General features: G+C 37.7%; 7 protein-coding genes across 12 annotated transcripts; 4 read left to right on the forward strand and 3 right to left on the reverse strand.

The window, feature by feature from the left end:
• The first annotated feature begins 2,075 nt into the window (after positions 1–2,075).
• LOC149012460 (uncharacterized) lies at positions 2,076–23,199 on the forward strand. Its single transcript, XM_089158922.1, has 8 exons — positions 2,076–2,260; positions 11,534–11,921; positions 12,032–12,312; positions 12,531–12,599; positions 12,679–12,735; positions 21,244–21,296; positions 21,414–21,489; positions 22,077–23,199. The coding sequence occupies exons 1-8, from the start codon at positions 2,253–2,255 to the stop codon at positions 22,942–22,944; spliced, it is 1,800 nt and encodes a 599-aa protein (XP_089015048.1). The 5' UTR covers positions 2,076–2,252; the 3' UTR covers positions 22,945–23,199.
• Positions 23,200–24,744: 1,545 nt separating this feature from the next.
• On the forward strand, positions 24,745–28,140 carry LOC149012461 (Transmembrane amino acid transporter family protein). Its single transcript, XM_089159856.1, has 8 exons — positions 24,745–24,929; positions 25,016–25,155; positions 25,257–25,640; positions 25,727–26,120; positions 27,089–27,194; positions 27,458–27,549; positions 27,652–27,720; positions 27,848–28,140. The coding sequence occupies exons 1-8, from the start codon at positions 24,903–24,905 to the stop codon at positions 27,944–27,946; spliced, it is 1,311 nt and encodes a 436-aa protein (XP_089015982.1). The 5' UTR covers positions 24,745–24,902; the 3' UTR covers positions 27,947–28,140.
• Positions 28,141–30,968: 2,828 nt separating this feature from the next.
• LOC149012462 (carbon catabolite repressor protein 4 homolog 3-like) lies at positions 30,969–40,539 on the reverse strand. Of its 6 annotated transcripts, none has more exons than XM_089158759.1 (13): positions 40,207–40,539; positions 39,934–40,097; positions 39,773–39,838; positions 39,636–39,688; positions 39,438–39,519; positions 33,832–33,918; positions 33,457–33,549; positions 33,278–33,310; positions 33,053–33,165; positions 32,632–32,743; positions 32,454–32,539; positions 31,775–31,859; positions 30,971–31,619 (listed from the first exon to the last, which is right to left on the reverse strand). In XM_089158759.1, exons 1-13 carry the CDS (start codon positions 40,442–40,444, stop codon positions 31,434–31,436), a joined length of 1,398 nt encoding a protein of 465 aa, XP_089014885.1. In that variant the 5' UTR covers positions 40,445–40,539; the 3' UTR covers positions 30,971–31,433. The 6 variants fall into 6 exon arrangements, with proteins under 6 accessions (XP_089014890.1, XP_089014885.1, XP_089014886.1 ...); XM_089158760.1 differs by having other exon boundaries at positions 31,488–31,671; XM_089158762.1 differs by lacking the exon at positions 30,971–31,619 and adding an exon at positions 31,930–32,040 and having other exon boundaries at positions 31,801–31,859.
• A 25,094-nt stretch (positions 40,540–65,633) lies between these two features.
• On the forward strand, positions 65,634–68,061 carry LOC149012463 (acetolactate synthase 2, chloroplastic-like). Its single transcript, XM_089159655.1, has one exon. The coding sequence runs from the start codon at positions 65,740–65,742 to the stop codon at positions 67,762–67,764; it is 2,025 nt and encodes a 674-aa protein (XP_089015781.1). The 5' UTR covers positions 65,634–65,739; the 3' UTR covers positions 67,765–68,061.
• A 1,183-nt stretch (positions 68,062–69,244) lies between these two features.
• Positions 69,245–83,801, forward strand: LOC149012464 (Ribosomal protein L12/ ATP-dependent Clp protease adaptor protein ClpS family protein). Its single transcript, XM_089158140.1, has 3 exons — positions 69,245–69,413; positions 82,539–82,689; positions 83,098–83,801. The coding sequence occupies exons 1-3, from the start codon at positions 69,350–69,352 to the stop codon at positions 83,357–83,359; spliced, it is 477 nt and encodes a 158-aa protein (XP_089014266.1). The 5' UTR covers positions 69,245–69,349; the 3' UTR covers positions 83,360–83,801.
• Positions 83,802–85,695: 1,894 nt separating this feature from the next.
• On the reverse strand, positions 85,696–93,406 carry LOC149012465 (GDT1-like protein 5). Its single transcript, XM_089158918.1, is given in 14 exon segments — positions 85,696–85,965; positions 86,270–86,361; positions 86,455–86,527; positions 87,155–87,216; positions 87,310–87,354; positions 87,439–87,507; positions 88,780–88,827; positions 88,900–88,936; positions 89,068–89,126; positions 89,128–89,157; positions 91,361–91,408; positions 91,509–91,568; positions 92,865–92,933; positions 93,032–93,406. Coding segments are annotated over 13 exon segments (693 nt in total). The 5' UTR covers positions 93,053–93,406; the 3' UTR covers positions 85,696–85,965; positions 86,270–86,289.
• Positions 93,407–111,278: 17,872 nt separating this feature from the next.
• LOC149012466 (protein neprosin-like) lies at positions 111,279–114,424 on the reverse strand. Its single transcript, XM_089157615.1, has 8 exons — positions 114,260–114,424; positions 113,457–113,540; positions 113,065–113,143; positions 112,888–112,982; positions 112,531–112,701; positions 112,010–112,063; positions 111,752–111,904; positions 111,279–111,659 (listed from the first exon to the last, which is right to left on the reverse strand). Exons 1-8 carry the CDS (start codon positions 114,422–114,424, stop codon positions 111,279–111,281), a joined length of 1,182 nt encoding a protein of 393 aa, XP_089013741.1.
• Positions 114,425–130,450: the final 16,026 nt, after the last annotated feature.

Here is a 130,450-nt window from a genome sequence, read left to right on the forward strand (position 1 = left end):
ACTTGGCGTCACTTTTGGGAAGCGAGAGATTCATTTATTTTGACTTGGCTCTTTGGGTTGGTGACAATGAAAGTGAGCTCGAGACACTAAGTTCTACCAGAGGAAGCCAGGTGTCGTGTAAAAATGATGATTCAAACTGCGGCGAATCGCTGTCGTCTACTCCCCTTCCTTTCTTTTTCTTCCTCCGCTTCTGATGACAGTGTTATTGATGTTCTCTACCTCGAATTTGTTATGAGCGATTTGTTATTGATAGAAGAATTGAATCTTTCTCCTTATCGGAAAGTTATCCAATGTTGCAGAGATTCGTCGACAACGTTCTAGCAATCACGAAAGAGCAAGATTCTGAACTTTTGTTTAATTTTTTTGTTATAGTCTTTAATGAATTAAGCTCCTTTTTTGTTTTAGTTATCTTGGTTTGGAATTCTTGGGATGTTTAAACTGTCGGTATTTTATGTGAAGTTCTCAAGAATCTGTGTTAATTATTAATGGGTTCTTTAGATTGATAGAATATCATGGGACCTAAGCGTATTCTTCCTATCATGTAAAACCAGTCTATTTAGTTTTGCTTTCTGACATTCAATTTTACTTTTTTGGTCACAAGAATTTGTCTTCTTGAAAGTTTTCCTCCCTTCATCAGAAGAACTGAAGAAGCATTCTTTGTTTAGCAGGCCTACCACTTTGACATTTGTCAGAGTCTTTTGGCTGCTTCGATTCTCTACTACTTGAGTTTTTACAAATGGCAGAAAATGAAAAGGAGACACTGAAATCTTTAATGGCTTGCACATCTGAAGTTGTGCTACAGAGTAAAGAGGCTCATTTATTTTCCTTTTCTTTAATGAATTTAATATGTTAGATTCAAAGTTGAGGAGGTCTGGGGATTCGTGGGGGGAAGAAATGGTTCATCATTCGTTTCTGCGTTTCAACATTATCCTTTATAAAAGAATAGTTAAATCTGTTGAGTGCTCCTATTTGATTCCCTGTGATCCCTATTTGAGGCTTGGTATAAGAACTGGAGTGAAAACTCTTCCAATCAGGGCCTCAAATATCAAAATTTATTGTCTCCAACATCCAGCTAATTGGCCATAAGGGCTCCTATATGCCATCCCTGGAATCCGTCTGATACGAGGGAGGAAAATCACAGGGAAGACAAAGGGGTACCTGGTTTTTCCCCCACAATCTATTTTCTTCGGTAGAATTTTGCAATTGGAGAGGATCAAGTTTCTTTGAACAATGGAGACTTCTAAGGTTTTATTTACTGGCTGGAAGCTGGTTTGTTCCCTTTGGAATTAATTAATAGCTGGTATTGATGTTTTATGCATTCTCTAAGTATTCATTAGTGGGTGCCTCAAGCAGTAGCCTTTTGGGGGAGGAGGTGGAGGTTCTGAAAAAGAAGGCTGGGAATTATTTTAGTTCTCCCAGCTGGTTTCATGATAGGCAATTTGTGAGCACCCCATTTTTTTTTCAAATCCTTAAATCTTCATTCAATTGTAATTCTTGGTATCAATCCTTGAGTGGTGAGGCTTTCTTATCTCTTGACCTCGGATTTCTTTTTTTCCAAGAGTACAATAATGGTTTAAATGAAAATGTGGGACATAAATTTAAACTTATGCCCTTTCAACCATTTTTCTTCTTGATTCTAAACTTTTTCCATTCCACACCTTGTATGTCTCCATTTAAGATTTGTTGACTATATTTCGTATAAATCCCAGAGAATGATTGTTTCCATGCTGTATTCCAGTTACATCCTTGTAAGATACATTCCTCTTTGTTAGGCAGGTTTCTTTCTTATCATACTGGTCTCTAAACTCATACATGCAAGCTCAACCAGTGGAGACCTTGTATTCCATCTGCCTCTTTGTGATATATGTTCTTCTTAGACAGGTTTCTGTCTAATCAATCTGGTCTGATAAATTTGCATACATGCAAGGTCAATTAGTAGAGTGTGTTCTGAAGTTCTCTTTTTAGTGGATGTGGCAGTGGTTCTTTCTTGGAATAGTTTATTTCAAGTGTTGCTGCTAATAACTGATTTATTTCTGGAGCTTTTTCTCTTGAATTGATTATATATATATGTGGGTTTTATCTCTAGGTCCGTCAAAACCTTCACTTATGAAGTGTTGAGCTCTACCGTGAGGCTGATAAATGGAGTTTCAGGACTTATATTGATTCTATTGCCTGGAAAATCCACTATCCTTGAAGGTGTCCAGGGTTGGGAGCTCAGGCCAGCTTTTCGTGGCCCTCGACTTCCCCGTTGGATGGACAAGTAAGTCTGCACCGCTGCTGTAAAATCTTTATTATGGAAACTGTTTTAAGCATATTTTCTGAAATTTTATTATAATGTGGAAAAGATTCTTCCTGCATGAGATGCCTATAGCCTAATACTTCAGGAGGCTTATATCCTAGTGTTGTCCTGCTTCTGAAATATTTCACTAGTTTCTATTCTTCAGGTCCTTCCACCCTGTGTTATATGTTTTTCTCACAAAAATAATGATGGAAGTGCAGAAAGAAAATTAATCTGACTTAAACATTTGATTTAATGGCATACCTAGTGCATGAGGCTCCTGCCACTGTAGGGTGACAGGGTCTGGGGAAGGTCTTAATATACACAGCCTTACTCCTATTTTCATAATAAGGCAGTGAAGATTTGAAACGGTTACCTCTTGGTGACAATGGAGGACGGTTTACGTTGCACCAAGGTCTACCTTGTTAACTTTTAATAAACAAGAAGAAGAAGCCTTGTCCCAACTAAATGGGGTTGGCTACATGGATTCTTGCCTTCCAATCAGCTTTTTTTGAGGGCATGCTAGAGACAAGGCCTAAGCTATGCATATCCTTTCTCACCAACTTATCTTAAGGTTATCTTAGGTTTGTCCCTAACTCTTCTAATACCTTCAATCTAGGTTATATCACTTCTCCTTATAGGGGCATTTATAGGCCTCTGTTGAACATGGCCGTGTCACCTTGAACAACTTTCTCGTAGCTTACTATTTATCGGAGCTACTCCTAGACCAGCTCTAATATGATCATTCCTCATCGTTTCTAGTTTTCCCACTCTTCGATCTTAGCACCCTGATTTCTACCACATTGAGTTTGTCTATATGATGTTTTTTAACAACCCAACACTCTACACGTTACATCGTAGCTGGTCAAATGACATTCCTATAGAATTCTCCTTTGAGCTTTAAAGGAATACATCTATCACACAAGACCCCGGATACACCTCTTCACTTCATCCACCTTCTTAACTTTTAATATATTGGATTTAAATGTTAAGATCTCTAGTTTGGGTAATTGGAAAAATATTATTACAATGTTAAACAAGGTTACAAGATGTTGAAAATTTTTGTGTTACAGAAACTGACAATAACACTTGTGTTTCAAAGCAGGTGCTTTTTGAAGTCCCTGTAAATTTTAGGAAGGCTTTTAGGGCACTTCTCTTTGTACTATATATTTTATGAAATATTGCTTTTTTAAGAATAAGATTCTATTGTAGATTTATTGCTATTGGAGAGTTATCCAATGTTGTCATTATTATTTAATTCTACTGCATTGATGGTAGACCAAATAAGCTTGATGTAAGTCCTATTAGAATTGTAGCAGTTTTAGAAGCGCAGCAGCTTCAGATGAGTATGAGAAGAGAAAGGAGGAGAAGAAGTAGAAGATGAAAGATAGAAAGAGGGAGAGATCGTGTGTCTATTGAGGCTCTTCCCCAATACTCTATTTATGATATAAAACCATAGTCTCAGTTTAGGGAAAACTTTCCTAAAATGAGTTACAACAAAAAGGAAAGTTATATAAAGCATGAATCTAGCAAATCTAGTAAAACGGAAACTAAAATTAGAAAATTAGAAAATTAGAAAGTAACCAAAATAAAAAGTAACTAAAATCAAAACTGTTGGAGTATAATATTGTTAACACTCCCCCTTAAGTTGGAGCAGATAAATCTCCCATGCCCAGCTTGCAACATCCATTTTTGAAATCAATCCCAAGAGTGACTTGGTAAAGATGTCCCTAAGTTGCTTAGTAGTAGAAATGAAGGGGGTAATAATCTTCTTTTTCCCTTAAACTGGATCTCGGACAAAATGGCAATTGACTTCGATGTGATAAGCATGATCATGGAAGACAGGATTGCTGGTAATGTAGATTGTATCTTGACTATCATAAAACATCCTCATAGGTTGAGTCACTGGCAGCCTCAACTCAAGAAGGACTGTATCCACAACAACTCAGCAGCGGTTTGTGCCATAGCTTTATATTTAGCATTAGCACTTGACCTTGCAACAGTAGTTTGCTTTTTGCTTCACCAAGTGACAAGTTTGCCACCTATAAATGTACAATAGCCAGTAGTCGAACGTCGATCACCATCTGCCCTACCCAATCGACATCAAGAAAACCAGTGACGTCAATGTGGTGATGTGAACAGTAGACAATTAAGTCCATTTCTTGGTGCTTCTTTAAGGTATCTTAAGATGTCACATATAGCTTCCCTACTGATCTTCTTAGGAGAATGCATAGACTAACTCACTACACCCACAACAAAGAATATGTCAGGTCTGGCAACTCTAAGGTTTATAAGCTTGCCTAAGTCTTTTGTACCAATGCGGATCTTCAAATTCCTCATTATTATTAGAACCGAATTTCTGATGTGGATACATGGGAGTATATATATAGGTTTGGTTGCAAGAAAACCTATATTGATCAATAAATCAAGAACATACTTCCTTTGAGACAAATTGATTCCCTTCTTGTTTTGGATCACTTCAATTCACAGAAAGTACCAAAGTAAGCCAAAATCCTTCATTTGGAAGTGCTGGTGAAGATAGGTGTTGAGTCTGGCATTACCAATAGAATTGTTGTCACGTATGATAATATTATCGACATATACTACCAAATTTATCATTTTAAAATCCTGTTGTAGATTGAAGATAGAACGGTTAGGGTAACATTGTGAAAAACCCTGTTGAGTAACTGTGGAGCTGAACTTTTCAAGCCATGCTTGTGGGGATTTTTTAAGCCTATATATTGCTTTTTGGAGCTTGCACACTTTCCTTGACATCCCTAGAGCAACATACTGAGGAGGGTTGCTCAATGTATACTTCTTCCTAAGGTCACATAAAGAAAAGCATTGCATTCTTCACATCCAACTGGTACAAGGGCTAATCAAGATTTGCAGCTAAAGAGATAATGATGCACAATAGAATTAAGTCTGGCAACTAGAGAGAAGGTTTCAGAAATATCAACACCAAATGTCTAGGTATAATCTTAGCAGCTAACTATGCTTTCAGGCACTTAATTGATCTATTAGGAAGGTACTTAATAGTGTACACCCATCGACAACGAACCACCTCTTTATCAGGGGGCAAATCCACAAGAGACCAACTTTTTCATGATACAAAGCATCCATCATGGTGTCCATTGCTGCTTTCCATCCATCATGGGAAGGGGCCTCATGATGGAATTTTGAAATAATGGTGGCAGAAATTGAGGTTACAAAGGCCTGGTGCAGAGGAGGTAGATGGTCAGTAGAAACAAAGTTAGCAATGGAATAAGCAATGGAAAATATCAAAGTATAAGATCATTTACCTTTTTCGAATAGCCACTGGTAAGTCAGTAGGATCTGCAGAAGTAGATGGTGGGTAGGGAAGGATCTGAGATAGTACAGTAGTAGCTAGTGATATTGGAGGATCCTTTGCCTTTGATACATGACCACTAGCCCATCCTCAATAGTAGGAAGCATAGGAGTTGGAGGTACATTGTCAAAGAAAACCATAGTTAAATCATCACGAGAGGAGTAAAAAGGAGTATCCTCACAGAAGGTAGCTTCAACACTCTCAAACTGCCAGTTTGAAATTGGATCAAAATAGCAGTAACCTTTTTGAGTCCATGGATATCCTAGAAAAATACATTTTATGGCATGAGGAGAAAGAGTATCTAAACTAGGCTACAAAACATGTATAGAACAAACACACCTAACAAAATGTGGTGGAAGGGAAAACAAGGGGGGTCTTCGGGTTCAAAATAGAGAATGGTATTCTCTTATTCAACAAAGATTTTGGCATGAGATTAACAAAAAAGCATGCAGAAAGAATTGCGTCATGCCAAAAGTTTTTTGGTACTTTCATATGAAATATAATAGAGCTAGCAAGGCCCAAAAGATGTCATTCTTACATTCAGCCACTCCATTTTGTTTTTGTTATTTTTGTTTTTTGTTATTATATTTTTGTTTTTGTTATTTTTTTGTTATTTTTTTTGTTAATTTTTTTTGGGGGGGGGGGGGTTGTATAAGAACAACTAACTAAATGTATCATACCCTTAGATGAACAAAAATCAGATATCTCAATTTGAACATATTCAGCACATTATCTGACTGGAAAATTTTAATAGAAGTATCAAGTTCATTATAAGAACTTTGAAAAATTGAAGCAAATTCTGATCGGTCTTTTAATAAATACACCTAAGTCAAATGACAGTGATCATCCACAAAACTCACAAAATAAAAAAAAAAAACCTAACCTATTTTGACTTGGCATAGACCTCAAGTGTTAGAATGTACTAAGAGAATAAAGATGAGCTACGGGGTGTACTATTATTAGGAAATGCGCCTATGATGCTTCCCAATTTGCATGCTTCACATTAAAGAGAGAGTAGAATCCTGAGTTGTAATTTGGATTAGGAGGGATGACCAAGATGGAAATGACACTGAAGTGGTGTAGTTAAAGGTCCAACAGTGTTTAAGTAGTGCAGACCGCCCTGTTCAAGTCCTCCACCAATCATCCTCCCTATCGCCAGATCCTGAAAAACGCAATAGGAGGGGGGGGGGGGAAAGGGTGATAGAATAGTTAAGGGTTTAAGTAAGTTGTCTAACAGAAAGCAAGTTTAAAGGCATTTTAGGTACAAATAGAATAGAAGGTAAATTATGGAAGCTGTAGGGGAAACTACTCCATGTTCTAGTACTTTGGTTGTGGAGCCATCAGCCAAAATAACAGGATCAATTAGTATATATAGTCAATGATGAAATAAATGAGACCTACTAGTCATATGTCAGGAAGCATTGGAATCAAGGAGCCATGGAGCAGATGTAGAAGTGGTAAGAGCAGTATTACTGATATGAGCTAAGGTTACAGTAGAGGTGGAGGCAGGATTGGTTTCAAGCTGCTCTAGTCGCTTACAAAGCATATCATAATCCCCACGGGAAACAGTCGAATTAGTAGAGTGTCCATGAGATGCAGAGTTAGTTGAGCCGTCAGTGAGGTCACAAGAGTTCTCTGAAAATCCTGTCTTTTCCAAGTGCTGGTTTATCATTCTTCGCTCAGCATTTTTTCAATAGTGTGATTAGGCTCTCTGCAAAAGGTGCACTGGCAAGCAGACTTATCAAGCTGCTGTCCACCATGCTCAACGGTGCCTCATCCACAACCATGACCATGAACCTGTCGACGACCAGCCACAAAGGCAAAGTTCTCCTTAGGGAAAGCATTTAAGGGTTCGGAAGATCTAGGGACCAGCCGATTCAATTGAGAAAAGATTTCATTGAGGGAAGGCAACTTTCTCCAATATGCAATTGACTCTTGACTGTCTTGCAATCATTATGAAGTCCTGTAAAAATTTTGGAAACATAAAAATCAGTCCATTGCTCCTTCAATTTTTCAAGGTCCGTGGTGATGGGCTGGTAAACCTGTAATTCCTCATGATGGCCTTTAAAGGTACTGAGTAATCATTAAGAGATTTTCCCTTGAGAAAGCTGAAAAATATTTTCATACAATTCATAGGTACGAGCAATGTTTTTAGCTTGGGAGTCGCTTTCATAGAGGTGTTTCCCAAACTCCCTTAGCTAAAGTATGAAACATTACATTGGCAGTGATGGAGAGCTTACACTATTCCACAATCAATTTTAACAGAATTTTCTCTCATCCATTCATTATGAGCAGCCACAGATTTAGTATCCTTAAGATCTGGTCTAGGGGTGTTTTCCTTAATATATTTAAGTTTGCCCTTGGCATGGATGTAGGCCTCAACTGCTTGAGCCCATAACAAGTAGTTAGTGACACCACTTAATTTAATGGCGGTAATATGTACGTGTAGAGTGTCAGAAGGCTTAGGTTCAGACTTAATAAAAATAAGAGACTGTTGTAGCAGTCCAGATCAGCAGCAGTACTAGCACAACAAAACCAGAAATTTAACAAACAGAGGGCTGATCTGACAAGAGTATTCCAAAAAAAGCTCAGAGGCAATCAAGGAACTAAAAAGGATAGCAATCAGCAGAACATGTCAACTGAAGTATCGAATCAGCAGTGTACTTCATATCAAAGACATCCAAGGTTTAAAAAAAAAAGAAAAAAAGCAGAATAGAAGCATACACAGGGCCTTTTTAGCAGCAGTTTTCGAACTCTAGGGTATGTAAATAATTAGAGCAAACCTGGGCTTGATGTATACCAGATCAGAATAGAATACCTCGGTGATGAACCAAAGGTCAAAACAGATAGCAGTAAGAGATAAGGCTTGTTATAAGCAGGGTAGTAGCACTCAAGCAGTCACAACCACTGGAAAATCACACACTTGATCAAGTGTATATTTCCATCACAGACCAGCAGCAGGTCAGGCAAAAAAGGTGCAGTCCTACTTTAGAATGTCTGATCAGCCATTAGTAAATAGAGTAACTAACATACTGCCTTGAAATATCTGGGTTTAATGTGATGGATTCCCTAGACAAAACTCTGCTTTTAGCTCCTCTGTGCTGGATTCCCTTCCCCCCTCTGATCCCTCCGGCTCCTCCGCTGTCCTCTCCGATGACCCATCAATCCCTCCCCCTCCCATGACTCGTTCCCTTCCATTTCTCCAGCTAAACCCTGGAACTCCCTCTTCATTTCCTCCATCTCTAACTCCATCCTAACTGAATGCAACCTCTCATTCATCCCCTCTGCTCCATCGTCGGTTTCCCCTACAGCCCATTGCCCTGCCTCTGCTACCAAGGAGAGCATTCTTCTTTGGCAATCAGCCATTGTCGGTAAGTCTCTTGGCCCTTCTCCCCCTGCTTGTATCGTTAAAACCTCATTATCGAAGCAATGGAAAGCCATAGAATCTTTGGACTTTTTTGTTCTTGATTCTGGCTTCTTTCTCTTCAATCTCCATTCCTCTGATTGCAAAGCCCGCACTCTGGAAGGTTCTCCTTGGTTCGTCGGGAAATGGCCTATTTTCCTCAGGCCTTGGCATCCTTCAATGCCCCTCCACAAGGTCAATTTCAGCACTATCCCCCTGTGGATCAATCTTCCCAGTCTCCCTCTTGACTTCTGGAATACTGAATGTCTTAGCCGATTTGGATTTGCCATCAGAAGACCTCTCTGCTCTGATTATAGAACTTTGAATTTCAAAAGGCTTTCCTATGCCCGTATCTATGTAGAAGTGTCGGCTGCTCATCCTATCCTGTCCTCCATCTACATTGTTGATGATAATGGTCTCAACTATAGACAAGTTATTGTCTATGACTGGGTTCCATTTAGAGGCATCTCTTGTCATCGCTTCGGTCATGAGGCTTCGTCTTGCTCTTCTGCCACCCTAAATGCCCCATCGACTGTATCTGGCAAAGAATTCATGTTGGTCCCTAGTAGCCTCATCGTCGACAAATTAGAAAAATGTTCGATCGATGTCCCTCTCCCCTCTGTTGCTGCTGGCCGAGAAGATGTTGATGCTGTAGCTGTCGCTGTTGATCGAGAAGATGTAGGCACCGTTACCGCCTCTTTTGTTCAAGGCCTTGGAGATGCTGCCGCTGCTGCCATTGTTGTCGCTCAGGTGGTTCCTTCTCCTTCAGCTCTTGTGAGTCAGGGTTCTCATTCGCCACCAGTAGCTATCACTTACCGGAGAAAAAATTGTTCGAATCCTATTCTGAAAGTGACATCTCCTAGCACATCGTCTCAGTTCGTGAAGCCCTTCAAGAACCTTTGTCAGTTCTCTGCAGTCGAAGCTTCTGCTTCCTTTATCGAAACCAGGACAACTGCCTCTGTCGATACCAGATCTTCTCCTTCCACATCTTCTGAAGGTCCTTCCTCCTTTAACCGGTCCATTTAAGAGTCATCGCTTCCCACTCTTGGCCCTCGAGATCTGCCCACCCTCTTTCGTGAAACAATCTCCTCTAAGCTCTCTATTAACCCATCACCGCCTTCCCAACCTTCCTCTTTGGCGAACAAAATGCTCTGTTCAGTCAATGAAGCTTCGGCGTCCTCTCTTATCCACGATCATGTTGATCTTCCCATTTTACCCTCCCCCAATTGCTCCATTTTGGGCCCTTCTCCCCATGGGCCTAACCTTATTAACCCATGCTCCTCTCCTCTCTCCTTGCCCCATGGGCCTAACCTTATGAACCCCTTGTCCCAATCCTCTAATTCCCTCTCTCGCTCCATCTCCCACCCCTCGGACCCCTCTTTCCTAACTTCAACCATTGATTCAAATCCCAGAGAGCGCGTTTCTGATTCTCCTATCTCCCTCCATGCGCACGATCTGGACCATGCTGGGTGTAGAAGGAGTAACCGTCCTACTAAAGGGCACAACCCTTTCGGTGATGGCTTCTTGATTGAGCACAAGTCCTCCAAGAGAGAGAAGGAAAAGAAAAAAATCCACAAAATAGCTTCTTTGGGTTTCTGTCTAGCCCTTTTATTTAGACTATGTTGTAGTTGCTTTGTCTGCTCGCTTTAGCTTCACTTTATTTTTGCTTCGTTGTAAGTGCGCTCTTTCAGTTCTTTTAATGCAATTATCTATTCATCCAAAAGATAAAAATAAAGGAGCAGCACTACTAATCCTTGGAAGACTCTCAAAATTTCAGGACAGGAGGCATAAGGGATCAGGTTAAGGCTTGAAACCATGTAGCAGTTTCAGATGAGTATGAAAGAGAAGAGAGGAGAAGAAGCAGAAGACAAAGAGGGAGAAAGAGGGAGAAAGAGGGAGAGATCTTGTGTATATTGAGGCACTCCATTAGGGCTTTATTTATAATATATAGGCAAAATCTCAGTTTAGGGAAAACTTTCCTAAACTGAGTTACAGCGAAAAGGAAAGTTACATAAATCGTAGAATCTCCCAGATCTACTAAAAGGGAAACTATCGTAGGAGATTACTCGTCAACCAAGCAATAAGAAAATTAGAAAGCAACCAAAATAGAAAGTAACTAAATAGAAACTACTGGTACATCATATTGTCAACCAGAAAGTAAAGTTGTTGCAACATCTTCTGAAATCTATGGTGTCTTCAGGAAACTTGGAATATTATTTTAGACAAAAATGTTTTGTATGCAAGTATCTGCATTTCTTTTCACCTCTTGAAATTGCATTCCTGTCCTCTATGATCTTAGACAATGCTTTGAGCATAGTGCTGCATGAAGTGTTACTATTGTAGAACCTTACAATCTTGTCAGCTATATTTCTTTATCCTGCTTTGCTTTTCAGAATTTAGGAATTATTCATTTCAATATGAGGTATTCTGGTCCAAGCATGGTTGGTTAGATTTACTTCTGTTTTATTTTTTAACACTACCATCTTTATTTTGATGTTGATAGTGGTGTCTCCTCCTTCAACCAATTCATTCATGAACTTGCAGTCGATTCTGATACTTCAAATGTAGATTACTTATCCGGAGAAGATTGTGATAAAAGCATATATCTTGCGTCTCCATCATCCCATGGTTCAGAAATATATCGAGCAAGAAGTTTCCCAAAGTATGGCAAAGATAAAAAACGCTGGGTCAAGTGCTTATTGTCATGGATTTTTTGGCCTGCAAAGTCCATATCATTTCATATTTATAGTTCTTACGGCTTTAAGGGGTCAAGAAATCCAAGTACCCCACGAATCCACCAGCACTCACATTCGCATTCTATCAAGAAATCTAACTTCTTCAATGAATTTGTTTTCAACCGCACCACTGACAGGAGACGTGGAGTTATTGAGGTATCTGCAAGGATTGCTCATCTGAAATTATATCTTTATCAATTTCTTTTTCTCCTGATTCCCTTTTGCTTTGCTTTCCTTCTGATTTTGGATGTTACAATTTTAATCAGGACCTCCACCTAGCAATGGAAATCTTCATAGAAGCCATCTTTGATGTTGTTCACAAGGCTGCACAATGCCTTCTTTCGCCATCTGAAACTTTCAGAATGCTTTTTATTTGGGTTTCTTTGTGGACCGGTATCAAGGAAGTTCCTGTCAGTGGTTCAGATATATCTGTTCCCACTGCTACACTTGGAGAAAATGAGCCAACTCCCACTGAAAGGAAAACCAAATTTCATCAACTTATGAATACAGATGGTCGAACATGCCAAGATGTTATAACAGAAATGGGGTAAGGGTTATCTTGGTGATTTACAAAAGATAATTTGACATGGTACCTAATGTAGCTTAATTGCTTCTATCCTGAGTGAGGTAGTCTTAGAAGGCCAAAAGGTTGTATTGAGTGATGTAATTTCGACTTCACTTGAAGTTATTTTTTAGTATCTCATTTCTGAACCTCAATCTTTTATAAGCCCAGTTTGAAGGTTCAGATTGAACCCGCTGTTGCAGGTACCCATATGAAGCCATTCGTGTAGTTACCGGTGATGGTTATGTTCTTCTTTTGGAAAGAATTCCTAGGTACATACTCATTGATCTTACCTGATTTTAGTTTTGCTTTAGTGACTGGATGCATAACATGTGCCATGTATTGCGTCAGGCGTGATGCACGGAAAGCTGTGTATTTGCAACATGGAGTAATGGATTCATCCATGGGGTGAGTTTGTCATTATAACATTTTCAATTTAATGCAACACTTCATTGAGTCATTCAAATGTGATGGATGATTTTTTTTTTTTTCTTTTTCTTTTTTCATAAATTTAGCAAGGAATATGAACTTCCTACAATGAGACAAGACCCTGTTTGATTGCTGAAGTCTAGAAGTTGCGTTAGTTGTACTAACTTGCTCTATGTATTATCTTGTTTTATCTAGTGGTAATATCTGTTGAAGCTTGTGATTGAGTTTGAGTTGTACATGTTGAATGGTCTGAGAACTTCAGACCTGTCAGGAAAATAGAGTCACTCTATTTATAATAATAAGTGTTGGAAGTATGATTGAGGTTTCCTAATTGGAGTAGACTCCTCTTTTAGTTACATCTTTAGTTTTCTTATATTCTTTATATTGGTTTCATATTTTGTGTTAGACTAGGTTTCCTAATATTTAGGATTGGTTTTTCTACTCTATTTGCTTGTATTTCCCTATCCTACTCAGAGTAGGATTTACTCAGTTTATAACTATAAATACCCCATTGGGGCCTATGAATGTATATACCCTCTGAGCAATAGTTTCTTCAAATTCCAACATGGTATCACAGCCTAATTTTGATTAGGGAAGAAAGAGGGAACTAGAGAATCAAGTCTCTCTCTCTCTCTTTTCCCTCACATTGCCGCTGCCGCTAGCCGCTAGGGCGATGCCGCTGGAATGGTGCGATGGCTGCTGGAATGGTTCAATGGCTGCTAGAATGGTTAAATGATGGCTAAAGAAGGAAGAATGGTGATGGGTGTCAAGTGCGATGGTTGAAAAAAAGTTGCAGAATCGAGCGATGGTGACGGAGGTTAGGCGATAGGATTGCAGGTTAGGGGATAGGACTATGGAGGCACAGCAAGTGAGAGAGATTGAGAGAAGCAGCGGTGGTTGTGGAGACATAGTGGCGATGATGCATAATCGTTTTTTTTTTTCTTGGGGGAATCCAGCGGCGGTGGTTTAGAGAACTAAAAAACCAAACCTGCCATACTTGAGAGGTGATGTGGAAGCATGATGGAAGAAGACGAGGTGATGCAGTTATTTATTTTTATTTTTAGGGGGGGGTGGAGTATAATTTTTATAAGGGGTGAGAGGGGGGGGGGACTAACAATAAGTTGAGAAATATGGAGATCATGGAACAAAATTCGATCGATATGGTCGATATATCGATCGAAATGTCTGCAAAAATTGAAATCGAAATGAAATGTAGTAGTAAGAACAGAAAGTATACATATCATTTCGTATCGACCGATACCATATCGGGCCGAAACGACACCTGTGCTGTTATAAAGTATCCAAACCGAGGCTTGTTCAAACCTATCGACGCTATATCGTGATTTCGAGCCATATCGCCAGAGCTATTTTGACCCCCTTTTGAAATTTTTGCTGATTTCTCTTGCTTTCATCCCCTTCTACACCTAATTTCTAGTATTCCATTTCCTTCAAACACTTGATTTGCTCCTCCATTTGTGCATTTTCTCAAATCTTGCAAGGTGAGTAACCAACTTTCTTATTTTTTTATTTTTGTTTCATTTGTGCCTTAAATCATGTTAGATTTCTTCCAAATTTATCTATGTTTACTTTAGAGTGTTGATCTATGAATTTGTAGTGTCAAAATTATTTTTTGATTCTTCCTACTATTTTTTTATTTTTCTGTTATTAAAAATTATTTACTAAATTATGTATATTGATAAAAATGTATATGTATAGTACATGTATAAGCTTCAAATGAATGTATGTGAGAGTTGAGACACCATATGTTGTGATGGTGTTGAATTAATTTTTTTTCTATTAATTATGTAATTTTACTTTATTTAATATATATTTAAATAATTAAAAAAATATTTAAATATTTAAAACAAGTAATTAATTTCTGTTTTAAATTTTGAAATAGCGAAGTATTAGTGGAAGCATGTATGCAATTTTTGGAGCATGTTGTGGATTTTTTTAAAGATAGTTTGTGTGTATTTTATATATTTTAAAATTATTTATATATTAAAAAAATACTTATATAGTTATACATATATATATTTTTTATATTTGAAAATAGGAGGTTATTATTAGAAGCATGTATGTCATTTTTGGAGCATATTGTGGAGCTTTTCAAGATACTTAGTGTGTGTTTCTTGTATCAGACACTCTCTTTTAAAGATGTCAGACATAGCTTGGGAACGTGGGAAGCCACTGACAGCTGATAGGAGGAAAAACGAGTGTAATTATTGTAAGAAACAAATAGGAGGAGGTGGGGCCACTAGATTGAAGTTGCATCTAGCTGGTGGCAACAAAGATGTAACAGGGTGCCCAAAGGTGCCCGTAAAGGTCAAGAGGGCAATGGCCTCATATATTACTGGTGGAAAGCAAAAGAGGAAAGAGAAGAGAACACAGAGGGATGAGTTCGAGGATGCCTGCTTAGATGACCTTCCAGATCCTGAGGATTATGGTGGGATAAGCCAAGAGACAGTGACTCTGATCCAGAGGCCGATCAGCTGAGGAGGGCAATGATGATGAGTAGGGAGCAACAGAGGATTGATGACATGAGGAGGCAACAGAGGGGTCTGGGTTGTGGGTCCTCTAGAGAGCCAGTAGGTATGGGAGGCACAAGTGGCTCCCAAGTCCCTATGAGGAGGACTCAAAGTGTGAGGCAGGAGGCTCCTATCCCACGGGCCCCTACAAGGGGTCGAGCTTCATCAGCACATCCTACAGATCCGGATCTTGAGATTCGTCGGAATGATCCGGCCCTATTTTGGAGGCCTGAGCAAAAGCAGAGGAAGTTGAAGCACTTATGGGGGAGTGTGAAGGAAAAAGTGGGGATGGCTTTCTCCAAATGGGCCTATTACCATAGTATTCCAGCACATACAGCCCAGGGGCCCTATTATAGAGATATGATTGAGGAGATAGGCAGGGCTGGGAGTGGTGTACAGGGCCCCACTTTATATGAGATATATAATGTGTATTTGCCTAAGCATAAAGAGGACTTAAATGAGTACATTAAGGGATTAAAGCCCATGTGGAATCATTATGGAGTGACTGTGATGGCTGATGGTTGGACTGGTCCCACTAGACAGTCCATCATCAATTTCATGTTGAATTGTGATGGGAGGACAGTGTTCCTCAAGTCAGTAGATGCATCCGGTGAGAAGAAGGATGCAAAATACATTTACAAATTATTGAAGCAAGTGGTGAAGGAGGTTGGAGTGGAAAATGTGGTTCAAATTATGACTGATAATGGCTCCAACTACAAGAAAGCTGGGTTAAAGATGCAAGAGAACTCCAGGTATTTAAACATATAGTATTAATTTTCATTTGTAAATACATATATTTACATTACACATATACATGTACACTTTATAACTTTGTATTGATGGCTTGATGCCTTGATGGATGGACAGATATAGGCTCTTTTGGACTCCTTATGCTGCTCACTGCATTAACTTAATGTTGAAGGACATTGGAAAGGTCAAGCTTGTGAAGAAGACCGTGGAGCAAGCTCGACATGTTAGCACCTTCATATATAACCACACCTATGCATTAAGGATGATGAGGGACAAGTGTCAGGGTGAGTTAGTGAGGCCAGGCATAACCAGATTTGATACTAATTGGATAGCACTGCAGAGCTTTGAGAGTAGGAAAGCCGGCTTTAGGAGTATGTTTGCATCAGAGGAGTGGTTTAACTGGGAGGGTTCTTCATCAATCGGAGGAAGGAAAGCACAGTTGACCATACTTAATGAGACTTTCTGGCACAATGTGAGGATAGTGGTGAAGATGCTTGAGCCTGTGGTGAATGTGTTGAAGATGGTAGATCAGTAGAAAAAAACCTACTCTAGCACACATATTTGCTGCAGTAGAGAGGATGAAGCAAGTTGCTCAGGTCCACCCACATGGCAACAAGAAAGTCCTTCAAATCATCGACATTAGATGGGAGTCTATGTTGCAGCATCCACTGCATAAGGCTGGTGAGTTGTTAAGTCTAGTATTTAATTTAATTTTCATTATGTTATCACACTATTAAGCATTAACTATTCCCATTTTATGACATACTCTTTCTTACACAACATACTATTGAAATCCCAAGTACCATTACAAGGACAATCTTGGGATGAGGCAAGATTTGATGAATGCTGTCCAAACTGTAGTGGAGAAGTTCAAACTAGATTCAACTAAACAAGCACTCATCCTTATGGAGGTGAGATAGTGATTTGAGTCATTTGATATTCACAATTCATAGTTTTATACTAAATCATTAACCTAGTAACTAGTTATTGTTTTTTCTCTTTATATATTATTAGATAAAGGCTTTTAGGGATGCCACTGGGAGCTTCAGTTGTGTGGCCACAGCAGGACGGGAAACCGCCCCTGCGGGTAAGTTCATTCATTTATTTCATTATCCATTTAATTATTATATTCTAACTTTAATTTAGTTATTTAAGTATTAAAATGACTTGGAGTCTATGTTTGTTGCAGCTGAGTGGTGGTTGCAATTTGGACATGATTCACACAACTTGAGTAGGATTGCAAGCAAAGTGCTCTCCCAAACATGTTCTGCCACTGGTTGTGAGCGAAACTGAAGCACCTTCAGCCTCATTCACTCGAAGAGGCACAACCGATTGGGTGTGAAGTGTCTAGAGGACCTTGTCTACATATATTATAATATGAGACTGAAAGAGGATCATATTAGACAGGGGATGGACAGAGAGAGCATCAATATCGAGTTGGCCGACATATTTGAGATGGATGATGATGATAACTGAGTAGTTGACTGTATCAGGGATATGGAGAGCTATTGCTGGATGAGGAGGGAGGTCGTCCTAGTAGACAGATTGTAGAGGAGATGGGGGCTGATGTGGATGAGTACATGGCCCAGGAGGGGAGGGCACATGTAGAGCCCGCCCGTCCCTTATTGCCACACCCTAGTGCATCCACCCAGAGTGAGGATTTGATTCTCTGGTCCGACACTGAGGATGAGGTGACTCAGGCCTCCGGCGATGACGACAATAGTGGTGATGATGACGGTGATGATGGAGGGGATGAGCAGGGTGTGGGACCTCGTGATCAAGATTCAACTGATCCTAGGGACAGACTACCACCACCACCACCAGCAATACGTGAGAGTCGAGGGGGGGAGGACAACCACCGAAATTCACAGGTGAGAGTCAGTTCACCCACGCAACACAGGATTCAGACCATACTGGAGCTACATCTCGAGGCAAAAAGGTTTCCTTTACATATTCGAGGAAGGGGAAGGGGAGACAGCACGGCTTGAGCATAGAGGACACGCCATCATATGGGTCCTACCATCCACCCGATGCCGAGAGCTTGGTGGGATCTATGAGATCGATGAGCATTGATGATGTTAGAGACTCCTCCACCTCCAGAGGATCCGGATGGCATAGGCCTGCACAATCCTCATATGATACTGCTGTGGAGAGTATTGGTTCTACCGAGTCGACTTATGGTTATGGACCATATGGTGTCCCTCCTAGCTATCAGATTCAGGGTCAAGCTAGTCAGCCACTAGTGGAGCCTTATGGTTATGGAGCAACCTATGGAGCTTATGGTGTCCCTCCCACTGTCGATTATCAAAGTCAGCCATTGGGACCTTATCAGTATCCTTATCCTTCTCCTAGTCCTGAGAGCCAAGGTGCTCTTTCATTTGTTGAGCAGATCTTCCACACTATTCCATAGCCATAAGGCACCACCACCAGTTCCTTTGGAGATTCACAACTTCCCACCGTCAAGAAATCTTATACATGTGGATGAGGCCACGTACAGAGATGCAGTTGTTGACTATTTCCAAAACTATATGGGGGCAAACATCATGGGAGTTGTATTGTCATTTGTATGGGGTGCAGATGGAAGAGGGAGACCTTGAGGCTTGAATAGAATAGACTTGTAACTTGTAAGTAATAACATTCCCGCTTCTTCTCTAATTCATGTACTATATACTTGGAATGTTGGATACTTGGATGTTACATTTTCAGTAGTTTTTTAGTAAACTAGTAGTTCTATAGTGTTTATTATGCTTGAAATAGGTAGTATGCAAAAATCCAAATCAATTTGAATGCAATTAAGGCTCAAAATTGACTTTTCAAGAGTCAGATAAAAGTATTCAGTTTCAGTCGAAATTTCGACCAAAACATGGAAATTTCGACCTTTTTCAAGGTCAAAATTACCATATTGATTGAAAATTTTTCCTTGATGGAGATCAACCTTGGAATTATGATGTTTCAATGTACATATAACAGAGACGGAATATGTGGTATGTAAATTTAATTACAGTAAAATGGACAACAAAATGGTGGAAATTGAAGAGAGATTTGCAAAGCAATTATTTTATATAGCTAGGGTCGACTATAAATACAGTGGGATATGGAGGGTGATGTTTCACTAAGAATTGAAGTAGGATGAAGTAGAGGGGTGCGGCTGACGTGTTGTGTGATAATGTGATTGATGTTTCATTTTAAAACTTTAAAGAAATTTCTACAGGAGCATCGTACGACCAGCCATGATGTATGGGGAAGAATGTTGTTAGGAAGTGTTATGTACTAAGAGTAGTAGAGATGAATGTGTGAAAAACTAGGAGGATAGAGTAATGAGTGATTATATTAGAGCTGATTTGGGGGTTTCCGCAATGCATGATAAGTGTTAAGGAAGCCAGTTGAGGTGGCACAGTCATGCTTAATGGAAGCTTTGGAATGCAACAGAGTAGTTACATGATTGAGAGGAAGGTCAAAAATGATCCTACAAGTAGTATTAAGGATTCTTGTTTCAACTACAACCTTGAATAGAGCTTATTGGAAGGTGAGGATCCATCTCGCCAATCCCATTTAGTTGTTATAATGTTGAGCTATTGTGTCTTTTTCTATCTACTATTATTTTCCAATATTTTGTCTTTCCAAGGTTCCATGTGGTGTGCCCCATTTAGTTTGTATAACACTAAGTTGTTCTTGTTATGATTGATGACGATTGCATATATATGCATACCAGGAATCCCCTCCATGCTGGTGGCAGTGAGCCCACTGCAATGTGAACTTAGAATTCATATTTTGCTGAATTTTTTTTTATTAGTCAAAATCTTTTTCTTGGTGAATTAGTTAAACATGGTTTGATGTACAGAAGATTTATTTAGATATCAAAAGAAGGAAAAGGATAAATTAGCCCTTTGGTCTATAGGTTTGAAACTTTGAAACAGCCTCTTGTTAAGCATTGTGTAAGCCTATGTACATTTGCCTCTCCTGGACCATGCGGTAGTGGGAGATTTGTTCACTGGGGCACTTTTTGGATCTACAACTGGATTTGAAGAAATTATTGTTACAGGGATGCTTCTGTAGCTCAGCAGTTATGATGAGGGAAAAGCTGCAAGTCAGAAACCATATGGAACAAATCTGTTGGTATCTTGAAATAGTTTGTACTCTATTTGTAAATTACATGAAATTGTTTTCTTTTTAGGCTGCATTTGGTAGCCAAGAAAATAAAAGAAAAGAAAACTTTCAAAAATATTCCTCATCATTATTTTTGTCTTATTAAAAGTTTTCTTTTCTTGGCTACCAAACACAACCTTAGTGATTGGAACCATGCTGGTATTTAAATTGTTGCAATTATTGTATTGGTGTGAGGCTGTCTACTTGCTATTTAAATTGGAAACATTTTATCTTTGAGGAGACTCTTTTGCATTGTTATCAGACAGGAAAGGTATGGACAGTTTCCACTTGAACTACCACCAGTCATGGACTCATGAAACCATGTCCACACGTCTTGCCACCTGCACAAATCTAGATAATATGCGTATTTTATTTCTTTTGGAAATGAACTCTGCATGGTTGCATGGAACCTATGCCCAGACACAGGAGGAAATTACCATCCATGATGATGCCCCTGGACATGCTGTCATTGACCTCCAAGCTGTCCATGCGACCAGGCAGTGTTCTCTTTGCTAGTTTCTTTTCAAGAAAATGATGGTCACAGTTTGAAGGATTCAAATCTTATATCATGTGAGTTGTAAGAGTTTAATTCTTAGCCACTGTTCGCATGTATGATTATTTGTCTGTGTTCTTCTTCCCTTATACATTCTCTTTTTTCATTTCTTTTCTTTTCTTTTCTTTTCTTTTTAACTTCATTTTCCTTTTAACTCTTGTATTTTTATGATTGCCAGTCTTGCTGTAGTCAACTTAAGGTTATGGTTTTATTTGTAGAGGACTTAATTGTTTCTGAGTTGACATGTAGTTCTACTGGTTTCCTGCCCCTGGTCACAAAAATGAGCCCTGTAGTAATTCTATTTTTTATTCCCTGCTCCAAAATAGTTCTTTTTAAATTTTTTTACTAAAATGTTAAATATGGCACCCTTTTCTTCGCAAGAAGTTCTGCTTCAAATGCATGAAGGCGTTGCATCAAACATGTAATTTTCGTTTTGTGGTGCTCTAGTTCTTAGGTCTATATATGAAGATCAATCTTTGTCTGTTATTTACATTTTAATTTCATATCCAGTTGGGTATCCAATGGAGTTGTTGGCTCTCCTGCTTTTGCAGCCTTTGATCAAGGTATGCTTATTCTAGATTTCCTCTTCCCTTTTGGTTGCTTATAATTTTCAGGGTGTGTTGCCATAGGGACCAAACCATAAGCGGTAGACAAGCAATTAACATTTCTCTTTTGTACAGGTTATGATGTATTTCTGGGGAACTTTCGTGGTTTGGTTTCTAGAGAACATATTATCCAGAACATTTCCTCACAACAGTATGGTTCTGAACTCTGGTTGTGACTAAGCTTTTTTTCAGGAAACCTGGTTTTCTTAGATAAACATGAAAGATGGATACTCCTTGACGGGCACTTCTGCCATGATTCATAGGACTGAAATTTTGGGAAGGTTGACCCTGATCTTCATGTGTGTCAAGTGTCAACTAAACCAAGTTGACTATGTAGAATAAAAAAAAATATTGGAAAATTTTGAATTTCTAGAGGATGCATGAGACTTGGAGGGGGTGCATGAACACAATTTGGTAGGGATGCCCTTGCATGGAACAGAATATGGTTGACCTGTGTCTGAAATTTTGTTGTGTCACCTTTCAAACCATTCCACATATGTTTTAATAGTCAGAAGCTCAAAACTACCGCATAAACCCTGTGGCAGAATTATCTGTTCTTATCTTGAAGACTTCATCCTAGACAGCTATCTAGAAAAATTTTGCTTTTTTTCTGTTTGGAGCAAGTTAGGGCTTTAAAATCAAAGGGGAGTGCTATTTTGCTCTTTTAAGCCCCCCGGGCCATGCACGGAATTGTTTTTAATTGTTAGAAAGATTTGAAATTCTTAATTAATGCTGCAGGTACTGGAATTACTCCATCAATGAGCACGGTACACAGGATATACCCGCTATGATAGAGAAAATCCATCAGGTTAAAGCCTCTGAACTGAGGAGCATCCAGTCTGATCTTGAAGACGAGATAAATGATGATCAGCCCTATAGACTTTGTACCATTTGCCATAGCATGGGAGGAGCAGCAATGTTAATGTACGTTATAACACGCCGGATAGAAGGGAAACCCCACAGACTGTCAAGGTTGATCCTGTTATCACCAGGCGGCTTCCATGATGACTCCAGCCTAGCCTTTACTGTAGCGGAGTATTTATTTCTTACATTTGCTCCCATTCTTGCTCCATTTGTGCCTGCGTTATATATACCAACCAGATTTTTCAGAATGTTGCTGAACAAGTTGGCTAGGGACTTCCACAATTACCCTGCCTTGGGAGGGCTGATTCAGACTCTTATGAGCTATGTTGTGGGTGGTGATAGCTCAAACTGGGTTGGGGTGCTAGGGTTGCCGCACATCAACATGTATGACATGCCTGGAATGTCGATTTTTGTTGCTCTTCACTTTGCACAGATTAAGCACAGAAGGAGATTTATAATGTACGATTACAGGAGTGCAGCTGCCAACATGCAGGTTTATGGATCTCCTGAGCCCTTGGACATAGGTGAGCACTATTGGCTTATTGATGTGCCTGTCGATCTGGTTGCCGGGTTGAAGGATAATGTGATACGTCCTTCCATGGTCAGGAGACATTACAGGTTGATGAAGAATTCAGGTGTTGATGTTTCCTTCAACGAATTTGAATATGCTCACCTGGATTTTACATTTTCACACCGGGAAGAACTCTTGAATTATGTCATGTCTTGCCTATTGCTTTGTTAATTCTCCACCTAATCAGATGTTAGCCTCTGAGGTTGAAGAGGAAAGGTTGAAGCACTCATCTTTCAAATGAGAGCAGATGTACAGAATGTGGATCTTTTGGCCTTTGATGCAGTAATCCATGTGTTGTTTGTTCTTGAGTAGGTGATGAGTAGATGAGCAAACAGTGAGTGTACATGTTGCCTGTGGAAGTAGAGTAAGTTTTATCCGTGTTGATATTCGCCAAGTGTTGCTAAATGGACTAGAAGGTTGATTGAATATGAGAATTTCCTATCTGTTCTCTTTATTGTCTGTTGATGAGGGGAATGGTTGAGACTTCGACAATTGAGCAATTACCTTCTCTTCAACTGTTCTTGTATGTTAATTTTCTTACCTTTTTCATATTTTATTTTATTTTATTTTTTTTTATGAAATTTGATGACGTAATGGCGTATATTTTTGCTTTATAAAATTAGAAGAATGGAAAAAAAAAAATCCAACAAGGTTAATTAATTGGATGTAAGAAAAAGTTTATAATGAAGCTAGGGAGATTTGCATATTTGATTAGTTTGGGACTGATTTGGATTTTCCAGAATGGATAGAAACATGTATCAGAAAACAGATTCCAGTTATCCATCTACTTTCATATCCTTGTCAACATCTCGAAGGTTTGTTCGCTTTCACGAGCATCATGCTCCCTTCAATCCGTTGTGGAGTTCGACATTGGAATAACATCAAATGTTTACCAACCCAAACAATTGAATTCAAACATCAACATATGTCCAAAAAATTTGCCTGTAAAAAGAATTGCATGTTCTAATCATATTTGCATTTATCAACTCTAACCCATTCTCAAGGTAGAAAACCAATTTTTTTTTTTTTTTTTTGTAAGAAATTTCCATTAAATGAAAGAAAGAAAAAACAACCCACAAAACAACCTAGGCAACTGGAGAGCATAATTCCTGAAGCCAAGGAATGGAAATAGGTCAAACCGTCGTACACGGGATCGACTAGGCCCTCCTTGCAAGAGCATCCACAATTGCGTTTATCGCTCTTGGAACAAAACAAAAGGAACACGAGAGGAAAGATGAGCATAACTTCATAATATCCTCCACCGGAGGAGCTAAGCATAAGGGGAGGGGAGCTGAAAGCACTGTTTATGTATTGGACCAATATTTTAAAGGGCCAGGACAGTTTTAAGTCATTAGTACAAAATTTACACCTCTAGCTACCTCAAAGGCTCAAACAATGTAATGATATCATTAGCTCAGGCTTACATTTTTATGATGTGTGCAATTTGCTTTACTCTCTCCTGCTTTTGGCTTTTGGTCTACACTAAGATGCAAAGCTAATGGAGTAAAGGTACAAAGGGAGTGAATGCAAGGACTAAATCAAAGGATGAGACCCTACCAGCTTCATAAAGCAAGCATCTTCTCTTCCATGATAACCAGGTAACCAATAACACTGCTAGATAAAGCAATAATGTGGAGGTAATGATTTAAGATAGCCACCAACCACCTAAAACATCCCATCATAGGTCCCAATATTTGTAATTACAGAAAACCCCTTAGCTCCAAACTCAGAAAACCCCTTAGGTCCAAACTCTCCCATTCAAAGTAGTAGTGATGGGAAAGGACAACAGACTAGAGGAAGTTGGTGAGCTTCAATGGTCATCTACCATAAAGCATACACATGGCAGAATCCTATTATGTGACACCTAAAAATGAAGGTTCTAGATTGAATTTAGTCATCTTTGTAGGGTCAATGGTGCAAGGGAACACCTTACATTTGTTTCTCAAATCAGTTCTTCAAGGTATCTTTCCTGGGCAAACTTCCTCCATTAAGAGTGCTTACAGATATCTGGATTCCAGCATCTCCTTTTTTGCCTTTATTCCAACAGACATTCAACTCACAAAGCACTTCAATTGTAGTATATATACACGAAGATACACTGACTAAGAGAGTATCTTTTTGATGCAGAGATGGTTTCATCAAACCCTCCTCCTAAGGTGAGTTATAACAGTTGGGTTTCATCCAAACCCATCAAAGCAATCACTTGTGTTCAGTTAAGCAGCTCTTTTTTCTTCTGTTGCAGGAAGCCAGTTATGAAGAAGAATGGCAGAAAGAGGGTCCTCCTCGCCATGCCAAATGGTGGTACTCAACTTTTCACTGTGTCACAGCCATGGTTGGTGCAGGTGTTCTCAGCTTACCTTATGCTATGGCCTGCTTAGGATGGTATACTAACATAACTACCAAGCATGGAATACTCATATTTTGATTGGTTTCAGATGTTAAGCAAGAGAATCCTAATGACCCTTTTTCCATCTTTGGTGTAGGGGACCAGGAGTATTGGTTCTAATACTTTCATGGTGCATGACCTTATACACAATATGGCAGATGATACAGCTACATGAATGTGTTCCGGGAACTCGTTTCGATCGATACTATGAACTTAGTCGACATGCCTTCGGTCCAAAACTCGGGCCATGGATTGTTCTTCCACAGCAACTCATAGTTCAAGTAGGGTGTGACATTGTTTACATGGTCACTGGAGGAAAATGTCTCAAGAAGTTCATGGAGATCGCCTGCACTAATTGCACCAGAATTAGGCAATCTTACTGGATTTGCATCTTTGGTTCTATCCATTTCTTCTTGTCTCAGCTCCCCAATTTCAATTCCGTCGCTGGAGTTTCCTTGGCTGCAGCGGTCATGTCACTAAGGTTATACCTAATAAGTGTTCTTCAACTAAAAATTCTTTCTATAGAATTGATATTAATTGTTTGCTTGCTTCATGACTTGGTTGCAGTTACTCTACAATATCTTGGGTTGGTTGCTTGATGAGAAAACCAATACAGAATGTGAACTATGGATACAAGAACACAAGTCCAGCAGATTATATATTTCGTGTGTTCAATGCGTTGGGACAGATCTCCTTTGCATTTGCAGGCCATGCTGTTGTTCTTGAGATTCAAGCCACCATTCCTTCTACACCTGAGAAGCCATCAAAGATTTCAATGTGGAGGGGTGCAGTTTTAGCTTATTTTATTACAGCAATTTGCTATTTCCCTACAGCTCTTATTGGTTACTACACTTTTGGACAAGATGTTGAAGATAATCTTCTCATCGCTCTAAGACAGCCAGAGTGGCTTATAGCTTCTGCAAATTTAATGGTGGTCATCCATGTTATTGGTAGTTACCAGGTTTGACATCTCTTCCTCCTAACTTTAAATTCCTTTAAACTATAGGCACCAAGTGCTAGCTAGATTGAATTAAACAAAGAGAATTAATTAGGGTTGTTAATTAAGCCTTAAGTCACTGTTAAATCATTTTGGAAGTTTTATCAATCTGGAAAGGAGAAAGTAAGGAGTCTTTTTAAATTTTCCACAAAAAGTTGTGAATTTGAGTGTTGGATTTGGTAGTTATTATTTTCATAATATGATAATCCACTTAGTGTTCTACTCTCCCACCATTCATGAGATGTAGTTTCCATATCAAGTGATGTCAAAACTCCATAGAGGTGTACCACATTTATGGATTGCAGCTGTTGCCTTAGATCAAAGATATCAAAATAGCTTGCACAAGAAAATTATCTCTCAGACTTTCTTTGTGCGAAAACCTTTGATTCCAGACTCATTAGTAACTCTTTTGCTGCCCAAAAGATAAGCATAAATGAATAACTTTTTGCTTATGTTCCAAATGCATTTGAACAACTGAAACATATGGAATGTTTTCATATGACTGCTTTAACAACAATAGGCACTTTACCACTTTATTACAGAATAGTGAGTTTTTAATCATGTAAGGCTATGAAATTGATTCCTATGGGGGAGAGAAAAAGAAGTTGAAGCCAAAGCCTTTTTTATTTTCGCTTGACCAACTTTGTGCAAACATCTACTTTCCATAAATTTTTGAGAAATATATTAGATTTGATGCCCTATGAGATTCCACCACAGTAATTGTTTGTTATGCATGTTTCACTTTCCTTTTTTGCTCTATTATTCTCTTATATTCGCTGTACATTTATTGTTGTACTTTTAATGATTGGACGAACATGACCATGTAGAAAATTTAATCATATACTATACATGAAGCACATAAAATGGTTTGCCTTTTCTTTGTTAAAAAATAAACATCTAACTTTCAGTGAAAAAAAAAACATTCTATGCAGGTCTATGCCATGCCAGTGTTTGATATACTTGAGAAGAGAATAGTGAAACAATTCGACCTCACTCCGGGAGTTTCACTCCGACTCGTCATTCGAACTATATACGTTGGTAAGATGATGAATCACACTAATAATTGATGGTCTTGTTAAATAAGTAAATAACAAATATAATCTATTAAATGTTGTTTGACAAATGTTCCAGAGATCGATAGAAATTATCTTACATTCGAATGTGAATGACCCAATGTGAAGTTCTACAAGGGTTTTGACGCTTCTTGATTACTACTTTCTGAGGCTGAGCTTTATATTTAGATCTTTACTCTCACATTTCAATATCTTTGAACCCTAACAGTTTGTGTTTCTACTTTTCAGCCCTCACTCTATTTGTTGGTGTAACCTTCCCTTTCTTTGGTGATCTTCTTGGTTTCTTTGGAGGATTTGGTTTTGCTCCTACATCATATTTTGTAAGTGAAACCATAATCTTTTTACTCTCCCCCCCCCCCCCCCCCCCTACATGCACACATTGATAGAAGCAAATCACATATTTATGATGAGAATTGTTGCAGCTCCCATGTGTTATGTGGCTGGCCATCAAGAAACCTAAGAGATTCAGTGTTTCATGGCTGATGAATTGGGTAAATAATTTCTCAAACTCTCTAATTTATATGAAAATAGTTATTCCTTTATAGATAAAGTGATTAATTTTTAGAAATGTAATTAAATTAATTAATTAATTTCATACCATGATTTGTTGCATTTCAGGGCTGTATCATTGTGGGTACCTTCATCATGTTAGCATCTACAATCGGTGGATTAAGGAATATAATCATTGACTCCTCCTCCTATCAATTTTACTCATGAATATTGATGACAGCGGTGCTGTTCTAAAAGCAATATTAGAATATTGATTAGACAAGTTTTATTTATGATGATTTAGCAGGTGCATCTTTCACCTTTTGTATCATACACTTATGCTTACAACAAGGTTGCTTCTAGTAAAAGACCTTGAGTGAAGGAAAAGAGAATTCAAATAAAAATTTTATTTCTTTCCTTTCTCTCTCTCTTTGTTAAAGAAGTTTTAAACAAGACTAGAGAAACTATAAAGATCCTTGATATCTTCTGTTTCCTATCCTGTGTTGGACTCTCTCACACATGAATATTTGGATTTACTTAACTCATTAGTTTGATCTTTCATTCTCTAGATAATTTAAGGTGACTAGAGAGGTTCAAATAGTTTGAGAATCAATCATCCATTTCAATTCATTTGTAAATTGGAGATATGGAAAAACTGATTGACTTAGAGCTAGGCCACAACATATTCATTAGAGCTAGAGATGCTTTCTTGGGATACAAATCAACTATTCGGTCAAATCTTCACACTCTATCTAGTTTAAGTAGACTAGAGAAACTCTATTTGTATGAGAATCAATTATTTAGACCAATCCCTTCAAAAATTGGAGATTTGAAAGACATATTTGAATTGGACTTGGATGAAAACAAACTCAATGGTCAAATCGCTCATTCTTTGGCTAATTTAAGTAGATTAGAAATAATATACTTCTTTGGGAATCATTATCCGGACTGGTTCCTCTAGAAATTCGAGATATTGAAAATCTGATTGGGTTGTCACTCTCTCGAAACAAACTCAACAGTCTAGTCCCTCATTCTCTGGCTAATTTAAGTGGACTGGAGGTGCTTGTATTGTATGGTAATCAAATATCAGGAACTTTACAACAACAAATATGTTGAGCAGGATCACTTCAAGATACTAAAATTTGTCAACAATAATATAATCGGTCCTCTTCCAGACTTGAGAAATTATATAAGTTTTAAGAAGAGTTCGACTTGACAATAACCATTTCTGGGAAATGTAACCAATAGTTTTGGTATGAATTCACATATTTATCACATTGATATGAGTCACTACAACATTACCAAAAAAATGTACAAAAGAGCTATGACCAAATTGGGGAAAATATAAGAATTTGGTAGTGTTAAAGAAATCTAGAAACAATATCAGTGGAAAGATACAATCTAAGATTAATCAATTAACTCAAGTAGGAGAACTTAACTTGTCTTTCAAAAAAATTCGTTGGCGAAATACCAATGGAAATTGGCTTTACTCATCCTACGTTCGATTGGAAAACAAATGTTAGAGAACATACCAATTGCAATTGGCAAATTATTCAATTTAGAGCATCTAGAGCTATCTTTTTTCTTCTTCTTCTTTTTTAAATTAAAGGAAGACTTATATTAGGCTCTCTAGAACAATGTTCTTAGAGGCAAGATAAGAGTTTTGTACATGAAATGGGGGTGGGGACTACCACCAAACATGAATAAGAGAAACTCTCAAAGCACCCTTAACTAAATAATCAGATATAAAGTTGGAAAATAATCAAAACCTATTATCAAATAAACCAATCAGATCAATTGCCACACTACTTGGTAAATGTTCCAAATTGTTGTCATTGAAGGAGTTGTAGCTTCCATTCATTGAATGGAAGCATTCCATCTCAAATTGGTGATCTACTAAGCTTACAATTCATGTACTAGAAGGAGGAAGTTGGACCTTGGTTATAAGTTATAACTCATTCAATGGATACTAGCAAGACTTGCAAGCTAATATTGTTGGAAGTTTTGAATTTATCTCAGAATATGATCACAGGCTCCATACTCCCTTCTCTTTAAGAGATTAGCTTGATATATCTTGATTTGTCCTATAATCAGTGGAATGGTGTAGTTCCTAAAAGTAAGATTCTTCAACATACTATTTCACCACAAGCATTTAATAGTAACAAAGGATTATGTAATGAATGCCAATGTTTTTTTCCCTTCCAATCAATCTCATGTAATTGAGGGTTATAGTAAAATTTGACACTAGCTCCTTTTATTCATAATTCTTTCTTTGGTAGGAATTGTATTCCTTGTATTTGCAAGTTGAAAAAAAGAAATAAATAAAGAGGCAATAAGAAGAAATCATTGCCAATTTATAGATAATATGAAATTTTGACAGCGAGCAGATTGCTTATGAGGACATAAACTAAGCAACAAAAGTTTTTTTTATGTCAAATATTGCATCGAAACTGGAACTCATGGGAGCATTTACAGACCAATCCTATATGTAGGTCACGTAGCAGCCTTGAAGAAGTTACATCCATTGGAAAATAAGACAATATTCAATGAAAGCTTTGAAAATAAGAGGTGTATTAAGAAATATTAGGCATCGAAACATTGTTCAACTTTATAATTTTTGTTCACATCCATGATGCATATTGTTTACTTATGAGTACATGAAAAAATAAAGCTTGGCCCATTTCTTGAACAGTGAACCAGAAGCATGAAGTTGGATTGCTAAAAAGAGTAAAAGAAATAAAAATATATATACCTGCATCAAGATTATACTCAAGGAAGCCCCGCCCCGCGCGCATCCGCCCACCGAACGATATTTCGCCCCATGATACACAAAACGCGACCCCGCGCGCGTTCTCCCCGTCGATCTGCATCCACTTAAACCTTGATTATACTCCACCAATGGTTCATCGAGATAATTTAAGGAAAAATATATTGCTAAACTTGAATCTAAGACTCACATATCTGATTTTGAAATTGCCAAACTCTTTAATCCAAATTAATCCAATTAAACACTACTTAAAGAAACTCATGAATATATCACTCCACGCATTTAAATTTATGTTAGCTATATATGATACTTTCATTTTCACCTTTTAGGGTTTCTTTTATCTTTAATTTAATATTTAAGAATCCTCAATATCCCTACCATAAGGTATCACTTCTGCCGTATTGGTAGATGTATTATTGCCATTATAATTTCTACCATACAACCAAACTTATCAAAATTATATATATATTTTTAAAATTTTATATCTGAGAGAGGTAAAGACATTTAAGCTAGAGTTCCTAGAGGAACAGACATTGATATTAGATAACATGTCATCCAAGAGATGGCCAGTAATACAAAACATATAGATTAAACATTCCTGTCACTGAGTCTAATTCTCAAGTGACTACACTGACCTTTTTAGTTATTGAATTGCAGCAAACACTGGAGCTGTTCATCATAATTAATTTTGCAGTGATCCAGTTCAGACATCTGGGGCTCCAGCAAGCTGGTCATCAGTAACGCCCAAGTGGATTATGAGCCCCAGAAGCCTGGTACCTCTGGAGTAATCTGTGAAATCTTCAACTCTACATATATACAATCAGCCATCAATGTTAAAAAAAAATGGCGACACATAGGTATCTTCACATTGCAGCCACCAGGTGTGCTTTCTTGGGTAGCAGCAACCTTTGAACGACCACCTTTTTATCTTCTAGTCCATTCGTGCCCTCATGCCACCACCAGTGTATTGACATCCACTGGGGGTGCTGTTGTTGATGCTTGTATGGTTGTTCTTGCTCTGGTTTCATCATCCACATCTACGGGCATTCTTTCTGTGGCGTTGGTTTCCTCTTCTCTTCTAGTTTCTGTGAAGGCAAACTCAGCAACCAAGGCCAAGTGATCGCTGCCCAATCTCTGCAAGAGACAGTGACCCACAATGCCAATCATTTGATCTTATCTGACACTCCTAAACAAAGCATTTATCTCATGCATCACATTAGAGAATGAAACCTTCAAGCTTCAAGTACAATTAAATAAAATTTCACTGGTGAAGTGGGAAGAATCCATACCTTATAAGGGAGGCCACCTATTTTCCGTAGAATATAAATGGGTGGTGTATCTAGAACCCTTGTAGGGGCAAGTCCTTCAGTGTACCTAAAAAAAGTTACAGTCTCATACCTAACATCAATTTAAGGGTGAGTGGAAGAAGTTTTAGAGTATCCACCTCAACAAAGCCTTGTTCTAATTACAAGGAGTCAAGTGCAGGAAATGTGTCCTTCCACTCACTAAACACAGGTCAAATCTAATGCATGAATCTTCCAAGAAGCAGCATCTCCTGCAAAGCAGGGTAAAGTTATGGAGATTTGCCCTTTTAAAGCCTGCAGCAATGGAAGTGGAAACCTCAACTAAACCCAACTAAGTTGTTAGCACATTTCCCCTATGGCCTGCCTGTCAAAACAGGCATCTGAGAATGCTGCTTCGGTTTCATTAGGGGCCTTACTTGATCAAAATCTAGCAGTCAACAATCAGCAGCAAGCAAGAAGGCAAATGTGCAACAACCAAGAAGCATATGAAGAAGGTCCTGATCTAGGACCACCCAGTAGTTTTCTTTGCTTGCTTTCCTTCCATTCAGTGAGACTTCTCATTTATGACTTTTCTCTCTTTTATTCAATTCTGCATCTAAAAACATTGACTAATTCCACCCCCCTCCCCTCCCCTCCCACCCCAAAAAATCAAAAGCTACTTTACCAGAGATAGTCTACCGTTCCAAGAAACATTGAATGATAGCTAGTAGCTAATGGCTCGCCACAGAAGCCCCTTGTTCTTGAAGACGCCTATACAAAACAAATATTATGACCAAAAGCTAAGATCAACTTCAAACAGGATAGAACTTGCAAGGGAAGGCAAGATTCAACAATTCAATAACCTTCACACTAGCATAAGAGCTCTTTAGCTTCAAAGGATTTCCAAGTGTGGTGACGCTGGGATCACCAGTTGCAATTGTCACCTTTTCATCAGTCCAGCAACTATTCAACAATCTGAAAAAGAAAACAAGTACCAATGCCATATCATAGTTTGTTCACTCAAGGAAACAAGAAATTATAACAGGTGGTAAAACTTCAACTTGTGTAGATAATGATTGTTTGAGAGGGAGAGAAATGCAGTTATGGTTAATGATCTCATTTATAGCAGCTTAATTTGTGCAACTTCATATGAATGCAGCAACACCTTGAACAACTGAACAAATTAACATAATTCCTCATCAGTTTAGATAATTGGCCCAAGGATAGACCATTGGTTACGTAAGTAGCAGACTGCATATCAGTGCAGCATCTGATGATTCTCACCCATCCATTATAGCATGCGGACTCCTTATTTGGCTTTCAATTCCTGCAAATTGGGCAGGATGACGATTCTTTTGGCCAGATAAATATCTTCCATCATATAATGCGATATCGAGCTGCAAAGAAGCCCCATAGTTACATGTTGATTAATTCATGAACCACAAATTGTGTTGGTGCATTCTACCAAAAGAAAATGTACTGGTTCACAAAGTTCTTCCAAACAATTACCTCAGATGATGATAAGAACTTGTAGATTGCACTCTGGAAGAAAAAAAGAGGGGGGGGGGGGGGGGGGGGGAAACCGATTTTAGCAATTAAAAATATTAGTGTCACAAAATTTGATTCACTGTATTCCCATTCAAAGTTTTAAGGACATGCCAACAAATTTCCTAGTAACACTATTACACCTGAGGAGTGCTGTTGAAATCTCCAGCAATCACGACTGGAACATCACCCCATTTTCCAGAGAGCAACTTTGCCCTTGACAAGAGTAAACGTATCTGAAGAAAAGAATAATATTATGTTAAATTACATCAAAACAGAACAGGGTGACTGTTGAATCAGAAGCTACTTTCATGGAAAACATAGTTAAGACACTCTACTCATATGGTCATATGAAACAATGAATTATGTGGAGGGAAACAGTAGCAAAGAAATAACTAGAATCCATGCATATGATCTTAGGAAAATCAGAAAAGAAGCAAAGAAGAATCAAACTTTTTCGAATAAGAGAAATTTAGATACTTCATGCACAATTAGTGAATGGACCTCTAAGGACTTGCCTGTGCCAACTTAATTTCTCCCTGGCTTGGGTTAAAAAGCACATGGATGTTCCCAATCAGTACCCTTCTTGAACCAGCCCTACACATCTGTATATCATAATAACATAAATACAGTATATGAAACAGCAACAATCAGATCGAAGTTGGATGAAATGCATTAACTTGGTTAAAAACTGAGAAAAAGTAATTTTGCTTTTGATGCAATGAAGATTTAGGTTCTTTGACAAGACTCTACCAACCACCTGGCCAACTTATAAAGAATATAGGAGTGTGAAGCACCTACAGACTTTATGGGTATGATGGAACACATGGACAAGTCTTTGAACACTCCTTATGTTGTGCTTCTCTCATAAGACCTGGAGACTTTGACAGCAGCCATTTCAATATGTGACTGAGATGTACAAGTACAGAGACAAACATTGAATTTGCCGACAAGGACGCAGGGCAGCAAGAGATGAATTGAATTGATTAGGAGCAGAGATGAAGATTGATAGTCAAAAACCTGGATTCAATTTGCATTCATATCCATTTAGGGATATAATTGTATTTTAAAAATCAGATTTAAGATGTTGGAACTTAATCGGGTATATATGAACTCACCGGAAGTCACACAGACACGAAAAGGGCCAAACCGGCTTTGTACAAGAAAATCGAAACGAGCACCACAGGTACGAGAGGCCAGGTGCAATCAAGCCACCAAAAAACGAACTTAATTGGACTGAATCTCCCTCAAAGAAAACAGCAGGCATCAAAAGGTGAAGAGGTAGATGGCTTGGTTTTCAACATGACTGGGGAAAATACCAAAAAAGTCAACCGTAGGCTGTATTCTTTGTTATTCAGACTCTAACACTTAACTTCAATGGACCAAGAGAAAAGCCTACTCAATATTTGAAAGGCCAATAACTAGAAAGTGTAGCAGCAGATATGAATCACAAGAATTGTTACAAGTAATCTCGATTTTTCTGTGTGAAGATTCTCAAAACAGCATAAGAAGGTTGGATCCATCTCCGATACGATGTGACAACATAGAACAAAAGAAACCAGACAGAAAAAAGAAAGAGAGATTGCTTGCAGCAGCAGTATCATGAGAGTTTTAACTCCCTCACATTTTCAATATATAATATGGTGAGTATGATGCCGAAAAGAAAGTATCCTTATATAATTACATATGGAAAGGAATCTAAAAGATAGCAATATTAGAAACAACTAAAAATGGGAAACAGAAATATACATGTTCACCTGACTCTGAACTCTCTTCCAACATTCTCTGCATCAAGATAAAACTCGTATTTGGCAAAAACTATAATGACATGTTTATGATAAAACATGTATTTAAAATAATTCAAAGGTTTGAGCTTTGCACAGAATCCTATGTTTTGAGAGTTTTCTGCCTGAGGAGTCTATCAGAAAAGAGAGGAGGGGATTGATAGACCATGTCAACTTCAGTCCATCCAACAAGATAAACAAAGACCAAGTCCATAACATACTGACACTGTATAATCTTATCTCTTATCTCTTGAAAATCTAGGATTTGGTGTTTGAATTTTGACATAATTCCTTGGGGAACCTCTTGGATGGAAAGACTAAAGGAGGTTTGTAATGTCTCCATATACCACCAATGAAGTTCCTTCCACCCACTTCACCTAGTCGCAGTTCATTGCACTATAATGACACCACTTTGGCATATTCCTTCCCCATGTTGGTAAGCAGGTGTCTATGGCAGTCTAGTATTATCGGGTAGGTCACATACCAGGAGAACTGTACAGTCTATCATTTCCAAGCATTGCTTATCATTTCAGTTCATCGTGTACTGAGGTTTGTGAATCTTGCCAATTCGGAAAGTTTAACAATGCCATTTTCTTCTTTAAATTCATGCACAGTACCATTGGACTAATCTATTCTGAGTAACAAGACCATCTTCAATACCTTTTCATGGATTTCATTACAAAATTAGTTTCACTGATGTGCAGAGTTACATACTCGACTTTTCCTTATTATTGTAAAGTCAGATGCCCTTTCAACTTTCATTTGACTCAAGACGCAGCTTGAGATCTGTTTCCGCTTCAAGATAAATATTCTTCAAACCAACAGCCTTGGTGAACAACAAAATACTTAGAGCATTATTTAGCTTTTCATGGCATTTGATATTCTCTATCATACCCACATATTCAGGAAGGAAATGGTTGTGCAGGGCGCAACCATCTCCATATTGTTGAATCCAGCTGATCACTGCTTACTTGTGCCTCTGTTCCTCAGTAAAACGGGAATTCTGCCTTCACCATAGCAGCCTTTTCATATCAACCACAGGCTGACCACAGTTATCCATAACTTTCAATCCAAATGAAACCTTGTTCAGGCACCCACCAAATTAATGGCACTTGTTTGTGTCTGCTAACCTTCACTCTGACCCTGTGCTCACAACAATTGGATTAACGGTCCAAGCTAAACATGTTTTGGATACTCACTGCTACACTGGTTACGGTTGGCTCAACAGAACTGGTCAAATCTGCATCCCTATCATGCGATTTTCTGATGAGCATATTTTCCCTTCACCACCGACCCTTCAACCTTCCCCTTTGCCTTTGCATCCACCCAACCCTCCAATCCACCTGACTATATTGGCTCTTCCCCGTGTCTCCTGCTCCAACCTCTGGGATGCAATCCTCCTCAAACATCGCAACCACATCTACTGCTTTCAATTAATGCTATATGTAGTCCACTCCCTGCCATGGATCTTCATCCATCAACCTTAAAAACCAATAGCCCCAAATCCCCACACCTAGTGATCCTTCACCAAACCAGCAGTCAAAAACTCCACCAAGCCCCACAACTCCTACCCTACTCATTGTATGGTCACCCATCTGAAGGACAACATTTGCAAACCAGTCTACCAAGTATTCTAGGAGGGCCAAGAAGATGCCAAAATACTGTTCACGTGAACAATGTCACAGACCTTCCTTTGAATCTTAATCAGAAGACTATTAGAAAATTTGATGGGTCCCACTTGCATCTGCAGTTTTTGAAGACAGCAGACTTCATTAGAATTTAGTTAGTTTCAATTTTAATTGGTCTCTTAAGTTTCTAAAAGTTAGTCTCCATTTCAGTATTCCTGCATGTGGATGATCTATAAAGCCTAGATTCTAACTTTTTAATTCTAGTAAGTTTCTATTTTTACTATTGCTGAGAATATTAGCTAGCTCAGCAAAATCTAGTATCTATAAATACATAATAGGCTGTTCTCAGCCCACAGATCTATGAATTGATTAATGACAGCTTTGCTTTGCATTATTCTCTAGTCTCTTTCTTGAGTGAAAAGAAGGGTGAGGACCTTGTTGTTATGAGCTGAGCAGGTAGGGCTAAAGGAGCCTTGCTTCTGAGAGCCTAAGAGCTAAATCCATCTAACCCTATTCTATATTCTCTTGCTTTTTTGTTTCTACTTAGTTTCTATTTAGTTTCTAATTCCCTGCTTTGTTATCTAATGGGCCGGGGGACTAAGTCATCCTTGATCTTAGCTTTACATTATTATCAGCTGCTAAACACCACATATGCTAACATCCCCAATCCCACCGTCATAAATAACGAACCAGCATCCATTTTCATCACCAACAAAGACATCTACTGGTGCCAAACCATGGTCAGCAAATTCAATGCCTTTGTTGACAATGAGACCTGAAGCTGATTCTTCATTACCCTCCATGAACTTGGCAATTTCAAGTGGGTGCATAGGATCAAACTGGAGGATGGCGATACCATTGTTGCTACAAAGCATGCCTAGCCACAAAAGGGGTTTAGACAATTGGCTATCTTGGACAATAATAAAACATTCAGGCCAGTTACTAAATCCCCCACAATTAGAGGCATGCTCTCCTTGGCCATCACCTCCAAATTGGTCCTTATGCCAACTTGATGTCCATAAAGCATTTTCCCATGGGACCTGAATGAGCAAGTATCATGCACTAACATCAAGGCTCATTTTTCCACAGGTTTGGTAAATTCGGCTAAACACATGTTCCTTCACTTGGATTTCTGGCATCTCAAGCTGACTGATTCTTAGCTATTCACTGCATAGCACAGCACATTCTGCTTCTGCTCATATATTGTCAGTTGAAGCAGCCCTACATCAATCACTACATCAATCTCTACTCTCATTTATCAACTAGGATTTCAGTTTGCAATCAACAGACCGTGCTTGACCCAATCCAAATATGCTGTGAATCCTCCTCAAACGAACAAACCAGGTGGATGCTTAGCCATTCACCACTTCAGTGGCCACTTCACTGTCCAAGCTCCAAAGAATTAGGTGACCCTCTGTCTGATATCACCACTTACCATAGAACACTGAGACCTACACCACCTCACCCTGACAAGACCAAATCTTTCCTTCTCTGTGAACAATGCCTGACAATTCATAAATTGTCTCTCCACCATGGTATTCACCTACAACCGATGAGCAATATGAGAGACAGATTTGCTCATATTACTCCATGGTCTGCTAGAGTTTACTGGATTCTCTCTCCGGCATCAGTGTAATTCTCTGCCCCATCTATGTAGAGACAGACTTTACAAAACCATCCATCCTGTCAAAAGAATCCTCTTTTCCCATCAATGAAGCCATGCTCCTGCAGCTATGCATGACCACATGTGTCTGGTCAGCATCAGTTATGAGATAAAGGCTTACTCAGTGAATATGATGTTTTCAAATTATTGGATATTATACAAATATCTGATTAAGTAATTGATTCTAAGTTGAAAGTGCAAATCTGGTTAACATTCAAAATGAAGTTGGATAATGGCTAAGATAATCTAATTCAAATGCGGATAGTGGCATAATCTGTGCCATATTCAATTGTTGCAGCTCTACTTAAAGGTAGTTAAGACACCCTGCTCAAAACTCTATATTTAGATTATTTCTCAAATGCTCAAGTCCAGCTGTACATTTGGTCTAACCACTAGTACTTTTCCATGTGAAGCAACCTCCTATCTAACACAAGTGGGAATTCTTTCAGTAAACCAGCATTACTGTTTTTTTTTCCATAACTCCTACAAACCTTGAAACTTCATTCAAACTCTTTGTTTATTTAAAACACAAGCTTTAGGAATAACGAAGGGGCATTTTAAATGGGAAAGGCGCCACTAATAAGCATAACATTGTGCTACGGTTGGATTTCAGTATCATTTGGGATGCACAAGTCATTCAGACCCCAGCAAGTGTGAATATGAGGAAGGACCTTGATTATTCATTGCCTGTATCTCCTTTCTTCCTCCACACCCACCCCCTTCCTCCCTGAGTTTATTCACATAAACCTTCTCCTGTTTCAAGGCTCAGATATGGGACTTGCAGAACAAAATGAACCTAATCTGTTGCATTCCCACAACCATCTATCTAAAAATCTTAAAACCCATTGTCTAAAATAGGGACTTCATGTATCTGCACCACCCGCCTGAATCACAGTGAATCAGTCTAATTTTAAACAAAAATTGAAATTGCCAACGACCCCATTATACCTGCCTAAGACACCAGCATCTAAAGCATTTTGTAGGCAATATGAAATAACAAAAAGCCCATCCAAACTAAAAGGCAAAAGTAGTAACTTGTAAGTTGTTACCTCAAAAACCGAGAGCTGAGCAACATTATCACGCAGACCATGGTCCTTAAATTCAATGTTTTCTTCCTCCAATAATCGAAACCTAACAAAATTTATAGAAGACCAATACATGTTTCATCTTTTTTATTTTTTTCCACAAGAACTAGCTTCTATTGCAGTTACATATAAGGAAAAGAAAACATCAGAAAAGATGCTTACTTATCAACTTTCCAGAACATAGCACAACCATCAACTGAGTCCCCTGTTCGCCGCTGTTACAATGTAATAAATTGGTCCAAAACTCTATTCATTCCTAATCAACAAACAGAAAAATCCCCTTTGATTGATATAGTCACCTTATAAGAACCATCATATCCTTCTTTCTCCATGATACTTAAAAGATCATGATAATGGTCCACCTCCTGAAAATTCAAACTAACCGTGTAGTTCAATGTAGACAATCAAGTTCGGTACCCAATTATCCAATCGCTCGTTAAAGACATAGTGGCAGGCCAACCTGAAGACAGATAATATCAGCTCCCAAGTTAATAAGCTCATCGCAGATAAGCCTCTTGCGCCGCTCCCAGTTCAAGTAATAAAAAGGAATATGTGAATACATGTCTCTGTGTTTCGAAGAATTCGCGTCTCCCAATATGTTATAGGATAGAACCGTGAATCTCTCTGGCAAGACAGAAACCAATAAACAACATACCAAGGAATACAAAACCTTCCACCGAATTGGTCGAGGAGAAGAACCCATTAAGGAGAGAGAAGCGAAGAAGCTGATTACCTCTAGAATCAGATGGAGATGAACCATCTGCTTCGATCCAATGGCGGAAAATCTCCGGTTGATTGAATCGTCGCCGTCTCTCGGGGTTGTACCAGCGACGAACCTTGTGAGTGGTTGCATTGGTGGGTCGATTAACACAGCAAGAGATGGGTTGGGGGAAGAAGCGCTGATGCTTGGAGAGGCGCCGAGCCGTTGCCGGAAATGGCGAGTGCGCGTTGAGGACAGTGTCGCTGCCCATTGGAGAAGACCACAAGGCGCTAAAGGTGGAGCGAAAATGCGGATTGTGCAACAAGAGGCTCGACTCTCGAGAAGGCTCATGATGAGCTTTGGAAGTTTCACGGCATTGATGAATTGTTTTCACAAGTTTATGTGGTGGAACTTTGGTAGCCTTTTCGTTGTGACTTTCATTCCCTGTCCGAAATTTCGGCCATATACGGCCAATGTATCGGCCAGATTTCGATCGCTCTGAAATTAGTGATTATGCCTAAAACCTCTTATATAAATTGGTATTCTTAAACGGCATATATCCAACTATATATAGGCAAAAATGAAATTCTATAACTTTATTTTAAATAATTAAACGAAAATATATATACACTACGACAATAAATATTATTATAAAATATTAATATACATATACAATTAAGTATATACCTCAACGGCACCATCTTGTATCATGTCAATACCAAGTATTATACCTCGGTGGATCCATCCGCTGTGAGTCCTGTGATCTCATGCTATAAACCCAAATATACATCAAAGTATTTTGTAGTTGCTAGTTTTTGAGAATACAGAAAAAGTTTTAGGAAAGAATAGGAGGGCAATAGAAAAGGAATAGGAACATAATAACGTTAATATGCTCTCATACGTTAACTTGTGCCAACATTACAAATTAGAAGATTAGAATAATGGGTGTTTTCATACCAAAATTATACTGAACTGTGCCATTGTACCAATTTATACCGAAACCGTATCAAACCATTTTAAAAAATATCGTTTCTCATATCATACCGTATAAATTTGGTACGATATGATTTTGGTATGAGGTTTTGAAATTCGATATGATACTGTACCATACCGAATTACCGGTACCGTAACGAATTGACACCCTTAATTATATGGCTTAACCAAGTGTGTGTACCTCTAATTCAACACATTAACCGTCAATACTTTTGTAAACATAAAATAAATAAATCTTTTATCAGAAAAAAAAAATCTAAATCAATAAAATTCCATACGTATTATAATATCATTAAATCAACATAATAAACAAAATCAAATAAAATATTACCACTCTCAGAAATTATTATAAGTTTTTTCAACATTAATTAAAAAGATGCTAAAAATAATATTTATTTTTAATAAAAATGCAGGATATTATAGTTTTCACCTAATGCCAAGAACTACTAGCATAGCAAGGGAGAAGCTCTCCAAAATGCCAAAATAGAAGCTTAATTAATTTATTGTACATGTTATGTAGATGATATGTCAACATTATTATTTATCAATGTATTTACATCTCAGCCAATTAAAGTTTAACACATAGAGATACTTAGATTTGGAAATTAAATTCAAAAGAAAAAGAAATAATAGCGTGGACTTAAAAGTTACAATTAATCATTGAAACGGCAGATAAAATGGGCAATTTTAACACAAACAAAATCTGGGGACCAATTTTGCTGTGTAGTTTTAACTTTTTCCCCAAGAGTTTTATTAGGAGACTTTCAATGCTAAGCCTTTGAGCCCCAAAAAACAAAATGCTAAGCCTCGAGGCCTCAATTGTGGTCTATTGACCACGCCTTGACTACATCATCAAAGGTAACTTTTTATATATATTTAAATATAAGGCAAAGCTTCATGCCCAAGGGAATTCAAACCCTTAACATCATAGCTTTGAGGCATTGGTTTTATCGATTCTTCTTCCTTCTTTTTTTTTTTTTGGGTAGAAGCATTGATCTTATCAAGTAGGGGTGCATGTTTGGCCCTAATGGCCCTAACCTGCCCAGTCTCATCATACACATGAATAGGGCTTGGGCTCAAGATTTTGGCCCTCGAGGCCATAATAGCGTGGACTTACAAGTTACAATTAATCAATGAAACGGCAGATAAAATGGGCAATTTTAACACAAACAAAATCTGGGGACCAATTTTGCTGTGTAGTTTTAACTTTTACCCCAAGAGTTTTATTAGGAGACTTTCAATGCTAAGCCTTTGAGCCCCAAAAAACAAAATGCTAAGCCTCGAGGCCTCAATTGTGGTCTATTGACCACGCCTTGACTACATCATCAAAGGTAACTTTTTATATATATTTAAATATAAGGCAAAGCTTCATGCCCAAGGGAATTCAAACCCTTAACATCATAGCTTTGAGGCATTGGTTTTATCGATTCTTCTTCCTTTTTTTTTTTTTTTTTGGGTAGAAGCATTGATCTTATCAAGTAGGGGTGCATGTTTGGCCCTAATGGCCCTAACCTCCCCAGTCTCATCATACACATGAATAGGGCTTGGGCTCAAGATTTTGGCCCTCGAGGCCATAATAGCGTGGACTTACAAGTTACAATTAATCAATGAAACGGCAGATAAAATGGGCAATTTTAACACAAACAAAAACTGGGACCAATTTTGCTGTGTAGTTTTAACTTTTACACCAAGAGTTTTATTGGGAGACTTTCAATGCTAAGCCTTTGAGCCCCAAAAAACAAAATGCTAACCCTCGAGGCCACAATTGTGGTCAGTCGACCACACCTTGACTACATCATCAAAGGTAACTTTTTATATATATTTAAATATAAGGCAGAGCTTCATGCCCAAGGGGATTCAAACCCTTAACATCATAGCTATGAGGCATTGGTTTTATCGATTCTTCCTTTTTTTTTTTTTTTTTTTTTTTTTTTTTTTTTGGGTAGAAGCATTGATCTTATCCGGTAGAGGGTGCATGTTTGGCCCTAATGGCCCTAACCCTTGCCATCTCATCATACACATGAATAGGGTTTGGGCTCAAGATTTTGGCCCTCGAGGCCATAATAGCGTGGACTTACAAGTTACAATTAATCAATGAAACGGCAGATAAAATGGGCAATTTTAACACAAACAAAATCTGGGGACCAATTTTGTTGTGTAGTTTTAACTTTTACACCAAGAGTTTTATTGGGAGACTTTCAATGCTAAGCCTTTGAGCCCCAAAAAACAAAATGCTAACCCTCGAGGCCACAATTGTGGTCAATCGACCACACCTTGATTACATCATCAAAGGTAACTTTTTATATATATTTAAATATAAGGCAGAGCTTCATGCCCAAGGGGATTCAAACCCTTAACATCATAGCTATGAGGCATTGGTTTTATCGATTCTTCTTTCCTTTTTTTTTTTTTTTTTTTTTTTTGGGTAGAAGCATTGATCTTATCAAGTAGGGGTGCATGTTTGGCCCTAATGGCCCTAACCTGCCCAGTCTCATCATACACATGAATAGGGCTTGGGCTCAAGATTTTGGCCCTAAGGGCAGATGTGATAACCCCCATAATCCTAATCTTTTTTTTTTTTTTTTTTGGTAATCCCTATAATCCTAATCTAAAACTTGAATTTGTAGGTTCAAGAACCTGAGCATCCAGTGGAAAAAAATTGTGGGCCATCCGAATTGAAGCCCATGATTTGGCCCTCGAACCCATGGACCTAAGTGAAGAAGATGGTGAAGCCCTTGCCTTGTTGGGAACCGAAAGGAGATATAGTTAGAATCTTGATGGTTTGGGCAGGTGGATATTCAGCTCAAGAGAGACAGAGTTGGGGAGATGTCATTAATTCAGGTATGATCCTTCTACATGAACCCTAGGCTTGTACCAATGTTATGGACCATTTCAAAGGGCAAACCACCCAATGTTGCAAAGTACTAGGGGGCAGTCACTTACAACAGTCGATTGACCAAGCAACCGCCACCCTAAGCAGTTGATTGGACTTGTACGGGCAATTTTGTCTCTTTTGCCTTTGGCACTCCTATTTAAACCTTCTAAAACTTATTTTCACATTATTTTAATGCAAAGGACGGTTGTGGACTCCAAAGAAGTTAGAGAGCACGTGAAGGTGAAGAGAAGACCCATTCTTGCAGAGATTAGAATTACGTTGATTTTCAGATCTTAGAAGTAAGTGGATTACCTAAGGGCCTGTTTGGTTACATGAATCCAGAGATTTCAAATATCTGGATTCATGAATCTGAGAATTATACCTGTTTGGTTGTAAAAATATCTAAAAATTCATGAAATCTAGAGATTCACCTTTTTACACTAATAACGTGAATCTGTAGATTTATGTAAGGGGTGAAATCCAGAGATTTCAAAAAAGCTATACATTTGTACATTCACAAAAATCACATCAATCAAATAGTTTTTTAGGATGAATCCACAAATTTCATTCCACAACCAAACATCTAATTTTATAAATTATAACTCCATAGATTTGAAATCTATAGATTTAAAATATATAGATTTGAAATCTCTAGATATTTGAAATCTCCAGACTCATGTAACCAAACAGGCCCTAACTCTCTTTCTCTTCATTATTGTTATTGTTTTGAGAGTGGTTATTCTTGTGAAACCTTTTTTTAGAAGAGGATTTTATTGGGAAAAATATTCATTTGTCATTGATCCTAATCAAATCCCACTAGAAGAATAAATCTTATATCTATTTTAATGGCTAATTCTTTTGGAGAAAGTTTTTGAGGTTTAGATTTGAATTTTGATTAGATTTTTTTACTTTCAAAGTTGGGGATATTTTTATAGTGATTCAGGAACATGATCTAAGCCTATGATTATCCCAAAACATATCTAGAATGGGAGATCAGAGGTTGGATTTTCAAACCTAAAGACTGCTAGTGTGACAAGGCAGTTGCTACAGGCGGTTGGTTGGTGAACCAACCAACCCAAGCACCTAACCCTATTCGATAAGTTGTTTTGATCTTTGATTTGGACTTTTTGATTCCTTCACATGAATGTAACTATATGTACATGATCGTAGAACTTCCTGTGATCTACTAGAGTGTTGGGTTGTGTGGAACTAAGTCTTATAACATATTTTATTCATTAGACAGATAAGGAAACAATTGCATGTATACTTGACTATCTGATATGCTATTTTTTAAAATATTCTAAGCATGTCTATGTTATGTTAGTATATTGTAACTTTCTGTTTAAGCATATATAATATGTATATATGAATCATGAGTGTTTATTACTGATTTTTACTTAGTTGCATGATGTGGTATGATGGATGTGTGACTTTGACATAAGGAATACCTAGGTTGGTATTCCTAGCCTTAAACATCAAGGCTTGTGGTCTAGGCCATTGTCCTTGATGACTTTAGTCCATCCCTTAACTACTATTTATGCATGTTAGGAGGTCTAGATGCATGGTTAGGTTATTCCTTTACATGCTACTACCCTTTCGACAAGGGAATTGAAGTCGAGTGACCCGTGATGGCAATGGTTGGGTCTTGTGAGTGTCTAACAGAGGTAACTAATCTGTGATGAGACATAGGCCCACTGTTATCATGCAATGGTAGAGTTGCATATGTTTGAGGCTTGGGCTCATAAGTGTCCAAAAGATGGCTTAGGTGTCGTGAGGAGACATGAGAGACATCCACGCTATCATATGTGGATGACCATAAGGTTTCCAAATGTTAATTCAATAGAGTTTGTCAGTTCGTCAGGGATAACATTTCTAAGTGGATAAGGATACTGGACCAAAAGGGCATTAGCATAAGGAAATGTATATGGACCACATGTAGTATGTTATTGTATGTCCTTGCATTGGGTTAGGATTCCCCAACTCGCACCAATACTGTTACCAATCGTTGTGGTGAGAGTATGGTCCTATAACCCTAGCCATGGTATGATGTGGACCGTACCCCTTTACCATGCAATCCCAATAAAGATAGCTAGTCTATGAGGGATTAGAGTGACGAGACTTCCCAGAGGAGGCTAGTGTTCATCTTAATGCTTATCTGCCAGCCAGAGACTAGCATAGTTAGTTTATTAGGTGCATATTTAGTGTATCATTGCACCATTTATATTCTTGCATTCATGATGTCGTGTTATATGTGGATTATTACCTTACTGAGTTTTGTGGAGCTCATCCTTGTAGATTTTCCTTGTTTTCTCATATGACTATGCAAGTGCAGAAGAAACCTCGTATCCAGGCGAGATCTCCATTGAAGATATACTGGAGATGTCAATGAGAGTTAGTAACGATGAGCCCGACCTTTCGTGTGGATATCTGGAGTGCTCTTATGATGCCCATTAATAGAGATAGTGCACTGATTGCTCCCCGTTGGGACTACGAGATTAAGAATGGATTCATGGAACCTTTTATAGAAAATTTTGAGCAAAAGACTCATGAAATGCTTAAGAACAATTGTAAACCTTAATTAGACTATTTCCTTTACTTTCGCTTACAGACTCCATTCAAATATTCCTTTGGTATTCATTTTGGGATTTGGACATTTATTATTATAATTAATTGATAGACTTATTAATTCTTGCTCTTGATTGTTGTAACAACCCCCGTATTTCTAACCCAGAATCCGTATTGTAGGTCCAATAATCCGAAGGTCTAGTCGGGTTAATTTATGGAGTGTTCGGATAGAAGTCCATGATCCATATTCCTAACCCATTGATCTGGATTCTCTTGACGATGAACCTGCCTTGCTTGGAAGTTGGATCTCTAGTAGAAGGCATGAGGTGTCTGGAGATGTCCGAAATGAAGGTAAGACCTCCCCCATGTGTTGATTAGGGTTAGGTTGTGTTTGGGGTTCAACCCCTTGAGCAAAGCACCCTTGTACAACAATGTATTAGGGGGAAGTTGTTTGAGGCGGTTGATTGATCCAAGCGACTGCCAGGTTCTGCTTGCGGGAAAATACCCTAATTTGCTCTATGTTTGTTATAAATAGCAGCCCTCACCCTATTAACGCATTATTATATTCGGAATTGCTATTTTGGGCGATTAGGCAATAGTGGAGACATGCTGGAAGGTGGGCGAAGTGTTGTTAGTGATCTATAACCTTTTCCCTTCTATTCTTGTTGATCTGGTTGAGGTAAGTGAATCCCCATTCACTCAGTCTCTTTCTTCAACCATAGAATAGTGTAGTTTTGTTTCCTTTTTGGTTGTTTGTGATTCTTCTTGTTACAGTATCCCCTTTTTAATGTTCTTGATGGGATCTTGTACGAAAATGAATCCCTGCATTCGTAGAAAGGATGGATCCATTCAAGGGGAGGATTTTTGGGTGACAGATCTACGTTAATTTTAGAGTTTCGTTTTACCCCTTGATTATGGACTTGTTTGGTTCGAAATTCGGATTGAGATCATCCCAAAACCGAATTGAAATCGAATGATCAAAAGCCTGAGTTTCGGATTTGAACATTCTGTTTTTGGGGCGGTTGCTAGTGGCGGTCGATTGACCCAAGCGACTGGCCCAAGTGATTACCTGGGTTACAATGAGTATGTGGCTTTTGGCTTTTATTCGATTTGACTCATTTCTCTTACATGATAATGTAATGCTGTATTTAGGAGGACTTTGTCTTTGCTAAAAGTCTTATAATTATTTTTGGTTTGCGTTCTAGAAGACTTCCACTTATTTACAAGTAAAGATATACATTCTTGTCTTTATGCAATGACTTGAACATGCTAGATCAGTGTCTTTCTTTACTATTCTTTAATCATATATCTTGCTGTAACTATATTAAGCATGTTGATCTAATTGTATACTTGCTTTTTGTGATGTTCTTTTATGTACTTTATTGTTTATGATATTGAACAATTGGTTGTGGTATGGTGGTGATTGTTGGATTGTGGTTCTGATGGAAAGGGTGTTCCATTGGGATATTTTGGCTTGAGATATCAGAGGGCTATGGTATGGGACACATGCTCACTGATCCCTCTAGCATTATCATAACTACTGGATGACATACCTAGGAAGTCTAGAATTACATGGCTAGGTACCCCACATACTACTACCCTTTCGGTAGGGGAATTGAAGCCGGATGACCTGTGACGATGGTGACGTGACTCTATTCTATCTTACAGCGGTAACCAATCCATGTGGAGATTCAGTGGTCCACTGTAGTTCATGTAATGGTAAGGTTGCATATGTTAGGGTTGGGCTCATGAACGTCCAAGGAGTGGACCGGGTGTCGTGAAGAGTCATGAGAGCATTCCGCCCCAACAATATGTGGATGACCATAGGGTTAGGGAGTGGAGTCCAATAGCGGTAGCTAGTCCGTGAGGGTTCTCATTCTTAGGTTGCGAAGGATACGGAACCAAGTTGGTTGGTGCCATAGGGGAAGTATCTGGACTTCATACAGTGTGTTACCATTATGACTTGCATTAGATTAGAAACCCCGATATGTGCCAGTACTTATTGCCAATGGTCGTGGTAAGAGAGTGTTGACTTATTCCCCAGCCATGGTTGTCAGGTGTGGACTTTACCTCTTTACCCAAGATCCCAACAGAGGTAATCTGTTCGTGAGGGATCAGAGTGACTAAACCTACCCAGAGGAGGGTTGGTGTATATCTTAAAGCATGTCAACTGTTAAAGACTTGCATAGTTAGATCTTAGTAGCATTCATACTTTTGCATATCATACATATCATATATGCATTGCTGATTGTGTTGACATATGGATGAGAATTATGTTATTCTTACTGAGTTCGTCAGAACTCATTCCTTTTTCTTGTATGTATTATATAAACTGCACAGATGGTGGCCCAACATCAGAAGTTGGAATGGATTTGTATGAAAGACCCCTCTCATATGAAGAAGATGTGGCACCGTCAATGGGAGATGAAGATAGCTTGTGTGGGAGCTCCTGCGGATGCATGGAGTGCGCTTATAGCACCCATTGATGGACGAAGGAGATAGGTTGCCAGACATTTTGTTGATCGTCTGGAAAGAGCTGGAGAACCCCTTTCCTTGCTAAACTTGAGTCATAGTTTTTAGCTTTAGAGAAAGAAACTTGAAAAAAGATAATTTAGTTTATTTTTATTTGCTTCCGCTGAACTCATTATTATTTTGAAACGATGATTCTTTCCTTTATCATTTTATTGGAGTATTTGGACTCCTGTAATCCTTTTATTAATTATTGAATTTGATCTTGCTCTTGATTTATCTAATACTTGCATTTATTATTATTGATGGGTAAAACTGTGGATCCTATGACGGATCACACCCACAGGTTGTCTGGCGGGTAACCGAGACTGGTGGGTGGGGTGTGACAATTGTGGTTTTGTGTGTTTTATTTATGGCTAAGATTGTAACCTAATCTTGTGATTGTAAATCACATCAACAAGTTATCGGCACGGATCCAATATCGTCGGGTGGGTGTGATAGCGGTTATGACCAAAATATTATGGTCTTGAATTAAGGCCAAGGGTGATCTTGGGATTAGTGTTTGTCCTGCTCAACTCATCCTTGGTCTAGCCTTGGTCATGACCCTAATTTTAACCTTGATCATGTGAAATCCAGCCCAAACCCTAACTCGGAAACCCATTTGTGTGTAGGTCCGAAGACCTGAAGTCAAGGTAGAAGGCAATTGTGGCCCATCTCAGTGGAAGACATGGTGTTTGACCCAAAACCCATGGAGATTGATGATGGAGTTCCATACTTGGAAAGCTTGTTTGAATTGGAGAAGAAACTGCACCTTGGTGTTGAAGAGCTTGGTGATGGCCTTGAGGCCTAGTTGGATATGTTTTGGAAGGTCCCTCAATGCTAGGTAAGTCACTTGTTGAGTTGGGAGAAGTCCCATTAAAATTTTTGAGGTCTGGAGCTTCATTTCCTTGTATCTAGGCTTGTTGTCAGCCTAGGTCGATAAGGTGGGTCGATCAGGCTTAGCGACCCACAGTGACAGGGGCTTATGAGTAAAATCTTTGATTTTTAGGTTTTTGATGCTCAATAGAACTTCGTGGTAATCAGCCACACTTTGTTCTAAAGCCTCTGGAGAATGTGGGAAGCCTCACTCAAGCTTCACTTTGGAGTTGTGGAAGATCCTCTTCGAATCCTCAAGCTTTTTTCGGCGAATCTTCTTCCTTAAGGTTGGTAATCACTCATACTTTTTCATCGATCTATTCTCTTATTGATTCTTCTTATCTCTGTGATTATGAAGAAGGTTTTGTATCATTGCAAGGACCTCTTCCTCAATCTCTGTAGTTGTGAGGGAATCTTCATTCACTCCAATGCTTCTATGATCTACACAACTTGATTTTAGAAGGAGATTTTGTGAGATCTTCATGAATGTGTGATTATTCTATGTTTTTTATTGCTAAAGCATGCTAGATTCATTCCTATGTTAGTTTCTATCTACGATCTACTGTTCTTATTCTCCTAGAGTGAATTCTCATTCTCTCTAGCCTCTCCATAGAATTCACAGATTGATTTCGGTAAAAACCTAGTTTTTTATTAATTTTGAATTCTACTTTGATCATTGTTGATGTCTAATCTATACTAGATAGTCTTAGACTACTATTCTAGAGTTTCCCTTAAAATTTCGGAGTGTTTCGAATCCTGAAAGTTGAGTTTCACATCAAAATTTGGAGTTTCTGTTCGTACAGTACACTAGGGTTGATCACCCTGAGCGACCTAGCTGAACTGCCCACAGTGTCAGTAGCTTTAAGTTTGATCTGTTTTGATCCGTTTCACTTTTGATCTTCGAGGGTTTGTTCCAAATGCTTGAACTATGTTTGTTTAGGGTTTATTTGCTATTCTTTTCTCCGGAAGGACGGTTGTTCCCTAATAACCTCAAATGCATGTTTACTTGTATTTGATTCGGATTGCATGATCATACTGTTGTTCTTATAATTTTCTTATAATTGATGATGTAAGTATTGTAAATACAATAGGACTTGTTCATGTAATTCAATTATTATTTTAATTATGTATAAATGGTTATTTCCCTATGTATTGATTTGTCAGTTGTGCTTGTGAATGATTGATTTGGAATGTGATTACTTAAGTATAATTGTGGAATGGGGGAAGTGGTATGAGACATTTCCAATGATTCCCCCTGACTCTTTCCTTGATTATTGGTTGATATAACTAGGGCTTGTCTAGCAGTGTTTGGCTAGGATTACCCTATTATATCAAACCCGATTCAGAAGGTATTGAGACCGAGTAACCCGTGGCAGCAATGGGGATTTGTGAGCGCTTAAGACCGGTAACCAACCCGTGAGAGGACATAAGAGCTTCCCGTTTACTATTTGTGGATGACCAATAGGATTGATGAGTCTGTAGTCCGAATTGGTTGGTTGTAGCCATAGAATACACTGACCCTAATAGAAGGATACCAGAAAGGACCGCAAGAGGCGAGGAATGGAAGTATCTAACTCTGACTTGATATAACTAAGTAGAAGACCTGCATTGGGCTAAGTTTAACCTTGACATGTGCCAATACTCAGACCAATGGTGATGTGAGAGAGCGGTGATCTAAACCCCAGGTGTTGATGATTATGACGGACAAGCATATGAGTTTGCCCAGGATGACTCATACTACTCCCAAGGTGCTAGCTACTGTGACTACGACTGTGAAGACTACCATGGTAACGGATGAGCGTATCAGAATTAGTCGTACTCATGTGCTCGTATAGCGATACTTGGAAATAGAGACCTTTACTTTTAGAAGTATTCCTTTTTTTTTTTTTTTTTGGTACGAAGGGGCTTATTAAGCCAAGGATAGGGATATTAATATGCTTTAGCAAGAGTCGAACCCACGACCTCTTCACTAAGAGGTGTTGGTTTCACCACTAGAACAGCTCTGCGTTGGCAGAAGTATTCCTTTTAAGTTTGAAGAAAATTAGTTTAGTTTGAGTTTACCTCTTTTCTTTTTCCTTTTATTTTGGGACTCGGTTGTAATCTTCTTGTTAGTTTTGATCTACATTTCCGGTGTTACCGTAGAGTGATTTTTCACTACACTCTACATTTGATTTATTCTATTGGTATCATTTTCTGACTCTGATTATATTGTAAACTTTCTTTGAATTTTATCTTTGGTTATTCTCTTATAATAATTAAACATTGATTTTATCTTGTTTTTTATTATATTATTGTAAATGTAAGAGGTTGATTTTCTTGATACTGATCTTTGAAACTGTGGATCACACACTCGGGTATGCCAGATAGCGTACCGCCTGGGTGGATGTGACAAATCGTGATGTTGATTTTGGCTCTAACTTTTGTGTTCAAGGCAATAATATGGATTAAAAAATTATTTTAGTGTTTTATGGACAAGGAAACAATATAAAGTTTGAGTTGTTTTATATTTTTATGCATTTTAGTTTTAGTTTGTTTTTTTATTTTTTTATTTATGACATCAGATCTAATAGCATTTTAAATTTTTTAACAAGTTAGGTTATAAGACTGTTTTTCTTATTGTTTATGTAATTAATATATTATTGATATCAAGTTTATCAAAGAGATTGATAATAATCAAAGCTTTGAAATTGGTATATATTTTTATTTATTTTTGTATCAAATGGTGTGGATTTAATAGAAGCTTAGATTATGGAAGTTCCAGGGGCGGACCCAGGATGCAATAGTAGGGGGCGAAGAATGAAAGCCAGATAACATTCCCATTGAAGAAACACTAATGTTTTTTGTCACACATTGTGTGGGCCCTTATAAGATCCATTTGGGGTCCCACCTCTAAACTATTTTATTAAATTAAAGAATATACCCATATATATTTTGTGGGGCCCACACATATTTGAAAAAAAGGGTAAATTGTTGATAATGATTTTTTCCGACAAAATATAGGTAAAATTAAAGCAACAATATAAAAAAAAAATTACACATGACTTCAACCCTAAAAAGTTAGATGCAAAACAAAATTTTCTTTGGTAAGACCGTAGGAGATGTAAACCAAATGTTTTGTTTTAGGTAAGAGATGCAAATCAATTGTAGTTAGTTACTTACTAAATATACACATTTTATTCATAATACAAAATCAAATAACAAACATTGTAGAAGAAATAAAGAAACATAGAATATAAAATCAAATAAAAAGAATAACAAAAAAAAAAAAAAAGAGAGAGAGAGAAAAATAGAAACGATAAATAAATTGAGAAAGAGAAAGAGACCTAATTGTGAAGTAGATTTTTTCCCAAATTTTCTTAAGCCACGCTTATAGAAAGGGAAGAGAATAAATAGGAAGAAAAGAGGAGAGAGGAGATAGGAGAATAAATAGGGATTGAAGAGTTATTTTCTAATTAGAAATAACATTTTGATTTTTGAATACCTAATAAGATTTTTTTTCAAAAATTTCCTTTAATCCATGTTTATAGAAACAAAAGAGAATAAATAGGAAGAAAAGATGAGAGAGAAGAGAGGGGAGAATAAATAGGGATTGATGAATTAGTTTTTTTTTATTAGGAATGACATTTATATCCATCATTTTATCTTTAAAAATTTTTCTCAATATTTGGGGGGCCAAATAGTGACATTTCACATGTGGGAAGAGAAAAAACTGGAAAAATAAAAGAAATTAAGAGAATATGCACAAAATTTTTAAAAATCCATGGCCCCAGAAGTGGTCCGCCCTGAGAAGTTCTATTTTTCTATTGCACATCTAGTTAAGACAATATCACACTAGCTTGAAAGTTTGCTTTTCTTACTTTGATTTTTATTTTAAAATTAATTAGAGTCTATTTTGCTAGTATATGTAATATCTCCATCTCCTATATATAAAAAAACATCCGTTGTACAAAAATAAAATAGGGGGTCTTCATTTTGGAAAATTTCATTATTTGATTGGGTATCTTAATTTCAATTTAGTTAAGATCTTTTCTATATTAGAATTGCTATGCTAGGGCTAGGGTCAAGGACAAGGTCAATCCATTTCGTCCCAATCAATCCATCTCGTCTCAATCTTCTTAGGGACAATTAGGGCGGGACAGGGATGGGCAAGGATTTTAGGCTTTGGATTAGGATTCTAGCGAGAATGGACTTATTTAGATATATTGAAGGTTGGGATTGGGTTTGAAGAAGCCCGACCCAACCTAACCCTGTTGTAGCCCCATTACCGACAGAACAGTCCCTCAAGTTTACTAATCAACTATTTAGGTTAAGCTCACAAAACATTTCTTGACCAAAAAAACAAAGCTTAGAAAACCTTTTAAATGACGTTGTTGCTGCACAATCATGTTCGTCTCTTCAGCCGGTTCAACCTGCAATAATGAGCTCGATCGTGGAGGTCGAGTTTTCACCTCCGACGTTCTAGTTAGGAATCCGACTAAGGAAGACAAGAAAATAATGAACAATAAGAATTCGAATAGTGATAGTTCTATTCAGCATACCTTTCTCTTGTGTTCCCTTACCTTTTTATAGTTTTTCTACGTATGAGTTCGTCTTGAACTAAAACATTACTTGGACTGCAATACGAACTTTAGTGATTGAGTCCTACTCAAATATGAGTTATTGAGTCCCAATCGAATACTTTGTCCTCGGTTATCCATCTACTAGGATGCACTTTGTTATTCTGCCTTTATGCTTGTATAACCGACCTTGACTTGGTCTGTTCGAACTGGGTGTATCCGAACTGGTTCGACCTGGGTTTAACTGACCTGGTCCGACCTGGGTTTATCCGAACTGGTTCGAGCTAGTTTATTTCTCCCTTATCATAAGCCCCCCAGTCTCTGAAGTCCGAGCTCCATGCTGTTCGGATTTTAGAGATTTGATGGCCGAACATGCTTGAACTTCCGACTAACATATTCAAATTGTTGATACGAAATCCGCCTTGAATGTAGTCAAATATTCTCTTTTATTCTTGGCTCCTTAATATGTCCTGCTTGTGCTTATGCTTGTGGAACTGTCTGTGCTCGAATTTCCGAGCACCTGTTGTTCGGTTTTGGGAACTGACCATGGTTATGAAATTGGGAACTGCCCGTGCTTGTGCTTCGGAGCAAGGGAGTTCAATTTAGGAACTGGCCGTGCTCGTAGTTCGAGCACCGGGAGTTCAATTTGGGAACTGGCTGTGCTTAACAGTAAGGGAGTTCAATTTTGGGAACTGGCCGAGCTGATAAGCAAGGGAGTTCAATTTTGGGAACTGGCCGAGTTGATGAGCAAGGGAGTTCAATCTGGGAACTGGCCGAGCTGATGAGCAAGGGAGTTCAATCTGGGAACTGGCCGAGCTGATGAGCAAGGGAGTTCAATTTTGGGAATTGGCCGAGCTAATGAGCAAGGGAGTTCAATTTTGGGAACTGGCCGAGCTGATGAGCAAGGGAGTTCAATCTGGGAACTGGCCGAGCTGATGAGAAAGGGAGTTCAAATTTGGGAACTGGCCGAGCTGATGAGCAAGGGAGTTCAATTTTGGGAAACTGGCTGAGCTGATGAGCAAGGGAGTTCAATCTAGGAACTGGTCGAGCTGATGAGCAAGGGAGTTCAATTTTGGGAACTGCCAATGGTAATGAGCTAGGGAGTTCAATTTGGGAACTGCTCATGGTAATGAGCCAGGGAGTTCAATGTTGAGAACTGAAGAAATCTTTCTGTATAGGTCGAGATGTGAGATGTTTATCTCTCTTTACTCCCCCGAGCATGATTGTCACACCCCACCCAGCCAAATCCGGCCATACCCGAATACCCGTGGGGGTGATACACCGCAGGACCTAGGTTCAGTGACAATTCCATACAACACAAGATATATCATAATTAAAAGGACAAGAATAAATCAAGTTCAAGTATAAAGTTATCAAACTTGATTGATCAAAATGTTACAGTCATCCATATATCTAAAGTTAATCAAAATGGACATCAAAGTTCGAATGAAACATAGTTTGTTGCAGCGGAAATTAAACTAAACTGATTCCCTAATGGAATCCAACCTCATAAGAATAGTGTTTGCACAGGCATGAAGCTCCATGCAAGTCTACATCTTCTTCAGTCACTCCTTCAAGAAAACACCGACACGACCGAATCCTCCACTTGGAAGGAGTTCTCTTAACATGCAGAATATTCTAACAGAAACAAACATACAAAAAGGAATTAGTTCAACAGAACTCAGTGAGGGCAACTCAACATCTTATCATACATTCGTCCACAAGATTCCACATCATATCGTGCATTCGTACACAAGATCCCACACCACACATATAGTTTGAGTATCGATAATGTAATTAATGATAGTGATATGATGTATGAATGATTATGATATTATGCTCCTAACTCTATCATGAAGTCTCTATGGTAGACACGCATTAAGTTTGTACACCAAGCTCCTTTGGGCGGTCTCAGTCACTCTCCCTCAACAAGAGACGTCTATTGGGTTCTCCGCGGTTGTTGGGTAAAGTCCTGTCAAGCCATGGTTGGGGTATAGGTCACCACTCTCTCACATCACCGTTTGGTATGAGATTGGCGCGTGTCAAGGATAATCTTAGCCCAGTGCAAAGTCATACAGTCTCGTACTACATATGGTTCGGATATCTCCCCTCATGCCTAGTGCCCTTTTGGTTCAATACCTTTCCACCTATGAATGGAATCCTCAACGGGAGGCATCTGTTGGATCTCATTCCTTAACCCAGTGGTCGTCCACATATAATGGACATGATGCTCTCCATGTCCTCTCACGGATCATTTCACCGGTCTTGAGCGCCCAGGAGCCCTTATCTATTACATGCAACCCTACCTCTCTATGATGATAGTGGGCCTGCTTGACGCTCAGGACCCAGCCACTAACATCACGGGTTAACCGGCTTCAATACCCCTGCCGGAAGGGTAGTAGTACTCATGAGGTTACCTAGCCAAACACTTCTAGACACTTAGCATTCATGTACTTAAGTCTAGATGCATACTCATGTAAGTTCACTAGGGTAATGGGCGAACCCACAACCCTAGTTTGAAACATAAAATAAAAAGAGTAATTTAGTTCAACATCATCCATATATCTTCATATCAATGATTTAGAATTTGAAAGTAAAAGAAACACTCAATCCATTCAATCTCATCCATCTCATACATTCTCATATTGTTTTCAAAGAATATTGAAAATAGAAGCAAAGATACTTGCTTACCTTTCATTCGTGCAAAGTCCCACACAAAATCACAAGATAATAAATATTAAAACAAGGCAATATATCAATAATGAAATTTAATTACATAATTAAACATGCAAAATAAGGTTGAGTATATTCCTCACCTTTTTAGTTAGCATAAGCTCTCCAAAGTTCCACAAAGTCACACTTACGAGTTGGTGATTATAATCAAAATAAACCTAATAATGTAACAAGATCAATAAACATAATTTAGAAGTCAATTGGGTTTTAATAGAGTTCCCAAAATCACCCAACAAAAGCCTAATCTGCCAACTAGTTTTGAACCCACCTTTCTCAACCTAGTTTCGGCAAAAATCAAATTTCACCATCGATTCGAAGTCGAATCAAAACGAAACTTTGGGAATGTCTAATTGGCAGCAATAGGGTCCTAAGTATACCTTCAATTTGATCTAATTCCATCTCAATCAAAAAGCCCCAATTTTGGGCTCTCGCGAGTGCTCTCAGCTGGGTCTCGAGAGCCAAAATGCAAAATCGTTTGCAACGACTCGCACAAATCACTTACAAACCAAAGGGAAACATAAATACAACTATTTGCAAGCATTCAAAACACCTATAAAGCAACAACTACTCAAATCTATCATTTATTGCGAAGAACTACTCCAAAAACTAAGCTTAAAGAAGAGGGTTTGATGATTCTTACCTTTCCTAACGTTTTCGCAATGATCCGGGTGTTAGCACGCGTCCAAATGGTTAGGAACCCTCCTCTCCCTTGCTTTCTCCTCCTCCTTTAGCCTCAGCCTCGTACTAGCCTTCTAAAATGCGAGTATGAGTGAAAGAAAGCTTCAAAATAGGGTTTTAAAGGGTAAAACCCGATTCTGCCCCGAACTGGGCTGGGGGCGGTCGACCGGCTGTTCAACCGGCATATCGACCGGTCGTGTTTTGGAGGGTCAAACAAGGTCCAAATTGGGAGATCTTTGGCTTGTTGGAAAGGTCTTTCGACGCTCTTCGTTTTGATACCTTATTCGCGTCAATCGGATTCTCCATCACCGATCTATGGCCGTTTCAAGATCACCATTTTTACACCATCATGATTAATCTTCTCTCTTCAATTAAACTTTAGGAGAGTTGATGAATCATCACAAGGGTCATCCACCAACATTGGTTCCATTTCCAACCCTTCGGGCTCCACTTGAATGGCCCACATTTGCCATTAACTCGAGGCCCAGTTTTCTCGATTTTGAAGCCACGGGTTAAAGGGGTAGAAATCCGGGGGATTTCACAATGATAGGTCAAGTCTTTTCTGAGCGGTTATGCTTCATCCAGCTGAGAACTTTTGCTTGTATGTAGAACTCCTTTATCTCGATCATGTATGCTCGATTATATCTCGAGCTTCCATACTTGTAATTTTGATGATATTTTGCTATCCACGAACTCAAAAGCTTTAAAAATATTGTATACAAGGCTTTTGTTTTTTACGCTAAATATATTGTTGCTGCTGAATTCTAGTGTTAGCTGACTTAAAGAATAATGTTGTTTGATATTCCACTTCCAACTCTAGGTTGTATATGGCGAATAATCTCGATCATGCATCAAATGTAAAAAGAATTTCTGCAGATTGAAGATCAGAAAAAGAAATAATGATAAGAAATCTCTGATATAGAGTCATCTTCTCTGAAGAAGGTGATAACATCTCTTGAAGGATCTTTGCTGTTAGAACGAGAACTCCACTTTGAAAATATTATATATAGTGAATAATCCCTATCATACACCGTTAGAAGAATAGTAACGATCATATAGATAAATAGATTTTCAGGGAAATCCATAGAGAAAAATAGATGCCATATTTTATCTGGGAGTGGGGAGGCCCCACAACTGTTGTTGCCACTTTAATATATCATCACCGTGTTCTAGGTGTGAGTTTGTGAGTCGAGGAAGCCCAAAAAGACATAAGTTGATGATTTGAGCAATAGAATAATCTTCGTGAGCGGTATTGATATGCAAAAAAAAGTGAATGAAGCCTCTTCAAGTTTTGAATAATTTCTTCTTTTACAGAGATTCATCTTGAACTAAATTCTTTCTTGGAGGCTGCTGCTGCTACTGTAGTAGCTCTGGCGGTATCTTCGGACGCGATGTATCCATCAATAGAATCATCGAAGATGAGCCTTCGCCGAATCTTGATGATTCCGCCTCGAAGCAAAGTAAAATTAAACCCTCTGCCCTATCTGAAATCGGATCTGCTCTGCAGTCAGGCTCGAATGCGAGCGAGCCCTCCATACCGTCCCCTGGTTCTTGGGTCCTCGAGGAGACCACATCAGAAAAGTCGTGCACCTTGCAATTGAATTGTATATAACCGATTCTTATGGACAAAAATGTTGGCTTGAATTCAGATGCTGTGGAGAACAGCTACGGATCTTCGGCTTGAATGAGTTTGAGAAGCATGAAGGCCCTTCCATTTGGAGTTTGATTCTTGAACAATTCAGCGACACTCTTGTTCGAATTCTACTTGCGGATCTTGTCCCTGGTGATATCGTTGAACTCAAGGTGGGTGACAAGATTCCTGCTGATATGCAGGTTTTGAGTCTGATGAACTCCACCGCCATATCATACGCCATTAGATTCTATTCCGGCTAATTGGTTGCAGGAAAAATGAAAGCTTTGTAGCTAAAGAGGCAACTAAAGAGACTCACAACTGACATTATAAAAATCTGATTGTAACCATACTTTGTGCAGATCACTTTGTTGAACATGCTTTGCCAAAAACCACAAAAATAGAGAATATATAATTGAATATCAATCACTCACGTTATTGTGAGTTTGTGACATGCTTTGGCAAAAAGACAAATAATAGAGAATGTATAATTGAACCTAAATCACGTTATTGTGAACGAATGACATTGTTTAGACAACATAATCATGCAAAACGAAAACACTCAGTGATGTGATCGGATTTAAACTGAGTGAGTTCCCACCGAATTTCGGTTAATTCGTTTCGCAAATCTCGATTTAGGAATAATGTAATGATAAATAGTTCTTCAATCTTCATGAAAGATTATTACTTTAAAGAGAAGAGGAACGTTGACGTACCTTATTAATGGATTACTCAAAAAGAAAATTTGAAGGTAGTATTACCTCACAAGGGAATTTGATCACCGTATTATTATTCGAATGGTTGATTTAGCGATCTGGTTTGCACGATGGCCTTTTGATCAAGATTCCTACAGATGGTGCCAATTGTTGCTGCACAATCCTGTTCGTCCCTTCACCGGTTCAACCCTGCAATAATGAGCTCGACTGTGGAGGTCGAGTTTTCACCTCCGACGTTCTAGTTAGGAATCCGACTAAGGAAGACAAGAAAATAATGAACAATAAGAATTCAAATAGTGATAGTTCTATTCAGCGTACCTTTCTTTTGTGCTCCCTTACCTTTTTATAGGTTTTCTACGTATTAGTTCGTCTCGAGCTAAAACATTACTTGGACTGCAATACGAAACTTTAGTGATTGAGTACTACTCAAATATGAATTATTGAGTCCCAGTCGAATACTTTATCCTCGGTTATCCATCTACTAGGATGCACTTTGTTATCCTGCCTTTACGCTTGTATAACCGACCTTGACTTGGTCTGTTCGAACTGGGTGTATCCGAACTGGTTCGACCTGGCGGGTTTAACTGACATGGTTCGACCTGAGTTTATCCGAACTGGTTCGAGCTAGTTTATTTCTCCCTTATCAGACGCAATGACTAAATTTAGCTTTAATTGATCATCTAATAGAAATCTTGCATTTCATATGAAATATGAGATAGTGAGATTTGGCGAATTTAGTTTAATACATACAAATCACATGATTTAACTAGGGGTGGAGTCAGGATTGAACATTGGGAGGCAAATAATGAGTTTGGATCACGTCTCCGTCGAGCAAGCACTCACGCCTTTTGACCACACATATTGTGTGGGCCCATGCATAATCCATTGTGAGTCCCCATCTCCGAATTATTTTACCATATTTCAATGTGAGGTCCACATTAAAAATTTGCATAAATTAATAAGAAGACTAAAATAAAGATAACACAATTATAAGTAAATTAAATTGAAATAAAGCATAGGGGCAAAAATTGTCTCATTAGATTTGTTACCATTTAAAACTCTAAAAAAATCATGAAAGAAAGAAGGTAGGGAATAAATTGTAGGAAAAAAGATAGATTTTGAGAAAGAAAAAAATCCTTTGCTGTGCACATTTCTCTGCTGTGTACGGCAATGCACTCTTTATACTAAATAAAAGGATGAGATTAAAAGGTTAATTTTAAAATTTAAAAGTCTAAAATAGTCTTTTAGTTCCTTTGTTTTCGCAGCCTTTTATTTGGTATATATATGCATTGTTGTGTACAGTAGAGATAACAGATGATATTTACTCAAAGGTGTATTTCAAACATACAAAGACAAATCAAGGAAAAAAAGAAAAAGAAAAATGGAAGTTGATAAGGTGATTGAAAGCAAACTTCAAGCAAATATGGACCACATGGATACAAGTTATGCCTTTCACCCAAAAAAAAAAAAAGTATATATATATATATATATATAGTCTACAAACAAGAAAACTATAAATAATACAACTATGAAACCTCATAGTCACAAGTAATAAAAACTAAGTGTACTAAAACTAAAATAAAATAATCAACTAATAAAAATCAATTAAAATATTGCCACTCCCACCAACTATTAACAAAAAATTTAAACACTAATAATTATTTTTCAAAAATGAAGAGATAATGGCCATTTTAATAAAATTGCGGGATATTATAGTTTTCACCTGATGCAAAAAAATACCTAGCATAAACTAGGGCAAAGATCTCTAAAGTGGAAGAGTAAAAGCTTGATTTGTTGATCATATATGTTTTATAGTTGGTATGTCAATATTATTATTTATGGATGTACTCCAATCAAACTTTTTAACATATAAAAGAAACATAAATTAGGAGATTAGATTAAAAGATATTATGATTTGCCATATACTTTAGAACTAATCTTGGTCTACTCACAAATGACAAACTATCCTCGACTTAAGTCGAGTATTGACCCTGAGTATTGTAATGGCCAAATTGGTGTCGCTCAAGCACCTACTAAAGGAATTGTACTTTAGCTCACCTGGCTATGTAATGTCGATTTTGCCATTTATTAGAATTATTGATGCCTCACTTGTACTATGGCTTAAGTACTACGTTGTCCCCTACTGCTAAGCTCCATTAGTGAACCCAAAAAAACTCTAAGGTTTGTTATTACATATTTATCCTTTACATCATCTCATCAGGATCTGACTCTATGGAATCTAAAATGACTAGAATATAAGGGCAAATTTGGTATTATATATGGCTTTTCCAAATAAATGTAATATTGTCTTTTAGCTTCTTAATTCTAATTAAGGGCAAAATGAACATTGCACACCCAACCTTGATAGTTTTAGGTGCCATTAGAAGTGAGGTGAGCAATAGTAATTTTATAAAGAGAGATTTGTTTAGTGGTTAAGCTATAATACAAGGAGGCATTAGTAAATTAATATTGATGTTGTTATCTTTTTTTTCGTTCAAGTAAAGAAGGTTTTGGGATAGAGAGTGGGGATTGCTCTAGAAAGTAGACCCTGCATTAAGAAGTATTATTGCCATCCCCCACACATCTGAGCAACATTCCTGGAAGCAAAGGTAGTATAGAACATAAGATTTTTCAAGTCTTACAACTAGATTTGCTTGCAACCTTAGGATCAAATGGGGAACTATTTTTCTTTACATCCAATACCATAGAGTAAAAAGATTACTCATTAGCCTCCAACCTTACCGAAGTAATAGAGCTTTGTTGAGATCTTCCATCTTTTTGAAACCCAAGTGGCCCAGTCTCTTGAGAAGACTACACTTGTCCTATGCAATGAGAGCGAGAAGATGAGGTATTCCTTGCTAGAATTTTTAATAAATGTGATCCATCTAGAGGGATGTATCCTTAGGAAAAGTCAAGTAGTTCATATGATACAGAGGCAACGATTGAATAATGATTGGATAAGGACTCTCCTATCTGCAAAAAATCTAGATTCTCATATAGAGAGCTTCCTATGCATTTTACTGAATAGGGGTTGAAGGTCTTTAGATTTAGCCCTAGAGGAGAACAAGGGGGTACCTAAGTAGATAGCATTTTTCTTCATCTCCCTAAAACCTAAAAGCCTAAGGAGCCGATGCTTGTCCTCTAAAGACACATTTCTATTGAAAAATGGAAGATTAATAACTTGGCAAGGTAAGTCAAAGAAAAGATCAATCACAACTTTAACAACCAAGAAATCATCACAGGTAGCACGGCAAAAGAGGAAGGAGTCGTCAATAGAAAACAAATGAGTTACGGAGCTTGCCTTGCAACTTTAATTCTTCTGACTAGGTTAGGAAGAGGTAAGAGCTAAGAGGATAGTCTTGCCTAGGGCCCTGGTCCCCAAGAACCCTTGACATAACACTCCATTTAATTTAATGCAGAAAGAAGCAGAGGATATACGATGTTCAACTAAAGTACACCATTTATTGTCAAAACCTTAAAAAACCTTGAAGATGTGGTATCGATTACAAAAAAAAAAAAAAAAAAAAAAAAAAAACTTTTTTGATTCCATTACTCTCCAACACTCTCATTGGAAAACATTTATTTGGTACTAGAATGTAATCACCCTTGGGGTTTCATATTTAATTTGAATAAATTCCTCATTTCACCCCAAAAATACTCCAAAAGAAACCCAAAACCCCTTGAAAAACAAAAGAAAAACGAAGGAAAATTAAGGGTGGGTTAAACCCAAAATTAGTGAAATAGCTAATCAACATTTATAAACTACTATTAAAACATTGAATAGTCAATTATTTCTTAAACTCTCATAAATTACAGTCCATTAGGTGGTGAAGGACGGACAATAGGGGGGCGAAGAAGGAAGCGAGGGAAAGCCCAAGGCGCACACATAGAGGGCCAAGACCCAGAGGCCAACGATGAAATTTATATATTAAGGAATAAACTCACAAAGGGGGCCCACACATATTTGATAAAAATAGGTAAATTAGTGATAATGAGAGTTTTCAACAAGAGAGATAAATTAAAGCACGACAAACAAAAAAAAAAAAACACGCCAACCCTAAAATGCGACAAACCAAATTTTTTAAGAAGAAAGCAACCAAGGATTAGTTACCACAACATAGACATTATTATAATAAAATCAAAAGCAAAAATGTAGACAAAATAAAGAAACAAAGAATATAAATCAAATAAAAAATAACAATAAATAAATTGATAAATAAAAGAGACCAATGTAGGGAAGATTTTTCCCAAATTTTCTTACCACGCTATAAAAGGGAAGAATAAATAGGAAGAAAGAAACAAAGAGAATAATTAAGAAAAAAGAGGGAGAGGAGAGAGGAGAAGGAAAATATGGAATGAGGAGTTAGTTCAATATAAATGACATTTTAAATATCTAATAAGATTTTTTCAAAATTTCCTTAGCCCGTTATGAAAGAGAGAGAATAAATAGGAGAAATAGGTGAGAGAAATGGGGAGAATAAGGAATTGAGGAATTAGTTTTTAACTGAGATGACTTACCCATTATTTACATTAAGTTGCCTATGGGGGCCAATGTGACATCCGCAGAGAAAGTGGAAAAGGAAGATTATTAAAATCCAAAATTGAAGGGAATTAATCAAAATTTTGAAATCGGGGGGCCTGGCCCCCCTCGGCCCCTTAGTAGGTCCGCCCCTGGTGGTGAAGATCACCAACTTTCTATAACACCATCTTGACCAAGGTTTAAAGTATTGATATCGAGTATTGTATCAGTCCATTAGGTGGTGAAGATCACCAACTTTCTATAACACCATCTTGACCAAGGTTTAAAGTATTGATATCGAGTATTGTATCAGTCAGGTGATTTTAAGAGACGTATCATCTTGTATCGAGTATTGTATTATTCTGGCTAATGTATTTTAGTGTGATTTAATGAAGAGATGTATCGTATCGATTTAATCAAATATGAATACGTATCGACTAGTATCGTATGGTATCGTAAGATATTTTAAACCTTCATCCTAACTCTCTCTCTCTCTACCATACATTCAGGAAAGACCTACCTCTAAAACTCTCTACCATACATTCAGGAAAGACCTACCTCTAAAACTATTCTATTAATTTATGATGATATGAAGTGTTACCCACTGAAGAATAGAAGAATCATACTCCATACTCCATAGATTTATTTTTTTCCTTCTCATTTAAAGGTTCACTTAAAAACACAGAAAAAATAAAATAAATAAATTAATAGAGAGAAATCCAGACACGGAGCCCTCACAGCCACAGGCACACATAGGCACGTTTATAAAAGTGGTGGACCTGGACCAGGCGTCACAACTGATTCTGAATCTTTAATCAGACAAAACCCCTCCCGAAACCCTCACATAAGCAGAGCCTTCCGCCGCCCCTAGGCCTGAGTTCTTAGAGAGGAGCAGAGGAGAGCGCCTTCATCCGCCAATGGCGACTGCCGGAAATACTTCTCTTGCCAAACCCACCTTCCTCTACTCCTCTCTGAAACCACCTTCTCACCAAATCCGCCTCCCCATCTTCACCAAGTATCCAATCTCCTCTCCTTACCTTTCCCTTGACATTACCAATTCCCTCTCAAACCCCACCCCTAAATGCCCCACTACCGGTGTCACCTCCGCAACCGCCGCCGCCGCCGCCGTAACTACCACTTCCACCACTACAGCCCCTACCACGCCCACCACTAATAGCCCGCCTTTCGTTTCCAGATTCGCATCTGACGAGCCCCGTAAAGGTGCTGATGTCCTCGTTGAAGCCCTCGAACGGGAAGGGGTCACAAATGTCTTTGCTTACCCGGGTGGTGCTTCCATGGAGATCCATCAAGCACTCACACGTTCCTCCCTGATCCGCAATGTCTTGCCTCGCCACGAACAAGGCGGCGTCTTTGCTGCCGAGGGTTACGCCCGTTCCTCTGGCCTTCCCGGCGTCTGCATCGCTACCTCTGGCCCTGGTGCTACCAATCTGGTCAGCGGCTTCGCTGATGCCATGCTCGATAGTATTCCTCTTGTGGCCATCACCGGACAGGTACCTCGGAGAATGATTGGTACTGATGCTTTCCAAGAAACCCCAATTGTTGAAGTTACCCGATCGATCACCAAGCATAATTACCTTGTTCTAGATGTTGAGGACATTCCAAGAATCGTCAAAGAAGCTTTCTTTCTTGCTTCGTCGGGTCGGCCTGGTCCTGTTCTAATTGATATACCCAAAGATATACAGCAGCAACTTGTGGTGCCCGATTGGAATCAGCCCATGAAATTGCCTGGTTACATTGCTAGGCTGCCAAAATCGCCGGATTTGAAACATTTAGAACAGATAATTCGGTTTATTTCTGAGTCGAAAAAGCCTGTTCTTTACGTTGGTGGTGGTTGTTTGAATTCCAGCGAGGAGCTTAGGAGGTTTGTGGAGCTTTCAGGTATTCCTGTGGCCAGTACTCTCATGGGGCTTGGTGCTTATCCCACCAGGGATGAGCTTTCTCTTCAGATGCTTGGAATGCATGGTACTGTTTATGCAAATTATGCTGTTGACAAAGCGGATCTATTACTTGCATTTGGAGTTCGGTTTGATGATAGGGTTACTGGCAAAATAGAAGCTTTTGCAAGTCGTTCTAAGATTGTTCATATTGATATTGATCCAGCTGAGATTGGAAAGAACAAGCAACCCCATCTCTCGATCTGTGCTGACATTAAACTGGCTTTGAGTAGTATGAACAGGCTGTTGGAGGAGGAGAGGCAGTTGAACCGTAAGCTTGATTTCTCTGCCTGGAGGAAAGAGCTGAAGGAGCAGAAATCAAAGTACCCATTAAGTTTTAAAACTTTTGGAGGAGCTATTCCTCCTCAATATGCAATTCAATTGTTGGATGAATTGACAGATGGGGAAGCTATTATTAGTACTGGGGTTGGGCAACATCAGATGTGGGCTGCTCAATGGTACAAGTATAAGATGCCACGGCAATGGCTGACATCAGGAGGCTTAGGTGCAATGGGTTTTGGGCTACCTGCTGCCATGGGTGCTGCTGTTGCAAATCCTGGTAAGGTTGTTGTTGACATTGATGGCGATGGTAGCTTCATGATGAATGTACAAGAGCTAGCTACAGTAGCTATTGAAAAATTACCGGTCAAGATATTGCTATTGAACAACCAACATTTGGGAATGGTTGTTCAATGGGAGGACAGATTCTACAAGGCAAACAGAGCCCATACGTATCTTGGAAACCCATCAAATGAGTCTGAAATATTCCCAAACATGTTGAAGTTTGCAGAAGGTTGTGGCATACCTGCTGCTCGTGTGACGAGGAATAGTGAACTCAAGGATGCAATTAGGAAGATGTTGGAGACTCCTGGACCATACTTGCTGGATGTCATTGTACCCCATCAGGAGCATGTCTTACCTATGATTCCCAGTGGTGGAGCATTCAAAGATGTGATCACTGAAGGTGATGGCAGATCAACGTATTGATATCCTTGAGATGGGGTGGTGTTTTGGCATTGTTCAGAATTCCCTTCTTTCTAATTGAAGCATATGATACAGGAGTTTCAGCAAGTTCTGTTAAGCGGCTAAGATGTATTAAGCTCTCCTTTATTTTTTCTTCTTTGTTTTTCCTTCTCAGTATACGCCATCTTTCCATGCTGGAGACTTGACCAGTATTGGTATGTTTTAACGTTGCTGTATTAACTGAGCCTGATCTCTAGTGTGGTTTCCTTTATGCTTGATCACTGTATCAATACCTATATGGAATTCAATTTGGGTTGAAAATTAAGTGAATTCTGGAATTGCTTTATCTTGATTTTACTTGTATTTCTTCCCATAGAACAAGTTGAGTTGCGCAATTGAGAAGTTTCAGGTTGTTTCAGTTCCATCTGGCATATTTTGCACTTCTTCGTGAGAGCTAAATCTCACATTATTGGGGCTGTGACCGAAAGAAAAAGAAGCTACTTTTCGGTGTTTGTTTGGATGAATAAATTGTTGGTCCTTTTGCAGTTCTCATGTTGTTGCCTCTCTGGGTGTGAATGAATCAATGCTGGGTATGCAAGACTGATGATTCTACATTCCTACTTGCACAAGGAATTCTAACTCAGCTAAGAATCTAGTAGAAGCTCAAGGGAAAACTTTTGCTCTGGAAGTGTCTGAAAACTATGAACTAAGGAGAAAATATCAAAAAATTACTGATAAATAATGAGCAAGGGAAGAAACATAATAAATGGGCAGCTAAAGAAATATTCGGTCAGCAATAAATTATTAATAACATTCTGCTGAAAGTAATTGGGATCTGCAGATCCTGAGAATTCCATCTGGGTAGTTTATCTCCAAAAAAGTTGCCTTGATTATTCCAAACAAGATCCCCTCATTGAATAGTATTCCGAATAAACATTTTTGATTGCATAAATCATTCAAATTCAATAGTGAAATCGCATAAATCACTTCGGTAGTTCACTTGGAAAGAAGGTGAGGTGCTCATTATTTATCAGTAATTTCTTGGAAATAATAATAAATTATTCTAAAATCAACTCTAGAAATATTTACCATGAAAGATCCTAATTTCAAAAACTGTAGAATTAAAGAGAAATCAATTCCACTTAGAAACCAATTCTAAACAAACTTCTCAAAGTGTTTTTCAGCTGAGGTGGCACCTTTCCTTGAATAAGTCATCTATCAGTTGATCACAAACGGGTCTTGTGCTCCCCACACGGAATACGTGGCACCTTATTGGCGAACCAAATCTGGAATATCCATGGCATATCATGATCAAATAAACGGTTAAGATCAGCCTAAAGGTGGGCCATATAAACGTTCTCTATCAACATTTCGGTCCACACGTTCACCGTAAGATCTCTCCGCCAGACCAGAAATCCCCTGGCCACTCGTGATTTTCGATTTATCACCAATAATAACCAGGAAAAAAATAATAGTAAAAATAAGGGCCATTTGTTTTTTTTATTGATTTTTAACGCAGGTGGTCTTGCTCTAGAGACTCTGAACCGAAGGTTGGTTGGGGAAGAGATAGAGAGAGAGAGACACACACCTCAAGAGAGTCACAGCGGCCATGGAGACGGCCATTTGTGGAAGAGTCGCTCTTTCACCTAATCATGTCTTCACTCCTAAACCAGGTTTTCTCTATCTCTCACTTCTTCGCTTCCTAATTTTCCCTTTTTCCTGTCAAATTTGGGTTCGACATTTAATCGTGTCATATTTTTTCGATCAACTCTGCAATCGATTATCTCATGGGGTTTGGGTGATTTCTTTAAATTTTCATATGAAAAATCAAACTTCAGCTTTAATCTTTGTAGTTGTTTCCAATAACAATTTGATTTATAGAATCAACTGTCTATGTGGATGTACGAAATGTAGTTGTTTAGTTGATTTGTGTCTTTGTTATGTTCCAATTGCCTTTAATTTTGCGTTTTGCATGTCTCTGATTAACATTTCTTAGAGAAGGAAGCATTATTCCATCTAGAACTTGTGATATGTGTTTTTAGTCATAAGTATTTATGATATTCATGGTTGCATGGTGGAGACTGGCTATCTGCACTGGTTTGAGCTTCCAAGCACCCAGTTTTTAGTGGTATCTTTGCATATGGGCATGATAAATATACTAACATTGGACTAATGCTCTGATGATATTGATGGATTTTAATTGCAGTTATAATCAGTTACATGAACTACAGTAAACTATGGTCTAAGTGTGGTGGAGTGTTTTTCTCCTCTATTTCTAAATCATACTGAATTAGATAGTCCTCATTCATGGAGTATTTTGTTTGTATCATGCCATAGATATTTCAAAGTATCTGTTTGACATGCTGTTCGGAGCTATAAAGAGTCTAACATACAATGTGCTATTACTAGGAGTAGGCAATATAAAAAGGAGTTTCAAGTAAAGTAGCAATGTTCAAGGAGAGACATGAGAGAAACTATTGATCTTTTTTTCACCATAGCAAGGAATACAAAAAGGTAATCTTGGAATGTTCTTTTTTAAAATGGATAAATTTCTAAAGGTAACACAAAGACAAATAAAAAGCATAGAAAAGTCAAGAGGCCTAGGAGTACAAACAAGTGCAAACCCACAGCCAAAAAGGAAACGAATAAGACAATTCCTTCTAAAACAAGGGAGAGAAAATGTCACATGTGAGATGAAATGCTCAATGACAGAAGAAATTTTTGACACAATCAATTTCATACTTGTTGATGCAGAAGTTATAAAGAGTCTAACATACAATGTGCTATTACTAGGAGTAGGCAATATAAAAAGGAGTTGCAAGTAAAGTAGCAATGTTCAAGGAGAGACATGAGAGAAACTATTGATCTTTTTTTCCCCATCACGTAGAGATTCCGTAGACACAGACTGATCCACTCCCACTAATCTGTTCTTTAGGGGTTGAAGAACTTTTGCATCAACAAGTGTGAAATTGATTGTGTCAAAAATTTCTTCTGTCATTGAGCATTTCATCTCACATGTGACATTTTCTCTCCCTTGTTTTAGAAGGAATTGTCTTATTCGTTTCCTTTTTGGCTGTGGGTTTGCACTTGTTTGTACTCCTAGGCCTCTTGACTTTTCTATGCTTTTTATTTGTCTTTGTGTTACCTTTAGAAATTTATCCATTTTAAAAAAGAACATTCCAAGATTACCTTTCTGTATTCCTTGCTATGGTGATTACTATTTGGATGGTTTGTTTGGTTTTTTTTTTTGTGTACTTATTTTGAAGGTGATTAACTACTTATTAGTGTAAGTATTTCGATTTTGATATAATGGCATGAATAATGATCTATATCCAAGAAACCATAATTATGAGAGAAAAAGCCAAGGGGGTTAGGCTCTAGCAAGTTGTCATTTCTCTTCTTTTTTCTGAAGCTTGCGCAACTAGAGCAGATCTCCTTCAAGCTTATAATATGGGAATCCAGAACTTATTGTTGAATCTGACTCGGAGGAAATCATTCAGCGGATTGATTTTTTCCAACCCCCACATCTTGAAGGGGATCCTATTCTGTGGGATATCTCTAGTCTGAAATTCCCCTTTAATCTGGTATTTTTAAGCCTGTTCTTGAATGCCAATAGATTGGCCGACTACTTGTCCAAGATTGCCCTTTCGGTGGAGCTTCCAAAGGTTTGGCTTAAAAACTTATGCAAGTTAGAAGCCAGTGGTTGTAATAGCCCAGTTTCTGAATGAATTTCGTTTTCATAAAAAAAAAAAGAAGAAGAAGAAATCATTACTGAACCCTGTTTCTATTTTAACTTAATCAATACAATAGGAAAACTAAATGAGGCCAAGACCCATTTACCTATTATGGCCAAAATTTAATTTAAGTCATTTAATTATGCAGAGCTTTAAAGAGTGTATGCTTGGAAGATCAAAATTCTGACTGTAGAAATATCATTTCCTCCTTGAATTAGAAAGATAATTCACTACCTCCTCTTTCATTGTCATCGTCGTTGTCTTCTTGATTCAACCTCATCCGCCCCTGCCACTTTCTTTAACCCAATCAACCACATCCATCACCTTGCTCCACCTTATTCTTGCCACCATTCCATTCAATTTTCACCAGCCAAACATGGGGTTGACACTCATCTCCTTCTCACAACCCTTCCAACCACCAGAATGCAGGGAGTTTTTCCCCTGCTTCCATTTGATATTTGAAGGTATGAGCTCCCCCCCCCCCCACCAAAAAAAAAAAGAGATCTGTGTTGGTTTTGTACCAATGTTCTCCCCCCACTGATTTATTCCCTCCCTTATTTCTTCAATAATTTTGACTTCTTTTAGCTTTGCATGATGGATATTATGTGGCATAGGAAGTACTGATCTCTAGTGTGTAAAAGTTGCCTACACAATATGTATTAGATCTGGGTATTATGCTTCACCATGGGTTTTTTAATTAGATTAGACTTGCAAGGCCAACATACTGAGGATTCCGATCCAACCTGGATCAAAATATGCACCAGCTATTGCCATAAATTGGAGCTGTTTCACTATGTTTCTGGTTGTGCCATGGTGAATTCTGCTTGGGGACTCTCTCTTCTTTGAGTAAATATTTTCAAAGTTATATATCAAAAAGGGTTTTCAGTAATAATAATTTGAATTTGCCAAAAGCAAAATTAATACCACACTAGCCTTTTCCATTCTAAAACTCTTAACGCAATGCTGGAATCCTGTGTGATTGGTAGAGGATTGAGATATTATTTAAGATATTATTTATTTTTTACCCAATTTGATACTTTATGGGATTGGATGCAAGTCAATTTAGAAAGATTGTCCCATTGCACGAGGGTTCCAACTATTGTAGCCTTGCAGGGTTTGGGAGGGGCAAATGTATGTTGCCTTGTCTAGGGGTGTAAATGGATAACCAAAATCTGCTTCCGAATTTGCATCCGCATCCGTTTAGGGGTATCCGAATCCATCCGTTTACTAATAGGATGCAAATATGGTATAACCCTTTCTTACCTCTTATTATCCGTCCGATTAAATTATCCGATATAAGTCATTTATTTGGATTTATTTTTCTTATTTTTATAGATCTTTTACTTGAGATATGTGACTATTTTCTATAATCTCTACTAAAATAGCTACCAAAATCACTAAATTCTTAAATTTCAAACCTAATCCTCACAAATAAAGTGGTAACGATGTCAACAAATAGTCAAAAACTTGTATTCAATCTGTATTCATACTCATTTAGAAGAATCTACTTAAGATTCTTCTAATTGAGTTGGGACAAGGCTTATTGTTGTTGTTGTTAGAAGAATCTACTTAAGAAAAAAACTATCTGACTATCATCCGAATCCGATTGAATCTATTCGAAAACCGATAGGATATTATCTGAATCCGTCCGAATATAATAGGATGCGGATATGGTGTTACTATGATCCGATCCTAATCCGATCTGTTTACACCCCTAACCTTGTCCTTGATTCACGAGAAGGTTCTTTCATGTTTTTGGACATTAGTGCAACTTAACTGTTTGCTCCAAGGCTTGCTAGCTTCAACCAGCCTTTCATTGTTGAAGATTGCTATATTGATTCTTTACTTTCTGGAGAAAGATCTTTACTTGGTAAATTCTTGTCTAGATATTTTGTCTATTAAGTTTGTCATTCCTTTTGACCAATAAATGCTTTGCAGGCTTTCTATAACTTGTAAAAACAAGATCCCTTTATCCCAAAAAGAATAATAACAACATTGGGTGCAAAGACAACTTATTAATGTTCTTATTAGGTAAAGTTAGAGCATCAGTGACAGTGAAAGTTCTGTTCCAAGTCTAACGTTTGACTCCTACAGATTTGGTCATGCAATAGACACATTTATTAATGTTATTCCCTCAAGAGTTACAATTTTCATATACAAACTAGCAAAATTCAACGTGTTATTATTATTATTATTATTTTTAATTTAAATGCTCATATCTTTTTTCTGTCGATAGGTTTTCTTCAGGAAAAATGTGTACTTTAGATTTAGTATATCTGTAGATGGTACTAGGTAGATTGGTGGTTGCCTTTTTTATTGGAAGTTAGGCTATTTATTCTTATTGTCCTCTCTTTTACCTCTCTTTTCCTCCTTAAATTTCTTTCTTTTATTTGATGGTTTTTTTTTGCTTTTCTTTTGTCCTTTTCTCTATAAGAATCTATTATATGTGATTATGTGTTTTCATACTATCCCCCTCTTTTCTATTAGTTTTTATTTTTTATTTATATTTTCGTTTTTCCTTTTGTGGATTGTTGTACAAGAGGTAGAAATTTAAAAGAAAGAAAAAAAACATCTAATCATGTTTAATGGATTATGGTTAAAGATGGAGGAAGAAACAATAAACAAAAAAATACGTCTGATGGCATTTAATGGAATCATGTAAAAAGTGGGAAGAAAGGAGAAACACAAAATAATAATTTCTATTAAAGTGGAAGAAAGGAAAAACATAAGAATTTAAAAAATTAAAATAAAATCTTGGAATGGATTTCTATAAAAATGAAGAAATGGATAGAAGAAGATGAGCAACAAATAAAAAATCAACACAACCGATTTATGAGATACAAACAAAGGGTAATTTGGCATTTTCAAATAAGTTCACTTTTGGTGAGAATCAGAGAGAAACTTTTGAGAATGAAGTAAGGGTAAATAGTGATGAAGTGCTAGGGTAGATAGGGGGTTGTTTTACTCTTTATGTTCTATAAAGTCATTATGAAAATTTAAACTTAATATGTTCAATAAAATTATGTTTTCTTTTTTCCTATGAAATGTTATCATAATTTTGGGTATGTATAATATGAAGCTAAGATTTATTTAGAGAGAAAGAGAGAAAGAGAGAGAGTGGGGATGAATCATGAGAATTTAGCTTGTTAGTTATTAAATGAAAGCATTAATTTTCGAACATATATACGGAGAATTTCGATGGCCGAAGTAAAAGAAGCACTAAAGAGGATGAAACTAGGCAAGACACAAGGTCCTGATGAAATCCTAATAGAGGTATGGAAGAGCTTAAAAACCCATGGGCTAGTTTGGTTGATTAAGTTGTTTAATAAGATTATAAGCATAGGGAAAATGCTAGAAGAACGGAGGAAAAGCATCGTGGTTCCAATTTATAAAAATAAAGGGGATATTCAAAGTTGTAATAACTATAGGGGCATTAAATTGATGAGCCATACTAAGAAATTATGGGAGAGAGTAGTTGAAACTTGTTTGAGACACTTAATCACAATTTTAGAAGACCAATTTGGGTTATGGATAGGCTCAGTAATACAAGTCACACCAGGAAAGTAAACCAAACAGGAAGGAAACGATGGTAGATTTGAAGAGTCCATTGTATTAGTACTAGGATTAGATTGAAGAGTCATATACACAGTACGAAGAGTCCACGAATTGGGATGATTCGTAATTAACACGTAGGAACGAATTGCATAAATAGGGGGAAGGAAGAGTAGAAGAGACATGTTTGAGCATCGAGAAAGTTATGGAGAGCATTGCTCTGGGAGCCGTAGGAACACCCGGTAGAATGTATGTCTTATTCAACATTCAAAGTCCCTCGAGTTATTCCACCTGTTAAGTAGCCTCATCGACCTAACAAATGGTATCGAGCATCACGATCCCGGGAAGTGAGATGACAGCGACCCGCGAAGAACGAGCGGAGGAATGGTGATTAAAGTCAAGCCTCGGGCAACATCAAATTCAGCAAGAACACTAGCTGAGTAGCACCGAACATCGGAAGATGATGCGAGATGGGCACCGGAGACGCGCAAACCGGATTGGGCGAACTTCACGAAGGCCAAGAATGGAGTTCGAGATGAGAGCGATAAGAAATCCATCAGCTTGGACAACCACGATGGTGGTGAGACAAACGAGCCGAAGTCGATTTGAAAGTACACGTGAAAATCCAAGTCGATTCGAATGAGAGTTTCGGGTGTCGATGCCCACCGGATTAACGCGGGCTGCGAGGACCGCCACCGAATCGAAGAAGAAGAGCTCACGGACAAAACCTCAGCGCAGCTAGGGTGCAGCAAATCGTCGCAGAAAGGAAGAAGAAGACGATGGAGTATTAGGGTTGGGGTTGGTTCGGTCACCCAAACCGGTCAGGGTTGGTCCAATCCCCACGAGCCAAAGATTGTGTTATTTGGGCCTCAATCGGCTATGCATCTCAAACAAGGCCCAAACAAACCCAACACAAAGACGGGCCGCAGACCCCCAAAGAAACCCCCGGGCAAGCCCACTCCATTAAACCCCCCAGCAGAAGAGATCAGATTCACCAAGGACAAGGTGAAACCGTGAGGGGAGTATTGATAGGTCTCAGTAATACAAGCACACCGACGGGAAAGTAAATCCCTAAATCTATGGAAGGAAACAATTGGTAGATTTGAAGAGTCCTATTGTATCAGGTCCTTGAGGAAGATTGAAGAGTCATATTACATGGGTTACTGAAGAGTCCTATCGAATTGGGATGATTCGTAATTAAACGAGGAACGAATGCTATAAATAGGGGGAAGGAAGAGTAGAAGAGACATGTTTTGAGCATGAGAAAGTTTATGTGAGAGCATTGCCTGGGTAGCCGTAGGAATCACCACCGCGGTAGAATGTATTGTTTCTTATTCAACTTTTATTCAAAGTTCCTTTTTTCTTCTTGAGTTATTCCACCTTGTTAAGTAGCCTCATTCAGGTACCTAACATTATGCCTAAAAGATCTACGACGGAGGCTATTTACCTAATTAGGAGACTTATGAAAATGTATAAAAGACCTTCATATGATATTTATTGACCTAGAAAAAGCTTATGATAGAGTTCCTAGAGCTTTAATTTGGCAAGTACTAGAGAAAAGAAGTGTTGTAATTAAATATATGGACAAATGTAAAAACAGTAGGGGGACAAAGTAATGAATTCCCAATTACAGTTGGGCTACATCAAGGATCAACTTTAAGCTCATATTTATTTGCACTTGTAATGGATGAATTAACCAAAGACATTCAAGATGAGGTCCCTTGGTGTATGCTTTTTTTACTGATAATATTGTGTTGATAGATGAGACTCAAGTAGGGATTAATATCAAGTTAGAATCATGGATAACAACTTTAGAATCAAGAGGCTTTAAATTAAGTAAAACGAAGACAAAGTATCTAGTTTGTAACTTTAGTCATGATTGGGTAGACGATGAGGTGGTGAAACTTAACAATAAGGAGATCCTCAGAGTGATTGTTTTAGGCATCTTGGTTCAATCATAAATAAAAGAGGTGATACAAAGGATGATGTTTCCCAAAGAATTAAAATAGGGTGGATGAAATGGAGAGGTGCGTCCGAGGTCTTGTGTGATTGAAGTATTCCATTAAAGCTTAAAGGAAAATACTATAGGATTATCATTTGACCAGCTATGATGTACGATGTAGAGTATTGGGCTATTAAAAAGAATCATATAGTGTAGCAGAATGAGGATGCTAAGATGGATGAGTGGCAAAATTAGGAATAATAAGATGAGAAATGATCATATTAGAGTTGGTCTAGGAGTTGCTCTAGTAAGTAATAAGCTTCGAGAAAGTCGTTTGAGGTGGCACAACCACGCTCAACGGAGACTTATAAATGTCCCTATACGGAGAAGTGATATAATCTAGATTGAATGAACTAAAAGAGTTGGGGACAGACCTAAGATAACCTTAAGAGAATTGGTGAGAAAGGATATGCATAGCTTAGGACTTGTATCTAGCATGGCCTCAAACAGAATTGATTGGAAGGCTAGAATCCATGTAGTTGACTCCATTTAGTTGGGCAAGGCTTATTGTTGTTGTTGTTTTAAATCTTTTCTCCATATATTGTAATAGTAAATTGAGTTCTTTTTCTTGACTTTTTAGAGATTATCATGTTTTCATTTTGTGTGAAATTTTAGTTTTAAAGGAGTACATTTGGTATTTTGAATAGGCAATTTGGTTCTAATTTTAAGGCAAAAATGTAATTGAACCATCATGAGAATTCATTAACGGATGTCCTGAATTTTCAACCCTTCATTTTTTAAGATCTAATCTAATCCATCGAATTATTTTGTGCTTAATTTGTAGGAATTGATAGTTACCGTTCCTCCTTTCTTGTTCTTGGTTGTTTCTCTTCTCATTCCCCCCCCCCTCCGGGCGGTAAAATGATCACTCCCCTCAGGTTACTCTTGCTTCTTTCTCATCTCCTTTACTAAGGTAAATTTATTCTGGAACTCTTTCTCCTTTCTTCCTCCTTCTGTAGACTAAACAAACAAATCAGTAGGGTACATTTATTGTACTCTTTCTCCTTTCTTCTTCTCTCTGAAGACTAAACAAACAGAACAGCCACATCAGTGAAAACTGAAAATACAATAAGGCTAGATAAATTGTAGATGAAACAAACCCACAACAACTTGATGATGAATGAAAAACTCCTCTTTCTTCCGAAAATACTATATACAGTAAAAATATACTTTGCTCCTAATCTGTTCATCGCCTAAAACAGAGAACAGAGGAAAAGCAAAATGAAGCTTTTGTGGTAGAAAAAGCAGAAGGAAGCTCAGCACGGATGGATTTGGCATGAAATTGACCTTCCTAAGAAGTTTATATTCTCTTTGAATTGATGACGAAAGAAAAAATCACCGCCCGTTGTGCATAAGCTTAGACAAAATCTTCAATCCACCTTGACCTAAATTTCTAGTTCATTCAATTAAGTACAAAAATCAAGGGAAAACGGGAGGAGATAGAAGGCAGCGAAAGGTGTGGAAATTAGGAATGTGGATAAATTCAAGGTTGAGAAATTAGGAACATCCTGCTAATGTATTCTCATGGCCCTCCCGCTACTACCTTCCCTAATTTTAAAAAGCTTCATTTGGGGAACACAAGTAAGTTTCTTTTCTCCACCTAGTTGACTCTCGGTGAATAGTTGTTATTTTTCAAGAGAGTCCATCACAGAATTCAGATGGCAGTCGGTCATAATGGAAAAATTGATCAAGTGCCTGGCTGTTGTCCTGCCTCCGCTGGCAGGAAACAGGCTTCAAAGAAAAGAAAAAGAACAGGGGACTTCCTCTTGGATCGCCATACCTTTCCTGCCTTTGTCATGTGAAGTTCTTATGGTGATTAGCTTCGCTTGTTGGCACTCTGTAGAAGGTCCTGAGGACCACTCCGCTGGTGTTTTTTTGGGTGTCAAAAGATTACAGATCCACAACAGCAATAAGAGGTAGTTGGGCAGCAAAGATGGGTTTTCTGCAGTTTAGGGGTCGATTGGCAAGCTTAGAAGCTAAGTTTTGATGTAATCTGGAGCAAAATATGGAGGATGAGCGCATGCAGCTTTCGGAAACTGCAACGTGCAGGTGTTTTGAAATAGGTACAATTGTGTTGAAGAGAAATGACTATATCTAGAGGGCTCTGGCTGTATGTTGGGGTTGAAGAGAAGTAACGTTTGGAGGTGATGGTCATTTGATTCTTGGTGAGGGGGGTATCTTTTCCCCATTAGATGGATAGAGATAGATAGATATGATTTGGTGATGTTTGAAAAGGCACGCTTGGGAGGGTTTTTTTTTAGCAGTTAGGGAAGGGTATTTTAGTCAAGTAAAAAACATACCATAATTGTATTGAGTTCTAGTATGATATAGTATGTCATGATATGATATAATATGATTTTTTTTTGGGGGTTCAGATATGATATATTATGATATGATATGATTTGTAGGCCTTTTTTTTTCTTCTTCTGATTAAAATTATAACTTTTGAACTATGGGGGGTTGGAAAGTTTGAATGGTGGATTTATTGAGGGGTGCTTTGTATTGTAAGGGTGTGTTATGTATAGTAGGTTATGCTGTTGAGAGAGAAGGATATTTTGGTTGAGTTCTTAAAGGGTGCTTTGTTTTGAAAGGTTGCATTCCATGGCAAGGGGTGTATTGCTTTGTAAAAAGGGTATTTTGGTCCAATGAAAAATCGTCCGTTACTAACTTGAGGGTTTACTTTTATATAGTAGTATGATATGATAGTATGATTTAAAACCTAATTGGAATTTGTTTTAGTAAACTTTCTCTATTGACTTAAGTACCCTTAAAACCATTTTTCAAGGACTAAAATGCCCATCCTAACCACTCTTGTTTGATCACACCATAAAGCCATTATTGCCACTATTCTGTATCATATATATGGGGTTCATGTGAAGTTATTGATCTGATTGTTTTTCTTCTATGATGACAATCAATGTAATAATTACTTCGGGAGGATTCCACAGAGGAGGATCTGATTGTGATTTGTCATTTGGATGCAAGTAGGTTGGTTGTTGAAACCTATAAATTCCAAAGAAAATAAGACATTTTCATCCACAAAGTGAGGGCTGGTTTTCATAAGGAATAGAGTGAATATATATTGTGTTTTCATATAGTTATTTAACTTATTTTTGTTTATTAAATCTAGGATGGTGTGGAAACACAACCTTCTTACATTTACTCCAATATTTATCCCTTCTAACATTTTATGCCATTATCTCTCTCTTTCTTATTCTCAACCTATAAAATTCTACTTGTTTAAAAAATAATTAGAATTAAAGATTATTTAGGCAAATCATGCATTACCACTAGCAGTCTGTGCTCTGATTATTCTATCTAATCAGAATAAAAGCAAGAAGTCGACGTGCAGATGCACATGAATGTGTAATAGTGTAGTTCTATATATATTCACAGTTGTTGCTTGGTCATGTAAAATAAGATTAGCTTACTAGGATGATGTAGAAGATATAAGTTTGAACCATCAATTCAGAATTTATGAATTTTGGAAGCATGGTTTAATTTTTTTTTATCCTTGCCTGTTGTGCATAATTATGTGTTCGTCTATTGGCTGTTGGCTCATTCTTCATTTTTGACCAATGTGTGAATCAAGGCATGTTGCAGTCCCATATATAAAGATTGGTGCTTTTACAAAAAATTAGGCATCCTGCAGACAGTTTTGTTTGAGGGTCCATGATTTCTTTATAATGGAAATCTGCAATTTTTTTGTGCAAACCAATATGATGTGAAAGGAACCAAGAGTCTGAAGAACACAACTATCTCTGTATCTGTCATGGCAACCTAATGCGAAGGGTGCTTAGGTGATAAGATGCCCCCACTAAAAACCCTAGGCTGCATCGACTATATTTAACAGTGATCATTTATTTTAATGATAATTATCTGTGATACAGATGAGTGCCATGACAACTTGCACTATTTACCATGGGACAGCTAGAAAACAGCTCTAGTTTATGAGGCATATTGTACCCCTAATGGACTTAAGAAGCAAACCTAGGATCTGAAGTTAAGGGACACTGCCATTTATAAGCTTAGTTTGCATGTGCCCTAACTATAAGAAGTACAAATTTTATTATTGGTTTATTTCTCAAAATATGGTGATCTGCTGTCAAGATTTGGTCAAAGGAAACAGATAACACAAAGACACTTCCGTTTGGATATTTTTAGGGCAATGGTCCTCTGTTACACGTCAGTCCCCAAGACACAGGATAAATATGAGCTCACCATTAACATCCCTTTTAATTTTCATTATTTGTAGAGTTACTTTTTGGTTCAACATTCCAAACTGTATTTCTACTATGTTGTGGTCCAGCGTAGTCTTATTTAGAACCCACTAAAACTTCTACAAAGATGCAAGTAGTTGAATAAAGCTTCAAATAAGTGGTGTGTTCCATAGAGTGATATAACTTAGATTAGAAGAGTTAAAAGACCAAGGCTAGGACAAAACTAACCTGGTTAGAAGTGAGAGGAGATATGTATTTGGGTTGACAACCAATGTGCTCTTGTCAGATATTTTATCTAGTGGATGGCCTTGCTGCAATGATAAAGGTCGCTCCATTGTCACCAAGTGATCATAAATTTGAGTTTGTAAATAGCCTATCTGCAAAGGCAGGGGTAAGATGGGAATCAGGATACATTATGACCCTCTCAGATCCCACCTTGGGCACTTGGCACACCCTTCTACAGAGTTGAACGATTGACAGATGGCCGTCTTTATCCCAACAGATTGTCTTTGTTAGGAAGACCTGTCTAATAAAATAGGCAGAAGGATTAGAGAATATGTGTTTACTTGGAGATTGAGCAACTTGGTGCTACTTGTTCAAAAATCTTCCTCATGTGCACCAAAAGTTGTCTTGCCCAATTCTAACCTTAATTAAGTTTGATGTTTGATGCTGATGAGGACTTTGATGTGCCTTTATGTCTAATGAGAAATTGAATAATATCTGTATGAATTCATATGTACAACTATAAAATGGTAATGTCCATCTATGTTATCAATTCAGAATTGGAAGAATATGAGGTCTTGGTATCAGATATCCATCAAATAGACCTAATAACCATTGCTGGGGATCACACATCTTTTTTGTTAAGAGTAATATCTGGAACGGGAAAGTGATTTATCTTCTGATAGAGATGACAGTCCTTATCTTGGCTTTTACCCACCCTTTAATCCTTTGGCCATCTCCCTTATCCTAGATATTTATTGAAGGTATAACCACAAGACATGACAACCTACTGTCTCTTAGTTGTGGTTGCATCTTTTGAAATAAAATGATGAATAAATAAATTCATGAGAACTTTGTTTTTCAAATATTTGCATTTTATTGTTTTTATTTTGTGTTTTCTTACTTATGTAGTTTTTCTTTTTCCCTTTTTTTAGTAGCTGAACTTGAAAATTTCATGGAGTTGCTACTTTGACTTGTAGTCTGTTGCTCTGAAGCATCAATTCCCTAGTCTGTAGATTACTTCAGAATCACATGCCTTAATGATTCTCATGGATAAATATTTCACAGGGGATAAACAATCTATCTATAAAGGACCATGTTCAAATCGAGGCAATCTTAGGGCTGTATCAGCCATCGGAGCAGGCAAAGGAGGTGGTTTGTTGGAAAGACCAACCATTGAGAAAACTACACCTGGCCGCGAATCTGAGTTTGATGTGAAGTATAAACTCAAAACCCTTAAGTTTTGACCCGCTCTTTTTGTAGTGTATTACACTGTTGACATGTCCACTTTCCTCAGAGTTGTTAAAACAAATTGCAAACTAAAAATTTCTTTTATTGCCTTGTGGTTTTGGTGTCCAGTAGATTGACGTCATTACTTAGGGATGGGTTACTTATGCCCAAAACCGAGTTTAGTATATATTTCTGGGAGTTAGTTCAGACCAATTTCAGAAATTATCAAAATGTGATTAATTCTAGGATTTAAACTGGTAATATTTTCAAAACAATTAAGAGTTCAGGAAAAAGCTTTTTATCAAGTATTTTCACAGACGAAACTGCACCTGTTACAGAATGAACTTGAAAACAGAATGTTATAACTTCAAGCTACTAACTGTTCTTTGTTTTTCAGGAAATCAAGGAAAATGTCCCCACCTTACCGTGTAATGTTGCATAATGACAACTACAATAAGAGAGAATATGTTGTCCAGGTGCTGATGAAGGTGATACCTGGAATGACACTTGATAATGCAGTCAATATAATGCAAGAAGCACACTACAATGGCTTGGCTGTGGTGATTATTTGTGCTCAGGCTGATGCTGAAGAACACTGCACACAGCTGAGGGGCAATGGTCTTCTTAGTTCAATTGAACCTGCAAGTGGTGGTTGTTGAAACCTTAGTCCAGGAGAAGTGCATATAGTTCTACTATTGCTTATCAATGTTCTTAGCATAGTATTAGAAATCTGCTTATATGTACATAACTAGACAAGATTTCCTTATCACTCTCAACCTTTCTTAATCAAAGGGGAGAAGAGATACAACATTGGAGGAGAGGAACTCAAATGAAGGTGACTTGTACAGTTGATGATCTTGATCTGCATGCATGATTTATGGCTTGGTTAGAAAGAATTCAGGTATGGATATCCTTGGTTGGGCCCAAGGGGTGCATTAGGGATTGTGGACATATGGAAAAGCTTTTTGGTAGGTCTCCCTGCGTGTTGAAATGCTTGGCATTTAAGCTTCTATTGTTGGAAGGGTAGGATGAGAAATGAGTTATCTTGGTGACAATGTTATTGTTTGGAAGCTTCCTAATAAATCTATGTTTTTAGGGGAATTGCTTTTTCTCAATTGTGTTTTTTTGCTTTGGAAATTTAGTCCAACACTGCTTGGATGGGGCTTATATGGGAGTATTAAGTCCTCTTTTGACTTGAGTTTCTCCCTTCACCCACATTTCGATGTCTGGGGTCAGGATTGTCCTTTCAAAATGCTGAGCCTGGGAAGCCTTTTGGGCTGGGTTTTCACTTTTTGTGTGACATCATTTTTGTGATTGGCTTTCTCTCTTGAAACCTGCAACGTGCCTTGCAACATACGCAATTTTGGAGGGGGAAAAATAATTTGTAGGTTGTTTTTTTGTTCGGTTGGTAAGATTAACACCTTTTAGTGAATAAGTGGTGAGTTCGAGTGATGGTATATTGTATCATACTCCCATTCTCATTATATAAAAAGTTTGTATATTTTCCCTTTTTTTTAACCTATCAAAAGAATTTTCATTGAAATGGAGTTATATTTTCTGACACCATTTTTCTTTTGAAGATTAATCTCTCTCTAGAGTTGACAACATAGAAAAATCAATGTTTGCTTTATTATTATCAGTACCTCTCCCAAAGGTATTTAGTGTAATCTGTAAATAAAAATATACGTAATTTCGAAAGATGATTTATCCAATTCATGTCTTTAAAACGGCCAAAGTCTCTTTAAGTGCACAAGAGATAAGAAGAACCTCCAAAAAAAAAAAATCTTTAGAACCCTAATAAAGTTAAAATGATTGTCATTCAGCTTGGTTGAGAATGGGGTGGTGATTGTGGGGAAATTGAGTATATATTCTACTTATGAATAGTGCTATGTAAGCCCCAAGTATAAAATTGATATTACACAAAATTACAAACATAAAGATTTTACGCAATTGATCTATATTTACTAAGTAATTGAAAACTTCATCACTGATGATGCTCTCATGCACGTTACCGTTGGCGTTTCTCAATGGCAAGGGAGCATGCTTTTGCCCCAAAAAAAAGAAAAGAAAACACCCTCATTTCCTGGGCCTATAAACCCCCAATTCTTGTGTCTGGTTTGATGATATGGGATTTTTATTAGCTCCGTTTCAATATGCTCCAATTTCATCATGTGCACCATTGGATGATTGACACATGTCTTATTCTTATCTAAGAGTCTTAACATTTTTCTAATCCTTAACCACTTTCCTCTCATACCTTGGGACTGTTTTCTCTCCTCACACGGCTGCTATCTCCCCTCTTTGGCTCTGCCAAAACCAGCCTCACCACCACCACCACCACCGCCAGCATAACCATTGAAGGACAATGATCACCTAAGTGCGTGATGGGTGCTTCATCTTGTTCTTCTTGCATTTTGGATAGATTGAATAAAGATGGAGTGACAAAGAAGAGGAGTTGATTCTCAAGCTTAAGAAAATCCCTCAATAGAAAAGTGAAAATCAAATCAGAGTTTGGATTTACCAAAATCCCAACAATATGAAATGTCTCCATGATTTCTTAGTAGAAAAATATCTCAATGATGAAGCACCCATCAAGCACCACCAGCTCTAGATGAAACTGGAGCTGATAAAAATCCCCCAACACGGCTACACCTGGTGCCTCAAGCAGTAGGAAGCATCTGCACTTAGACCTTCCACAATAACAATTCTGGAACTAAATATAAGATTTGGTATTTGATTCATGGTACAATTCTATATTCATGGATTCGTTGCCCCATAAGTCACAAGATCAATCTTAGCCATCTAACAACACGTAGATTTTATCCATATGAAGACTTCCTGGTCACAAAAGCATGTAAAGACTATGGAAATTCCCTTCGTTTGACAAGAAAAATGGCATCAAAAAAAAAAAAAAAAAAAAAATCCTAGGTAGCTGTTATAATGTAAATACAGAGGCATCCACAATGCTCACTTGAGTTCCAAAAAAATGCAGAGATACGCGAGGCAAGAAGAGATCCATTAAAAGCTATAATTCATCTTTCCTCACCTTAACAGTGTCCACAGCATAAAAACTCTTGAAGTTGAACCCATACAAAAATATTATTGCTCTCAAACGTTTTTGCCTTTGGCTTTGAATAGGTTAAATTCTTTTTAATGAACATTAAGTGATGCAACCAGAGGATTGGGAGAAGTTTCAAGAGCTTCTCCATTCTTTTTCCTGCAGCAATGCTCCCACCTTGACTGTCTACACAACGGCAGCAAAATCCTATTATTTACAAAGCAAGGAGAAGTAATCACGTAGAAATGGAAATGGAGAAGGTCAATTCAGCAGGAGGTGAAAACAACTGATCTTATTAACCCTTTCATTTCACTAGAACAAATATTTATTTATCTAACCTGACAATGGGTTTGGGAAATTGCAGAAGAATAGGATACACAAGACAATTAATTTTGTTGAAGAAAGATAGAAGCCCATCTAAGTGAGCCACCAACGCTAGAACTGTTGAAACAGGGTGAATGACTGTTTCCTATCTTAACATGTATGGAAGAATTGAGAAATACAAACTCACAGTTATCAGATCTGCGAACATCATGACTCAGCAGGTGATAGAAACGACTGGATACCAAAGACAAGGAAAAGAACTCCACCTGAGAGAGCAACCTGCAGAAATTTGGCGATAATTTACAACTAAATATTCAAACATTGACATATAGTATATGGTTCGAGAATGGAGATGCGTGGAAGAACAATCACCATCTTTTCGGATATTGAAGTTGCCAAGCTTTTACCCCCAAGAACAGCTGCTGTAGTACACAATGCTTGTCCACTGTAAAAAAAAAAAAAAAAGACAAACCAATGCTCATTAATATGGAGCCTTAAATCACCTACTTGCATAACGGTGGCACAATATCAAAACATATTCTCTACTGTGGCAATAATTCCATGATCAGCTCTCTGACTCGCAACATCAGGCTAGAAATAATTATAAACAGATTCAATAATCCTCCGTGGAGAAGACAGAAACACTATCTAAATCAAATGGTTAAAGTCATGGTCATAAATCAGGGTTGTCAAATGGTTGGACACTTTCAATGGATGATACAATAAAATGTAGGACTTCTAATGTTGTGCAGGGTGCATTAACGAAAATTATTCAACTCAACAGTCCAAAAGTGTGGCAATGGAAAGAGTGATGATGAGCAACAAGGACATATTTTGGCTATCATCACGTGCCAAACAAGAAATTCATATGTAACCAAGATACTTTTTTCTTCTTCCCCCCCCTCACCCCTAAATTTTAATATCTTTTCACATAAACATGCCAAGCATGAGCAATTTAGTTCCTCATGATGCAAAATGACCACACTAATCATTTTGATACATAAGTATGGGGACATCAATCATCCATGCACATATTTATTTAGTTGTAGGTAAGAGGAAAGGTAAGACGTACATGATACCACCAAGGACAACGCCTAATGGGTTTTCATCTGCAGCCAAACCAATTGTAGCTAGCTGAAAATTAGAAATACTCATTCAGATTACGGATAACATGTGAGAATTAGCAAATATAGTCAGGCACATGCAACTTCCTGCTGCTTGCCTTACCTGGCTCTTGTCACCCCATTCACCAAAGAAAGTAATGGAAAAGGCCTGCAGAACAGGCATGAAAATATGGGTTAACCACTATGCATTAACTTCAGAAACAATTCAACCAAATGATATTCCATGGACTACCTTCAGAAATATTGGTGAGAAAAATTGAGCAAGAAATGGTCTTCTCTGCTTTTTCAAGTTCTCATCCTCCTAGAACAAGAACAGAAAGGTTGGGTTATTCCACAGGACATATGTTGTAACCATAACAAGTGGAAATTGATCCTATGGGATCGACATGTAAAAAGCTACCGAAAAGACTTCAAATTGATTTCCTTCTTGTTAATTTACAATTGAGAATTTCTTTCAATGAAGATGGATAACATGTCTATTTCATGGATGGGAATCACATCCATCCCTCAAAACTTAGAATGAAGGCAAAAAAGGTCAATTTAAGGGTTCCACTTCTGATTGGAATCAATGTGATGAGGAGCTCACTGGTAACTTGGAAGGCTCGCACGGTCAGCACATGTTCAACATATAAATATTAGGCACCCATTTTGGGCTGTATATCGACATTAATTGAAGACATTCAATGTATAGCATCTCTGAAGGTTAGCCATTGACATTGGTAACCCCCCCTTCTGGATCCCATTTTATGAAATAGTTTTATGAATAGCTGTATTGTATCAAGAGGGATTTGCATGTTGCAGCAAGCCTGTAAATGGGACCCACAGCTAATTGTGATTGGGGGTTCAGCAGGTACCGAACACAAGGGGTTAAATCTCCTCGGTAGTTCAAGTTACCCGTAATGAGCTGCAGCATCTTCTAGTTTTGTGTTGGGTAAATCAGGGTTAGGTGATCCTGCTAAATATAAATATAATAAATAAGGGTATACACGCTGCTGAGTCATCCTAGCAATCAAAAGAGAAATGCACTTGGCATATATGATAAGCCAAATGAATTGCCTCCGGATATAAGAAATGCATCTTCTGTACGATGGGTGTGCACACTGGGTAGACCTTATCACATCTAACATGGTTGTGTGTGCCTGCAGTGGCAAGCTGTATGGTAAAAAGGCTAGAGCCAATCAATCAGTTCTTGGCAGATTTTTGTGTGTACTTGGTTGAGGGCTACCAGATATCTTGACAGTGTGACTAAGCATCAGAGAAGTCATCTCTTGAATTTATTAGGCCAAGGAAACAAGGTTTTGGAAATCACACATTCACCCAATGTCCCAGTTCCCAGTATTGCTTGCATTTGTTACACTCTCTCTTCCTTTTTTTCCAAATTTAATATTAGGTACCAACAATAGAAAGAGACGTAGACTGATTAACAGATCACCCATTTTCTACACCTGCAAAAATGATTTCATATGTATGACAGAACGACATGATGAGATGAGCCATAGATCATAATATTTATTCAAACTAGGACAAGCAAAAGAGCTAGAATTCATTAGCTACAGCTATATTATCGGATCACCTTTGGACCAGCTTTTGCTTTTCCAGAATTCACCTTCCAATCAGCATCCTAATCATCTCAAGAAGTGTAAGTTAGAATGAACTGAAGTGACTGAATAAATCATAAAATAAAAATGCTAACCAATTTTGCTTCAACTTCAGACAATTCTTCTGATTCCCTGTCAATTGAAACATTATAAGCCCTCATTAAAAATAACAAGAATGGAAATATATAAAAAGGAAAAAATGAAAGAAAACAAGACCAAATAAAGGAAATATAAGAAACGTGGAAAAGTAAATATGCTGCTACCCTTCTTCAGTGAAACCTTCCCATAAAGACCAAAGCCCAAATCCAATAAACAAGACGGTTAGTTATGTGATGAGTCCATTTGCGAGAAATCTGCACATACATAGTGATATTTCAGCATTGAAAGCACACACAAGAATAAAGACCAGAGAAAGTTTAAAAGACCAAAGAAAAGAAACAAAAGAAAGAAGTAGCAATCTTGTCATAAACTACTCCAATCAGACACATGCCCTAGGTGACTGACTATATGTCACATTTAAGTATCCCTGTCCTACATTGAGATCAGGACCTTTTACATGCTTAGCATTTCAGTCTCAGATGAAAATACTTCTTTCACAATTCATGTAAATTAAGATGGCAACCCCACAGTGCAAGAATACAAATGGTTTGCTGTACATTATAAATAGGGCATCATCAAAAGATTATGCAGGCAGGGTTATACAGAAGGAGACCCTAGTGTCCGTAAGGAAAGAGAAAACCCACGAAGAAATTCAAGAAGCTAAGAGGAGGATCTGTCCGAATTCAAAAACTAGAATGGAGAACAATATCCATTCATTATAGGAGGGAGACAATTTTATTTTATTTATATTATTTTTTATTTTTTGTTAACAAAAAGACAGAAGATTTTAGTAAAGAACAATGACAACCCACAGAGTAAGCATGACAGTCTACTGAAACACAAGACTAGATAGAAGAGAATCCCTAGACCTCAGATTTACAGGAAACTTCAAACCTTCTCGACTCGAGCCTCCCACCCACGGCTTCTTACTGTATTCTGATCTCCCACCAATAGATTCTCATCATAATCTCTCATAGAGCAATTGTATCTCTTACCAATTGATTCTCATTACACACCCTCACAAAGCTATATTTTTCATTATTTTTTACTTACAGCACCATTACTCAAATGTGCACACTGCTGTAGCCCTTGGCAAACATATGTAAAAGACTCAAAAACATACTCAGTCACAAGATAAATAAGGCAGCATAAAAAGTGAAAACAAATCGACATAAAACAGGACTCAAACTAAATTAACCAAGTAAATCTCATTTTCCTTTTTCTGCTCATATTTTAGGCCCATTAAAGTGAACAATAGGATTGGCAATTCAATTTGGCAATTTAGAAACCTGCATTTGTTTTCACATAAAAATGTATCATTCTCTAAGCTTTTGCGTCATATTTGTGACTTCACTTCAAGGGTTATGCAGGTAGCAAGGTTGCAACCTTCTCTGCCATCCCAACCCTTAATTTGTCCTACTGTTTCTACTCCTTTATCAACTGTTAATTGGGCAGATTTTCCTAATACTACTATATGTATTGTAGGAAACGTAACGTGTGCTCACGACACTAGCGTGCAGTCTTTTTGTTTTGTACATAAGGGACAGCTCCTTTTTGTTGGTCATGGACACTCAGCCTCTCATCACCATGTTGAAGTAATGGCGGATGCTTTATATCAGGGTGTACAGAAGGTCCATCCTTGGACCTTCAACCGGAATGTGTGGCTTCAGACTTTGTGGAATGGGGTCTCTACTGCTTCCCACCCCATCTAAGCCTTGTTCCTACTATGTTCTCCCTCTTTTGGTGTCAATAGTGCCCATGCTGCAACATGTTTCTTTTTGTTATAATCCACAGGTTGCTGGGTTCCTAGCATCTAATATGATCTTGAATGAACAACAGGAAACAAAATCTTGTTAATCTCCCAAGATCAATATGTATGAACACATTCTAGTCTAATGTAATTTACTCCAGTTCATAAGGGAGGGGGAAAAGAAGGAATTGAACATTAAAAGAGGGTGATAAAAAAACTATGGGATCAAAGCCCAACACCTATATACCACACCCAAAGCTTATTTCCAATAAAACATGCCATTTAGTTGACTCATCTGCATCAGGGAGTGTTAAGATCCACTAAACTCCTACTAGGACTAGTTGCTAATCATGATAGGGGAAGTGTCACTAAACTCCACCACTAAACTTTGAGTTTCCTTGTTATTTGGTTGTTAGTATTAGTCTTGTCCAAGAGTCTATTTGGATAGTAAAGAATGCTAGCCACAATTGATATACAAGTTGAATCTGTCATGAATCAGCAATTTCCTCTCTCCGCTCTTTCAACTTTGTAAGAACTGGATATAGTTCGTGGTTTCTCTATATTAATCTATAAGTCGAAACTTTATCAAACCTCTCTACAAAATTAAAATTAGATTCCATCTTTGGGTGTAAGTAGGAAACCCTAGAAATCAATTGTTTCACATGAGCATGACTAAAAGTTTAAAGCATCTGGGGGAAATATCTTACCAAATTTGGGGCAGCCCAGCCAACAACTACTGAAAAAATTGTCATCACCTACAATTTCAGTTTCTGTGGTCACAAGAATGCAAAGAAATAGAAGCTACAGAAAAATATAAACCAAATCCACAGGAGAAGATGCACGAAACAAACTCACTGTCAAAGCTCCAAGGCACCCTGATAAGACAAGCCTTCTTGGATGACGCATAGCCAAGATCTTAGAAGATGCCTCAAGTTGTTAGTCAAATGAATAAATACATTTTACCCAACAAACACACACACACACACACACAGATATATATATATATATATATATATACAAATTCAAGCTTATGCATGCAACTTGGATTAGAAGCTCCAATAATCTTGACCTCCTTCATTGATGCAGATAAAAGCAATCTCAAGTCAAAAAAGTATCTTAAAAGTAACAGCATTACTGCTAAAATTGCATCTATAAAAAAATTAAAAAAGAACTCTTTATATCCAGACAGGGAAACAAGTATTTGTTTCTTTCTATATTATAATCAGATCAAAGGTTGAACTTCAAAATATCACAAAGTTTTCCTTTCTTTTGTGGCTTTATACATTTATTTTGATGAAAAGAAATTAATTCCCGAGACTTTCATCTTGAACGGTAGCTGCAACACCACCCCCCCCCCCCCAAAAAAAAAAAATTAAAGAGAAAAAAAAAGATAGATAGATTAATAAAATAAGGCAATATCATGGTAATCTAAACAACCCAGTAATGGTTTTTTTCCCCTTCAGAAACATCATGACAGTCTCTGAAAGCAACTCATACGCATATGCCAAATAGGGTTGTCTTGAAACAGTAGGGACGTTGGTCTTACATGGTCATGGTGAAATTATGTAATATATAGAGTACTGTCTAGGTTACTTTATTATGTTTCTTGTCTTTTAAATATGAAACTGCTTCTGGATATTTCAGAATATTTGGAGCAACTTCCTCACAACCTGTCCTTTATTCAAGTGACCTAACCAAACTCCACTAATGTTTTCCCCAACATTTAAATGCAATCTAAACCTTATATTTCCCTCCTTCACCACGCCAAAATTAATACAGTGAAAAAAGTCCTCCTTGTTTAATTCTTTCTTATCAAGGAAAACAAAGAGCTGAAGAAATAAAATTTGTAACTTGAAGAAGATTACTGATCCCCAGTAACCAAACCACTCCAAATTTCATGCTGTTCCGTTATGTACATATGCTAACATGTAAGATGACGAATGCACAAACTGTAAATAGAAAACAGTAGTAGTTGGATCCAAGTCTAAAACAAACCCAAATCATTTCAGCAATCAACTTGGTAAATTTCAATGCAGTTTCCTGCATATGTCACAGTTTCACTACCCCTTTCAAGAGAGGCTTAGCAAAAATCATAAGAGAGTTCATATCAATTTTTATTTTATTTAAAAAAAAAAAGAGCAACAAAAGTATTAAGAAACAAGCCATTACGCATCTGCAATAACCACCCAAAAAAAAAAAATATATTCTTACCGCAGCAGCAAAAAAAGTCTTGTCCCCGATCTCAGAAAGCACAGTCATAGCCAGAGACTTAGAGAAACCCTAACAAAATCGGAAATGCATAGAAAAAGATATCCAAATCAATAAAACCTGATGGAGTTTTCCGCAAAGACGTTCAATTTTATTTCAGAATGCATTACCTGCACAACTGAGTAACTCATGGTTGCCCAGTTGGAAGAGGGAACCAGATAGAAAATACAAGGAAAAGCCCAAGATTTATGGACTAAAAATCTAAAATCTGGAATGGGAGGAGGAGAAGACAGATGAGGAAGCGACAGAGAAAGATTTTTAAGAAGGTTTAGATTCGGTAACCGGCGAGTCAATTCTAAGACTCGGCCGAATTACCAAAACCTGATAGAAAGGAGAGATCTCCCACCAAACCTCTAGCAAATGAATATATGATTTGCAGGTTTTTTGGCGGAGAGAGTGAAACTTGGAATCTGAATCACATTCCCCCCTGTGATTTCCAACAGGAAAGATGCTTGTGCTTTCTGATCTTATTTTTCTTTTTCAGAACTTTATTATTCTCTAAAATAAAAATAGTGTATTTGTGCATTTGACTGGGTCCATGGCATCTTGTGCAAAATTTTATAACTGTTACAAGTCAAATGCTGCAGTGACTCCTATTGGGCCTTTAAAAGCCCATCTCATCAAACGTGGCCCACATGTATGAATTTACATCGTCAACCGACCGATCTATTGGGAAGATTGATTTCGGATCGGTCCATCGGTTTTGGCGTGTGAAATAAATTTGTCCAAAACCAATCCAACAAGGCCACTGGGTTGCTTACTCAGTAATGAGTAATGAAACTACCTTTTAGAGAAGAGATCATGGGTTCGATGCTCCTGTGGTATGCATAACAATCCCTACCCCCAAATATAAAGCTACCAATTCCCAGACAAGCCAATAAGGTTGCATTGGTTTGATTCAATATGGTTTTGTATCAATTTCTTTTATTAATACAGTTTACGGTGCGGAAAAATAAAAATAGTCTTTGTTGGTTTCCTTAAGGGTGTCAATTGCATACCAAAACCGTTTAGCCGTACCGAACCACGTCGTTTCAACCATACCGTACCGCACCGTTCAAAGTACCATATTGAAACAAAATTTCTTCGGTATGGTTCTAGTTTTAGGTACTCATATTGTCGGTATGTACCGAATTGGTATCATACCAAATTAAAAGATATAAAATGTAATTTTACAATTACACTTTACATTTACCTTATTCCCAATTCCCAATTCCTTATTTCAATTTTTAGTTTTGTCCTTCGCTCATCTTCTTAGATTTAGTTGTTTTGTTTCTGTTAACTAGATTTACTTGTTTGTCTCTATTAATATTAGATTCTATCGATTGTTTGATTGCAATTTCATTAGGATTTTAATGAACTAATAATAAAAGTAGCATGGGTTTGTTCGTACCACAATTGTACTGTACTAGATATTGCGTTTAAACTGTTTTCCCGCACCGATTTAATACCGAAACCGTATTGAACCATTTTTGCAAATACCAAAACTGTACCGTACTGTGTAAATTCGGTAAGGTACGATTCTGGTTTTTGGTATTCAAAGTTGGTACCGTACCGATTTACGCCCTTAGGTTTCCTGTTAGGTTAGATCAATTTGGGATCGGTTTCAACCGGATTTTTCAAAGATTGGTTCAATTTGGACACAATCAAGCTTGATGTTTGAGCTGTCATAAAACCCAAGTCTAAAACCAACCCAGCAGAAAAGTTTTGGTTTCGATCCAAGGGCAACCATTGCTTGTGCAGGGTTAATTTGGAATAATTGATTTGTTGTGGGGCCCACAAGACCTGATGGACCCTAAGAACATAAAAAAAAGAGTAAGCTATAGACCATGCAATGAGGAAAAATTATATAAGTGTAGGAGAATAATCCTTTGGATCTAATCTTAACTTATGCTTGCTCTACACTCAGCTGATCCTCCTCAGAGCTTATTAAAAGCTGGAATGTCATTGTTGGGTGCAATCTTAAGAAAACTATGTAATGAGTTATTTGAAAAACCACAGAAAAGATGCTCTTGGAAGCATATGATATATAAATCATCCAAAAATTGGCTCCATCTGTTGTCATTCAAGGCCAAAGCCAAATTAAGGAGGATATGGCATAATTTTTTGGTGGTTATGATGTGATTAGAATTAATTAATATTGATTAAAACAATTTATTACATATTTAAGATAATGTATAATATAATTCAGATCTCTTCTGGTGTAAACACTGTGAACCAATAAGAATGTTATCCTAAAATATTGAATGATCGATAAAAACAAAGAGCGAGAGCTAGCTGCCAAATGAATGCACCAAATTGTTTTTTTAAATGGCAAAATCAACTTCAAAGAGGAATCTTTGATGTATCTATATATTTAAAAACAATTTAAAAGGATTGTAGCTAGTGCACAAGAGTCTTACATTTAAAATTTAGATGAAATTGCTTCAGCATCCTAGAATATATGCTTTAAACATTTACACCCATTTTATCAAAAAAGAAAGAAACGAAAGAAATAATAAAAAAAACGCATTTATATCTATATTTTAAAAAGAAAAGATACCTCAAAGTTGGACTTTCATTTGACACATTAGTCTAATGAATAATGATGCCACTAATTTATTATTTTTTTAAATTCCCAAACCACCCTTTGACTTATATTAAATTAATTGAATATCCTTATAAATTTTTTTTTTAAAAAAAGGAGGTTGTGGGGAGAGGAAAATTGGAAAGAGTTGTTGGAGACAGGGGCGGACCCAAGATTCAAAAGTGGGTGGGGGAGGGGTGGACCCCAAGATTCAAAAGTGGGGGAGGGGCGGACCCCAAGATTCAAAAGTTGGTGGGGGGAGCCGAAGAATAAAAATCCAGATTTTTTTTTTTGGTCAATGAATAAAAGTCTAGATAACCTTTCCGTTGGGAAGCACTAATGCTTATTTTGTAGGGCCTGTACATTTAAAAAAATAGGTAAATTATTGATAATAATAATTTTTTGGACAAAATATAGATAAATTAAAGAAAGAAAAAAAAAATGAATTCAAACCCTAGAAATTTATATGCAAACAAAAATTTTCTTTGCCAAGAGATGCAAACCAATGGTAATTTTACCTTACTAACTATAGACATTTTATTCAAAATATAAAATCAAATAACAAAAATTGCAGAAGAAATAAAGAAACAAACAGTATAAAATCAAATAAAAAAAAATAGAAACGATAAATAAATTGAGAAAGAGAAAGAGTACCTACTTATGGAGAAGATTTTTTTTCCAATTTTTCCTTAACCCACACTTATAGAAAGGGAAGACAATAAATAGGAAGAGAATATGAGAGATGAGAGAATAAATAGGGATTGAGGAGTTAGTTTTTAATTAGGAATGACATTTTGAATACCTAATAAGATATTTTTTCAAAAATTTCCATTAACCCACATTTATAAAAAGATAAGAGAATAAATAAGAAGAAAACATGAGAGAGAAGAGAGGGGAGAATAAATAGAGAATTTCTTTTGTATTGAGGAACTAGTTTTTAATTAGGAATGACATTTATACCCATTGTATTACCTTTAAAAATTGTTCTCAATATTTGGGAGGGCAAATGGTGACATTTCACATGTGGGAAGAGAGAAAGATGAAGAAAAATAAAGAAATTAGTATAAAAAAATCAGAAAAATTAAGGAATTTATTACAAATTTTAAAAAATCCGGAGGGGGGGGGGGCATGACCCCCGGCCCCACTGCAGGTCCACCCCTGGTTGGAGAATAAGGGCGCGTTTGGTAATGGGCCAAGGAAACACTTGTCTGATAAGGCTTTTCGTAAAATAACTTTAACTTGTTTCGTTATTCTCAAAAACAAAAAGCTCGTCAAAATTATGTCCAAGATGGACATTCAATTCAAGCTTCATTCACTGTAACTTCTCACGCTTTTTTGCCTTATTATTATTATTATTATCATTATTCTTGTTAAATCTCCATCACCTCAAATGTTCTTAGCACAGATTTTACCAAACAGTTAAAATTGTGCTCAAACCACCATTATTTGATAAAAACGCTAGAAAATGATTCTCGCAAAGAACGTCGTTCACAGTAAAGATCGTTACCAAACGCATCCTGAGTCTATAAATTGCAGGAATCTCACCCATTGTCATACCTTAGTGAACCATAAATTGCAGGAACGACACCCATTGCCATACCTTGATGAAAAGAATTCCAAGAATGTCTTCTCTACAATTAATTCAGATTTATTGCGCATAATTTTGTTTAATGTGATGTGTTGTTTGGTATTAATTTTAGTATTATTTTGTCTTTCCAGAGGGACTTCTCCATGTTCAATCTACTTGACTTCCACAAATGCATACGTGATATGCCCTAATACGTTTTAGTTAGTTAAATTGCTAAAAAGGTTTTTCAAAAATGAGTGATAAAAAAATCGAATCAGACAAACTTAGTGGTCGTTCTTCTGGTGGTCTTTCGTTTTTGCTTTCTTCTTTTTGATCCGTCTATTGATTAAAAGCATCAAATTTTCAAATGCTACAAGATTGGAATCCTTACCCAGCTGGTTATGCAGAGACTGGAGGTTTAAGATCGTAACATGGAAGGGGAGAATGATACGATCACACTCAGAGGGAGAGATAAGAAAGGGATTTGGACAAAAGGGAAACAGAGCAGACGAAGTTTAAGGAGGAAGAAGTTCTTATTTCATTATCCATATTTCAAATCCCTTTGCAACTCTATAGGGTATTTTTTATTACAAGGAACATTAATTGAATCTCTACAGTTCATTACCCAACCAATCATTGTCGTCCATTACTTTAACCATATGTAAGGGGCTAATGTACGCCTAGGTTTGATAATTATCAAGAAAACCTGGCCGTTTTATCACACGTGATGAGCGACGTGGTTGTTGGTCCCCTCCATCTGTGCTGCTATCACCTGAGTCTCCATTATCCAGATCAAGGTTCGTATCAATACCATCGCTTGGGGAAAGAACCTTGTCCTCAAGGTTCAAATGGGGAAACTGGCGACGCAAGACCTGAAAATCCTCCCAAGTAGCATCCTTTGGTAGAAGACCCTCCCATTGCACAAGAACCTGGAGGAATTTTTAATTGCAGCGACGGACGATATGCTATTGGATGATAACCAGTGGAGATGGATCTCTGGCCAGAATGAGGGGAAACGGGTCTAAAGAAGCAGTTAGAGGCAATCCCACATAGGGTTTTAGCAGAGAGATGTGAAAGACGTTGTGGATTTGTATCCCTGGCAGAAGAGCGAGATGGTAAGCCAAATTTCTCACATGCTTCAAGATCTGATACGGACCAAAAAAACCTTTTTGAAAGCTTGGGATGCAGCCGTTTAACCAAGGAGGTTTGGCGGTATGGTTGGATTTTCACCCATACCCAATTGTTGACTTGGTGCTCCGGATCGCTGCGATGAGTATTAGCCTCAGATTTCATGTGAGATTGGGTGCGTTGCAAATTTTGCTTGAGGAGGGTATCAATATCCCTTTCATGCAGATCTTGATCGACGATGGCATTAGTACAACTGTACAAGTACCTAGCAAGTAGTGAACAATCATTAATGGTGGCCGGCCATATAGGATTTGAAATTGTGTGGTCCCAATGGATGAGTGGAATGTTGTATTATACTAGTACTCAGCCCACGGCAAGTATTTGATCCAATTGGTAGGCACCTCATGCGGAGGTAAGTTTTGAGACATCGATTTAAAACCTCGATTTGGCCATCCATTTGAGGGTGATAGGCAGTACTCATGGAGAGTTGTGATCCTTGGAGGTGGTGGAGTTCTTTCCAGAAGGAGCTCATGAAGATGGGATCGCGATCATTGACGATGAGCGTGGCAGTCCATGTAGGTGAACAATCTCAGTGAGAAATGAAGTGGCAATGCGATGACTGGAGAAATCTGGCAGTAATGCCACAAAATGGGCATATTTACTCAGGCAATCCACCACGACCATTATTATGGATTTGCCAAAGCTAAGTGGTAAACTTGTAATGAAATTCATAGTGAGGTCCCCCCAAACCAAATCAGGCATTGGTAATGGCTAAAATAAACCTGCATGTTTAGTATGAGTAGGTTTTACCTATTGACACATTGAACAAGCAGCCACAAATTTCTTCACATTTGAACGCATTCCTTGTCAATACAAATTAGCTGCTATGTGCTTGTAAGTCCAAAGATAACCCACATGCCTCCTTGAGGCGAGGTGTGAAATTCTTGTAGAAATTTGCCTTGCATAGATGCTAGAATTACTAGGCGATTCTCCAATAATAGAAGCCCATTAGAAGTGGTATACCCAGAAGTAGAGACGTCGTTGGCGAGCAAGGCCGAGTGAATGCGTTGCAATTCAGATGAGGCCTTAGTTGCTTGAAGTAGTTCAAGTAAGAAGTCTCAAACTGGTTGAGATAAGAGTGTCCGGTTCAGCAAGGTGGGTTGAATTCCGGATAGGATGGTTCGGATGCAACTAGCTGGGCCAAGTTTAACATAGTGGGCTTATGGGCCCTTGACAGGGCATTAGCAACTCCATTTTCATGCCCCGGTTTGAAACGAATCTCAAAGACATATCCCAAGAGTTTTGTTAGCCACTTCATTTGTTCAGTGTTTGAATCATCTGGGCCGGTAACTCCCTCAAGCTACATTGGTCAGTGAGTATATAGAATTTTCGCCCCAACAAGTATTGACGCCAACGTCCCACTGCCTAAGTAATAACAAACATTTCCCGCACATAAGTGGAGTCAGACTGTAGTTTAGTGGAAAGCTTCTTGCTGAAATAAGCAATTGGGTGACCTGTTTGCATTATGACTGCCCCCACCCCTAACCCAGAAGCGTGTGTCTCTACAGTAAAGACTTACTGAATTGGGGACAGCCAACACTAGGGTGTTAGTGAGTAGTTGCTTGAGGCTATCAAAGGCCACTTACGCTTCGGATGTCCAAACAAAAGCCCCTTTCTTCAGCAAATTGGTGAGTGGGGCTGCTACTCGAGCATAATTAGCAATAAATTGCCTATAATATCGTGTGAGCCCAAGGAACCGATGTAGCCCTTTCAAAGTAATGGGCTTGGGCCATGCCATTATTGCCTCCACTTTTGATTTATCCACTTCCAAGCCTTATGAAGAGACAACATGCCCAAGGTAATCTACACTCCCTTGTTTGAATGCACACTTAGAAAGTTTAGCAAACAATTTTTGTTTTCGCATCACCTCAAGTACCTTCCTCAAGTGTTGTAAGTGAGTTAAGATGTTGAGCTATAAATCAATAAATCATTAAAAAAAAATACTAGCACAAATCTGTGTAAGAATGGTTTGAATATTGTATTCATCATAGATTGAAACGTTGACGGCGCATTTGTCAAACCGAAGGGCATGACCATAAACTCATAATGCCCTTCATGAGTTCGGAATGCAGTTTTTGGCATGTCCTTGAAATTCACTTGTATTTGGTGGTAACCTGACCTTACGTCCAGCTTAGAGAAATAATGGGCTCCATGTAGCTCATCAAATAATTCATCTATAGTTGGAATAGGAAACCTGTCTTTAACAGTGACTGTATTTAGAGTTCTATAATCAACACAGAAATGCCATGTCCCATCTCTTTCTTTTGACTAATAAGACTGGAGAAGAAAAGGGACTCTGACTTGGGTGTATGATTCCAGTGGTAAGCATGTCTGCAACCTACCTTTCAATTTCATTTTTTTGAAAATATGGTTATCTACAAGGCCTTCCATTTACCGGGCTAGCATCAGGTAACAAATGAATTGTATGGTCTTGAGCTCATGGTAGTGGAAGGCCCACTGGCTTTTGGAAAATAGAACTAAATTCAGCTAATAAATAGGCTATATCAAAGTGCACAGGCTTGAGTTCCGTGCTCTTTGTTTGCATTATTTCAAGTTGGTATAGGGTGAGCTTAGTCCCACCTTTGAGTAGTCATTTAAAACGTTGGTACATAAGTAATTTTGGTTCTTGTGGCCCATCACCCAATAACATAATGGTGGTAGGCCCATGTTCAAACTAGACTCTTTTTTGGTAGTCAGACACTATTGGGCCCAAAGACTCTAACCATTGCACACCCAACACTAAGTCAGCCCCACACAAAAGAAGGCTGAAAACATCAATATATGTGGAATAATCCTGAATAGTAATGGGCAAATTACGTACCAGCCCTTCACAGGTAAGCTTATTGCCATCTCCCACCATTACCTTCACGCTTGAAGCTGGCTCCACCGTTATATTCAATTGCTTCACCATGTGACTCTGTAGGAAGTTATGGGTACTACCCCCATCTAACAAAATTTGTGAACACTAGCTAGTGACAACGTCAGTAAATTGGATCGTTGTTGGTGAAGTAACTCCGGTAAGAGAATGATAGGAAGGGCCAGTGGTGAAGTTTTAGTCATTGATGTTGGTTCTCCATTTGATACGATAGACAAATTTTCTCCCATGTTTCCTTCTTCTTCTTCAAATTCCAGCAATAATAACTGACGATTCTTACATTGGTGTCCCAGAACGAGTCGCTCTTCACAATCAAAACATAACCCTTGTTCTTGTCAATGTTGTTCAACCACCATGAGTCTTCTTCTTGGTAAAGTCTGGTTAGCCTAGGGTAGGAGGGTTGGCTTAGTTCCACCATTTGAGGCATCACTAAACGCAAGTGATCGGGAGTTAAGAGGAATAGTAGGAACAAATCGTCGTTTCTGTTTCATCAATTTCTGTTTGTACAACCTTGTTAACGTACTTCCTGTAACATATCTACAAGTATGAACACCTTTACTTCATTTCGGAGTTCTGATTTTAGTCCCAAAACTAAATTACTTACTAGAAATGAGGTTGGGATCCCTTCCACCCAATTCACTAGAGCCTCATACTGAGCTTGGTATTTTGCTACGGTAGTTTGCTGGGTAATTTGCCAAGAAACGCCTGAGGATCTTCGAACTCCATCAGTCCAAATCAAACCTCCAGGGCACGAGTGAATGTTGCCCAATTCAAAACTAATTTAGATTGTTTCATCCATTGAAACCACTGCAATGCCTTACCTTCCATGTGGAATGAGGATAGCATCAATCATTGATAATCCAGGGTGAGATGATATTCAAAGAGCAGTTCCGATGAAAAGATCCAACTAGAAGGGTTGTGGCCATCAAATCTGGGGAAATCCAAACGAACGGTGCAAGTTTGAATTGTTCCACTCAAATTTGAAGTAGCAGACGCTATCGGCACTAGCGTTCCCAATATTCCACGAGTATCGTGTGATGGCTATTACTCCTTCATGAATTTATGGTTGTTAATTTGACCATAATCTCTACTAATGTGCTACGTTGCTCTATGATAACATCTTGCAGGGAAGTGATATGTTATGCTTGTGTGTTGGTGGCCGCTGTTAGTGGGCGAAAAGTCTCATCGTTTTGTCGAGCTCGAGTACTCTTGGCCATGGTATCCAGCAGGTCGAACCAAACGATACTATCACACTTAGACGGAGAGATGAGGAAGGGAATTTTGACGAAAGGGAAACAGAGCATACGAAGTTTAAGGGGGGGGGGAGAAGGTTCTTAATTCATTATCTGTATTTCTGATCCCTTTGCAAGTATATAGGGTATCTTGTATTACAAGGAACATTAATTGAATCTCTACTGTTTATTACCCAACCAATCACTGTCGTCCATTACTTAACAATCTGTGAGGGGCTAATGTACACCTAGGTTTGATAATTATCAAAAAAACCTGGACGTTTTATCACGTGTGATGAGCGACGTGTAGGGGTGCAAGTTTGGCCTTGACGGCCCTGACCCGCCCTAAGCCGCCTTAAGCCAGAATAGGGCTTGGGCTAAAGATTTTGGCCCTAAGGGGGGGTTAGGGCCAAAATATTCTAGCCATGAACTAGGGCCAAGGGCGGGCCTGGGATTATTCTCTGGCTTGCCTAGCCCATCCCTGATTTTGGCCCTGATTCTGGCCATGATATTGGCCCTTATCTTAGCCTTGATTTTAGCCTTGATTTTGGTCCTGATATTGGCCCTGATACTGGCTCTAATTCTGGCCCTGATTCTGGTCCTGATTCTGGCCTTGATACTACCCTGATACTGGCCCTGATACTAGCCTTGATTCTGACCTTAATTCTGGCCTTGATACTGGCCCTGATTCTAGCCCTAATTCTGGCCTTGATTTTGGCTCTAATTCTGGCCTTGATCTTGGCCCTGGTCTAAGCCCATGATTTTGGCCATGATCTTGGTCCTGATCTAAGCCTATGATTTTGGCCCTGATTTGAGTTTGGACCCTCCACCCATATGGAGAGGAATTAATTTTAATCCACATGGGTGAATACTTGACACGTGTCAAATTTAAAAAACATGATCATGTTTTGTAGAAAATTAATAAAAATATATTATATCCTCATTATCACTGTAGTATGCATCCATCTGATTTTGTCCCTAATTTTGGCTCTAGTCTTAATGTTAATTTGACCTTGATCATTTACTAGATTTTTACCGTAATCTTCATATTAACATTGATATAACTATAAGTGTCGATTTTGACCTTCAGTCATTTTAATCATATTAGACTATGAGTTCACTTTTTATATTATTTTTTAAGATAATGTTTATTTTTTGAATTAAGTCATTTTTAGTTTAAAGAAACATTGATTTTTTTTTTTTGGACTAAGGTTAGATAATATATTATAAATAATAAATTCTAGTATGTAGAGAATTAATATCAAACAAATCTATACCCCAACTTCTCATCATGAATATTGACATCTTTCTTTTGCCTCCAATATAATATTTCAGAAAAACTTATTAAGGACAGATAGTTGTGTTTGTAATTAAAATATCATTTTCTTTAACTATAAAAAGAATACCATTACTAAATTATCGTTGATTTACTTGTTAACAAGGTTTTGAATATGATTTTTTTTGTTGAATAAGGATATCAATTAGAGAGGTTTTCAATTTCCATCACCAAGGTAATGAGAGAGATTTTCAATTTCCATCACCAAAGCAATGGGAGACTTTCAGAGCTCAATATAGAATTATGGAGTGTGAATTTATTCATGTTTAAGGCAACACTATCAACTTATTGACTATTTGATCATTTTGTAAGAGCTTGAATCATCTTATATTTTTATGAATTTTATTTTTAGTTTACTTGTGATACTTTTATGTTTTTTAATGAATTTACATTTGATATTTTAGGTCCAAGGATAGGACCAATTAAGGCTAGGGACAAGGTCAATTAGGGCCAGGGACAGGGCCAATCAGGGCTAACCCATCTTGACCAGGCCTAATTAGGGCCAATCAGGGCGGAAATGGGCTTGGCTTGGCCCTGTAGGGCTTAGGGATAGGGACAATAATCCTTGGCCCTGAACTAGGGTCAGGGCAGAATGGGCTCAAATTATAACATATAGGGTTGGGCTTGAGATTGCAAAAGCTCGGCCTAGCCCGGCCCTGTTGTAGCCGTAGCAATGTGGTTGTTGGTCCCCTCCATCTGTGTTGTTGTCGCCTGAGTCTCCATTATCCGGATCAAGGTTCGTATCAGAGAACAAAGAAGATGAGGGACTTAATGGGTTTGATCTGTTAAACCACATTGAAGTATTGAACTAATTGGTTCGAGTTCAATTGGTTAAGGTAATCTTGAGCTACTAGTTGAAGTAAATAAAAGCTGGAATGGTGTCTTGGTCATAAAACTAATAATCATACCTTAATTAGTCTTTTTCAATACTACAGAGGAGGTAGATGCAAGTTGTAACATTTTTTGGGTTAAAAATGACTTGAGTCAAACCTCGGGGCTGGGCTCACTTTTTGTTTGTAAAAGTGGATTGTTGTTGTTTTCCACACTTTTCCATATAATCTCATCTATTTAGTGGGACCTTAAAAAAGGATAGGGTGGAAAAATTAGCATGCTACATCAGCATAAATTTGCTAACCAATCATCGAAGAAGAAGTGGAACAAGAAGGGATTTCCAATTGGGATAGTGACCTAATTAGAGGAAGAAGAGGGCTAGATAATCCCTATCAACGTCGTCGGCGCCATCATTATTAGTGCAAAGAAGGCCGTCAAAGGAGAGACCCAGTATAACGATTTTCGATGAAATCGGAATAAGTTTTGAAAACTTCATCGAGAATGGCAGTGATCCGTTTCGAGCTGAACTTGACATTTGGGTTAATAGTCGTGACGAGAGCATCCATCTCTTCACGGCCGAGACCTCCTTCATTGTTGACATCAATTTTGCAAATATCGACTAGACTTTATCTCTTCTCGTTAGCGATGTCATCAACGATAATCTTTGTGATGGAACCGTTAGAGAAGTTTGAGAGAGTGAGGGCATTTGTGTTGATGAAGTGAATTTACATTGATTCCCTTAGCTACTGTCTTGGCAAGCATTTTAGCCCAAGTGTGCCCCGCATTTCTCACAAGATTTGTGCCTATGCCTAAGAAGCTTCAATTTGGAGCTTCTTGGGCACCATCTAAAGTGTGCCAAAACACCCGGTTCATGCCCCCGCTTCTACCCATTTTTCTGAAGCAGCACACATCCTTCGACACACTTTACCAAACAAGATCTTACCTAGTTTTGTGCCCAAAATGGCCATAAGCACAAGAATCAGATTCAAAAGAGCATTGCCAAACAACCTTAAGCTTCATTCTATCTGCCAACTTTCCCACCCCCATTAAACTAAATAAACCATACTTTGAAATTTCATGGAAAATTTTACTTTTCCCCACCCCACTTCAAATTTAGCAAACAAACAGTGCTCAAAAGGTCCAAATGAAAATGAAAATTACCCAAAAGAAAACAAAAGAAGTATTGTCTTCGAGCTCAAAAAGCACAGTCATAATGACAAAGAAAGATTTTTTTGAAGGTTTCGATTCGGTAATTGGTGAGTCAATCGTAAGACTTGGCCTAATTACCAAAATATGATTAAAAGAAGGATCACCCCCCAAATCATTGACAAATGAATATATGATTTGCTAAAGGCATCCCACTAGCAGCAATCTCCATCCCAACATCTTTTCAATGAAGTGCTCCTTGGGGAGGCTCTTGCTCTTAGCGAAGGTCTCCTTCATTGCTTTGGGGAAGGGTTGGAGCGGGTGATAGCAATAGTGGACTACCAAGGATTGGCGAATGCCTTATTTAGGGTGAGAGAAGTCCCTAGATATAGTGATCCAATAGTCCGGGATATTAAGTATCTTGCCTCTAAATTCTTGGACTGTAAGGTGTTGTATTCTCCTAGGGAAACTAATAGTAGCTGATTCCATAGCCAAAAAGACATTCTCTTTACCGAGTAGGACCGACTAGCCTCTTTCAACTATTTGGCTTGTCAAGATTTGTAATTCGAATTATCCTTTGTCTTGTGTTTCGTAATGAATAGGTTTACCCAAAAATAAATAAATAAATAAAATAAAGAAAAGAAGAAGAATATATGATTTGCAGGTTTTTTTTGGCGGGGAGAGTGCAACTTGGAATCTGAATCACATTCCCCTTGAAATTTCCAACAGGAAAGATGCTTGTGCTTTCGGATCTTATTTCCCTTAATCAGAATTTTATTTAATTTAAAATAGTGTATTTGTACAGTTGACTGGGCCCATGGCATCTTGTTCAAACTTTTAACTGCTGACACCTAATGGGCCTTCAAAAGGCCATCTCATCAAACGTGGCCCACATTTATGAATTTATATCGTAAAGGGATCTCTTGGATGGATTGATTCCGGTTCGGTTTATCGGTAATGAGTAATAATTTTTACCTCTTAGTGAAAAGGTCATTGGTTCAATGCTTCCTATAGTATAAAGCTACCAATTTCAACACAATCAAGATTGGTTAGATTTTTAAATTTTGGTTCCGGTCCAATTCTCGTATTCGGGCTACTATTGCTCATGCCAGGTTAATTTGAAATAATTGATATATTGTAGGACCCACAAGGCCTGATGGACGATTGTAAGAGATCATTCAATCAGGAAAAATTACACAAAGTGTTGGAGAATAATCCTCCGGATCTTATTTTTTTGTTTATTTGCGCTTAAAGCGACACACACCTAATCCTCTTCCGACCCTAATAATAACATCTTAAAAGAAACTATGTAATATGTTAGATTAGTTGTCCAAGTAAATGTCTCAATGCATTAGAAAAAACATAGAAAAAATATTCTTGGAAGCATATGATATAATCTATCAAAAATGGCTCCATCTTGTTGTCAATTCAAAGCCAAAGTCAAATTAAGAAGGATTGGGCATAATTTTTTTGGTGGTTTTGATGTGAATAGAATTAATTAATATTGATTAAAATAATTTATTATATGTTTAAGATAATGTATAATATAATGAGGATGTCAATATCATATTATTGCTAGTAATGTAATATGGATCTCTTATGGTGTAAACATCGTGAACCGATTACAATATCCCCCGAAAAATTTGAATGATAGACGAAAACAAAGAGAAGGAGCTAGCTGCCAAATGAATGCACAAAATTAATTATTTTTTTAGATGGCAAAATCAATTTCAGAGAGGAATATTTGATGTGTCTATATATTTAATAATTAAAAAAAAATCGTAGCCAGTGTACAAGAGTGTTAGACTTAAATTTTAGACGAAATTGCTCCAACATCCTAAAATAAATGCTTTAAACATTTACACCCTTACCCTTTTTATACGTAAGGGTATATTAGTCTTTACGATTACACTACAATCCATTGTAACGGAACTATAGCTATGTACTTCTTCTTCTTTTGGTAAAATAGCTAACTATGCGTTTTGAATTATAAAATGGGATTTAGTGCTTACCCAAAAAAAAAATGGCTGTGGAAGAATTTGCTCTAAAATTTATAGTTCTCAGTAAATCAGTTTTTGTTCAATTTTAGAACCGCATTATTTTCCTTGAATTTTTTTATTTTTTAGGTCAAACATCATTTTCTTTGGATGGAGTGAAAACATCATTCTCCTTAAACCATGTTGGTTATTTTCTTAATCCTGTGGTGAGTGGTCTAGCTTTGCGCGTATGTGTATGTGTGGAAGGTCTTGTTTTTATTTCCATAATTAAGTTTTAAGATGAAGGAGACTCAGATCAAATTCAGTATAACAGTTAGACTTTAAATGGATAGTCGAAATCCACATCCGAATTTGCATTCGTATTAAGGGTGTTCGTATTTGAAAATTTTCTTACTGGAAAATATCCGTATCCATCCGTTAAGCAACCAGATTCAGATTCGGATAATTGCTTATCGGATCGGATAATATCTAGATAAAAAATCATCCAGATAGAGTAAAGTATTCAATATATTTTTCTCTGAAAATGGATGATAATCGGATCGAAAACCGATAATCGGAAATAAAAAATTATCCGGTTAGAGTACATTTTTCACAAAAAAAAGACTGATAATCGGATTCGGATACCGGTAATCGGTAACCGAAAATTGTAAATCGAAGAAAAAAAATGACAATCACCAATCAATAATCAGATAGTTTATCGGATCGGATTATTATCGGATATTCGATAAAGTTCCGGATTCAAATTCAGATGCTTTCTCTAAATTACTGCCGGATTCGGATAGTGATTTTTTTAATCAGATTCGGATTCGAATACTGGTGTATCCGATGTGAATCTGATCCATTTACAAGTCTAATAACAGTGCTTTACATAGTTAACCATGTGAGCATTACTGGCTAAAAGTCTTCACATTTCCCGATAGAGATCATCTCTAGATCTAGAGGTTAATTAGGGTTTTTCTTTGGAAATCTGAATGATGCATTTCATGGTCTAGAAAATTGAATTCAATTTGAGGAGTTGTACATTAGATCACTTAATTAGAAAATCTAGGGTTTCTCTTCTCGAATCTTTGATTTCAAGCTTCGGCTTCTTCCCATCACAGATTAGAATAAATTAAAATTTACTCCATGAACGTACATGGACAACCAAATCCACATCTAGAACCTCTCTCGAGTACGGCAACAAATTTCAATCCTTCTTGGGGCTATGAATCTATTTCAATTTATGGGTTTGTCTTATGATAATCAACCGAACCATAAACGATATCATTTGTGTGGTTTGATATATGTTTGAGATTCTGTCTCTCCTTTTCCCTCTATAGCATTTATGTTTCCTCTTTCTCTGCCAAACTTGCCGGAGAATACTTGAGGGCTCCAACTTCCAACATAATAATCGCAACAAATACTTCACATCTCAATAAAATTAGAAACTCCCTGGGTTCACTCTATTCTGGGACTCAGAGTCCCTAACTTCCAGCTCATGGTAATGTGTGTTGGGATATATCACCAACACACGGCGAAACAGAGCTGTGAAGGCGATTTTTACCTTAAATCGGCGATATATCGCCGATTTCTAATGGGCGACATTGGTAACCCAGCCTTTGAAGTTTCATCGACTTTGGTGGAAGCAGAGACGGAAACAGAGCTGTGAAGGCGATTTCGTGACAATAAAGCACAGAGCTTAGGTATCAACGAAGTGTGCTAGCTGATGGTTGCAGAAGAAAGTGCCTATAGTGATCTTCTTCATTTGAATTAGATGAGGTCAGTTATGAGCTGGAAATTGTAACCCATTTTGCAGCCATTAGCAAGGTTCATAAAGCACGATGGAACAATCAGAAAAACAGAGATAGCGGGCGAGCCCTAGGGGCCATTCCAGCGGCGATGCCACTTGCGTATCCTAGAGTGACGGTGAGTATCCCTAAGGAGGAGAGAGCGTTGCAGAGAAACCATGGAAGACGGTTTTGTGAATTTAGCCATTTAGGTTTGAAAAAGTGTCGCCAAGCACCGACACGGCGACACCAGGTGACATATCGAACCGTGGTTACAACTTGGGCCTGGTTCCTTAAAACCTTTACCCTGGTCTAGAATATTCTATCCTTGACCTTTTTTGTGATCCTGAACCTGATCCTATAGGGTTTGGCTGTGCCAAACAAGCAATCAACTCTGACCTAACTTAAAAAAACATGCTATATTAATGATCTTCATTTGCCTCACTGAATGAGGGGTCTGCGCAGATATCTCCATTTACAAAAAGCACTAATTAATACCAAGTTTTTGTAAGAGGGGAAATCTTGAATATGTTCAAAAAGGTATTCAATCGCAAGAGAGAAAGGGCACAGGGACATGGTGTTTTACCACAGGATTTATTCTTTGAAACGAGAACGTGAATTTTACTTCAGATATGATAAAATTAGGATCTACAAATCCTTTTGAGTGCTGCTTATGTTGATCACAGTAGCATCTTAATCCAATTTTGGGATCATCCGTATGAATTAGGGCTTATTTCAATGAAAATTCTCCGCACGACGAGGCATGCAGTTTGATTGAAACTGTTTCAAGAGTTTGGATTATGTGAATGACCCATTTAGAACATTAGAAGGACATTTTAACAAGCACATACAAGTTTGTTAAAAGAGACACCACTAATAACGAATTGAAATAGAAACAAAAAATGAAAACACATAGAGGTTTAACTTGATTCACATACCGACATAATATGCTATGTCCATGGGCAAAGAAGAAGAGTTTTTTCACCATGTAGAAGAACATAATGAGACTTCACAACAATTCGCCAAGAACGGTGTTACAAGAATTCTCACCCAAACCCTAATTGAAAATCCTAGATCTCTCAATCAATTTGGTAGACGAACATAAGATACACACACACACACACACATCAATTGGGTAAGCGGGTTGACCCATCGGGTTAGGTTGTACCATACCACGGGGGCTCCACCCTCGCACCCCTTCTATAGACCGAGATCAGTGGTGAATTTTTCACCACAAATCTTTGCAAAAAAGGGTCATTCAGGTTGTCCAATAATATATGTCAATGAGGATCCATCTTTCAAATCGGGCATCAGAATTTAGGTCAAAACATAACAAGATTGCTCAATAAATATATGTTACCTTGTGAGTACTCATCATGAGCCTAACATCAATAAATATAAATGATGTTACCTTGTGATGTGGAGGATTTGCTATGTTTGTGGGCTTGATTATGAGTGAATGTTTGGAGTGGCAATCACCCATGGGGAACCGAGGGGGGGGGGGGGGGCTTTGGGGGGGGGGTATTACAGGGAGGCCTAATGATCAATAAATATAAATGATGTTACCTTGATTATATATAAGATTAGGATTTTGATATAAATATGTAAATCTTAACTCCTAAGATGTGGCTCAATTGATAAAAAACCAAACTCCAAGTAAGAGATCAGAGTTCAAATTCAATCCGGGCTAATAAAAGATAATTTTACTTAAGAGTTTGTTAAGAATTGAGAACGAATTACTGAACTTGATTATTAACTGGCTGAAGTGAGATTCAAGAACTATTTGAAAACCATTAAATCCACCAGATGAGAGGAGACAAAAGTGCCATATGAACGAAGATTAATGGAAATTCTAGTTAATCACCACACATAGAACCCCCAGGGCCTCCATAGCTGATTGTGTGTCCCATGAAATCACCCTGATCTCCAAAATAATTTATGACATAACACTCCGTTGCATCACCCAGAGCCTCAGCTTCCCAGTAAGATATGTTCCTTAGTGTCCTAGCAGCGTCCATGTACTGCATTCTTGCAAAATAAGCACACTTATGAAATTTAGTACTACCCCAATGTCCGTTCCCCATTTGTGGTGAAGGTCCATCTGGGGTTCCCAATGCGAACCCACCATATCTAATCATCTTAACACCTTTAGCCATTCCAAACATAAGGCTGTTTGGCCAATATCCAACACTTATACTGTTTTTAATTATGAACCACCAGTTTCCAGTGACTTTGTCCTGCAATGCATGCATGCATGCGTTTCCATCAGAGATGAACATGAACACAAACACAACACAGGGAGGGAGAGATGAGATTAATTAATTGATACCTGGCTAATCATATAATCACCAACGTATTGCGGTCCATCATATACAGATAATGGTTTAATTTCCATGCCCCAGTGCACCTGAGGGTGAACCTGAACAAAACCTTGGCAAATCATATTGAAACATCCGGTTACCTTTTCACCATCTCCATCAACCTATGATACATTAATATAAGGAAATTAAAACCAAAAATAAATAGTAAGATCAATAATATATAGAAGCATTCTAACTAATTAATGCTATATATAATTAAAACTTACAGTCCAATACGATGTAAGCCGGGTCACATGATCATTGTAGAGCTTTGGGTGTACCTGATCAGTGAAAAATTACTCAAACATAAACCATAAAGAAAAATGGGTACGTCCTCATCTATCTTTTGGAAATCCGAGATTTCTTCTACTGGTTTATTCTGGATTAGGAGACTATGGGTTCCAAGAACAAGAAAAATGACTTCTTTCATCACTCACGTACACACATATAGATGGGTTGGATTGCAAGTTAGGTGTGTCTGGTTCATCTCTTTGGAGGGGATCTCCTAATGAATCAGGTATAATATTCTATTACAATAATATTTATTGGATTTATCCTAATCCTTGAATTAGAATATTCTACATGATTGAATCCTATATCTCCTCAATGGTTGCTCATCGGGAGTGCCCGACCGGTGCGGCACTCCCGGTGCGGGATGTGTTTAGGTCGTGAGAGTCAAACTTGGACCTCTATTACATAGATGCATGCACACAGAATGCCACAATGTTGAGATGAGATGGGTACTTACCGCCCAACCAGCCTGAATGAGATTAAATTTACACTTAGGGCCCTCACCAATCCAGATATGAGACATGGTATAATGATCTTTATTTGTAACAGTCGGATTATGAACACTCATGAGAGCCTTAATTCCAAAGAACGTCTCATTAGGATCTGCAAATATTTGAAGCCGAGCGTACTGTTTTGTTTAAACAGATCAACAAAATGATGCTCATGCATATCAGTAATTTCAAATTTTGCAAAGCAAGACAGTTTGGATCAATTAAGGAAAAATTTCAGAGAAATTAAATTGATGGGTAAATTTGATAGGAGGATAGGAAGATTAATAATAATAATAATCATTAATTCTGTTGAGCATACTTACATGTTCGCCAAAATTCTTAGAATCAAGTTTGCGACAATATTCTGGATACTTAATACCTCCCAGATCATCTTCCTTTTGAGTTCTTCGGACAGGACCTGTTGGTTTTGGAATAGCTTCTAGCATTTATCAGATCTTCCTTTCGAGTCCTTCGGATAGGAACTGTTCCCGGGGGGCAACTTTCAGTGGGAAACCAAATTTCTGAATGTGTTGCTGCTTCATCTTTCTCTTCATCTTCCAAATGGAAAGTTGGTTTCATCTACATAAACATAAGAGCCCAACAAGTACAGATACAAGAAAATGAAAACGCTGAATAATCCCTAATTCCATATTGAAGAAACTTCACTAAAGCTATCAAATAACTTCAACTCAAGTGAATGGACATGACAAGAATCAGAATTGCTATTAGTGTCTCTCTCTCTTTCTCTTAAAAAGACAAGTTATTCCTTTATTTTGAAGAGGAATGAGATACACATATGGGGGAGTACTGTTGGTGTTTTCCACCAAGACATGTATATTGCTTTTGTAAATTAAAACAAGAGATTTATTTGAAAAATAACAGGCCGGGGTACCTGAATCTTGTGATTTCGAAGTAAAGGATGATCCAAAGCAGGCTGTTTGTTGATGTCAACACAATCCAGTATGTAATTATCAACCTGCATGAAATTGAAAAAAATATATCACTAACTTCCATTCCACCAAAAAGAAACCCCAAATGAGTTGGGGGAAAAAAAAAATATGAAGTCTAAGTTTAGCCAAACCCTAGGAGCAAAATTATCATCCAACAACTTTTGAAATTATTATTAAATTTTTTTGGTCATTGTCAAAATAGTCGTAAAGACTAGGGGCCCATAGACCTAGGAGACCGCCGGAGGGGGGGACGGTGTGGAGAGACAGAGTTCAAATCTAGTATCTCATTAGAATTACTATCTCTACATAGGAGGCTGTCATCACTGTGCTCAAAGTACATCCACACATTTATCCAAATCAAAACTATCTTCATCGATTATAGAATCATCTTCATCGTGTATTCTTATTTATCCAGCTAAGTAACCGTCTTATGCCTTTGCCCTGATTCTTTCTTCAGCATGGACCCTCTGTGGCAAGGTCTATCCGAAACATGACTAATTTGATTGTTGAATCTGATGCCTCTGTTTATTTTATTCTATTCTTTTTTTATCATCATCAAGCCAGTCAAAACGACTGGGATCTATAGGCCCAAGGGATGGCAAAACGGAAACGTCAGGTCTAGAGGGATGAAGGTTCAGATTTTAAGAACTCCACGGTCTACTACCTCTATAGAGCAGGAGGCTGCCACCGTGTCTCCCTTTATTAGTTTTGTGTATGGGGAAAGAGTTCACACGTATATACATACCTTCATGCTCTTTACTGGAGGCTTATTGAGAAGCTTGAGTTGACTTTCCAACGCATGATTTTCTTCAATGGAAATGTTCCTTGGTGTTGCTTTAACTCCATGACAGCAGAAGCTTGAAAGAGATAGAAACAAAAACAGAAGCGTGGTGATGCCTATGAAACCCATACTTGCTGATCATCAAATTAATTTGAACGTCCAGCGGAGGAGAACCAGAGCCTAATTGTTCCAATTATCGAGCTTCTATAAAACCATAACATTTATCTAGAGCCTTTGACAGCAATTTAAATGCTCGATCTTACATACAGGCTGGAAAATTTCTTTCCAATTTCTATCCAATTTCCATTTAATTGGTTAATCTTTCCAATTTCTTTCCACTTTCCATTTAATTTCCATATCATTTAATTTACAATTTAATTTCTATGAAATCTTTCCTTAATTGATCGAAACTCTCTTAATCCATTCTTGCTTTGCAAAATTTGAAATTACTGATATGATAATCATTTTGTTGATCTGTTTAAACAAAACAGTAATATATATATATATATCGCCTACCAAATTGATTGAGAGATCTGGGATTTTTTATTAGGGTTTGGGTGAGAGTTATTGTAATGCCATTTTTGGCAATGTTCTTCTACATAATGAAAAAACTTTTCTTCTCCGCTCGTGGACATAGCATATTACATCGGTATGTGAACCACGTTAAATCTCTATATGTTTTCGTTTTTTGTTTCTATTTTAGTTCTCTATTTTTTGGTGTTTGTTTTAACAAACTTGGTGTAATAAAGGTTGGTCTCAATCTAGAGCTAATTACTTGACTCGACCTGACCCAACCTTAAAAGCAAGTAATATTTTATTTTTTGAATTTTTTTATTGAGCATAATTGAACTCTTTTCAGGCTGAGGACAAGTAGATCAGGACCTTGCTCAATCCCATGCATTTATTCATTAAGATCCAGATTAAAAATCTCAACCGAGATCTTGGATCTGACAGGTTGAAATTTCAAAGGATTAGGTCATGAGAGTTAGACCTAGACCTCTAATACATATAGGTAGGGGTGTCAACGGTTTGGTTGGGCCGGTTTCAGGTTGGGCCTAACACGGCCCATTAAGAAAATAACGGTTTCGGTCCGGTTTCGGGCTGGTGCGGTTTGGGTTCGGGCTGACTAACGGTTTGGGCTAATGGTTTAGAATTGGGTTTACTAACGGTTTGAGTTCAAGTTTACTAGCGATATGTTTTGAGTAACTTGTTGATGTGTGGAATTTATCAAGAGCATGTGAACCAATATAAACATTAAGTTCTCTCCAAGTCTCTTGTATTGGGTGTTCAAAACTAAAAACTTTCTACAAAAAGTAAAAATTATAGAACTAATATACAAAAGAAAATTGGCATCTTGATGAATTTTAGTAAGTTGTCTCTACTTATTCTCCTCCCCCTTCCTAACACTTGTAAAAATGTATCAAAATAAAACATTAAAAGATTCTCAAATGATAATACACTTGCTAAATATTTATTAAACTCATCTTCCAAATGGTGAAGGCTTTGACAGGTTTGTTGTTTGCATATTCCAAAGCAAAACAATTAAGGAAAACAAATGAATACTTGGGGGTTTTTCTGTCTTTTACATTTAAATTATTTTATTTATAACGAGTTTAACGGGCTGGTTTCAAGCCAAACAGTTCGGGCTAGCGGGCCAAACACGATTGGCCCTGGACCAGCCCAAACCAGTGCGGGCTGAGGTTGTTCAACCCAAATACAACCCATTAAGCTTCGGTTTGGGCCTGTTTTAACAGTTCGGGTTAGGTTTTGACACCCTTACATATAGGCATGCATAGGATGCCACAATGTTGAGATGAGATGAGATAAGATGGGTACTTACCGCCCAACCAGCCCGAATGATATTTAAGTTACACTTAGGGCCATCACCAATCCCGCTATGAGACATGCTATAATGATCCTGCAACTGTTGAATTACAAACACTCATGGAAGCTTTAATTCCAAAAAACTTCTCCTTAGGATCCGCCAATATTTGAAACCAAACGTACTGTTTTGTTTAAACAGATCAACAAAATGGTGATCATATAAGTAATTTCAAGAGTTGCAAACCAAGAATAGATAAGACAGTTTGGATCAATTAAGAAAAGATTTCATAAAAATAAACTGATAGGTTAATTTGATAGGAGGATAGGAAGATTAATAATAACAATCATCATTAATTCTATTAAGCATACTTACATGTTCTCCAAAATTCGTAGTGATGAGTAAAAAATAAAAACCAACCGGGCCAAATTGTGGTCGGTTCGATTGCTCTAGTCAGCACCGGTTCTAGAGGTGAACCAAAAGAAGCCCTAGGCAAGAAGGAACTTGACGATTATGAAAAGAAACGTGATCCTGCCAAGTTCTGGATAGGCTATCATGCCTCATATGGAAATCGTGACTAACTCAGATTTAGGGAGAAAAGCCCTACGATCGAACAACTACATATGAGACTTGTGAATTAATCTAACGGTCGGAAATAAGAGATAAACCTTGTATAAACTAAAGCACAACACGAAGGAAAGGTAATTGAATCGTTTCCCCCCATTCTTATCTTTCAATTAAGCTCTGCAGCTCGCTAGGGCTCGATGGTCTTTTACTGACTTAACCTTCAAAGGTGGCTTCCCAACTGTTGAGTAACAACCCCCTATTCGTCGATCAATGAATGGATCAAAGAAGGAGGCTCTATCTATGTCATCGTATATTTGGGAAGAAGCCCGCCCCTGATTGAAGAATGAAGAAGCGCGCCCTCGGCCACATCTAACATTGTTTTGCAGGGATCCGAGGGTTGATCAATTCTTGGACGCATTATTTGGCGCCATCTGTGGGAAACGGTTCCAAGGGCCATGGTAGATATTAGATCAACACTTCAAAGGAATTAGAATTAGATTCGCCCACCTCCTTTAGGTGGAAATCTTGTTCCTCTAGGAGAAGATCCATCTCGAGAGATCAAACAGCACAAAGAGGAAGAAGTAACCAAGGGAGGACATTTAAATGATTAGAATGGAGAGATCCAGATGATCCCAGTCATTCAAGAACAAATGAATCAAAACCAATAGCATATGAACCAAGTGCAAGTTCAATTCCCTGAGATGCAAACTTTACTCCCAACAATGGTGAGGCGTTTGGGGGCTCCAAGGAACCCAAACCCCTATGATGATGAAGAAATAAGTAGGCCTGCTTGGAGAGCGGAAAGGAGGTGTTCTCTAGTAAGAGGATGTTTACTGCGAAAGGACCCCGACTAAGGGGCAGCATTTTTGACATCCTCATGACAAGAACTTAAGGCAGCAAGAGGCCAAAGGCGAACGTTCGGGTATACAAAGAATAGGGGTGCTCACACGTAAAGATGATGTTGAGGTTCGAGATCGGTCACAAGGCAGTCAAATGGGGACCCTAACCTGGCTCGAGAGAGGTGTTCGAACACATTCTACCACATACCAACATTCAGACAGGGATAGTGTGCAAACACCTAATGCCAGAGCAGTTCAAATCGATTGAAAATTGGCAAGATATAAACTTGAGGTGGGACAACTTACAAGGGGCAAGAAAATGAATGATATATATTCGATCATCAGAAAAACCCAATTCGTTGATGTGATCGCTCAATATGAATTTCCCCATAATTTCAAGTTGTCAACCTTCTCTCTATTTGATGAATGTGGAGACCCAGTGGCCCATATAATTTATTATCAGCAAACGATGGTGGTAGCTGGGAATTCAAACTAAATTTTATGCAGGGTGTTCGGGTCCTCACTAATGGGAGCAGCCAAGAAGTGGCTCTCAAACCTTCCCTCGGGAAAGGTAACTGACTTTGATGACCTTGCTTGAAAATTCATTGGTTGATTCCAAAGTGGGATACAAACAAAAAAGACTGAAGGGACTCTCTTCATTGTCAAACAAGCAAATAATGAGTCTATTCAGGATTATTTGCAAAGATTCAATAAGGCAACAATGGAGATCGAGAGTCTTGATGAATAGGTAGCAAAAACAACCCTTTTATGGGACTTTCCAACATGCGTATTCTGGAGTTGTTGCTACAAGACATGCTGACTACTTATGCCGAACTTGTTCAAAGATGTCAGAAGTAGGCAGAAGTCACAGAAATTCTTGATGCTTGACAAGGAGAAACGAAGGCAGCCAGCAAGGAGAAGAAGGCTTTTGAAAAATGGCAAGGATCGAGTGGACACATCAATGATCGAGGGAACAATGGACGATAGGGGTGGAGGCAACATTCTCCCGATCATGCCAAATACACTCCCTTGAGTGCCGATGGTTGAAGATCTTATTATAGATCAAGGATGAAGATATACTCAAGTAGCCACCAAAGATAGTGTCCAAGCCCGAGGAGAGAAACATGAACAAATATAGTAGATTCCATAGGGACTATGGACACTACATTGATGATTGCATACACTTAAAGGCTGAAATCGAGAGGCTGATATCTCAAGGCCACTTGGCTAGTTATATCAGACATAAGGAAGATGATCGAGAGAGAAGAATAGCAAGAGAAAAAAGAAGGGAAAGGTCAGGCAGTAGAGATTATAGGCCTGAGCCTTCCAGTTCTAAGAAAGGAAAGGAAATAGTCAGAGAAAACTAATCTCCAATCCTGACAATATGTGGGGGGTTAGAGCCTGAATCCTTTAGGAAGCTGAAAATCAAATCAAAGTTTGTGGGATCGGGAAAGGCAATTGGAAAAAGAAAAAGGCCAACTTTAGGGGAAGATATCATATTCAATGAGGAAGATGAAAAGGGAGTTTTTACTCCCCATGATGATGCAATCATGATCAGGGTCAAGATAGGTCGTTGGGAGGTGCACCAAGTTTTAGTAGATACTGGATCCTCCACAAATCTTCTTTCCTACAAAGTATGTCATAAATTAAGATGGAAAAGGACCTAATAAAGCCAACTTTAACACATTTGTATGGCTTTGTAGGGTCCTCAATTGTAGCAAAGGGAGTAGTGCAATTGGATTTAACAGTTGGGACATACCCAAAGGAGATAACTGTTCATGTGGATTTCTTAATAGTTCGGGAATCTCCTGCGTATAATGTCATCCTCGGAAGACCATCCTTGACCAAATTAGGAGCAATTCTGTCAACAAAGCATATGAAAATCAAGTTCTTGACTGAAAATGGAGTTGGCCAAGTAATTTCCACTCAGAAAACTTGCTATATAAGCATCTTTCGGCGTTATTGACAACAAAGTCATTTGAAATTAAAGGTTTGTTTAATTTTTCATGCCATTACATTGGCGCTTTCTTCAATCCATATAAGGATTTTCGAAGCTTGCAAACTTTTTGCTCTTGTCCTTTTACAATACAACCTCTGGTTGTTTTATATAACTTTTCTCTTCTAAATCACCATTTAGAAAAGCAGTTTTTACATCCATTTGATGGATGACCAAGTTATGTATTGACGCTATTGCCAACATAATGCTTATTGAGGCAATTCTCGACACAGGGGCAAATGTGAAAAAATAATCGATGTTTGATTTTTACCTAAATCCCTTGACAACAAGTCTAGCCTTGAAACTATCAAATGACCCATCACTTTTTAACTTCTTTTGAAATATTCACTTAGTCTCCAAAGTTTTAGAACCAATTGGTAAATCCACCAATTCCCAAGTATTATTCGCCAAGATTTAATCAAGTTCACTCTTGATTGCCTCCTTCCAAAGATGGCATCAAGTGATGCAATAGCTTCTTTATAATTAAGAGGATTCTTATCTACCAAATAAATAAGTCATCCATCATCCTTATATTTGGGTCTTTTGAGTTGCTTGCTTGTTCTTAGTTGATTTGCATAACTATTACCCAATTCTTAATTGATATTCTTTTCAACTAAATCCAATTCCCCATTGGTCAATTGGCTTTCCTTAGTCATAACTAAAGCATAATTAAAAAGAAATAAACTTTCAAAAAACTCTTCCCTTAATTTTATGATGCTATTTGGCTTGATAACATCATCCATGGATATAATTACCAAGAATCAGTATGCCATGCTATTTATCGCATAACCCAAGAACACACAATTACATGTTTAGGACCCAATTTTCTTTTCCTGGATTCCGGGAATAATACCTTGGTCAAAAAACCCCAAACACGTTAATGTTTTATATTTCATTTTCGACCAAACCATTTCTCAAATGGAACCATTTCAATCTTGTTATGTGGGATTTTATTTAATAGATAACATGTTGCCAGAATGGCTTCCCCCCACATATCATGTGGTACATTAAAACTCAACAACATACAATTCATCATCTCTTGAAGAGATCTATTTTTCCTTTCTGCTACCCCATTTGATTCCGGTTGGTATGGAGCAGTCGTTTCATGGATAATTCCATTTTCCTCACAAAACTTATCAAATTAAAATACTCAATCCCTCTGTCGGTTCTAAGTCTTTTAATATTCTTGCCAAGTTGATTTTCAACTTCCGTTTTCTAAGATATAAATGTCTTTCCGGCCTCATCCTTTGATTTAAGCGAATATACTATGGTATATCTAGAATGATCATCTATGAAAGTGATAACATAATTGTTTCCTTCCCTTAACTCATATGACTTACAGTAACTTAAGTCATTATGGATCAATTCCAATAAATCACTCTTTCTATCCATAGCCTTGTGAGGCATTTTCGTTAACATAGCCTCTACACAGACAAGGTTTACACTTGTCCTTGGGAGATTCCACCTTATCGGTGATCATGCCTATTTTACATAGTTTGGTGATACATTTCAAACTACTATGGCCTAACTTACCATGTCACAAATCAAAAGAATTTGATAAAACAACAAAGTAAGCAGAAGAAGTACTAACTTTTTCAATTACAATATTGAAAACACTAAGTACAAATAATCCCTCACTAAGGTATTCCTTTCCCATGAATACATTATTTTTAGTGATAATTGCCTTATCACTTTCAAAAGCCAACTTCATTCCTACTTTATTAAGGACAAGAATTGAAATAATTTAAGGCACATAGAGGACATTGGTGAGAACAATAGTCTTCCCTGAGGTGAGTTTCAAAGTCACCTTAGATTTTTCCATAACAGGGACACTTTGGAAATTTCTCATAAATACATTTTCATCATTTGAGCCCATGGAATAGGAGGAAAACATTTTGAGATCATCACATATGTGTCTTGTAGCACCACTATCGAACACCCAATCTTTTGGTTTTTCAACCAAATTGGCTTCCGTGATTATAGCTACAAATACATCATCTTCAACTAGGTTCACATTTTCAGTTTTTTTCTTCTTGAACCTACAATCTTTCTTAAAATGGCCAACATTTTCCAAAAAAAAAAAAAACCAACTTCTTCTTCTTAGAAGACTCATCATTTTATTATTATTATTATTAATTTTTTTTTTTTATGACTTTTCCATTTCTTCTTTTGTTTGTTAGTTTCCACCAAGTTCGCTTTTAAGCTTATTTCCCCAAGGTCTTTGTCACCCTTGTCTTTGAGCTAGTTCGTTTTTTCAATTTTAATCCTTACAACCAACTGGTCTAAGGACAATCATGTCTTCTTATGTTTCATTGATATCTTGAAAGCATTCCATGAAGGTGGAAGTTTCTTAATCAAGGCACCAGTCACAAACTCTTCTGATAGGACTATTTTTTCTTTTGCTAAATTTCCAACCAAATTTTGAAAATAAATCAATTTGAGTTGATATGGTGTCACTATCTTTCATAGAAAAATCTAAAAACTAGCCACCAAGTATTTCTTTGAACCATCATCTTCAAGAGAATCCTTCTTAACCAAAGCATCCTAAATCGGATAAGCATATCTAATGAACTATACACATGATATAAGTCATTAGATAATGCTTTAAAAATTCGATTCTTGCATTGGTTGTCTGCTTGAATCCAAGCCACCCTTTTGCTCTCCTTTGTAAAATCATTACTTTTTTCTGGCATGAATTATGTCAAGGCAAATGCCACTCCAATTTGGGCTAGGACAAATAACATCATTTGCATCCATCGTTTGAAGTTTTGACTACCAAATTGTTCGATCTTGTCAAACTCAGTGACAATCTTCATCTTACCCAAATTTGATTTGTCAAACTCAAGTTATGTGGTCATTTATATTGCTTGTACTTAATTCTAGGTCAATTCAAAAGTGTAATGGGGAAGTTGTTAATGGGATGTTTTCCTTGACAGATTTTCTGTGATGGGGGTACTGGGGTAGACTAGTGTCAGAATGTACTGAAACTTGGGTGGGATGAGGGAAATGACTTGGGTGGTGATCTTCCTAGTTTGGTGAGGCTCTGACAGGAAAATTGAGCTTTTGATTAGGGTCTCATGGGAGCACAAATTTCAATAATATTTGTATTTTAAGATTGGCTGATTAGTTAGGGCTAGGATTTGGAAACGATGTCAAGGGCTTTGTGTATGAAATTTTGAAACAATTCTGAGGGGGGTTTGGTGGCCTTAAGGTTTCTTGATCTTGGAGAGGAATAGGGTTCGGCCAGGGCTTCTTGGGCTTGAAAGAATGCAAAACAAAAGTGAACTAAGGAGGGGGATGGCGCTGCCCTGTACTTATCTTGCTGTGTAGCAGCGGATAAAGTGCTATGGTGGGCTGAATCTATAACGTAATACCAGATTTCTGGATTACTGAAACACCTAGGATCCCAAGGCTGGAGTTTACACAGTCCTCTCCAGATGGTCTTGAACTTCAGGCCCCAGTCCTTTCCGCACAAAGGAACACGAACAAGGGTTGCAGCTTATACATAAGATTACAACTGGAGTCGAATAGAAATTAGGACTTAAATATTACCTGTACTTGGAACGTTATTAGATAGACTCATCAGCCTAAATTGTGGGCTGCCTACATGACTCATAGACTAAAACTAGAAGACTCAAATAGAAGACCGATTACATACCTAAAGGACAGAGAATGAGGTGAATGTACCTGACTTTAAATTGGGCAGAATTTTATGTTTGCCACTCCCCAAGTGAAAATTGAAGGAACCTAAAATAATAATAAAAAAAACTAACTGAATATTTCTCTACTAGTACTAGTGCTGCGCAGCAGCTCCAAAAGCCCTAATATTATTCCACCCAGACTTGTTGAATGAACTTCAGGTCGATCTGATTATCCTTTTTGACCTCTTCCACCATCAACCTTACAAAAGAATATTGTTTTCCTTGGTCCACCTTGTCTTAAGTGCTTGAGATAGGAAGCCATCTTCGCCTAATTGAAATTATTTACTACACCAGTTAGAACTCCATCAGCAAACATTTATATGATTAGAGGAGGCATTCACATAGTACAACATTAGCACATTACTCCAAGCAATCATTTAATCTAGTCAGTCAAACAAATGACAGAGAAGAGGAAATGTATACACTAACGAGAATTTGGTAAGAGATTCAGACAGAGAATAAACAACAAATCAGTTATATGATCCAATCCAATAAATAAGAATTTACAATAAACTGAGTTTAGTTTTAGCTAGAAATAACAAAAAAAAAAAACTACTAAGAAGTTTTATGGTTATGAACAGAACTTATAAATAAATATATAATTGAAGAATATCATTATAGTAGATGCATTCCAAGATCTAGTTTGGTCTTAAAACCATGGCCTTAGAGTGCAGATCTGAATGTAAATATTGCAAGCAGCAATACTACTGCTTTGAGGATAAATTATACCAGAAGAGTTTTCCGGCCAACAGGCAGTGACTACCCAGGATTAAGTTGCTTTTGGTTTTTGTTCTGGCCTTATACACTTCATTTTAGCATGGGATAGGTGATCTTTGTAATGTTCTATGCTGCATTCACTCAAGTTAGTCAAGTAAGGTTTTAAATTAAAAGGTGAACCTGAACACAGGCCTCAGTTGAAACTAAGAATAGATTTAAGTTGAATTTAGATTGTTGGAAACATCTATTTTCTTTTAATATGATAGGATTAAGAGATGGAGACTCTTTTTGGCCAACAAGCACTACTGTTTGTTAAAGAGGGATATTGCAGTTTCCATTTGAGGGCTAAAACTGTGCAGGCCTAATATGACTTTTGTAGATATACTGAGAAAGAAATTGCATGGCTTAAGACCTTAGGTTGAGAATGACTCTGAATAAAGCTGGTAGGAGAAAAAATTTGTGATATATGTAAAATTGCATTGCAGCAGGAATTACTTCAGTCAAGTTGGTCATTCCATAGAGTCTTCATTTCATTTTCCTTTTAAAATTTTTAATTAAAGTTCTAATTCATTCCAAAAATTTTATTTACAATTATTGCAAAGTACGACCAATTATTTACAGGATTTTCTCCAAGTTATTGTACTTACTCATGGCTAGTGGGTGGATACTGCAACAACAAGAATGAGGAAGCAGTTCTAGCACTTCCTAATGAGCTCACTGAAAGAGGCTTCTGTGAAGATATCTCCATTTACAGAGCGCTAATACAAAGTTTTTGTAAGAGGGGGAATCTTGAATATGCTCAAAAGGTCTTCAATCTAATGCAAGAGAATGGTATATCAGGTGATTGTGTTGTTTATACCACTCTAGCCTATTCTTTTATGAAAGCTGGGAAGCTGAAATTTACTTAAGATATCTTTGATGAGATGGCAAAACGGAAGTTCATGATCACAATTAAGATCTACAAATCTTTGAGTGCTTCTTATGTTGATGACAGTGGCATCTTAAGCCAATTTTGGGATCATGCATCTGAAAGAGGGGTAATTTCACCAAAAGTTCTCTGCATGATGAGGCAGTTTCGGATTGAAACTGTTTCAAGAATATTTGTCTGTAAAGCTGATAATGAATTTGAGAATTTGAAGTTTAGTTCTCTAGATATCTTAGCGAAGGTGTTATGTGAATCACCTATTTAGAAGATTAGAAGGGCATTCTGCGAAGCATGTACAAGTTTATACAAAGGCTGCGACAGTGTGAGTACTCATCATGGAATGGTTGATAGCTACAAGTTCATTGAACCAGATATCAGTCAATATAGATGATGTTGCCTTGTAATGTGAAGAAATTATCCTTCTATTTTCGCATGATGTTAAACCTCTTTCTGTGAGTGTAATTTAGCATACACTGTTTATAACTTTATGTCTGTCAACCCTTCTAATTTTGTTTGCAGTTTGTTAAGAATTGGGAATGAATTATACTAATCTATGGAAAATTGAACTTGACGTATTAACTGGCTCAGTAGGATTCAGTACCTTTTTTTTTTTTTTTTTTTTTTTTGCTCCAAAAAGAAATATCTTTGTTAATTAAGATAACAAATACATAAGGTTGTTGGGTCTATTACATATGACCTACTAAAGTCTATAGAGGACTGAAATGCTAAATATATGAGCCATTGGTGGAGTATGGTATCACTAAAACTATTAAGGTTTGCATCCTTAATTTGAGTGAATATGTTTATCACAATTGGGACATGAGATATCGGCCACTTGCTGTGATTAAGTGGTATGAGTAGATCACGAACTTCTTTGTTATTGCACCATATATCTTGTATTTGGATATTGTGGTGCAGTGCTTGGTCTATCCCTTCCTTTAATCCAATCAAGAGTGCCTCAACGATGTTTCCCTTCCCTAGACCTCCTGTGCTTACAAACTTTAACTGCCCTTTATGCACGATTCCCACACTCCACCCATGCTGTTTAGCTTTTCATTATGTACCCCTACGCACAATAAAGTTGGACAATGATTTAAGTTAGTTAAAATATCACAAAAGCAAGTATTTGGTTTAGATGGCTGTGTTTGTGTTTGGTGATGTGAGGTTTCAATACTTTCTTGTAGTGTGATTTTTAAATCCTGGATCCAACTTACTATGTTATTTAGAGCTCTAATGGGGTTGGGGATATCGTTATTAAAGATTTTATTATTCCGTTCTTTCCAGATAAAGTAGCATGTAATTATAAAAACGGACACCATCCATCTTTTTGATGCTTTATCCATCCTTGCATCGAGGATAAAGGAGTTGCACAGATCCCTGATTGATGGGCTTGTTAATCTTTTTGTTCTCAGACCCAACGGTCCTGCCGCCCAAATCCTTTTCGCCCATTCACAAGAAAGGAATACATGCCATGCAGATTCCACACAACTTCCACAAACTTTGCATTCTGTGGATATTGGTATCCATTGCGCAAGTGTTGCCTTAACTGGTAATCCTGCATTTAACAGACGCCAAAAAAAGGTCTTAAGTTTGGGGTGTAGGGGCAGTTTCCAAAAGAATCTCCACCAACCAATGTAAATTGACGATTGAGATGTCGATCTTATTTGCGCCAGGGTTTTTCTTGCCAGTTTGACAGTGAATTCGCCATTACTTGAAATAAGAGACATCCAAGTATCATTTTCATTTGACAGTCTTAGGTTAGAGAGGTGGAATAGATGAAGGTTTACAGGAAGAGACAACTCCCTGGTGGCCATAGAGATTGAATCCACCACTTGAGCGATCGAATTGTTTCTCTCCCACTGCTCAGTATCAGGTTTTAGTTGTGTTCGATCATCCGGATTTTTGATCCAGGGATCAAACCAAAATGAAGTGTTCCTCCCGTTTCCAATTTTTCTCCAAATCATAATCTCCAATTTTGGTAATATTCCACGGATGCTGTTCCATGTCCATGATCCATTTCTTCTTTTCACCTTTGGATCGAATGGTGTGGTATGTGGGAAATATTTTGCCTTTAGTGTCCGTACCCATAATGATTCGGGGTTCTTGAGCATTCTCCATCCTTGCTTGAGTAAGAGAGCCATGTTAACATCCTCCATTTTCTTGAAACCCAATCCGCCATTTTCTTTTGATTCGCAGCATCGGTCCCATGAGATGAGCGTAAGTTGCTTTTCCTTTGTTGGATTCCCTAGCCAAAATTTTTGGCATAAGGAATCAATTTGTTTGCATATTGTAGTTGGGAATTTAAAGCACTGCATGTGGTATAATGATTGACTTTGAAGGATAGATTGTATCAGTACCCCCCCTTCCTGCAAATGAGAGATTCGTCGCTTTCCACAATGCCATCTTCTTCTTCATTTTGTTGGTTATGAACTGAAGATCTTTTATTTTGGACCGACCGTGTAAGAGTTGCGATCCTAAATAAATTGAATCTTTTTTCATTTCATTGATTCCCAGAGTTTGTAGGATTGCATTCTTTTCAGTAGATTGTATATTCCTGCTAAAGAATGCCCCACTTTTTTCAAAATTGATTTCTTGGCCGGTGATGTCAGGAAAAAGTTCTAAAATGGCTTTCAGTGCCAATATGTCTTCCTTCTCTGCTCGACAAAACAAGAAAGTATCATCAGCAAAGAAGAGGTGAGAGATCTCAGGCGCGCTTCTAGCCACCTTAATTCCTCTAAATAGATTTAGAGTCCTATATTCCATCAGCAACCTAGACAGAATTTCCATGACGAACAGAAAAAGATACGGACTCAGTGGGTAGCCTTGACGTAATCCTCTTGTTCCTGAGAAACAGCAGTATGGATTTCCATTGTGTTTAATGGAAAAGGAAGCAGTAGAGATTAAGCACTCAATCATTTGGCACCATTTTTGATCAAAGCCTAGGAACTCAAAATTTTTTTGAAGGACATTCCACTCTACTCTATCATAGGCTTTTGACATGTCGAGTTTCAGGGCAACAAATTTATTTTTCCCTCTGGTCTTGCTCATGAAGTAAGAAATAACTGATGCAAGAAAGTGCATTTCATTTAGCGGATGATCTTTCAATGATTTTGAATCTGAAAGTAAGAAATAACTGATGCAAGAAGGTGCATTTCATTTAGCGAATGCAGATACCTCTTCTTGAAATCTTAGCTTTTCTCTGGATTTCATACTTCAGGTTTAGATATGCACTTCAAAATAAATTTAATTGCATGTTATTCAAAATGAACTTTCCAACATCCAATATTCTCTCATCCTTCTGATTTTTGTACCTTTTCGTTTCTTCATCCTATTTTCCCTCCATTTTGTATATGGCATCTGATCACACATTTAATATTGGAGGATCAAGTAGCTTCACCGCTACACCATGACTAAATGTATCTCTCTCTCTCTCTTATTATTATTAATTTTCATCTGGACCCCCTAAGGTTTGGTCCAGGTCACTTTTAGTCCAAAAAAAGTCTTCCTTTGCATATGACTCCCTTGAGGTTTCTAAAAAGTGACTAATTAAGGACAAATCATAATTTGATGACCAAAATACCCTTATAGTGCAATGGTCAAGATTGTATCATATATGGCATTTCGATCTAACAGATTATATTAAAAACGAAAATTTTAATTACAATTTTAATTTTTTTATTTTATTTTCAATGATCTTAAGAATTCAAATTTACAAACTTATACCCTTGATTGAAAATCAATAAAATCCCATTCCCATTATAGAAAGCATGAGAGGGACAATTAGGGTTTTGATCTGCAATGAACCAGATTAGATTTCTTTTCTTCTTGTTTGTTCTTCTTCTTCTGCTTCTTAATGATTCCAGAGCTTTCTCAATCAAATTGAGAAGTGAGGTGAGCGTGTGACAAGGGAATAATAGGTAAGTCATGGGTTGCTGTGAATCATCGCTCTTATCGCTCTTAAAAAGGAAGGCTTGAACAGATAAAGACAAGGTACAACGACATCACAAACAACATCATATCCACATTCCGCCGTTGAGGCACCCACCTCAAGCTGGTGATTCAGACCCTACTGTTGTTCTGTTGGAGTTCTTTCTTTCTCCAAGTTTTCACTTTCCGACCTTAAAGCCGCCACCAACAACTTCAGCTTGAAGTTTATCATTTCCACGAGTGGGGAGAAAGCCCCCAATCTAGTCTACAAGGGTCGTCTTCAGAATCGCCGATGGATCGCTGTCAAGAAATTCACCAAATTCGCCTAGCCCGATCCCAAGCAGTTTGCTGTATTGCATCCCTCTCTCATTTTCCATTTGGGTTTTCTAATTCTCTTCTCTCAATCCCGTCTTGTTTCTTCATTACTCCTTAGGTTTTGGGTGTTTTTCCTCCCCTCTTTTACTTGACTTTGATCCTTTTTCTCTTCCTTCCCGGTGGGTTTTAGGAGGAAGCTTGGGGCGTCAGAAAGTTGCGACATCGAAGGCTTGCGAATTTGATCGGTTATTGGTGTGATGGCGATGAGAGGTTACTTGTTGCTGAGTACATGCCTAATGATACCCTTGCTAAACATCTATTTCACTGTATGTGCAGTTAGTCTGGCTTCCAGGAGAAGGAGCAGATCAAAACCCTAATTGTCTCTCTCATGCTTTCTGGAATGGGAACGGGATTTTATTGATTTTCAATCAAGGGTATAAGTTTTGTAAATTTGAATTCTTAATATCCTTGAAAATAAAATTAAAAAAATTAAAATTGTAATTAAAATTCTCTTTTTTAATATAAACCGTTAGATCGAAATGGCATATATGATACAATCTTGACCATTGCACCATAAGGGTATTTTGGTCATCAAATTATGATTTGTCCTTAATTAGTCATTTTTAGAAACCTCAGGGGAACCGTATGCGAAGGAAGACTTTTTTTGGACTAAAAGTGACCTGGACCAAACCTTAGGGGGTCCAGATGAAAATTACCCTTGTTGTTATTGTTATCTTAATTTTTTTGTGGTACTCAGACTGATCATATTTCAAAACATCTTAACAACAATTTTCAACCTGGTGTTGGAGCTCTATAAAATCCATGTCTGATGTGGAAGAAGAGGCATATCCACTTATCATTATAACATGAGGCCCCAGATGTAGTTGGCTGCAAATCAAAGGTGAGGAAATGGTTCTGTTTTGGCCTATCATCTGCAGTTTCTTTTTTGTTTTTTTTTCTTCATAATTGGGATTATTTAAATCAAAGCTTGCAAAAAAAATTTCTTTTTTTGTAAGAAGCTGAAAAACTTCATTCATAAACTTGAAAAGAAATATAGACACATAACAAAGAAAAGAAAGAAATACAAAAGATAAATGCATGAAAACACAAAGTTCGGTCTGAACTAAGGAATGGAAATTGACCAAATGTCATACATGCAATAGACAAGGTCATCCCGACTAAGGAATGGGTCAAGACCAATAAGCCCTTAGAATAGTGGTTGTACCAACCACAACAACAATGAAGCACAAGGAATACGACATACGTATCCTCCATCACAAACACCCAAAGAGGCGACACACCACAAAGGCAGACACAGACAGGCCCCAAGGACGGAAATACATGCC

The sequence above is a fragment of the Hakea prostrata genome, chromosome 6 (assembly GCF_041222555.1).
Source record: "Hakea prostrata isolate BN-2017 chromosome 6, UWA_Hpros_2, whole genome shotgun sequence".
Lineage (NCBI taxonomy): Eukaryota > Viridiplantae > Streptophyta > Magnoliopsida > Proteales > Proteaceae > Hakea > Hakea prostrata.

Excerpts from the sequence above, each read along its gene's own strand:
- LOC149012460 (XM_089158922.1), top strand. Across the intron at positions 11,922-12,031 it reads GGAGACGTGGAGTTATTGAG|GACCTCCACCTAGCAATGGA; the intron begins GTATCTGCAAGG and ends AATTTTAATCAG. Across the intron at positions 21,490-22,076 it reads CAGAACATTTCCTCACAACA|GTACTGGAATTACTCCATCA; the intron begins GTATGGTTCTGA and ends TTAATGCTGCAG.
- LOC149012461 (XM_089159856.1), top strand. The coding sequence starts at position 24,903 with ATGGTTTCATCAAACCCTCCTCCTAAG. Across the intron at positions 25,156-25,256 it reads GCTATGGCCTGCTTAGGATG|GGGACCAGGAGTATTGGTTC; the intron begins GTATACTAACAT and ends TCTTTGGTGTAG. Across the intron at positions 27,721-27,847 it reads TTTCATGGCTGATGAATTGG|GGCTGTATCATTGTGGGTAC; the intron begins GTAAATAATTTC and ends GTTGCATTTCAG.
- LOC149012462 (XM_089158759.1), bottom strand. The coding sequence starts at position 40,444 with ATGGGCAGCGACACTGTCCTCAACGCGCACTCGCCATTTCCGGCAACG. Across the intron at positions 39,520-39,635 it reads ATGTTCTGGAAAGTTGATAA|GTTTCGATTATTGGAGGAAG; the intron begins GTAAGCATCTTT and ends AAATTTTGTTAG. Across the intron at positions 33,919-39,437 it reads CTCAGCTCTCGGTTTTTGAG|ATGTGTAGGGCTGGTTCAAG; the intron begins GTAACAACTTAC and ends TATGATATACAG.
- LOC149012463 (XM_089159655.1), top strand. The coding sequence starts at position 65,740 with ATGGCGACTGCCGGAAATACTTCTCTTGCCAAACCCACCTTCCTCTAC.
- LOC149012464 (XM_089158140.1), top strand. The coding sequence starts at position 69,350 with ATGGAGACGGCCATTTGTGGAAGAGTCGCTCTTTCACCTAATCATGTC. Across the intron at positions 69,414-82,538 it reads TGTCTTCACTCCTAAACCAG|GGGATAAACAATCTATCTAT; the intron begins GTTTTCTCTATC and ends AATATTTCACAG. Across the intron at positions 82,690-83,097 it reads GAATCTGAGTTTGATGTGAA|GAAATCAAGGAAAATGTCCC; the intron begins GTATAAACTCAA and ends TTTGTTTTTCAG.
- LOC149012466 (XM_089157615.1), bottom strand. The coding sequence starts at position 114,424 with ATGGGTTTCATAGGCATCACCACGCTTCTGTTTTTGTTTCTATCTCTT. Across the intron at positions 112,702-112,887 it reads CTAAGAATTTTGGCGAACAT|TACGCTCGGCTTCAAATATT; the intron begins GTAAGTATGCTC and ends TAAACAAAACAG. Across the intron at positions 111,660-111,751 it reads GTGATTATATGATTAGCCAG|GACAAAGTCACTGGAAACTG; the intron begins GTATCAATTAAT and ends CATGCATTGCAG.